The following is a 138831-nucleotide window of genomic DNA, read 5'->3' as shown; positions in this document are numbered from 1 at the left end:
ATGGGACTTGATAGTCTGTGGTTTCCTCCTATTCAGAGACCAACAGGGTTGTGTGCTTAGTGGATACATAAAATGGAATGGCATAGCAACTTAAAGACAGGCCCTAATGATCCTTCTGTGACAGGAAAATAACATTAGAATGCAGATCACAAAGCACATGATGGGTTTTCAACTTGTTTACACCAGGATACTTCATAAGAAAAGGAGGATATTCTGGAATTTAAACCTCAGATATAAGTGGCATGTTTTCTTATTGTTGTTGCTTTGGTTCTGGCTGGTTATTTTAGCCAAATAAAAACATTTTTTAAAAAATAAAAATGTGTCTTTTAAGTCAACATTGTTCCTACAATTTCATTTCTAAATTTTTGTTCTCTTATTTTTTATTTCCCTAAATTTCTCTTTACAGTTAAAAAATATTTCCCCATCTTCATACAGCTTTTAATTTTTTGAATTTAAAATATAATTATATCATTCCTCCTTCCTGTTTCTTCCCTCAAGCCCCTCCCATGGATGTCCCTTGCTTTCTCTTGAATTCATAACCATTTTTCTTCAATTGTTTTTACACACACACACACACACACACAGAGCTAAATATACAAATATATATATATATATATATATACATATATATATTCCTAAATATGTAAGCCACTCAGTTTATATAATGCTACTTGCATTTATATGATTTCAGGGTTAACCATTCAGTGTCAGTTAACCAATTTGGGGGCTCTTTGTTGTTGAAGACTGTTTTCTTCTACTCTGAGTGATCGTTATTTAAAACATTAGCAAGTGTGAATATGAGCTATAATTTAGAAAGATTAGCAGTCCACTTCCTTCCAAGCCATAGCTATAAGACTAATGAAAATCATTTCCTAAGCTGTAGGGCTATATCTCATTTCAACATTATGTTGTGCATTACTGGTCTCAATTTAAACTTTTTGGTAATGGTGCAGAGTTTAGAACAATGATTTCCCTTAGAAAAAGTAGCATTCCTTGTTTATCTATAGTTCTTTGTCTAGAGTTGGTATGGCTATGGGTATTGCCCTTGTTGGGGTCTTATTTAAGTAGCCATATTGTTGAGACTTCATAGATGTAGTGTTTCTAAACTTTCTGTGAGACACAATTTCACAGCAGACATCGTGGTTCTCTGCTTCATCCATGATGTTCTCTGATCTTTGGATGAAGGAGCTGTGTTGTAAACTGATCAGCTGAAGTTGGGTACCACATGAACTTTCATGCTTCAAATTATTTCAGACATGTAAGAGTTTTCAAAAGTGCTACAGAAATATCTTTATAGTTTACAGTCACTTTTACCACATGTTAATGATGCAGGTTTTTCTTTTTTTTTTTTTATTAACCTGGGACTTTCTTGGCTCAGCTATTCTTGACTCAGGCTCCTTAGGTGCTGGACCCTCATTGGTCACCAAAGATCACCACAAGTGTGTTATCTCACACCAATGAAATTTAAAGACACAAACTATATGCAATCTGCAAGCTTTATTAAGGAGAATTAAAGAAAAGTAAGAAATTTCCAAGAGAAAAGGGAGTTGGTTTCTAAGAGAGGAACATAATCACACTCTTTTATCTAGGGTTTTTATAGGGTTGTCATGGAAACTGAACAAAACTGAGGTAATTTTAGTTGATATTGGTTAATTATCTGGATTATCGTAGGCTGAGCCAATGGAGGGTCCACAAGCTGTATGCATGTCACCCAGGCCTAATAGGTTGATGATCATGTGTTGTCTACACTGTGATGCTAAGGGAGGTCAAAGCTCCTGTCTGTTCATCCTTGACTCATGCTTACTTTGTTGCTGACCCTGACTATAATTTGTTAACTACTTGTTGCTACCTCTAACCTTGCAAACGTCTCAAGTCTTGTTAATTCTCTTTCTCAGAGGCAGGGTTTCTCAACCTTCCTCATGCTGTGGTGACACTCAAACATAAATTTTCATCCCTACTTTATAGCTGTAATTTTGCTACTGAATCATAATGTAAATTTCTGATATATGGGATATCTGATATGCGACCCTTGTGAAAGGGTCATTGGAGAGCCACACACAGGAAGGTCTCAATCCACCGATTGAGAACCCCTGCTTGAAGGGCTGGTCTTGGGTCTCTGCTGAACATGAGGCTTCTTGTTGGAAGCTATTGTTACTTATAGTTTAGTCTGTTACAATTATTTGATTGTTTGTTAGAAGGAAGAATAAAAAGGGGGAAACAGTGCCTTACATATATTCCTTCCAGGAGTTGGTTGGGGAAACTGTGAGAATGCTATTGCAGAGCCCTGTCTCTCTCTTATCTCTCTAGTGAGTAATCTCATACCAGACTACAAGCTCTCTTGTTCATCTCTCTCTCATTGTTCTTGACCATGCCATATTATCTCTCCATCTTCCTTTTCACCACAGCGTCTGTCCTCATTGCAACACATATGAGCAACTTCTCATTGCTTTTATTTACCATGAGCCCATTCCCTCATGAGATAGAGATAGAGATAGAGAGGGAATGGGCTCATGATAAATAAAAGCCTCATTAACTTCTCACATGGTCGAAGTAGAATTGTAGAAACCAGGAGATTAATTGAAATTTTCTATTAATTAGTCTATAAACTACTCACATTTTATGAGTTGGTTCAAGGAAGCTTTCCCCCTTCTGCCTAGAACCTAATCCAGAATCTAACAGTTGAGTCCATTCTTTTTTATGCAGCCTACCATTGCCTTAGTCTTATATTCTCCAGAATGATTAGGAGGCTTGTAATAAAAGCATGCTAACTAATGCTTTTCAGAATATCAGTCTCAGGTTGTCACATATGCAAGAAGTCCTTATTCCACTGAGACATAGATCCAGAGTCTCAGGAATCTGTATGAAAACTGGGTGGAAGTTAATTATTGTTACACATGTTTAGTTGGAACGTATCTCTGCTTTATATGTGGTAAAAATGTGTGGTTCTTAATTTCTTTGAAAACAAAAGCGTTTTGACTTGCAATGTTCTTTTGAGACATTTATACTAGGTATAGTTAATAGCTGGATAACTCTTGTTGATGTGAAGACAAGTTTTACCAAGCATATTTCTACATATTCAGATACACGAACATTGAATATGCTCTTCCTTAATAAATATTAGTCAGGTAGTATGAGAAACTTGAGGTAGTGACATTTAATTGTTTGAAGGTATCTCTCTACTACTCTGGCTGGCAAATCTCTGGCTTGCTTAGATGACCCCTTCATGGATATTATAGGTACCACATTTAATTGCTGCTTCTAAACTGACATTAAATATTCTTTGATGTACTTGGCCTCCTTATCCCCACTTTCTAGTACAGCTTTTTTAAATTTTGTTTGGTTTGCTGTTTGTTTCTGGTTCTTGAGTAGTGATGGGGATCGAACCTGTGGCCTCCCACATGAACAGGAAGCACTCTCCCACTGAACTATCAACCGTCTCCAAGTAAATTTGTAGAATGATTTTTTTTCCCAATCATTTGAACTATTTCAGGAAAAAACCCAGAAACTGATATACCCTAACCAATCTGAAGTCTGACTTCTCGGTCATGTCACTGAAATTTCTCTCTCAAGTGACTGTGGCCTGTTACTAGCCAAACGTGTTTATTATGTGCACAACTTAATAACATCGATTATTCTCTATGAATCACTTACAATCTCAAAAAAAAAAAAACAAGAGTGAAACAGTCTCTCTTGGTTCTGCTGTTTCTTTCCTAAATGTTTCTTTTTGTCCTCAGTTTCTCTATCACTCGTTACATATGTTCTGCAACTCTGCAAAGATTCCAAAGCTAAACTCATCAGCTTTGGGCAGGTAACTCAGTATTTACTTCCCATGAACTTTACTGCTGAATTCCCAGTAAATAATACAACTCCATTCATCACCAAACCAAAATCGTAACTATCTTTCAATCATATACTTCTTATTAATCTTCCTCCACTCACTCACTTGGACTGAGACTAAATCCAATGATTATGTCTCTCTTTACTTTGTCCTGTTCAAACTAACCTGTAGTAGTATTAGCAGTAAACAGCAGCAGCAGCAGCAGCAGGAATAGTATTTTAATCCAGGCTGCTCTCCCTCTCTTGTTCCATGTTTGAACATGCCCAGTTTTCATTTAGGAATGGCATACATCCTACCTACCACAGGGATATGTCGTCAATAGGAAGGTGTTCTGATATTCTCAGTGATGCCATTATGTCTTGTAATATCTTTCATTGTAAAAATGCATGTACTGCTTTCCTCAGGGACTGCAAACCCCTCAGGTGATGTTCGTGGTTTCCATAAACTAGTCCAATGCTTTATTTATAAACTGATTTTTGAATTGACCAGAAACAAATCCCCTCTGTATTCTTATGTTTTGCATTATTTAGTTAACATTGAAGTACCGTGCTCTTCCCAGAGATGATGTTACTCTGAAATAGGGAGCCTATCAGATTCTTCATATCCATCCTACTGTCCATCTATTCAGTTATAAGTTATTATTAATAAACCCCATATAAAATCATGCATTCCCTGACAGTTCCTGAACAATCAATATGTTTAGTATTTAATTAAATCAAATTGTTTTATTACACTAACTGTGCTAAGGCAAAAAATAAAATGATGTATGTTTGTTTTTTCTTTTGTTTCTGTGTTTCTCCCATTAGTGATCAGCAAAGGAAACAGGTACATGATCTGATGCTTCAATTCTGAAACTAATGCTGTGCTTTTTATTTATCCAATTAGGACCTCTTAGCACCTCAAGTAGGTGCTTACAAAACAGCATCATTTATAGAAACAACAATACCCAGATGTAAGCCCAGGGACAAAGGAACAAATGCAAATTCAATACTTTTCAAAAGAGAATATGTGCATTTCTGATCCCTGGAGAGCATTCAATAAATATCAAGTGTACTAAAATTAATCTACAGTTTGCTGATGGTTCTGTGCATGAATCATTTAATAAAGTTTGAATTTGGCTTATAAACACTGATGTGCGTTTGAGATAAATATTCACATGTAAACGTGTAAGTGAGGACCTTCACAATCTAAAAGTCCTCTTTAGGAATTGCTGAGATGAAGAAGATTCCCAATTTCAAGATTTTAACAAAGAAAAGAAATAAAAACAAAATATAGTAAGTGAATAGCAAAATGTAATTACATTTCTAGTATCCTACTGTGTAGTTATTTGTGAAACAGATTAACAGAAAATGATGCATACTGACAGTAGTCACTCCTCTACACAGTTATGAAACATAAATACAGTGGAATCCAAATATTCCCACTTCCATCAGCTTGGCTTGACACTAGGCAATCAACCACAGCCAATTGAAGACCTCCTTCTGCAGGGGTCCTCAATTCCTCTGTCTTAGTTTTTCATTCAGATCTCTGATTCAGGAGCCACTTGTGGACTTTTTAGCTAACCTGTGCATAAAATGTCTGGTGGGATCTGGGATCTGAGGACCTTAAAAAATGGGGCAGACTACAGTCTAATGCTGTAGACAATCTGACTTCATTTTCAGTGTACTTTTATACATGAACACAACAAAGCAGCGATCTAAGGAAAGTTGTTTGAGTTCAGAAAAACATGTAAATAAATGCCAGTAAGCACATACTACTTACTGACAGAGTAGCCCCTTTCCCAGAACTTTCTCAGAACAGACCAATTTAAACACAATTTTCTGGCACGTACTATAGATTATATCTGGGAAATCACAAAAGCAAGGCAAAAGGCCATATCCAGATTCAAGACACACTGACCAGATTGGGTTCTATAGCTACGTTATAACATCCAATAAGAATAAACATGTCTTATAAATTGAATGTAAATGTTTAACACAGGAGGCATGGAATCACATCCAAGAACAATCCAGGAAATAAAATGCACGTGAGGTAAAAGGCTCTTAGCTCTTTTTCCTAGAGTCTCTCTCACAGTTCCCCAAGGCATTGTTCAGCCATGAATCATTCTTATGACCATGTTCCAACATGTTGGACTGCTGACATGTATGTCTGTGCACTATGTATGTGCGGTGTCTGCACAGGCCAAAAGAGGGTGTCAAATTGCCTGGGAGTATAGTTACTTACAAATGATTGTTAGCTGCCATGTGGGTGTTGGGAAGTGAATCCTGTTCCCTAGAAAGAGCAACAGGTGCTCTCAACCCCTGATCCATCTCCAGCCCTCATCGCAAGCAACGATTTTTAACCTCAGAAAATGTGGTTAGTATTTTAGGTCATCAAAGTCTTCGCCGTGCGTATGCAGCAGTTGATTAAAAGATCTTGATGCCTAAAGGACTTTTAAATGACTTGCAAAATCAAGTTCACATAACTTATGTGCATCTAGTGGCTTGGGGGCTCCTCCGTTTCTTGATGTTTTTACAATTAATATCCTTTCTAGGATGATATATTTGGAATGACTTCTTTTTACTCCCTATCCTATTCAGAAGTATCTCTATAGGACCTCCTAAGACTGTGGTAGTAGACAGGGACAACCAAGAACACAAAAAGGAAAAGAGCAAAAGGGTCATTTTAGGTAAAAGACTAAAGAAACACTATTTTTGAATAATCCCCACTACCATTTTACCTCACCTACTTCATTTTTCCTCTACTAGTCAAGTTTCAGAAACCATTATTTGGTCTGATTCAGTTAGAACCTTTATTCTGGACTTAATGTTCTTAGGTTTTGGATCAAGAGCAAGCGTTATTTAAGATAAACAAAATCTGTTTGGGATATGGCTTGTCTTGGTTTCTTTCATGCTGCTGTGATAAAATGCCCCGAGAAAAGCAGCTTCAGGGAGGAAGGGTTTATTTGAGGTTACATTTCAGGGTCATAGTCCATTATGGTGGAGAAGTAAACGTGTCAGGAGCTTGTGAAGATGGTCACATTATATCACAATCAGGAACCAAGATCAATGGATGCTACTGAACATCTTACTTTCTTCATTTCATTCAGTCCAGGATGCCTGGAATTATCCCACTAAGGTTAATATGGCTCCTCTCACATCAGCTCACCTAATCAAGACAATCCCCCCACTAGCATGTCCAAGACTACCATCTCACTACCGATTCTTGTGCCTATGAAGTTAATAGTTACCACTAAACATGGCATATGTTAATATGCCCTATGTGTATTCCTTTTCTTCTAGAAGCCCTAGAGATGGTCAATGAGTTTTGGTGAGGATGCCGATGACACAAAAATGTTATTTACCTAGCATGCCTTTGCAAGTTCAGTATGAATGTGATTAAAGTGAATTTTGGAATTAAAAAGTTTTAGTGAATTTATTTTCATTAATATTCCAGGTGGTATTAGCCATAAAATTTCTACCTTGTGACTCCTTTAAAACTAGACACATTCAGAAAAAGAATAAGTATTCAAAATCTATTTTGTTGTTATATTTGCTTTACTCTCTAAAATGTGAAATTTTTGCAAAGGAAAACATTGAAACTCCATTAAAATATAGACTACTAGTTTATTACGAAGTATATATTTTATGGGGCACCTATTATTTTAAACTGTTCTACTGCTTTTAACCCTTGTTATAAAAATGTTAATTTCTGCTGTTTACAGTATTTGTTTTTCTAAGAATTCAAATATATATATATTTGGTTTTATGAGACAGGGTTTCTCTGTGTAGCTTTGCGCCTTTCCTGGAACTCGCTTGGTAGCCCAGGCTGGCCTCGAACTCACAGAGATCCGCCTGGCTCTGCCTCCCGAGTGCTGGGATTAAAGGCGTGCGCCACCACCGCCCGGCTAGAATTTACATTTTTAAAGGACTTATTTTATGTATATGAGTGTTTGCCTGCAAAGACGTGACACCGCTTGCTCCTCATCTCCACGGGCACTGAGGAAAAGACTTAGTGCTTTCCTACTCCAACATCATATTTTATTTTCACTGAATTCTGTTAAAACATCCTTATGTGGTATCTATAGCAACTAATGTCTAGCTTGTGTTTTTCATTAAATTAAACATGTCAGTGTAAGTAAATAGTACAGGCATTTTGGAGATTTCCTTAGTGGGAGATATGACATTAGTCTCTGATAAATATGCAGCATTGTCATAGTGACCTGTGAACATGGCCCCAAATGACAATGTGTTCTCCATCTAAAAAGGAAGCGAGTCAGGTAGGCTTCCTCAGGCACTTTGAAATATTTTGGGTAATGAGTTTTTCTTCTCCAGCAAATCACTTTTCCAGAAGAAACCGTTGAAATCCAATAAGATCAGTGCAGAATGCCACAAGATTACCTAAGTGGTGGTGTTAGTCCTCAGTCCAACGCTCACATCCTCCAGAACTGTCATACTTCTCCCAATGCAAGAGCATCACCTTTGGCAAGAGAGAAAGCAGAGGATAATGGAAATAGAATTGCCATGCGTAGATGACCCCAATCCCTCTCACAGCAAGTTTTATTTTTCCTTAGAACCCTCAGAGTTACGCTTTGCTTACCACCCACCCAAATGCCTAGGATTTGCTTTTAAAACAGTCAGCTAATATTTCTCAAACATAAACTTTCAGCAGAAATAACTGGGAACTTGAGTTTATTAAACTTTTACATTCTTAACTGTGGCCCGAGGGGTACTTTAAATTCAACCATTGGCTTCAGGTCTACTTTCTTATGCCCCCAAAGCATACAGTATAAAGTAGATGAGAAGTAATTATGTAAAATACCCTTCCAAATCCCCAGTCTCAGATTTCTGCTGGATAATAAAGAACAAATACACAGTGTCCATATGATGGAACACACTAGACATAGATTGAATTTCTTGAAAAACTAAAAAGTAGTACTAATGAATAAAATCATAGCCCCAATTATATATCATAATATATACAAATGTGTGGAAACTGAACTGGAGATGAAGGTAAGACATTAAAGAATAGTTCAATGATCTCAGGGACGGCATAATATAGAATATTAGGTAATTATTCCAAGAACTTGTGTGAGGGCTGTATGTGCTGACTAGAACATTTCCCATGGTATACATTTGGGGAAAAAAATAAACCAATTACAGTGTACTTTGAGAACTTTTTTGTTATAGGCAACACTATGTCAAATTAAGTCTTGTGGATACAGCTTCAGTGTATTTGGTTAGTGAAAATATTGAATGCATATTTGTTCACACAGTTTAATTTTCTTGAAAACTCTGCCAGACTAGTGTCATATTGAAGGAGTAGAATGCTATATATTCATTTTATATAATGATAATAATAATAATAATAATAATAATAATAATAGCAGTATAGATTTTGAGCTTAGGAAGGTTTTGCTTTCCAGAACTGCCTGGTTTTATAGCCATTGAACTAATATTCAAATGTTTTCCTGCAACATAAGCTAAAATTAGTTGCCATTCTGCTGAGTGATGTTTATTGGAAAGTCATAAATAACCTATTCAGTAGTAAAATAGAAACTCTCTTGGGTTGGAACAACATTCTTAAATTGTATACAGCTGTATTCAAATCAGAATCTATTCAGCATTTTCATCTTATCGTTTTGCAGAGTAGAGTGACTCGCATTCTCTTTCCCTTGCTTTGCTTCGTTGGACTTCACACCTGTCTCAATCCCCTCACTTCACACTTGTACCACTAGGGGCACCGTCCTCAAGTCTGGCAGAGCTTGATTGGTGATGTCAGTAGTTCTACTCCACGCTACCGCTGGAGGGTGTGATTTGGAAGCAGCTCTATTTTTGTTGCTTCTCCTGGCACTCTGTACCAGTCTGTTCACCAACAGCCTTCTCTCTTAATTAAAATCCCCTCGGACTGTCTCCCACAAATGACCATCTTCCAGCATTAGTCAAGCTCTCATGTGGGGGAGTCACACCTTCCACTGAGGATTAAAATTTCAGTCCATAATTGTTCAGATCCGCTCAGAAACTCACAGAGAGCCAACTTTATCATATGAAGCTTATGAAGACACTCAGCTCATAATTTTTGTTTGAAGATGAAATGAATTATTATAACGCAATGTACTTAGACTCAAACTTGGCAAATAGAAACAAAAAATAAATATAAATTATCTTGATTTTATGTAAAAGCTGAGTTGTATCATTCTTAATTGTTAATGAAATCTAAAAATATATAATTAGTCATAAGAATTTGATATGTATTGATACACTGCGTTGAATACTGATTCACAGCTGTGAATACTGATTCAGATGCTATGAAAGATGGCTGTGTCTGGGAAAATATCTTAATCAATAGTCACTGTTTGTGATGGGTTAAGTGTTTAAATAAAGCAGCTGATAATTGTGATAAATTCAAATACAATGTTCTTATTTTAAATCAAGACAGGTTATTAACAGAATAAAAAAAAACAGGACCTTGCTCTTTTTCTGTTTAAAAGATGATAATATGCAAAACCATTTTATCAAATATTTTATTATGAAGTTAAATTTTATTAGGCAAAAGGAAACACCTCACAATGTGACACTGAATTTCCCTTGGACCCCTTTTTTATTGTGGATTTTTAACAACCATCAAAAGGGAGAATATTCAGTACTAATACTTTGAATATTACTAAATGTGGAAGTTATATTTCTCTTGTGAAATGATTGCTTTACATAAATGCCTAACTGGCACCCAATTTAAAGATGAAGTACTACATGTGCCCACGCAAATGCAGAGTATGGAAATATTACCAACCAAGTCAAAAGAAAGGGAGGAAAGAAGAGACGGAAGAATGAGGAAAGGAGGAAGACAGAAAGAGGGAAGAGAGGAAGGGCCTTAGGGGGAGAGAGGAGAGAGACATATAAATTTGATTATAAATAAATGACATTCAGCTTTCTATTTTAATACATGTCCTCTTTATCTTCTAGAAATTAGATTATCATATACTCAAATACTCTTGAAAATTTAGGTTCTACTTCTTTTACAATTTACTTTAAATTACTTTAATCACATTATCAGACTAAAATTCTGCTTATGATCTGCCAAAATCAGCTACCCTGAGGATGTTGTAATTGAGCCATTTTTATCTGATCAGATCTCACACCATAAAATTTTGTAATTTTGACTGACACCCCCAGTCCTCGGGAAGCTTGATATCAAAACTTAGAGATGTTTCTGGATGAGTGGAAAACGTGGTGTTTTGATGAGTTAGGAGTTACCTAAGAAAATATTTGTTTAAATCCAAAGGAAGCATTGATTGCCATTTTTCATCGGAAGTATTCCCATCAAATGCATCATTTCCCAGAGAACATTAGTCTTTGCTTATTTTTAGTTGAGAACTTTTTTTTCCAGTATATACTTGTACTTTATGTTTTCTTATGATATCTTGAGGTCTCCTTCTGTTAGCTGAGAGAATGGTTGGCTCACCACAGGAAGCACAGAAGGTATCATTAGATGGAAGATATGATTTTGTTTTCCTTAATGAAGAGGATAGGCCTGTGGACACTGGAAAATGGCATCCGGAGCATTGTACAGTAGGAGCCTGCACTAAGGAGTCAGAGGTTATCAATCCACGCGTAAGAGGTGGTGCAAAAGACATACAGTCAAAGCAGAAAATGAAGCCAAGGAGAAATCTGAAACAACACATAAATTTAAAACAATTGAAAAACTAAAATACATAAGATGAAAAACTAATAGATGTCACGGAAGCTAAGGAAATAGTGGTATTACTTTGGTTCACATTTCTCAGAAATTACTTTCAAGATCTTACTTCCTTACCTGAGAAAATATTTGTTTAAATACAAATGAAGCATTGGGATTGCCATATTTCATCAGAAGTATTTTAATAAGCTTTCAATTTTAATACTTTTAGAATTATTACAAAGTTTGCATAAGATGGAGTTATTTTTAGGTCTTCTTGTTTCATATTCTATTTTTGATATTATAATTTAATTACAATGTTTTTCTTTATCTTTCCATTCTCCAAGTCCTCCCATATTCCCTCCCTGCTCTCCTTCAAATTCATGGCCTCTTTTTTCATTAGTTGTTGTTACATGCAGATATGTATATATAGATACCTACACATTCCCAAATATAACCTGTTGTATCTATGTAATGCTACTTGTATGTTTATTTTCAGGGCTGATCATTTGGCACTGGACAACTAACTGCTGCTCTCTTCCCTAAGGAGGCCTACCTCTCCCACTCCCAGCTTTGCTCAGATGCCTATAGTTCTTTATGTAGGATTGGATTGGCGTGAGGTCTAGCAGGCTTTTCTTCATTCAGTTTGGCCTGTTCATTGGTGTCCTCCTGGTTCATCTCACATTTTGGTGGCCATGCTGGTGAGACTTTATAGGTATAGCTTCTGATGCTACCAGGAGACACAAATTCACAGAGAACTCTCTGATCCACTGGCTCTTACAATCTTTCTGCCCATTCTTCTAAAATGTTCCCTGAGCCACACATGAGGGAGTCTTTTGTACATGTACTCGTTGGGACTGGGCTCCATATCTCTTTATTGTGAATGGAAGTTTTTCTACAGTGGTTTCAAGATGAAGATCTTATATAGCTCACAACTAGTTCCTATGATATGAACATAGTATCTTGATCACAATTAATGAAACATGACAAGTAAATGATTATACTCCGTATTTTATGACTCCTCAATATGCTTTTACTGATGCTCTTGTTCTGAGAGCTCACTTAAGATATCAAATTTCAGTCAGTAGTTGTGTCTCTAAGCTATACTTGCTTCTAACAGTTTCTCAGATTTTGCTTATGTCTTCTAACCTTGATCTGTCTGAGGTTTACTGATAAATTTCTCAGTAAAATATCCCTCTGAATTTTCCTGATACTTTCCCCATGTCTAGATTGGAGTTGTGTTTGTAGGCATAAAACATCTCTATGAAAGTGTGCAGTTTCTTTCTTCATCATTCATTCTTTAGTCTTAGGAAGGAAACCAGCCAAGAAAGAGAGGGAAATGATGCTCCATCCCCCAGAATAGAAGGTAGACATATGGAACTTTCAGTTTCTTGTGTAAGATATTTGCCTACTCTCTGTTGCTGTGGGATGGTCTGTATGTCAAGTGTGTTGCTGATTGGTCAATAAATAAATCACTGATTGGCCAGTGGCCATGCAGGAAGTATAGGCGGGACAAGGAGGAGAATAAAGCTGGGAAGTGGAAGGCTGAGTCAGAGAGACACTGCCAGCCGCCACGATGACAAACAGCATGTGAAGATGCCGGTAAGCCACAAGCCATGTGGCAAGGTATAGATTAATGGAAATGGATTAATTTAAGCTGTAAGAACAGTTAGCAAGAAGCCTGCCACGGCCAAACAGTTTGTAACCAATATAAGTCTCTGTGTTTACTTGGTTGGGTCTGACGGCTGTGGGACTGGCAGGTGAGAGAGATTTGCCCTGACCGTGGGCCAGGCAGGAAAACTCAAGCTACACTCTGTGCATTTGTTTAATCATTTACTTCCATCAAGATAGACTGGTGAATATTTATTTTTTAAATAATCCACTATTATTTTACGTGTGTGTTCAACTTGTTCTAGCTCTCATATCTGGACTTCCTTAAGTCTCATCTACATCCCTTTGAAATTCACTGGCAATACATTGTTATGCTTTCTTTGTAACGCTTTTTATTCTTCGTCACAATAAGGTGCTTCAGGTCCGTCCTGTAGATTTCTACCGGCCAAGTCCTTGAGCCAATCACTATTTCCCTAAGAATTCCCATCTCCTTTTGTGGGAGGGACATGTTAAAAGCTAAGATCTGAATCTAGATATGTTCATTGCTGCCAAGATATCTTTGGTTCAAGACCTACGTTATAAGGCAGAAGAGCAAAACCATGTACTTGTTTGGATAATCCTTCATATCAGAATCAATGTTTCAGTTTTATATATATATATATACACACATATATATATATATACACATATATATACATATATATGTATATATATAATTTCTTCTCTTAATTCTTTTTAATTTCAAATATTTCATCTTTCTTATTATAGCAAATAGCATTTTTCAGAATTTGAAATTTAAAGGTTTCATGACTGATAAAGTGAAAAGCAACTGGCTTTTGTCTGTCAGTCATGTGTCAAGAAAGTATGTTGTATTTCTCCTTTATATTTTCTAGAAAGATAATCAATAATCCATGAATAGATATGATTTTATGTGCCTTTAAAATATTTATGTTTTAGCCACTTTTCTTGTCTTATTGCACTAGCTACATTTATACGGGAATAGCATCTACGTTTTCACCCTCGCTGTGATCTTAGCTACAGGTTTTCACAGATGTTCCTCATCAGTCAGACAGGAGTTTCCTCTATTCCTTGTTTGTTCAGTTTGCTTCACAACTGAGCAATGAGTTTGTCAAATGCTTTGTCTTTAGAATCAGTTGATATTCCATATGATTTTTCTTCTTTAGTGTGCTGAGGGGGTGGTTTCAGATGTTGAATAAGCATTTTTTTACATTGAAAATGCTACCTGTTGTTTCTGTATATTAATGTCATACATTGATGAGTTTTACTTGTAAATGTTTATTGAAGATTTTTCTTTTATCTTCTTAAAGTACACTGGTGTATAATTTTCTTGCCTCCTAGTAGCTCTCTTGGTTTTTGCATTAAAGCACTTCTTGCTGCACTGAATGAGTAATCGAACATCCTCTGCTTTGACTTGTCTTCAGAAAGACTAATGTAAAATGTGTATATCTTTCTGCTTGTGAAACCTTTAGTGACAGCTGCTAATTTTATTGAAGAATATCAATAATTCAACTAAACTGTACTTACTTGATTGCAGGTAATTCTCTCGAAAGCATAAAATATGTGACCAGATATATTGCTTTCAGGAATTCCTCACAAAGTAGATTTTTAGATCTAGAAAATGGGACAGTGAACAATGATCATTCTGAGATTGAAGCTTTACAAGAGTCAGTCATGTTAGAAAAATTAAGTATCTTCTAGTCAACATCCTCTGTGTTTTCACATATGTCTGTGTCTGTATGGACTTCCATTTCCCACCTTAGGAAAAAGTGAAAGAAAACTCTACATGAGGACTGTATATTATCCTTTAACTAATAAAAAATTTTGTGTAAAAGAGTTCACACATTAATTTAATATAATAGTTTCTTTAAAATTATCAAATACATTTAAACTTTATTATAAAAAAGCATTGCAAATTTAAATCCATCAGACAACAAGATTAAGCACACCAAAGATTATACAACTCAAAGAATTTTTTATAAGCTAGAGCAACCATTCGAAATAACAGCTATGGAGCTTCATTTTGTGTTTTATTCTTTGATTATCAAATATATTTTTATGTCTTTATCCACTATCAGACTGAAAAATCTATGAGGAAGTTGAAACAATTTGCTTTGCATCCTCTGACATAATTTGTGTTCCTTGCCTACTTTCAGCTCTTCCTCTTCCCCTAATAAATAGTATTTTTCTAACTCTTTTCCTGTATCCACATCCATATTTGTTTACATATATACATATATTACCAGCTAGATTTTGATTATGAGGAAGAACACGTATTTCTTTTTTTTTTCTGAGATGGTGTTACCATAATAATTTGTTTGTTTAATGAATACATCCACTGTATGTTTACCATTTATGTGAAATATTTTCCAATGTTTCTTGGATGTTTTTCAGTGAGAAACAGGTGTTCACAATTTCTCCCTTATCAGGTGTTCAAAGTATCATATTATTATTAGAACATCTTCTCAAAGTGAGAGCCACTGTAGTGTACTTTGGAGTATCATACACAAAGGTTCTATTTTGAATTTTATTATAAAAGGCTCATATTTCAAAAAATATTGATCTTTTTGTTTCAACTAAAATTAAAAATATTAAAAAATATATTTACAAAGGAGTAATGCAGAAGATAAAAATCATAGTTTTGTATAAATAGTGATGGATTTGTGCATTAAGAGCTCAGTTGGTTTGCAGTATCATGACATATACCCTTAGTAACTGGCTCATTTTGTATAAGTGTATTCAAAAGAAAAAAACAGATAATTCATTGGCTATCAGCATCTTCACCACATCATATATGAAGAAATCATATTGTTTATAAAATAAAATTCACACAATTTTGTGCTGTGTAGGTCACCAGTCAGTAGAGTTTTTGCCCCATGAGAGCATGAAGACATGAGTTCAGATGCTAGGACTCACATGTAAAACTAGGCACACTTTAATCCTAGTTCTAGGGAGGCAAAGACAGAATGATGCCCAGGATTTGCTGGCTGCCTAGTGTACCAGAACCTGTGATCTTTGTGAATCAGTGAGACTTTGTCTTTAAAAAGTAGGATGGAGAGTGATTCAAGAGGACACCCAATGGTCACCTCCAGCATCCAAGTACATATGCAACAGGTGCACACACAGATAAACATGAACACGTGCACACACAACACACATACAACAATTCCAAAAGTGTCTGACGTGGTGCAATAGTAGAAACAAATATTCAGAACTGCAAAGCTGAAGAAACAACTTTCTGAAAACAATCATGGGAACTCTTGCTGTGTGTTCCTTCCATAACTGTTTCATTGTCGCTCATCACAGTCACTTTAAAGTTCATTATTTTAAATATTAGTTATTTCCTGATATGACCATGAAAGCTAAGGTCAACACACAAAAGGTGCTTGCTTTCCTCCTCAGGCTTTCACAGGCTGTTGGGAGTAAAACTCTTCGGTTGTAGTCTATGCAGTAGCTCTCTTCCCAGCTTTCTCTCCTCCTCGTGACAGAGGACTTACTGAGTAATGTGCTCCACATGTCCAGAGGTTGGCATCTATTTGTTGTACAATTGATCTTAATTATCAAATCCCTTCTTCCTAATTTTGATAATTATAATATTGGACTTCCTCTGGCTACTTCCTCATTTAATTTTTACTCTATGCTACCAATGGATACATTTTAATCTCTGGCAGTCATTAATGAGATTTCAACCCCTTAATTAATAAGTAAATAAAATTAGAAATTTAGGGAAATTGCGTTGCTTTGTGCCTTTGCATGTAAAGAAGCAACCTTCTGTACTTTATTTTACTTCATTTTTGCTTCTGAAGGAACTTTCTAGAAGTGGAGGAGACCACTGAGGAGACATTGTTAATTCCTAGTATAATCCCAATTCTCCATCTTGTTTGGTGGAAGATGTTGGCTTGGAATGAGTGGAAACCAGCTTTGTTCCTAGAGTTTCGGTACAGAGCGCTGTTATTGCTGCATTTTACTGTTAATTTCAACACACTAGAAAACTTCAAAAGAAGATTCAGAATCCTTACCTTCAAATCCCAAATCTCTCCCTTGGATGTAAAATTACCACTCCTGTTTTCAAAAACTATAAAATCACCTTCCAGTGACCAGAGCAAAAGCTGAGAAACAAGCAATCCGTGTTCACCATGAAGAGCAGGGTTAAATTTTTCTTTCCACTGATAAATCCCACCCCGGAACAGATTTCAGCAAGGCAGCTCACAAAGCTCGCGGGTGAACTACACAGGCCATGTGGGTGCCGAGCTCAGAGCCGGAAAGCAAACAGCTGCTGTAGCCTGATTTGAGTTAAAATAGTGTGAGTGTTTAGTCTGGCGCACGGCTTCGGGGGAGATTGGCAGCTGGGTCAAACAAAGTCCTTCCGTTGGCTCCCTTCCCAGGCTGCTCTGCTAGTATTTAGTGGGTCCTAGTGCTGTGTAGGGCCCTTTTCTCAGGCAAAACCCTAACATCTGACCGCACCCTCTTTGCTATTTCAAAAAAAAAAAAAAAAAAAAGGAGGAGAAAAAGGGGGAAAATAGCTGTTTCTGCTTCTTTCGTTATAAGATAAATTCTCCTGGAGACAACCTCTCCCACTAATTGTGTGTTAGCCATGCATTTTATCTTGAGAGCTGACGCACTGGGCTCTCAACTGGTGTAGAAGGCAGACTGTTACAGTGTGGGATTCATAAAAGGGCCGCTATGGTGTGTGAAAGAATATCTGTGTGCTTAGGCAGGAAACTTTTTGATCTACAGAAAAGCCAGAAGACATCTAGGTAAGGTTCCTGGGTCAGATCTACTTTGGGGGGCAAAGTTTGGCAGTGAAATTGGCCCATACAAAGGATGCAAGTTTAAAGGGTGCATGCTCACTTCTGTGGAAGTTGAAATGAACTGAAGATTGTTTACTTATTTTTGATCCATGATTTAAAACTAAAATCAGGAGGCTGTAGTCTGTCTTTCCACGTTTGGCGTTCTGTTGTTGAAGCGGTCGCAATAGATATGGTTTGATTACAGAGCGAAGTCTTTGCAAAGTGACAGAGAAAGAAAACGTTTTTTAAGAAGGGAAATTGACAAGTTTTAAAGAGAAATTGTGTGAACCTTAGAAGACGAGTCAGTGTATTCGATTACACTAACATGGGTTTCATTACCAAAAAAGAATTTTAAAAAGTTGAACGTTGCTTTGGAAGGAATATTAAGTAAGTTGTCTTTGTCTCTTACTTTTTAATTTTAGCCGCTGATTTATCCTGTTGGGTCACATTTTTTGAGAGTGCTGAAGGCTGCCATGAATCCTTAATGAGGCCCCTTTGCACATGATTTTGGCCAAGTGCCAAAATCAACTTCCCAGCGGCGAGCTTTCTCTCAGAGAACCTGGAGCGATTTTTTTTTTTTATTAGAAATCATGTTTGAAAGCCGCCACAACCAGTTGTATAGGCATGTCAAAAATGACTTTGTACAGTAAATATGAAATAAGCCTCAGGTTTTTTTTCTCATATTGTCGCTGTGGAGTCTTCGCCTGTTGCCACCTAAGCAGCAATAGAATAAGAAGAATCTGAAATAAGAAAATTTAAGGACTTTTTTTTTCTTCCTTCAGCACACCAGAGTATGGGTGAGCGTCTCACTGAGCAGAATACACTATGGAGAGAGTCTTCAAAACCTGTTGGGACAAATAACAGATGAATTCATAAACCTGTTCTTCTCTGTAACAGTCAGTTAACAGTAAGTAATAGTTTTCTAGAAGTTTTGTGCATACAGTTAGTACAACATTGATTTAAGTGGGGTCTTTGTGTATGTCAAAAATGCCTTGGTGTTTGGGATCTGTTGTTAATATTTGTTACATATTTTAAAAGATTAGGTGATAGCTTGATGCTTTTAACAAACTTTTTCATAGAAATATTTGATATGTAAACATGTCTGAATGATGAAATCATTACATTTAATTGCTTTCCTGTAAGATAAAGGGTGAATTTTCGTGAAAGAGTGTGGGAAGCTCAAAGACACATACACTTTTTTGAGCAGTTTTTAAACCTGACTTTTCTACACCTGAATTGTCACAGGAGCCGGTATGTAATTCTATACGATAAGGTTTTGTGGGTTACATTCATAAGTTGCAATGAAATAGTCTAGTTACTAGATAGTAACAGTTTTAGATTTTGTCAGTGATTTTAAGCAATACTTAAGACATTAAAAGCGCCGAGTCCGCAAAGCACTTTAAAGTGTCTCTGCTGTTTTAAAGACATCCCGTGTCATCACCGTAAAACATGATTTTGCCTCCTGGGTTACAGTAATTTAATGCATAAGTTTGATCTAAGTTACACTTGTATGTTCTGCTTGCTATATCAATGAGAATTAAAAGAATTATCAGTTCGTAGTATTAGAACTATGAATTAGGAACACGAAATTAGAACTACCTTAATTGCTATGCTTACCACACACTTATAACTCTGCCAGTTTCCTCTTGACACAATGTAGCACATTGTTCATTTGGATTGTACAACAAACTGAGGTTAAACTTGATTTTTAAAATCTGATTACCTCTGGATAGTTAGTTTGTATTTTTGCATTGTGATTGATGGCTTTGTATGCACGTTACTGTTAGTTGAACTGAGGGTTAGGGTGTATGAAATGATCATATCAGTCAACAATAAGATTCATGGAAATTATGAGTTCCTACAAATTTATCTGGATTAGTTCCCTAGGTCTGTGAGTTCATAGCTGAAACAATACTTAATGTGACACTTCTTTAATAAGAAATTGTTATTAGATATGTCAATTTTTTATTAAAACAATCATTAAATTTGCTATCATTAACCAGATGCAGAGAAAAATAGCACTACATTGTTTGGTTGGCTCTAAAAACCCCTTTATTTTTTGTCTTCCTGATTTTAACTCTCATTTTATTTTTATTAACATAATTTTGCTAAGTATCTGAAATTTGTAGCCTATTTTCTAAAACTTGCTGAGATATATTTTGACTGACAGTTGCAAAGATTTTTGTTACTGTTAAATAAATAAAGACCATAGCAACACAAATATATTCAGAGATGGAAGTCTTAAGGCACCCAGATAGATATATTAGTGTTTAAGTTCAGAAGGCAGAAAATCACATACTTGGCTATTGGCAAATATTTTTGAGTTGCAGGAGAAATAAGTAAGCATTGAGAGCAACTTGAATTATATATCTCACTGCAGAAGTTAAACATTTACTTTCGTTTGCTGTGCCAATGAGCTGTTAGCTGAGTATGTCTATTGTGTAGGCTTTCAGACACAATCATCAACTATCGTTATTAACATTTTACAAAGAGTATCTAGAGATACAATCACTTTGAAAAGAAAAATATTTCTGTATAGTTTGCATTTACTGTATTTGAAACTAATGTTTTGAAAAGGTTTAATTATTCGTTCATTCTTTTGGACAGACTTAAGTCCAATCGCACTTCACAATGTAGAAACTTCAGAGAAATAAAATCAACTTGTAATTGTTCTTGTAAAGGATGGCCTTTTACCCATTTTAGTAAGAAAGGCCTTTGTTTGTTTCAATCATACAACAAGCACATAAAATTATTTTCCCCCACTTAAAAGAGACATCGAATAATTAACTGCCAACTTTTATTCTTTATTGGAATGCACACGTGGACACATTTTTATCTACAATTTTTAGTGGGTGAGAAACGTTAACAATAGGGCATTTTAGGTGAACATTTCATCATTGCCATGAAGTGCGTTGGTCTGAATGGTCTACATTCCAGTAATGAGATAAGCACATTGCTACAGTAGACTGAATGGCATTATCGAGTCTTGGCACCACCTCAGTGACCTCAGTCAGAAAAGATTAGTTACAGGCAAGAGGATTTGGGATTGGAATAGCAAAAGTAGATAAGAAATGCGTGTGAAGACATCAGCCTTCCTTGCGTTGGAGAAAGGATATGCTGAAATAAAAGGCCGTACATTTTATGCAAAATTTTGTGGCACTATTTTGCCAGTTATTTGTACAATAAATCTTGAAACACTAATAAGCTGGTTGTTGCCTGTGATGGATTTTCAGATTTCAGATGTAATTGTAACACTTTTTCATTCAGTAGATATCTAATGTATTTCCGAATAACCAAAATATAATTACAAATTTGATAGCCAAATCGTTTTTAAATGTTTTCATTGAAATTTAATATTAAGAACACAGAACTATGTCCTCTGATTTTAAGTCTTTTTTGAGTAAAAGAAGAGTTGATCTTCAGTTGTTACCATTTTCTCTTACGGATTTAATTCTTAAGTTATTATTAACTAAATATTGCTATTTGATATCTTTTTAAAGCAATGTGTTGGGTTCATTTTACAAGCAACATGGCCTATTATATGGTTAAACAAAGATGAATTATGTGCAGTTCTATAATCTTCTCTCAAAAATCCAGATAACAGGTCAGCCAAAGTTCTTTTTTTTCCCTAGGCTGAATATTTTTCTAAAAAAAAAGTAAGAACTTTTCAAAGTTGTAGGTTGCTTTTGTTTGTGTGCTCAAATGTGTTGTCACCATGCATTGCTGCCCATGCTGTGACACATCTGTCCTGTGAACTGTCTTGTGAGACATCTTGCCTCGCCCTAGGTTTGATTCTGTTCCATACTAGTCTATATTTTGTTTTAAAATTGACTTTCTTGCTGGGGATTAGCCAACACACAATTTAGCATGCAAGAGTCCATCCAATCTAGTTCTTTGGATACTCTCAAGCACCGAGTTGTTTCGCATGCATTATGATCAATGGCATGTTTGTGAAGCGAGGCTTCACATGTGATTATTACCCATTTTTAAGGTTATTAATATTTGGAGATTCTAGAATGCTATCATTTCCTTTAAGTGGAAATGTTTTGCTAATCCGTCAATGTTCCACGTTGTTACGACTATTACATAATAACTGTCCTTCAAAATACCTTCAGGCCAATCAGTTGTCTCAAGTTCCTTTTCTTTTGATGACAAGAAGTCAACATCTGTATGGGACAAAAGAGTGCCTGAAATATTTTCAGATGATTTTTCTTAGACTTTCCTACCAATTTCATCCTTGAAGAGATTTTGATAGCAATGATGGTCTTGTTTAAACATCTGGATAATTTTGAGAAGTGTGAACTTGACTTTGGTTTTCAAATTTTAATAGAAAATATAGGTGAAATTTATGGCAGGTATTTGCAGCATGCTATTCCTCAGTAAACTACCAACTAGAGAGAGAGAGACACAAGAAGCTCTAAGAAAGCCGTGATGGCAAATGGAAGATGGTGGTCCAGGCTGTCGGGTCCATGCTGTTACAGTTCTGGGCCTCTGCAGCCATCTCCCTTTTTAAATCCTGGCCTTGCTTCAGATTCCTTCAACATTAAATCTCAGTTATGTCTACAGAGAAAGCAGAGTCACTGCAGAACACACTCATTCCGTTATATCAGCCTCCTTGCTTGGGTTTTCCATGGCAAATGTACTGTTCTTCGTGTGTAGTGGTTTTCAAAATCATAGGTTGGGGTAGGTTGGCTCAGTACATTGGACATACTAGTATAATGTTCAAGCAAACTCTGCCTTAGCAAAAATAATTAGCTTTTTCACTTTGTCTTTACCTGGGCATCTTCCTAAAGAATGGACAGCTAGCTGTGCACAGAAGTTGGTATTACTGAAAATTACAGAACATGCTTGTTGACTTGTGAATTAATAACCTGTGTTTTGTCCAAAATTGTGTATGTCAATATATACGGTGTCAAATTTAACATTCACTTTGTTCAGCTTCTACTTGACATATGAGTCAATTGCTCTTTGAAGAGATTTTTGTTTGTTTATTTGTTTTGTTTTATAGTACTGGGTATTGAGCCCAGGGCCTCATGAATTCAGGACATCTCCAATGATAAAATATACTCATTATATATTTCAGTGACATTCTTCATGGAGTATAGTTATCTCATACAGCAAGTTTGTACATTGTGTGCATATTTCTTGGCATGCCCTTTGGAATTCTAACTTAATCACACTTCTTTTCATTCCTGGGGTTCATTCATAAATATTCACTCCAGAGAATTCTTTTTAATCAATACACAATTTTCGTTGATATATTCAGGGAACTTGACATTCAGAGAGGTTGGTGCATAGAAAATCTTTACTGATGTGTGATTTGAGTATTTCTAAAACATCTTCACTTGTCAGGAAGTGAATTAGTAATAATATAGAAACAAGGAATGATTGGTAATTTTGACAGATAAGACAGTGGTAATCAGTTCATAATGTTTGTAGAAATGATAACATTTTTCTATTGACATAGTTCTATGCCAACATGTTTAATTTAGAAACTGTATTTGTTACTAGAAGGCAGGAATCGATTTTAGTAATCAGTAGTTTAATATGACTGATCCAGTCCAAACCTAGGACTGATTAAATGAACAAATAGTTCTTCAAAAAATTGTAAACTGTCAGGTCACCTTATATCTGGAATTTGTTTTAATTTTCTATATGTAAATCCCTCAATATGAGTATAATGTTTTTTTAGAATTTACTATTTAACCATGAAATGTGTTCTTTGCTCTTAGATATGAAAGAGAAAGTGGTAATATTTCTTACAACTTGCCTTTAAAACCTACTCAAAATCAAATTTGAGTAACTAAAGCATGTAAAAGTTTAGATGACTAACCGGGCCCCAGATAAAATGATGCATAGAATGAAAGCGTTTGACTAGAAAGCCGACCATTGCTGCAGGTAGACCTTTTCCTTCCTCGCTTGAGAGACGTGCAATGAAAAGTGATTTCCAGATGTGCAAATTCACAGCTGCTTTTCTTTAACCTGAATTTTGCAGAATTGAGCTAAATTATAATAGGCTTTAAAGTCACTATATTTTTTAATGGTTTTAAAATTGATTTTTATTTTTCATTTCTGGGTTGAGTGCATAATAGTAAATGATGGGACTTAATGCTGATGTGGACCAGAAACTATTGCCATTTAGGTGGTAGCAGAATCATTACAGAGTTGGCAATTATAATTGAGCAGCACATAGAGCACATTTAAGAGCACAAGTCTCTTCCTTGTGTAGATGTAATGAATGCCCATATTCAATTGCATAATATAATCCATAAAATCAGTGAAAGCTACCTACATATTGTTGGAAAAAGTGTTTATCATCCATGTTCATAAAATGGAGAGATATCTTTATTTTTTCTTTGACCAGTGTTAAGGAAAACATCAAGAGAAAGATCTAAACAAATTGTTCACAGTATGGAATTCTAGGGGCTTGGAAGATAGCTCAGTCCGTAGCGCTTGCTGCATAAGCATGAGGCTAGGCTTTGGATCTCCAGCACCCCATGAGAACCTGAACATGGCAACTCACATCTGTAATTGCAGTGCTGGGAAGGTAGAAACAGGAGGATCACTAGGGCTCTTAGCCTGCCAGCATTGCCTGAACGTGAGGTGCAGTTTCAGTGAGAAACCTTATCTGCAAAAATAATATGAGCCATTGAGGAAGACACTGGATATCCACATCTGGCCATCACATGAATATACACACATATACACAGCGTACTCATGAGGCATGAGACGCAGACAGACGATAAGAGGCAGAGAAAGAGAAAGGTAAATTATTTGTGCAGATCATATCCCGAGCAATGAACACTGTGTTCGCTCTGTGACTATGGCAAATTACCGGAGATAATCAAATTATGAAGAGAAAAAGTAGCGATGTTTTGCTCATGGTTTTAAAGGTTCCTCTCCGCAATAGATTAATTAATTGACTTGAGCCTGTGGTGAGGCAGCACACGAGTGCCAGAGTGTAGATGATGAAGAAATTTTCTATCACTTCATGACCAGAGAGCAAAGAGGACAAGGGGAAGGGACAGGAACTCACAAACCATTGAAGCACATGTCCTAATGATATGATGATTTCCTACTGGGGACAACACATACAAGGTTCTGCTGTGCCTATGACCACTTTTATACAGTGAGCCTTTTCAGTGATGTATTTATCCACACACTGCAACCATCAACCCATTTTTCTAAAAACACTGCAACCATCAACCCATTTTTCTAAAAATATGAACACTTTTCTTCAATCCCCCATTTTACTTGAAGTTGCCCATGTGTCCTATGGCAATAAGATATTGTTATTAATATTATTGAATTTTATAAAATGCATGTCCCTCACTAAGAATCCTGGACTTGAAACAGATTTTTCTGTGTAACTGAAAGTAGTCTTTTTTTTCCCCTAGAAATCTATGGGAAGGTATTATTATGGTTTAAAGGAGGGACATGAGAGGCTGGGGAGATTTTAGGACCTTTATGATATGCAGACCCAAATAATGTTCACAATCAATTCTCCAGTATTACAAAAGTAATTGGTTTTTTTAAGAGCATTTTGAAAAGAATTTTAAAAATTTGACCCGAGAAATAATTGCAGGGCTGGCTCTCTGGTTATGAGTGTGATTATGGAATCCTTTATCTGTTCTATCTACAACATTCTTTCGAGTGACTCCTGACCTTGAAAGTACTATGCCTTCTGGTCTCAGATGCCCTAGGTCAGACTCACGACAGCGTGCCTCCGATATTTCATGCCAGTCCTGCAAATGGTCAGGCACAGCAGGGTTGATTACAATGCCTCATTGTATAGATAGGAAGCACAAAATACTTAGTTAGCTTTCTCTGAGTTGTATTCCTAGTAAACATTGGTGTGGGGATGCCAGTTTTTCTAGCTTATTTTATTACATGTTATACTTCATATTTACTGATCATAGACCTAGACACAATGAAGAAACCTTGACTACAACTCTCTGACCTCTCTCTCTGCCCCTCCCCCTCCTGTACCCTCCTCCCCTTCCCCCCCCCACTCTCTCTGTCTCCTCTTCTTCTTCCACCTCCTTCTCCCCTGCCACCTGACTATTAAAAGTTCTAAGTGTAGGAAAATGAGCCACCAGTAGAGAATACTGGGAAATACTGATCATTGATATAACAGGTTTTCTAATGTATATTTTGCTTTGTTCTAAGTTAAGTAATTGTCAGTGACAAATTAACTTTAGTCACAGACACTTTTTCTGCAAGGAAATAAACTATGATAATATCTACATGCTGCGTTTGCATTTTTAAGGTGTGGTTCCTTTACACATCAATGGTTTAAAATAATGAGAGCTAGGAATAATAGTATAATAGTTGGAAATATTTCTCAAGAAATTGCACTACTATGATTTGCGATTATCCATTATTACTACAGAAGAAGTATGTGGAGAGGTAGTTTGTTCCCATCATAGCCATCTATATCATCCAGTGTATCTCCTTATTATGGCATATCACAGAAAAAGAAATACTCAGATCCCTGTGTGAAGTGCTTAACTGCTCTGGTACCTATTTACTCTTTCAAATTCTGAACTTGGCCACATTGCACACTTGTAAAAAAATGAAACTTCAACTCTTAATAGTGGGCAAATGTCTTAAAATCTGGGTTTATAATTTCTGCTGATAAGACCAAACTAAAATGTAAATAAAGGTGTAGATGTAAAATGTGTCTTAAAATTGCTTGTGGCATTTGTATTGTTTATGCAACAATGACTGGCTGTCATAATTTAAAAGAACTTGATGGACATAGGACATTCTGGTCAAAATCTCTTTTCTACCTCTCACCTAGTTGAGTCCTTAAGAAGCCATGGTCATTCAGTGGTATTTCCCTAGCTCCTTATTTTATTCAGGAGAAATGATGACTGCCGTGTGGTGGAAATGGCCTTTGGGTCCATGCTTGCCACTTCGGTACTTGTATGTTGGGCCTTTCCCACAGATCCTCATTCCAGTATCCTGTTCCTTCCCTGAATATGGCACTGTGCCCTAAACTCCTGTACAAAACAGCTAGGAAATGTTTGGATGTTCCTTCTCCTTGAAGTTTAGCAGCAAAGTAACATGGTTGAAGAGGAAATCACTAGGGTGGTCTTTTTCATTGCTTTATAGTACTTCTTTTCATGATTGTGGAATAATTTATTGATTCACTCTACTCTGTTAACAGACTTGGGTTACTAGATTTATCTTTTGAAGATAATTTTAACAATATAGGCTCAGTAACAAAAGTTGTAGTAGTCACATACTCTCTTTAATAGATGAAATATGAAAATAAAATTGTTTAGTTAAAGCACAGCACCTAGAGCTTACTTTTTTCTTGTATTGAAAATAGAGTTCTTTCCTCATAAAATATATTCTGATTATCATTTTATCCTCCCAACAGCTACCAGTTTCTCCCTCCTTTCTTTGTCCTCCAGGTCCATACCCTTCCTGTCTCTCCTTAGAAAACAAATAGACATCTAAGAAATAATAATAGAATAAAATAAAGTGAAATAAGGTTAAAAAATAGGTACCAGAGTCTAGTGGGAAACATTTGTTTTGAAGCAGTTAAGTACTTCATACAGGGATCTGAGTATTTCTTTTTCTGTGATATGCCATAATAAGGAGGTACACTGGATGGTATAGATGGCTATGATGGGACAAAACAGAAGAAAAATAGCCAAAGCAAAAGCACAAGAAACACATAGAGACTTACAGACACAGGTTCACACCCACAAGAGTCTCATAAACACATAAAATCGGAAGCTATACTATATACACAAAGGACCCGTAAGGTAAAGAAAAATATCCTCTGAAAAAAACCTTATGAGATAATGAACCTCCAAAGATGCCATTGAGTTCATTTTGTGTGGGTCATCTCCTGCTAGGCATGGGGCCTACCCTTAAGAGTGGTTTGTTGCCGGGCGGTGGTGGCGCACGCCTTTAATCCCAGCACTCGGGAGGCAGAGCCAGGCGGATCTCTGTGAGTTCGAGGCCAGCCTGGGCTACCAAGTGAGTTCCAGGAAAGGCGCAAAGCTACACAGAGAAACCCTGTCTCGAAAAACCAAAAAAAAAAAAAAAGAGTGGTTTGTTTCTCCAGTGAGACACCTCTGGAAAAAGTAATTTTTCATTTGCAAGTCCTTATCGATTGGAGATACGATTTTCGTTTAGAGACAGGGACATGTATCCATTTCTCCTCTCAGCTCTAGGATCCCTTCTGGTGCATATCCAGGCAAGACCTTTCCACACTGCCCAAGTCTCTGAGTTCTTACATGCATTAACCCTTTTCTATCTGGAAGGCCTTGTTTCCTTGGTGTTGTGCATCCTCTCTGGCGCTTACACTCTTTCTGTCTCCCCTTCCACATAGTTCCCTGAACCTTGGGGGAAGAGATTTGATGAGGACATCACATTTATGGCTGAGTGTTCCAAGGTCTCTTTACTCCCTACACATTGATTGGTTGTGGATCTCTGTATTTTTTCCTATCTACTGTAGTCATGGTTGTGGCAGAATGTTGTTAGGAGTTATTTTATTTCTATTTTCCTTTAGCATAACAGTAGTTTTGATTTTTCCCCTAGGTCCTTGGCCTCTCTAGTTTCAGGTATGGGTTCCATCTCATGAAGCAGGCCTTGACTCAAATCAGATATTGGTTGGTTACTCCCCCAAACTTTGTGCCATTATTACAACAGCACATCTTGTAGGTAGGCACTTTCCAGTCCCATGAATACTAGTTTGTATGACTGAAGACCCTAGACAAGCACCAGATCAACTTCTCCATGTTCAAGGAGGTGTCAGCAATAGGGCTTTGCTCTCAGTTTATAGAGAGGAACCAATAGACCTGTCAACAGCCTGGGTTGTTTGTGGATTCCCATGGGACCCCTTTGGCCAACAATGGGTTAGATACAACTCATTCCCAGTACTGGAGGCTTCATTTGGTGATAAAACATGTCAAATCTGGGCTCTGTCTTCTCCATTACTTGGCAACTTCATTTAGATCAGCTTCATAAGTGTACATATTTTAGGAAGCTTCTATTGTGTTAGGTTTCCATATGAAACCTGGCAAGTGGCCCTTAGTTTTATTTGTGCCTCTCCATATTAGCTCCCCCACATTTCTCTTCCCTCTCCCTCCCAGTTTGAGCTTCCATTTCTGGTCCCCCTCCCATACATCCACAATTATCTCTTCTATTTTCTTTTTCTAAGGAGATCTGTCCCTCCTCCCTAGGTCTATACCTAACCTCTATGGTAATATGGCTTGTAGCTTGCTTATCAATGACTCAACAGCTAATATCCACATATAAATGAGTACATACCATTTCTGTCTTTCTGTGTCTAGGTTACCTTACTCAGTTTGATATTTTTTTCAGCTCCATCCATTTACTTTCCAATTTCATAATTTCAGGTTTTTTTTTACCTGCTGAGTAACTTTCTATTCTGTAAACATATGACCTTTTGTTTATCCATTGATCTGTTAATAGACATCTAAGTTATTTCTAATTTCTGGCTGTTTTGACTAGAGCATCAGTGAACATGGCTAAGCAAGTGTCTCTATGGTAGGATGAAGTGTCCTTTGGTTATATGCCCAAGGGTGGTATAGCTGGATCTTAAGGCAGATTCACTCTCAGCTTCCTGAGAACAGCAACATCAATTTTCATAGTGAGCTGTACAGGTTTACACTCTCACCAGCAATGGGCAAGTGTTCCCTTTACTCCACAGCCACACCAGCATGAGCTGTCACTTGTTTGAGTGATCTTACATTCTGACTGGTTTAAGATGAAGTCTCAAAGTAGTTTTGATTGGCAGTTCCCTGACGACTAAGGATGCTGAACATTTCTTTTAAGTGCTCCTAGGCCATTTGAGTTTCCTCTATTGAATATTCTCTGTTTAGATCTGTAGCCCATTTTTAATTAGGTTACTTGTTTTCTAGATACCTAGGTTTTTTTAGTTCATTGTATACATCGGATATTAGCCCTTTGGTGTGTAGTTGGTAAAACCCTTTTCCTGTTCTGTAGCAAGCTACTTTGTTCAAATAACAGTGTCTTTTGCCACACAAAAGCTTTTCAGGTTCATGATGACACAGTAACTGTTCTTAGTGCCTGTGCTATCAGTGTTCAGTTCAGAAAGTCTTTTTCTCCACCAGTGAGTTCAAGACTATTCCCCACTTTCTCTTATATCAGTTTCAGTGTATCTGACCTTACACTGTGGTCTTTGATCCACTTGGAGTTGAATTTTGTACTGGGTGATTAAGTATATATCTACTTGAATTGTTCTACATGCAGCCAACCAGTTTGGCCAGCATCATTTGTTGAAAATGCTGTATTTTTTCCAGTTTTTATTTCTGGCTTTGTATTTCAAAGATCAGGTGTCCATAGTGCGTGGACTTATTTGGGAGTCTTCAATTTGATTCCATTGATCAATGTGTCTGCTTTTGTGGCAATACCATACTGCTTTTATTATGATAACTCTGTAGTACAATTTGAGGATGGTGATGGGGATATTTCCTGAAGCTCTTTTACTATTCCAGAGTGTTTTTGGAAAGCTTGCTTTTTAATTTTGTGCTAACTATAATTTGTGCGTGTTTGAACAATATGAAGTGAATACAATACTGTGTTCTTAGGTTATTGTAGGAAATATTTTCTAGAAAGGCGAATAAATGTGTGTTGATAATACTTAAATCTTCTTTATTATTTTTATTGTTGTTGTTATTTATTTTGTATGGGTGTTCCGCATGTGTGCTTGTCTACGTACCATGTGTGTTCCTGGTGCTCCTGAAGACCAGAAGAAGGTGTCAGATCTTTGAGAACTAAAGTAACATACAGATGGAGGTGAGCCACTATGTGGGTTCTAGGAATTGAAACCAGGTCCTCTTAACCACTGAGTCTTCTCTCCAGCCCTTATGAATATTTTTGAAATAATAAACCCTAAATCATTTTTCTTTACTGTAATTATTTATTATGTGCATGGAAACATAGTTATAAGTTAGTAAAAATACTCTTTTTTTAACTTGATCAATTTCATTTTTCAACTTATGAATTCCTGAACTGTTCTAAGTCAAATAATTAGTACGATGTTTTTGACATGATATAATTTAGAATAATCCTTAGTATATGTAACCCCATAATTTCATATCTGATAAGAACAAAATGTAAGACCTAATATTATGTTTTGGGTTTGTATGTGAACTTGAATGCGAGTGCTCACAGAGGCCAGAAGGCATTGCATCCCCTGGAACCAGAGTTGTACTGGTGGTTAGGAGCCTCCTTACGTGGGAGCTCAGAACTGAACGTGGGTCCTGTGCTGAAGCAATAGTACTGCCTAAGCACTGAGCCCTCTCTCCAGCCCCCAAATATAGAGTTTTGACTGTAGAGATAAATACTTATTTGAAAGCTATGGGAATAGGTTTAGAGAAACTTTGTTTACTAACTTGTACACTATTTTGGACAGTTCATCAGGTCATGTGACTCTGTTCAAATTGAACGTGATTTACATTACTGGGAAAGTAGAAATATCATTAATTTTTTTACAATACTGATTGAAGAAAGAGTAATATTGAATTATATATATGGCCCTATCCAATTCACCTATTGTTTACTTATTAGCCTCTATTGAGTACTCTCTTCAAGTGCTAGTTTATATATTTATTTACTACTTTGGCCATGTTGATAAATAATATAAGGCTGCCATCTGGGTGTTGGTCGAAATTGCTAATAAGCAACCACTTCAGTGAAATAAGTAATATTAATGTCATATATCAGAATACAGTTTGCAAGGGTCTTTCATGTAGTACACAGATTAACAGCAGATGGAGAAGTACAGCACCATCCCCCTGCCCCAAACAGTGAAATAATTCATATCTAAAGCTAATACAGGCTAGGCAATTACATGGACAATGTTTCTCATCAACTCTAGAACTGTTTTATTTTGTTGTTGTTGTTTTTCTTTTTGTTTTACAATGAATTACAACTTGATAAATATTAGAAGCCATTACATGAAATCAAAGGTGAAGTAGTCTTTTTTGAAATTTTTTTTAAGAAAACTGATTTTATTTGTATTTACTACTCTATATATTATTGATATCTTCTGGAAGTTAATTAATAGTACTTGGTAAGCAATTTCGCTTTTGTGGTTTTCCTCAGAATTGAATTCTAAGGACATTACATATCATCTATAAATAAGAAAACTATGTTCTGGTATTCTTCCATTTAAATAACCACCTCGCTTTTGGCCAAGGTCAAGGAGAATTAAACCTTGTTATTATTTTTGACAGCTATACAATGCCTGATAATGGTTCTATTTCTGACACCAGCTGGCAGCATGTCCTCGTTCAAATGATTTCATAGATGGCCTGGTCACAATCCAGACATACAAGGGACATGCTGAATTCCACTGCTGTGCTTCTGCCTAATTAGACGTGTGTTCCTAATAGGAAGAGAAGGCCAACTTCAGCAATGCTTTTTCTCCACGTAATTTTTTTCTTAGTTATTAAGTGCATTTTTAAGCAGGTACTGTGCCTGAAGGCTTCTGGATAAGCAAATTAACCTGGACATTTTAGAAAAAAAATACTGGTTTGTCGTATGTGATGTGGTGTATCTTTGGCCTAAAACAGCTATAATTGACTTGGAGTTCTGTCCTCTCTAACTCGGATGTCATCTGCATCAGTTGGTCTTTGATAATCATGACAACGTCTGGCATTCTTCTCATCACACTATGTTAAGGGTCAGGTTCACAGATTAGATAAGACAACAGAAGAGACCACCTTAGAGAAAAAGCTGATTTTAAAGAAAATGTTAATATTCATTTACTTGGAATTAATCAGAAATAATGATCAGGGAGAAGACTGTTGTAGAATTACTCACAACATGTACACATGTGTACACACACACACACACACATAGTGTTGAAGTCCACATATGCACACCACTTTTTTCTGTCAGAGGCCAAGTCTCTCTATGCAGTCCTTCTTTCGTAGAATTCATTCTGGAGCACATATTCACCTCAAATGCACAGCAATGGCATAGGCCTCAGTCTCTCAAGTGCTAGAATTATAAGAATGAGCCACCAAGGACATTTTTAGGTGCTTCCACTTAATCATCCTTTGTTAGTCATGTCAGTGTCTGAGAGGGTCCCTGCAGGTTTCGTGGCAGCCAGGGAAGTGATCCTCAAAGGGGTGAGAATGAAAACTTGGTTCAGCCTGACTTAGGCTGGATCAAACTTCAGGCGTCTGATGCCAAGTGGTTTATTGCCAGCATATTTAAGCAGGTATAATTTCAAAAAAAAAAGTTTCCTGATATAATACAATCACCAGTGCATAGGGAAGGATAATTACATCAAAACTTAATGCAGGATACATATCATTTCTTCCAAGAAGATGAGTTCTGGAGATAAGCTACCTGTACTAGCTTAAGGAAGGATCTGATATGGTCTTGATCACATAGATAATATAGAAGTCATTTGGTCTATTAGCTACCCTCCAGTCCTGGTTGTGGAAGCTTGGAGAAGGCCCTGGTTATACAGGTAATGGAAAGGTTATTTATACTACTGGCTACCTCCAGTCCTGGTTGTGGGAACTTGAGATGACTTGGCCCAACAGATGAAACAAATCTCTAGGCTCTTAATCACCTCAAATTCCCAGCATTCTAGATGGAAGAACAGATATGTCCTCCTTTGAGGACACACCCCTGCATGAATAACATTCCTGGTTTCCCGGGAGATCTGTGGGTACAAGGTCCTTCATGTTCCCAACAAGTGTTATATTAATTTCTTCATGAAGAAAGCAATAGCATTTTACCAGAAGTGTTTAATTACTTTTAACACATTAGCTACCAAGCCAGTTTTCATTCCTGTAGTGTTTAAACTTTTTTGTTTTAAAGACATTGTAATAGTTGTCAACTTCTTTTTTTTTTTTTTATTTTAAACATATGGGATTTTTTTGTTGTTGGTTTTGGCTTTAGATTTTTTTTTTTACTCTCATACAACTACTATAAAAACAACCATGATCCTGGGAAATCAAATATAATTCACGAAAATACCATTCTAGCAGAGTTACAGGTAAAATATCAACATACATAGGTAAAGATACAGATACAGATATAGAAACAAAGACATATATAGATATAGGTTAGGTAGTTCTAGATATAGATATGGATGATATAGTTTCACTGAGCCAAATTTAATTCCTGACAAATATTTCATGCCTTGGAATTTTTCTGAAGGTCTTAATCTTAAGATTATCTTTATGACTTGCAAAGATTTTTATGGAGACAAACAGTCCACCTGAATTTTTGTTGATAATTTTATTTGAAATCATTGACATTTATGTTCTAAAATAATTATTTTTTTAATTCATTTGCTCAATTTAAAAAATATATCAGTAGATGGTAATTTTATACATATTGACTTTTTTGGTAAGAGAAAATGAATTTATATTTATAATGAACAACAAAGTATCAAAGTACATAATTCTTTTGTCGTGAATAATTGTGTAATGAAAGGCACAAGTAATTTAACTAATTACATGTTTGAAGTACATAGAAAATGCCATTTCTAATAAATGCCTTCATAGAATCATAATGGTGAATATACTTTAAGTGGCTTTTCTTTTAAGAGGAAAAGCACATATGATCTGTATTTGATTTTCCTCAACTTGTGGAAAGTTATGTGATAATTTTGACTAGTTGTCTGATACAAACATACCAGTTTTCAAGATCCACTAGGAAAATTGCCATATACAGACTATTTTTCTCTTGCCCTGTAGAATTATTTATTTATTTTAAATCCTTGGTGCTCATAGATGTAAAATAATATGCCATTATGACAGATAACTAAGTTGAAATGTATTAAAAATATAATGCAGAAGCCATGTGTGGTGGTACAAGCCTTTAAACCAAGCACTCAGGAGACAAATGTAGATAGATTTCTGTGAGTTTGAAGCCAGCCTAGTAGACATAATGAGTTTCAGGACACCAGGGCCATGTAGAGAGTTCTGGTCTCAAAACCCTACTTAAACAAACAAACAAATAAAACAATGCAGAAGAATGTAATCATCAGTATCTATTCAACCTTTGTGGTTTAGCTTCATTTATTTTGATTACTAATGAAACAAAATATCTTAAAAGGAAATGTTAAAAATTAGTATGTCTCTGATTCTTTTTTCTGATGCATATGAAATAACTAATACTAGGTAAATGAGTCAGCAAAAGAAAAGACAAATAGTCATGGAATAGCCAAAAAGCATATGATCCCTACATCCTTCCTGGTGGATTCAAACAACCTGCAATTAGAACTACTAAGCAGTTCTCAACCACTATCATGTAGTGAATATACATTTCTATATTCCTGTTAAAAATACATATGTGAATATGGAATATTGAACAGTAATTAACCAGCACTGGAAATAGGCTCAGTGAAGCTAACCAAGCAAATAGGTTTTTAAAAATAATGTTCTTAGGTCTGGAGAGATGGTTTAGCAGTTAGGAGAAATTGTAGAACTTGGGGTTCAGTTTCCACCAAGCACATGGCGCTCCACCTGTAACACCAGTTCTAGAGGGTCTGGTGCCCTGTTCTGGCTTCCATGGGCACTGAGCACACTTGTGGGGTGCATACTCAGGCATTCACACATACAAATAAAAAGTGAATAAATGTATCTTTAAAAAAATAAAAGGTGGGGTTGGAGATTTAGTTCAGTGTTAGAGTGCTTGCCTAGCAAGCACAAGGCCCTGTGTTCGGTCCTCAGCTCCGAAAGAAAATAAATAAATAAATAAATAAATAAATAAATAAATAAATAAATAAATAAATAGCTAAATAAAAAGTGTTCTTTACTTAAAAAAAAAACCAACAACAATGTTCTTTACTTAAAAAGGAAAAATAAACCAACACAGATCTTTTTGAACATTTTTTAAAGAAAACATGCTTTTCATTACCATCTGAGCATCTTGGAAGTTATTACTGAAACCAAGAAATCACGAATAGACGTTGTCTTCAACAGCTGCTTAAAGAATGTATCTCACACTTGATTCTTATTACTCTTGCAGGATAAGGCATGGGATGTGATAGATGATCAACAACTAAATCTTGAACTTAATAAATGATTAGGACCGTCTAAATAATCCTAATAAAATGACTGTCTATCAGTTACTTTTCTTCCATTGTAACAAAATCCTTATCAACGGCTACTTGAGGAAGAACGGATTTACTTTGAGTCACGATTTGAGAGGATAGACACAGTCCACAGTGACTGGGAAGATTTATGGTGGCTGCATCATCAGAGAGCTAGTCACATTATCTCTGTCATCTACAAAAAGAGAGATGAAGATTGGTGCTGATCTTACCTTCTCCTTTATTCAGTCTGAGATCCTAATCAATGTGATGATGTCACCCATATGTAGAGTGAGTCTTCTCTCAGTAAAACATCTTTGGCAATGCTCTCATAGGTACAGCCTAGGAGATTCTAATCCTGTCAATTTGACAGTGTTGGTTAACTGTCCTACTCTGCATATCTGACTGGGCTTTATCCTATTGATATGGCCCATTTGTGGTGGTATTGTGCTCCCCAAAATATTGTGCACCCTAATAAATTTATCTGGGGTCAGAGAACAGACAGCCACTAGATACAGAGGCTAGAAAATAGTGGCATTCACACCTTTAATCCTAGCATTCCAGAGACAGAAATCCCTCTGGATCTCTGTGAGTTCAAGGCCACATTGGAAACAGCCAGGCTTTGGAACAGTTCAAGGCCACATTGGAAACACACGCCTTTAATCCCAAGAAGTGAGCCTTTAATCCCAGGGAGTGATGGCAGAAAGGCAAGATACATAAGGCGTGAAGACCAGAAACTAGAAGCATTTGGCTGGTCAAGTGTTCAAGCTTTCGAGCAGCAGTTCAGCTGAGAGCCATTAGGATGAGGACACAGAAGCTTCTAGTCAGAGGAAACAAGATCAGCTGAGAAGTTGGCCAGGTGAGGTTAGCTGTGGCTTGTTCTGTCTCTCTGATCTTCCAGTGTTCAACCCAATACCTGGCTCAGGTTGGATTTTATTAATAAGAACTTTTAAGATTCCTGCTACACACATTCCCTTGCAAACTAAGATTTTCTTTTTTTTCTTTTTTTTTTTTTTTTTTTTTGGTTTTTTCGAGACAGGGTTTCTCTGTGTAGCTTTGCGCCTTTCCTGGAACTCACTTGGTAGCCCAGGCTGGCCTCGAACTCACAGAGATCCACCTGGCTCTGCCTCCCGAGTGCTGGGATTAAAGGCGTGCGCCACCACCGCCCGGCTAACAAACTAAGATTTTCTTGTAGCTACTTCTGGATCTCTGGTCTTTAAATATTTTAATTATATTGTAAATTAATATCATCTGAAAATTAATATTCACAGAAACCACATTGAGTTTCACCTTGTAGTATTATCAATTAAAGGAAATGATAATTTATGGGGGTCAAAATGTGTGGTAACTTGGAAACATCATGCCTGTATCTCATCAATAAAAGAATGAAGATTGTAGCTTGAGTTTTCCTGCCTGGCCCACAGTCAGGACAAATCTCTCTCACCTGCCAGTCCCACAGCTGCTCAGACCCGACCAAGTAAACACAGAGACTTATATTGCTTACAAACTGTATGGCCGTGGCAGGCTTCTTGCTAACTTTTCTTACAGCTTAAATTAATCCATTTCCATTAATCTATATATTGCCACATGTCTTGTGGCTTACCGGCATCTTCACATGCTGTTTCTCATCATGGCAGCTGGCAGTGTCTCTCTGACTCAGCCTTCCACTTCCGAGCTTTATTCTCCTCCTTGTCCTGCCTATACTTCCTGCCTAGCCAATGGCCAATCAGTGTTTTATTTATTGACAAATAAGAAACACATTTGATATACAGACCACCCCACAGCAGAAGATTATTACAAAGAACTTAAGAAAGTAGTTCATCACACAGTTTAATAACTAATAACTGAGTTCTAAAACATACCCAACATGTGTTTTGTCTTTATGACTTGTATCGTGTCCTAATATTTGGCTCTCAAAAGAATGATTTTGGAGCCATGCATGAAGTTTAATAATAGAACAGTGGCCTACCAAGTATTAGATCTCGTTATTATGGGGAAAAAAATTTGTATATATGTGCTTAGCTACTTCTTTGAATATTTGTGGAAATGGTATCGATTGTATCTTCATTTAAAATGAGAAGTTGCATTTTGATAGTTCTTTAGTCAGATGGACGTATCCTACGTATTTTATTTTACCATTAAATATTTTTAATGTTTAAAAAACTGTATGTAAATGGTATAAGGAGTAACGAAGTGGCATAGTCTACTTTGGATCACCTTGTTACTAGTTTATTAAAATGGAACAGATTTCTAGTACTAAAATTTTGTCCTCCTTAACTTGCTGAGGACCCAGTAGTCACAGCACTATGATTCTGGCACTGATGGTTGTTGCCTTTGGATTTATGTATGACACTTTAGCACTAAGCTGCTTAACTAACCTAAAAAAAAAAACATTTTATCAAAATCACATTAATTGGTAACCAATATGTACATAGAGGTGTGGGAGAAGCTAAGGGAATGATGATTAAATTATCTCCCTAATAAATTATTAGTGTGGGTATTAAAACCTAGTAAACTCATAATTTAAAAGCAAGGATAATTTTTAAAATAATTCTAGAATTTAGCACTGCTTCTTATTAACTTTCCTTGGGTCTTGTAGAGCATTGTTTGAATGAAAACTGAAGTGAGATTACCCAAGTTCAAACCACTGACTAATCAATCAGATCTTGAACTTGGTGTTTCATGTTTTTGCAAAAATCAACTTCATATTTTCCCTTTTTCATCCACCATTTTTAATTTCCTTTTAAACTATTTCTTAAAGGGACCATTGTAGCTGGTGAGTTTCTCTCCAGGTCCCACCAAGCCCTGGCAGTTCCATAGCCCACTTATAAAATAATCACTCAGATGCTTATATTACTTATAATATAGCCATAGCAGGCTTCTTGTTATCTAGTTTTTCCTACCTTAAATTAAACCATTTCTATTAATCTGTAAGTTGCCATGTGGCTCGTGGCTTACTGGTATCTTAACATCTGCTTCTCATTGTGGCGGCTGTCAGCATATCTCTGCCTCAGGCTTCCACTTCCCAGCATTTTCTTCTCTCTTTGTCCCGCCTATACTTCCTGTCTGGCTACTGGCCAATCAGCATTTTATTTATCAATCAATCATAGCAACATATATTCACAGGATACAGAATATCCCACAGCAGACCATAAGTACATTAATTGAAGTAGGTCAGAATTTCAGCGTTAAATTCCTTCTCATGGCCAGGCGGTGGTGGCACATGCCTTTAATCCCAACACTCGGGAGGCAGAGACAGGCGGATCTCTGTGAGTTCAAGGCCAGCCTAGTCTACAGAGTGAGATCCAGGAAAGGCACCAAAACTACACAGAGAAACCTTGTCTTGAAAAACCAAAACAAACAAACAAAAATTCTCATGTAAGAAAAAGTAATTCACGTTAAAAAACAAACAAACAGACAAACAAGTTTCATGCACCTCAGCATTCTAATTTCCAAAAGAGGTAAGTGTGCATTCTCAGATGCCCTGTTGCCTCCCGAAGTCAGTCATTCACTTGGTTTTCTTTTCTAGAATAACTGGTTATTTTGTTTAGCATCAAAAGGTTGCCTGGTATTCACAACTAATCTTCTTCCCACCATCACTAATGTGATTGTTTGGTAAATAAGGAGAAAAGAATGGCAGGTGAAAGGCATGTGACTGTTAAAATCTGGAAAGGAAATCAGCATTTAACTTAACTACAGGCTTGATGTACAGGTAAGGATACATATATGCAGGGAAATCTTTTAACCTTACTCAGCTATTTAGATATGGAGTGCCAAAGTCAAGTTAAAGAAATTTGAATAGGGTGTGTAGTGTGACTTTATAAAAATCCCTTTGAATTTCCATTTTTGGTAAATTTTAAAATTTAACAAATATAACCCCTCTAGAAGAATATCTTGTTATTTTTATTTTAATTTTATTTTCCCCTTATTATTAAAAAGGTTATCTTTCTCATACAATATATTCTGATTACAGGTTCTGTAAGGGGAACATTTGGCACAGAACACACCCAAACACCTAATTCTCAATACAAAGGAGATTTCTTATTCAGGAGAGGCAAGTGGGGGTGGGGGTGCTACCTCTGGAGCAGATAAAGACAGCAAACATGTGTCTCTGCCCAAAGTGGTTTCTAAGGAGAAAATTGGGAAGTGTGTGCTAAAATGAGTTGGTAAGTCCTGATTGGACAGGTTAGCCAGTGTAGCCGAATAATGAATTTTGATTGCTGGACCTTGATGTTTTGATAGTTGGACCTTGGAAGTAGCCAAATAAGGGACTAGACCTTGGGGGCTAGCTTTAGGAATATTTAGCAAGGGAGAGGGAGGGAGAGCAGGCAAAACCTGCTGGAGCCATACTTGCCATGCTCAGGCCTGTTGCAAAGCCCTTCAGATTCCTCCTCTCCCTCTACTTGTTCCAGTTCCTCCCCATCTCCCCTCCCATCCAGATCGACTCACCTTCTGTCTCTTATTAGAAAAGAACAGGATTCTAAGAGATAACAACAAAAGATAACAGAATAATAAGATAACACAAATACCATCACATCAAAGTCGGACAAGGCAAATGAACAGAAGGAAAAGAACCCCAAAGGAAGGCACAAGAATCAGAGGCCCATTGGTTCCCGCATTCAGGAGTCCCATAAAACACTAAACTGAAAACTATAAATAACTATATACACAGAGGACCTGGTGCAGACCCATGCAGGCTCTGTTTTGCTGCTTCAAGCTCTGTGAGTTCAGATGAGCCTTGCTTAGCCTATTTAGAGAGCCTTGTTCTCCTGGTGTCCTCCATCCTCTCTGGTTCCCACACTCTTTCTGCCTCCTCTTTTGAGGGGATTTTTGAGCTCTGAGGGGAGGGATACGATGGAGACGTCCCATTTATAGCTTTGTGTTCTAAAGTCTCACTTTCTATGTAATGCCTGGCTGTGAGTCTGTATTTGTGGTATTTGGCTTTATCCTGGGTCTCTTGACCATCTAGTCTCTGTTTCTTGGTCTCCCAAGAAATGTCAGTTATGGGTTCCATCTTGCTAAGTTGGCTTTAAACGAAATAAGACATTGGTTGGCTACTCCCATAATCTTTGTGCTACCATTGCCCTCGGGGTTGATTGTAGGTCAAAGGTTTGGTGGCTGGGTTTGTGTTTACATTTCTCTTTTGGTAATCTGCAGAGTACCTTCCCATTCCAAAGACACTATACCATGGGTTGAGGTTTCTATGTAGGCATCAGCTTGACCTCTCCATAGTCAATGAGTTGTGTGGATGCTGTCTCCGACAATGGGACCATGCTCTCAGTTGTTATTTTTAATCTAATTACTATACATTAAATCCAATAAATGATTTTAAAAACAAGAGACAGTCCCTTAATATGAGCATCTATCAGTGGAGGGTTCAACACCTAATCTAAGGCCATTTATACATTTCCAATGTAGGATTTATTGTTTTGCAGACACTTGAGTAGTCAATTACTTTCTTACAAAAATGTCAGCCTTAACATGATATTTTTAAAATCTTGTTTTCAAGATCTAAGCAAGGGCAAGTGTTGGATACAAATTAACTTAAATGAATAAATAAATGAAAAACAACTTTCTCAAAAAGTTAATTTGGTTGTGAAGTGGTTGGGTAGGGTAGAGGGCTAAATTACAATAAAGATACCCAGAATTATTGACTAAAGAAAACATAGATTAGAAAGCCTGGCAGAAAATATGGGTATTACCTGATTTTTTTTTTTAAGGGAGGAAATATCTGCCTGTTTGACTCATCAGTTTCTAAGAACATCTGTATGCTATCTTCTCAATGAAAATCATCTGATCACAACCAACTGCCACCTACATTTACAAGTAAACTCTAACTATGTCTTATCCAGAAACCAAATTTCTGCTCTTAAGTTGATTTTCCATGCAGCTAGCCATTGCATTATAAATCTGGCACAACTTAAGACTTGAAGATAAAATATGGTAGTAAATTCCAAAATGATTTCCAAGTTTCTGTTCATGCCTTCCACTATGCTGCATATTCTATCCCATTTGCATGACTATTCTTTAGAAAATTAAGGTCATGGGCTAGGGACATGGCTCAGTGAGTAGAGCACTTGTGTTCCAAGTATGATGAACAGAGTTTGGATCCAAGAGCCCACATAACGTCAGGCAGACATGGCGCCCTCGGTAATCACAGCACTGAAGAGGTGGGTACACGCATACAAAGATCATAGCTCTAGTTTTCTAAGACATTTTCATGATTCTTACCTGAATAATCAGATCTTGCCACACAGTTAAAAGTTCCCCCACAGTACCTCCCAGAGCCTTGTCCTGCTTCCTTTCTTTCCATATGATCATGTTTAGAGGTGTGAGAAACCACTTGTTTCTCTTCATGCATCATATTGGTGCATACATTGTGTTCATCCTGCTTTTGTTATCAAAATTTTTGATTCTCACATTCTATACCTAGAGGAATCCTGCTTTTAATTCCTATTATTACTGACACTTTTGGCAAGTGAATGAATTGCTTTGTGTATCAGTGAGAAAGCCTTGGGTCCCCAGTGCATCCCAGAATTTAAAATCTTGTGAATTTTATGAATGTAGTAGAGTGGTTGTACAATACATTACGTAGTAAAAATATTACCAGCAGAGTCCAAGGTAATAGCTTATAACCAAATATATCACTATTTCTTCATTAACATATATGAATATTTAAATAAAAATAAAAAAATAAATAACAGAACTATCTTTTTCCTCAAGATGAATTAGCAACAAACCTTAAATTTTTCAAAGTTTCCAAAAGCACTTAGATTTGGAATTGCAGATTTTAAAGTGACTTCTAGTCACAGTGTCTGAAACTTCCAGAAAATCTTAGGCAAGATGGCAATGAGGAATTTGCAACAGTGACCGACCGGCATGGAGCAAACATTACTGTGTAATTGGTGCCTGACATCTAAGATTCCATTTAGATATCTCACCTCAGGCATAACAGTTTGTTAGGTATTCCTTATGAGAATGGAAAAAAATACACTTTTGTTTTTTGTTTTGTTTGCTTCTTTGCCTGGTTGCATTTTTACATATTCTTTTCTACTTGTCCCATATTGTGAAGTCTTTCAAGAAAAAAGTATTGGAACTTTCCAAATTGACATCACATTCCCAGCTACATTCTGTATCATCTCCACATCTTCTCTATGGTCTCCCCTCTACAAGTGATTCTTTTTTATGAAGAAATGGTGACTACTTCCATTTTTCCCCTTCCAGACTAGAGATTGTCATTAGCATGGAATAGAGGCAGATGTCTCTTCTTGGGACGGGATCTGTGGTTACAGATGATAAGCAAGGTGCCACTGGAGAAAAAAATGCCTTGAGGCATTATATATATATAATCTAACTTTTAATATTTTTTCATTGAAACTTCTTTTATTTCAGTTAGGTAAATACATTTTGAATAAACTGCCACAGAGATTGAGTTTTGAATCAAGTCCACTAGAAATTTGGCTTTAAAAAATATCAATGAAGTTTATTCAGTTTTAGGTGAGATGATCTAATGAGGCCTTTCTCTCACAATCTACTTTTAGGCTTTTATGATCTTAAAAAAATAGATTAAGTTCTTTTTTTGTCAAAAACTACAGAGTCTATCTTGATTTCACTGCCTGATATACATAATCTCCTCAATCTGTATCTAGCAGTCTTTCAATTCTTGTGAGTATAAAGATGATATTCAAATGGGAATTCATCTCAAAGCATGTCAAAACTGCAGATAATTTTATGTGTATATATTGATAAACAAATCCTCAACATGTTGGACTTGCAAGAAAGAAGATGAAATTTAAACTCAGGCTATCTCAAGTTAGGAAGGAAAGTAATATGAAGAATACTAAGAGGAACTGTGATATTAGTACATTAAGCATGGCCATTGATTCTGGAAGTGATCTTTTACCATTTTTGTTTACTTATGTGTTACTTTGTGTGTTCTGTTCAGATGAAGAACTACGCAGAATCACTTTTGCAATAAATGATCATGGCCTCATTTATTCAACTCATGCCAACTGAATTTCATCTTCCCCCAAATACTTTCATACTACATATTTAATATTTGCATATAATTTATTGTTGATACCCACAAATAGCTATGCATATTTTTCTTGTAAAATTTGTTTTGTTGTGTAATATCAACAGTTGAGCAAATAAATGAAAAATTCTAACTTAGAATTTGAGCAATCATGATGTATGTACTGTATGACCCAGAAGTGATGATGAGTCAAGAGCAAGTCTACAAAAAATTCAGCCAGCCTTCCAACTACCCATTAAACTGAGACTCTCTTCTAGTTTGGCAAATAGGAAGAAGTCTTGGGAGACTTATTCAGCATCCCCATGACTTGCTCCACACTGTAAACAAACTCAAAAGCTCCTTCCTCTTCTGTAGAAAGAAATGCAGATGTTAGGAAAGAAATGCAGATGTGAGATACATGTGGGGAGGTGTCGTTTGAGAAAATGATAATTTCTAGTAATTTTCTTTCATTTTGGATGTGCCCCTTCACACTCAGACAACCGCAGGGTAGGGACATTTTCTGAAGTATATCGCTCCAGGGTCCAATTTTAAGGAATAAAATTAGACTACAAAGGCAAGAGTGAATTTTTACTTATTATCCCTGAGTTATGACAAAAGTTTTATAATAATCCTTGCAGTATTTAGAAGCTTTGAGTTGTTTAGGAAGTTTTGTGACAAGATCTTATTTCTGTCAGGCTGGATTTGATCTTCTCATCTCTGCCTCCTACATGTTGTTATGATAGGCATTCATGGTCATGTCTGGCTGTATTTATTTTTTTCAAAGATAAATTATGGTCTTACAGAAAAAGATAAGTAATTAAAAATAAGTTGATTATTAATTTTTCCATTTCTGTCTACACTGAAGTCACTGTTCATCATTTTTTAGTGTATAATTCACTTGGTATAAAACTCTCACCCAGGGGCTGGAGAGATGGTTTAGTGGTTAGGAGCAGTGGCTGCTCTTCCAGAGGACCCAGGTTCATTTCCCAGCACCCACATGGCATCTCACAACTGTCTGTAACTCCAGTTCCAGGGTATCTGACACACTCACTCAGATATACATGCAGGTGAGACACCAATACACATAAAATAAAAATAAATCTTAAATAAATAAATAAAAATTAAAAAAAAACCCTGTCACTCTGCTGTGGGATGTTGTTCTGTATGCTGTGAATGTGTGTTGCTCTGATTGGTTGATAAATAAACTGCTGATTGGCCAATAGCCACACAGAAAGTATAGGCAGGATAGGCAGATTAGGAGAATTCTGGGAAGAGGAAGACTGAGTCAGGAGTCACCAGCCAGACACAGAAAAGCAAGATGTGAAGGCAGAACTGAGAAAAGGTACCAAGCCATGTGGGTAAACATAAATAAGAATTATGGGTTAATTTAAGTATAAGAGCTAGTCAGTAGTAAGCCTGAGCTAATGGCTGAGCAGTTTTAATTAATATAAGCCTCTGTGTGTTTACTTGGGTCTAAGCAGTTGCAGGACCGCAGGGCCGCGGGAGCCAGGTGGGACCAGGAAAACTTCAGCTATATCACTCAGTTTTCTTACTTCTTTGTGTGTGCATATTGTTCTACATGCATGAAAAAAATTCTTTCTTTACATGGTCACCTAAAAAAAATGTAGGTGGTAACTTATAGTAATCTGACATCACTTCTGAATTACCTTTCCATTCTCTACCAGGCACAGGCAGAGTTGAACATTCTTTTCTGAGATGGTACACATCTCTGTCATGCTTTTCACACTCAAGTCCCATTTCTATACACAACTGCCCTCAAGCTGCCATAACCTTCTCTTGTGCTTTTCACAGTTGGCAGGTTATGAAAGGCTGATGGGAGTTTTAAGCATCAAGCTAGTCTTTCAGAAAAATGAATGAATCTGTTTACACTGAAATGATAAGATCCTAAACAGCATTGTGTGCTGCTTCTGTTACCTTGTGTTTCTGACTAAAAGTGAATAATAACAACAACAGTATAACAAAGGAGAAACCAATAGTAGAGGAGGATTTCTTTGGGAATTACCAATATGAAAAATAAAAATATCCAGAGTAGTATGAATGGGATATTCCAAGACATTAAGATCATAAATATTTGTCCTAAATACTTGCACAGTTTTTCCGATGTAATCAAATTTTAAGATTGAAACATAACTACAGGATACCTTATTCAATTATACTATACAGGAACATTGAACACATAAGTGGATGTCTGAAACCCGGAAGCCAGGGTGAGTGATATGCTAAGTCAAATCTTCTAGTATCGTGCAAGGTATATAATGTTAAACCCAAGGTAAAAATCCCTATTTTAACAGGTTGTTATTTTTCTAAATTACATTCAAATAATTTTATACCTAGAGAAAAGTATGCAAATAGCACAGAGGTTTTACTGTGCTATTACTGACATTTAGTGGCCCCTAGAAGTAAAAGCTTGCACTAGCTACAGTATAACAATAAAAATCAGAAACTTAAAAATACAACTTCAGATATTATTATGTATATGGGTGTTTTGTCTGCATGGGTGTCTATGCACCATAATGCACGGATTACCCACAGAAACCAGAGAGGGCGTTAGATGACCCTGAATCTGGAGTTACCGTTACTTGTAAGCTACCATATGTATGCTGGGAATGCTGGTTTTATTTTATTTTTGGTTTAGGGAAATATGTAAAAATAGTATGGTTATAAGACCCAGAAGTATTCTTTAAAATTTGTACAACTTTTATTCCCTTAACTGTTCTATTTTAATTTACTTTTTTCTCTCGTGTTCCTTTTAGGTAACCTCTCTCTGTGTCTCTGTCTGTCTGTTTCTATCTGTCTCTGTCTCTGTCTGTCTCTGTCTCTGTCTCTGTGTCTCTGTGTCTCTCTGTCTCTGTCTCTCTCTGTCTCTCTCTCTGTCTCTCTCTCATGTGTATGTGAGTGTTCCTGAATTTCCCTTGTACAGATGAGCAGATAGATACATTCATTTTCTTATACTCCTTTTTGTTTCACAAGAGAAGCAGCTCTTACAGGCCTGCATTTTTAGTTTGCTTTCTTTATTTAACAGGTAACTACAAACCATGTGTGTGTGTGTGTGTGTGTGTGTGTGTGTGTGTCTACAGATGTAAGATGTTCTCCTCTCTTACTCTAATTTTTTTGAATAAAGATCATTAACCCTGGAGCTCACCAAGTCAGCTAGACTAGCATGCCAGAAAATGCCAAGGATTCTCCCTAACTTTTTCCATTAATGCTGGGGATCCAAGCTTAAGTCTCCATGCTTACGTGGCATCTTCCTAGTCTCTGTTCCTCAATATTTTATATCTGTATAATATGCTGCACAACTTTTCTGTGCATAGTCATTAAGTTGTTTTCAATATTCTTTAAACCAACACTCCAGTGATCACCTTGTTTATGCATATTTTGCCATTGTTGGGAATTTCTTTAGCTACTGTCTCAGAAGTTGAAGTTTGAGGTTGAGGATAGTGGTGTGTGTATTGGTTAAATATTGGAATCTGTAATACATTTCTTTTTATGTATTAAATAAGATTTTTCAAGTGATATATGTTGATCATATTTCCATCCCCTGACTCCTCCCACCTCCCTATCAACCTAACTTCATGTACTTTGTTTCTTAAAAACAAACAAACAAAAACAAATATCAAAACATACAAAGACAATCAATGAAACAAAAAAAAGCCAAAACAAAAGGAAATAAAAGGCCCACAAAACCAAGCAAACATGGAGTTCATTTTGTATTGGCAAACTACCCATGGGCACGGGGCCTACCCTGGAGTATGGTTCATATATCCAGTGACACTTCATTGTAGAAAACTGATTTTCTCCTTCCCAGCAATTGCATCCATTGTAAACAGCTTCTTGGTTAGGTATGAGAGCCCCGTGTCCCTCTCTCAGTGTTCTCACAATGTCTGGCTTGAACCTGTACAGGTCTTGTGTGTGCGGCCACAGTTTCTGTGAGCGCATCTATGCATCAGTCCTGTTGTATCTGGCGGGTTCTGTTTCCTAGGAGTCATCTATCACCTCTGGCTCTTTATTTCTGCCTCCTCTTCCACATAGATCCCTGAGACTTAAGGGGTGAGTTTTGATGATAACATCCCATTTAGTACCAAATGCCCTACAGTCTCTTACCCTCTACACATTAGCCAGTTTTGAGTCTCTGTGTTATTTCTCATCTATGACAAGAAGCTTGTTTGATGAGAGATGAGTGAGGCACTGATCTATGGGTATAGAAATATGTCAGTAGGAATTATTTTATTCTTATGTTCCTTTAGCAGAGTAATGGTAATAGAAGAGATATCCAGATAAATAAGTTCTAAAACTGCTTTAGAGAACTGCTGATATGATATTAGAGTTTTTCAAGAATCCCTGCCAAATGATGCCTTTGTTTTAATTAACACATAATTGCAATGTAGGGTACAACATATGTTAATACATACACTGAATTCTAATAATTTCAGAATAATTAATATGTCTATCTCATTGTTTATTCATGTGTGAAACCATTGTGGTCCATTCTTCTAGTTCTTCATAAAGCACATAATGGGTTATTGTGAAATGTAGTTATTCCATTGTGCTATTAAACACTTGAAATTATTGCCCCAAATAAATGTATTATGGTAGCTGTTACACACCTCTCTCATCTCCTTCCTTCTATCAGCCTCTAGTAATTACTATTTCTCTTCTATGTTGAGTTCAACTTATTCTGGCTCTCACCCTTGAGATAGAGTATTCAGTATCAATATTTCTAAATATACATTATCTAACTTAACATATCTATTTCCATCCATTTTTGTGATAAATGACAGGATTGTATTGTTTTTAAGGGCTGCTGATCTTCATATATTATATATATATTATATGTATTATATATATGTACTATATACATATATATGTGTTTGTGTGTATATATGCAATAATGTCTTTTGACATTTATTCATTGATCGACAACTAGGTTGACTTTAGTGAATAGTGTTTGATAAACATGTGCACAGGAGCATCTCTTCAATATAGTGATTTCATTTCTTATAAAAGTTATAGGTATTTTATATGGCAGTTCTAGCTTTTACTTTACCAGGACCTTAAAGGCTACACTAATGCATCTCCACAAATACTGTATGAAATCCTCTGCATTTGTGACTCTATTGTAGTTTCAGTAACAGCCGTCCCAGCAGGTGAGGTGGTATTTGTTAATGTTCTTACTTGCATTTATCAGATGGATCTCACATGAAGTTGAGATCTTCGTACACATGCTTTGTGGAGAAAAGAAACCAAATGTTAATAGTTTGGCGGCTTCTAGAATTTGAAAGTATTAGTATCACACCACAGTCACAGGTTTGGACAATATTCTGATGTCTTTGTTCCAGGGTGTTAGTCATTTTTCTAATGATTCCAGCTCAGTTTCAACTGAACCAGGTTGTAAAATTGTTAGACTAAAGGCTCATCTATTCAGTGAACAAACTGATTAGGCCAGCAGCCTGCTCCTTTTCTCCACAAAGCACAAAGAAAGGGAACAGGTGACTCCAGGCTTTGTATGGTTTTGGCTGGTATTTTCTTTGTGACAGCGCTAAGTGAATTATTTATCATCCCCGATTGGAAACTAGATGCTGTATAGTAATTCCGAGATTATTCACATGTCCTTTAAGATTGATGCTGTGTGTCTGTACATGGCACATTGCCTTTCATTTCTTCCAAATTATTCTGGTGTAGCTGTGAGGGGAGCCTTAAAGTATGGGTCCTATTTTCTCAGTGGTGATGTGGAGACAGTGTTGGGAAGTGTTCTGCCTCAGGCCATCAGTGTGGATCTCTGAGATGATGAGATCCTGGAAAAGAAGTTCAAATTCATCTTAATTTCCTAGACAAAGTTATCCCAGAAAAACTAATTTTCAATTTCAGTTAAAAATATAGCCCTTACTTCCCTGAATAATGCATACAAACATGTAGAGCCATTTTGACCCCAATTTTAGAATTCATCACTGTATGCTATTGTGGGTGAAGCAAACATAGGGAGAATTAAAGAAATATGAAAAATGACCAAATTACTATTGCCCTTGAGCTGGGCACAGTTGGAGTTTATCGGTGAGTCATTTTATATCCTCCCATGATGTTTCTGTCTCCTGACTCTCTGTGAATATTCTTGATCTTCTGAGGCAATTCTGTGGAAAAACTATCAGCATAATTGTTTTTATGCAATGAAAGTACCTTAATTCGTTGAGAGAAAAAAGTCAAATCATGTGAGTTTCTACTTTGCTTCAGCATAGAAATTATAGAAAGAAAGCAATGCATAGTAAATGTTGATATTCAACAAAGGAAACGTTACGAGTTATTTCTGTGTTTGAAAATCCCTTGGAGCCTGACCCCTGTTTAGTTACAGTTCTTACTATGATTAAGACTAAAGGAGTATCAAGAAAATTATTTCACTTAACATTAATTAAAGTACATTTGTTTTTGTTTCAGTAGATGCCTTTCAGTGACATATACAACACTGTTGTATTTACTTCAGAGTTTTGGATATGTCACAATGCACAAAATAGATACTCTCTAGATTCAATTTGTAAACAATGATTTATCCAAATATTGATTCTGCCAAGGTCACTGATATCAAATCCTACCTTAAGGAAAATAGGTACACTGTGGTTGTAATATTATCACACAACGTTCTTAGAGTCTTCTGCTTTAAGTCTTTATTATTTTGATTTGTACTTGATGTATAGCTCCCTTAATAATTATTTTCCTTATTATTTTTTGAAAATATGCAATTCAGGCAAGAAAACATTAAGTACAATTTTAAGCAACTTTGGAACTAAACATGGCATTTTGAATCATTTTTGAAGTATTCTTTTAGTTAATGAATGTATTAGATCTAAGTAAGCAGGCTGTAGTGGAGGTCTAGCTTAATGTTTATTTTTAGTTGTTTTAATTCATTTTGTTGTCCTATGATGGAAAAGGAAAGATTTGGTGAGTCTACCGTTTTCTGGATTCATCCCTGATTACTCTTGTGGTAGTGATACTTCTAAGAACAATGATGTGGCAAGCACTACATATACCTAGTGCTAACTTTCACTAGAAATGTTATGACACACTCCACGGAATTTAAAAATCAGTTTTACTCTTATCTCAGATATTTTGCACATGTAGAAATCTGTCTAAAAATTTGATGACATGTCCAAGATGAAAACTTCTCCATAATTCGTGCTCATTTCCAACAATCTCTCCAACTTCATTTGTTAAGCTAAATCATTGGCAATCTCCTTCAATCACTTGATGGAATAATAGAATTCGAAATGGAGAAGGATGTGTAATTCTGTAGTAGATCCTTTGCCTAGAATGCATAAGGCTCTGATTTGGTTCCCAGTACTGCCTCCCACCTCCAACACACACAAGACACATACATATAAGGATAGAGGAGGAGAGAAAGATCCACACAATAACAACACAATAACATCTGCAGTGGCAACTCTTTGGTCTTTCAACACAAGGAAGGTAGACTCTACTAGAGCAACATCCTTACAACCTTTTGAGACCAGTGTGACTGAGAATACCTTGTAATGGCTTTGTTTTCATTCAGTATTTTTACACTTGTGAAATGAATGAGACTATGCCTGATGAGATGTTATAGCTATAAATACATCTTGACAGTTGATGCCATATGTAACACATGAACAAGTTACACAACTGTAGAATTATCAACCAAGTATATTACTTCAACACAAATGTAAGATCTTATATAAACTTCAGTGAAACTGCTGCTTCCTGTTCATTTCCAGTCATATGACTATATCTCCAGTGTGCTCTTCCTGTCTAGAGGAACTGTGGGAAAGCAGGATCCATTGACTTCAGTATGTAGTGATGTGGTCCTGGTTTCTACTTTTTTAAATTTAACTTAAGTAAGTTATAATAAATTATAATGTGAAAGTACCTAGCACAGAAACTTCATTTGAAAAGATATTTAAGAAGACATCCACATGGCTTTTATTTGGGTGTTACCAACTCTGTGTCTCTTACCTTGATTGAAACAAAATAAATTATGTCTGATGGATATCAACAAATCAGTAGATGGTTGTCCAAAACCTTTTGTACAGTATTTTCTTCTCCCCTTAAAAGTCAATGAACAACTTTCAAGCAATTCATGAAACCCTAAAATCATATGAGAATCATGGTGGGATGTGAAAATTTTAGTGGGGAACATGTCCATGGCCTTTCTCAGATTCTCAAAGGTCCCCAGTGTTGTGAAAATGAGGAAGCATTGCCCATTTTCTGTTTGGAAAATGGAAATGAACTAGATCTTGCTGGTTGTGTTTTGATATGCAAAGAAGCTTTGATTCAGAAATAATGTAGCTTCCCTAATGCCAAGCAACTATAGAAAGTATAATAATAATTGGTTGCCTTTTGAATTACCCAGAATGATTTCTCGTCATATTACTCTTTTACCCTCATTTAACCAGATAGTCTGAAATCAGTTTTCCTCCATCAACTTCACCTAATAATTAAAAACATTGAAAGCCTTCATGTACCATCATGTTCAATAGGGAAAAATCCCAACTCAGCTTTAGATATCTGAATGTTAATCTAGATTTCATGTTGGCTCTATTTTTATAAGAAGCAAATAACAATCAGAATTTTCACAAGTTATTTCCCAGAGGAGACTTGATCTCAGATCATCAGGTAAACAAGCTACTGTATCTTTCATTCATAAGTGATCATTGGTTGTTGTGATAAACCATAAAAACCAAATCCCTCAGAGTTTCCTTTATTCCTTGCTATGTAGGATGAGGGCATCAGCAATCAGGGTTTTAGGTATTTCAGCAGAATGATGGAAGGATGTTGTGGTTCAGCCTGTAAATGAGAAATAGGAATAGCTCTGAGGATCCCATTCTACATGTGTCCTAGTCACTGGCAGTCAGCCTTTTCTGCCCTTAGCATTCAGTTTAATATGTCTACAGAGATAATTCATAAATACAAGGAAAGTAAAATCTGAAAGGTATCTGATTAAAGCACAACTTAACATGTTCTTATGTATAAACTGAGAAACTTCCTTGTAGCAGTGTGTAAATGAACATTGATGGGTTTACTGTGCTAAAGGATATGATTATTTTAAATTTAAAAATAGGAGAACATCATGCTAGAACTTAAAAATATTTCTTTCCTATTTTTTCAATGAAAAAATTCACATCACATTTTATATGTTTAGGTACCAATTCTGGGAAGGAAAAACAGGAAGAAATTAGGTTTCCATTGTTGAAGGCACTTTTTTGCTGACTCACCACTAGGGGGAGAACATCGCTAGGCCAGAGTCTAACATTACTATAAGGCTTTTGTGTGTATGTGTAGTGTGTGTGTGTGTGTGTGTGTGTGTGTGTGTGTGAGTGAGTGTGTGTGTGTGTGTGTGTGTGTGTGTGTGCGCCAGAAGCGGTTACTTCTTAATAAAATTTAAGAAGGTTTCGTATATTGTTTTAAAATCTGGACATGCTTAATAAGACTGGAATCTAATGACAACATTGATTATGTTCTGGCCTTTTAACGTTCAAGGCTCCACCCATTTCCCTAAGCCTTGAGAGCAAAGGCTTGACACCCTGCCTTGAAATCTCAGAGGGAAGAACTTGGAAGAAGGCTATTTCACATTCTGGTCAAAATAGCAGCTGCAATTTGGTCTGGATGAATGCTTTAAGTCTACATGGAACCATATAAAGCTTGTTTTTTATAATGAAATCAGTCTCTACCTAGATATAGAATTTTACTTTTCATTTGATATTTCTTTGAGACAACTTCACCTGGAGCCAAGCCAAAATCTCATAAGAAAATGAACTTTCCTTGGAGGACCTGTGGTACTATTGTGGTTGAAAGCATTTACCTGACTTGGGACTTCAGAACTTTCTGAACGAAAATAATTATTTCACAATAGATGATCATTCAAAATGATTTCAATTTCACAAACATTTCCCCACCCAGTTCTCTTATCTTTATATGTTTTTAAATACAAAATATGATTTAATCATCTAGTACAAAAATCTCCAAATTTACAGATTTATTCTGCTTGAAAAACTACATTCTGATTAAATTTGATCACGTTTATAAAATTTTTTAATTTATATTACATAAAATGCATCTTTCTCAAGTAAAGAATATGTTCTGTGAAAGTGATTTATCCTGCCCTAATGGTATTTTTTGTTTGTTTGTTTGTTTGTTTGTTTTGTTTCCTTCCCCTGATTTCATTCTGCTACTTGCAGTCCTTTTTCATTTCTTCTGAATTTCCAGCTCTCCATCTCACTCTGTAGTTTTACTGCTTCGTTACTGCCCCTCCTGCCCCATTCCCAGTGTGAAATGAATGCTCTCTCCATCTATTTTCTTAGCAGCCTCCTATATTGCACTTTTACTTAATTTTTTCCCAATGAAATTAACGATTCTTTATATCTTCCTGCCCTCACCCCCCCCCCCTCCCATTATACCATCTCATCTATTTCTCTCCTGAAGCTGTGATTTACTCAGGGGAGGGACTTTCTCATACACACAGCTCACTGCTATGATGATTTCAATGGTGCCAGCATATTTTAACCACATCATTATCATGTAGTCCCAAAGCTTTGCTCACAGAAAATGCCCATCTTTAAAAGGATTTTGTTTCCATTAATCAATGTTGGAACTTGAGATTCAGGCAAGGAAAGCATTTATTAGAATGTACTCTGCTTGTTCCCACAGTCATTTCATTTCCTGCACTGTCTAAGAAGAAGGAATTGTGCAAGGGTCGATCCCCCCCCCCAAGCTTACCTCTCTTTTCTATATCCCACCGAGGCCCCCTCCCAAATCTATTCTTCCGTACAGTAGTTAAATCAGAGCATGCAGCAGGACGGCATTGTGTGAACTGGTGGCCACACAAGTACTTTGTATTCACGAGAGGTTTAGAAGTTCAGCAGCTGCATATAAATATGCATAGTTGAGAGATTCATGATGGTGCCTCCTCATTCTAGTGCTGGTTGGCTGCGGTGCAGGCACTACAAATCAATGAACACTTTCCCCATCCATCAGCTGCTCACTTGCAAGCAGACAAAACACTTACAATGCCAGAAACCCACAGAGAGCTCCTTAGTGAAGGAAACCTCACTGTCAGAAGATTCAAAATAGCCTTCTCCCTCCCACCCCGAATCTCCACAGTTCTCGGCCTCAAATATCTTCTTCTTATCCAGTGAAGATTATAAGCACTTAAAAAAAAATCATCAGGAAAGAAAGAGGAGTGGGGAGCAATGATAAATCAGGGTTTTGAGGGTCCTCACATTACCCTTGTCACAAAGCAAAGGATTCTTTGAGCATTCTTTTAACCCTTTAGAAAATAAAAGCGAGCATAAGCATGAATCTGCCTATGTTGACTGTACTGCTTTACAGTTACAGGGTTGAGTGTAGCAGCATTTACATATGCATAGCCCTCGCCCATGCTGCGGCAGACATTTGTAATTCATCCATAGTTATTAGATGGCTTTGGGTATTGAAGGGTTATGATGACTGAGCCAAGAAAAAGAAAAAAAAAACACAAAATGTGCTTCATAGTGGAAATCACATTTTCTCCTCTGGATTGAGCAATCTTTTTGCCAAGGTTTCGGGTTTATTTATATTGAGATTATAAACATTTTAATAAAAGCTTGATCTCATTTAATACAATTTCATACACAGCATAATAATGAATCAAACATATATTTCTTGGTGCAAAGATATAAATTTATTTTGTCTAGAAGACAAGCCCTTTTTAATTTTTACATGGATTAACCATAATAAAAATAGCTTATTGGTGCTTAGTTATTAACCAGTATTTAAACATTGTCAACTAGACCATAAAATTTTCAATAAGAATAATAATCAATTTGATTTTTGCAGTCATGTGTTCATTCACTCAGCTTTCAACTATTTGTTACTATGGCAGTACTACAGAATGTAAAACACAGCACAGTGCTATTTGTGGTTCTTGTTTGATGCATATGAATGTTTGAGAGACAGAAAATATAGGTACATAAATGAGTATGTGGCTTTCAAATTTAAGAAAATTTCAGTTCAAGAGTCACTATATTGAAGATTTTTTAACACAGATTTAGTAATTGAATGCCATATTTATTCAAAATTTATCTATCCAGTTAACGTAATTAGTTACCATCTTGCTAGAAGATCAAACATAAATTTCATTAAGACTGTCTGACTAATCTTCAGTGCTATCACAGGGAGGCTGACTGACATGTCCAAGTCTTTTTACTTATGAGGAGCAAAGCCAAAAATTGAGCTCCTTTCAGATGAACCCCAGCACCCATCCCCACATGCGTTTCCACTAAGCCGCATTGAATTACAAGGCAGAATGTGATAATTGCGCGCGTGGATCAGAGGAGGTAAAGATCACTTCCAGCTGGGATGACCAAAGAAGACATCATTAAGAAGGAGTTGCATTGGAGCAAGCCTTTGAGGAGTGGGCACAGGAACAAAGCAAACACCACAGAAGGCTTAGCATCTGAGAAACCTGGGGACTCTGGAAAACACGTGTCAGCGGACAGTGTTTTCAGTGAAAGGGATGCTGTAAATAACACTAGTATTTAAGGAATCACCAGCAAGAATCCTCACTTAATAGAAATGGAATTCATGAATAGATTTATAGGTCAGCTGCAAACATGTCAGTCAAACTGTTGGAACCTCAGTTTCTCTATTTCTGAACTAAATGCATGAACTAAATAACCACTGAGCTCTCTGGCCAGGGAGGCCTGGACAAGGCTTTCATTTCATTTTTTTTTTTTTAATATTCTATAGGGTGGGTTCCAGGACAGCCAGGGCTACACAGAGAAATACTGTCTTGAAAACACACACACACACACACACACACACACACACACACACACACACACTTCAAAATATATCAGTTGTAACATGCAAATAGAATTATTCATTGAACATAAATCCACTCCATATGTTTACGTATCCATAGCTACATACCTGTATACAAGCCAATTATTTTCATTGTATGGACTAATTATAAGTTCTAAAGTTTAGTTCAAAGAAAACTTCCTGTGCCAAGTAATTCCCCCCCCAGTTTTAAAATGCAAACTGATTCTTAGAACAATTTACTCAACATAAAGAGATCATAAGAATATATTAAGCATGAGATAAATACTTGGGCATGGTACCCTCTCTCCCACTCTCCCACTCTCTGATTCTGTATTTCAGCCAATGGGAAAGACAGAGACTACTATGCATAATAGACATCCATATGTCAATAAAATGGTATTTTGTAGTATTCAAATGTGCTTGAGTATATTCACAAATCTTCTATTTTTCTAACTAGCCAGACATTATTCAGGCAAATTTTAGTAATTTTTTATTAAATTAACATTTGTGCATAAGTCTCTCTGAAAATCTCAAATTACTATATGTTTTAGCCAGAAACATCTCTAATGAATATAGTGTGTGTGTGTATGTGTGTGTGTGTGTGTGTGTGTGTGTATGTGTGTGTGTGTTTGAGAGAAAGAGAGAGAGAGAGAAAGAGAGAGAGAGAGAGAGAGAGAGAGAGAGAGAGAGAGAGAGGGAGAGAGAGGGAGAGAGAGAGAGAGAATGGGTGTGTATGTTTTGTGGACACATGTAGATAAGTGGAGGAACATGGAGACTTGAAGAATATCCATGTTATCCCTCTAATTTGCCTTCCTAATCAATAAAATCAGCAGCAACAACAAAAAAACGAAAATAGTTTGTTTGAATTTAACATGAGAAGAAAACCAAACATCATTTACCCCATGATTTTGCTAAGGCCACTTAAAGGATTTTGGTGTATGCTGTGAGTTCCCACCCTTTTCATTGTCCATATTATACTTTTTTCTGTGTCTCGGTCAAAATCCATTTGGAATTGAGCTTTGATTTAGATTCTAATCAATTTCAGATTTATTATTTTTATTTTAATAATTTGAGATGTATATAGCAAATAATGCAATGCTTGAGTCTTATTAAATTTGATCCCAAATATGGATAGTTTAAGCTCAATTTGGTTAAATCAGTTCATGGTCAAATTAGCTAATCTTGACAAATGTTTACTGAATACCAATTATATTAATTAGCACTAAGTGTTGCTTACTCAAAGGGAAATATAACAAACTTTCTGACCTCAATTATTTATATCTTATATTGAATGAGATCAAATTTTAGAGAGACAACTGATTTAACTTCCTACATATATAAGTGCTGAGTGAATGATAACTTTTCCAGAGCCTTTGAAAGCTCAGGAACCAAGAATTTGCATAAACCCAGTCTTGGTTAACCAGGTGGTATCAGCACAATGTTCTAATGGAAGAAAGCTCTCAGAGAATTTGCCCCTCACTTTACTTAAAACAGATTCAAGCTGAGAAAATTTGGAGGACAAAATCACTTATAAATTGATCAATGTAGATTATAGTAAACTTTATTTTCACAAAAGAAGAACAATGGCTCATTATAATAAAATCAGCACTCGGCTGCAGATGCAATGTCAAGGTAAAAGAATTTCACTTCATAAATATATTTTTCATGAGAGGTTTAAAATATTTCCAGATAGGATCACTCCTTGGGGTGCAATAAAATTTTCATAGATTCAGGGTCTTATAAATTGTTTGCTGTGAGGTTATGAGGACTTGAGTACAGATCCACAGCATCCATGTAGTAGCAATAGTGCTGATAATGATAAGAGCAACAATAACCAGTTAACACAGGTCTGTAACTCCAGCACTGTCAGGGAGGAGACAGGCTGATCCCCGATGCATTATGGACAGCCAAATGGTGAACTCTGGGATCAGCGAGATACCCTGTCTCAGAAAATAAGGTGGACAATTAAGAAAGAAGACCAACATCAACCTCTGGCACTCACCCACATACACAGGTGAACACCCCACTCCCACACACATACATGCCAAATATTCAATAGTAATTTGAGTTTCCCATATAATTAATGACTTACATTTTAAGAAAATTCAATACACATAAGTATGAGAACAATACAAAGCCACTGAAGATTGGATCTGAGAGTATTGACCCAATAGCTCTTAGTAGTCCTATCTTTCCTAGATATTATCTATGTAACGTAATATAATTAGTTTTGTAATGATATCTTGATCTGGGTAATTAAGGCAAATTTGAACTTCTTTCCCAAACACTAATCATCTCAGAGATTTTGTACTCAATGCCAGAGGAAGGGAGTTTTGCCACATTGACTGGACGAGGAGTGATGGATATATATTAATTTAAAGGCAATCACTAAGAAAAACTTAATGGCGAATAATGTTATATGAAAATACCATAAATTAATTATCAGTAATTGGTGAAATTTTAATGATATATTGAATACTGGATTTTAAATCATTTTAGAACTTGAAACAAGTATATTGGTGTAATGAATAAATGACTTAGAATTAAAAAGCTATTTCTGTTTAACACTGTTTATCTCCAATAAAGTACTATGTAGTGAGAATGCTGTTAAAAATGCACATTTAATTTAGTAAGAATTTTTTTGTTTTTTTTGGGGGGGGTTTGTTTGTTTTGTTTCATTTTGTTTTTCGAGACAGGGTTTCTCTGTGTAATTTTGGTGCCTGTCCTGGATCTCGCTCTATAGACCAAGCTGGCCTCTAACTCACAGAGATCTGCCTGGCTCTGCCTCCTGAGTGTTAAATTAAAGGCGTGTGCCACCACTGCCTGGCTAATTTAATAAGAATTTTGACCAGGTTGGATTTTTTTTTTTTTTTTTTTTTTGGTTTTTTGAGACAGGGTTTCTCTGTGTAGCTTTGCGCCTTTCCTGGAGCTCACTTGGTAGCCCAGGCTGGCCTCGAACTCACAGAGATCCACCTGGCTCTGCCTCCCGAGTGCTGGGATTAAAGGCGTGCACCACCACCGCCCAGCCCCAGGTTGGATTTTACTTGCAGTATTTGCATATAATATGTAGATAACAGGACATCTTACCTACAAAATATTTTTTTTCTTCATAGGCAACTTGAAGCCAGGTATTAATTTGAAATACTATTCTTCTGATATAAAAACAAGGTGTGTTGTTCTTCATTTACCATTTCCTAGTTCACCCACTTTCTAATTCTCATCGACATTCCTAGAGCTTCGTACCTTGATCCTAATCATAATGCTTTGGGTTTTGGAATCAAACTCTCAATGTTAAGATTAAATTTGACCTTGTTGTGCTGTGAGCATGCATATCTGGATTCCAGTCTTCTGTTCTTGTATGTTATTTCCATCTAGGCTTCATGTGAGAATGAAGTAGGAGGTGATAGAGTATCTGAACCAGCTTGATGCATGATGCATGTTAAATGCTTAGTCCTGGTAACTCTTGATATCCATTTGACCCTCTCACTAGGTATCTATCTTTTAGGTGCCAGACTAGGAAGTGGGAATGTGAGGCAGAGTATGACATTTGCTCTGCCTCCAGGAAGTTTTCATTATGGTGAGGAGAGATGCCAGGGACTGGCACATTTTGGATATACTAAAGGACAAATAAAAAGAGCTTAATGGGGGCTGGAAAATATCTCTGGGCTTGCTCTATTGGAATGAGGACCTTAGTTTTACCCTAGCAAGCACATATAAAGCCAGACATGGTGGCATGTATTTGTAGTCCCCTGTACTTCCTGTTCCGGGAGGCAGAGGCAGGAGGTTTGCTGAGGCTCAGAAGGCAGTTGTCCTAGCAGAACTGGCAAATCCCAGGTTTTAGTAAGAGGCTCTGTCTCAGAAGACAAAGTAGACAGCTCCTGAAGAAAGAACCCAAGGTTGACCTCCGTTCTCCCCCCAGACCTGCAATCCTAGATGTACCCACACATGTGAACACACACACACACATACACACACAAACACACACATACCAACCATATATACACATACAAATACACACAGCACAGCACACATACATATATGCACAAAAACAGTTAGTGTAGCAACTAAAGGATATATTATTGATTTTAAGGAAGACCACTATTTGCCTATTGATTTAATCAGTCAATTAGTTAACTAGAATTTATGTAAATGCTTTGTACATACTAGTGATTGTCCTAGAAGTGGAAAATGCTGTGGTGGAGGAAGGTCTTCCATATTTATAGGAATAGTTATCACATTAAAGGAAAATTGTTATTTAATAATCAAAAATAAATATGGAATTATGTATGGTACTACTGTTACCAAGCCCAGAATTTCTATCCTGGGGAAGCCTTACAGCCCACCACCAAGTGCTAATAGAATCTCTTGGTAGAGGCTTGGCATGTTACTCAACACCTTGCAATGAAACAGAATAGGCCCCCACAAGAAGAATTATCTAACCCAAAATGACAATAGTGTCAAAGTTAAGGAATCCAGTGGCAATCCCACAACCCTTATAGAACACAGGACCATCATAGTAGCTACCTGTCTTTTTAACTGATACATACCTGAGGCCTAGAAATGTGCCTGACACATAAAAGATGTCCGCGAAGTGAATGCGATAAAGGATTACGGGAGAGTGGGAGAGGGGAGGATGGCTTCTTTCAGCACAGGCTGAGAGGATGCAAGGTACATGAGAAAGCCAAAGACTAGAGTCAGACAGCAGTGCCATTGGGAAGACCAGTGGCCCTGAGCTTGTTGACCAAAATGCACTTGCTCACTTCCTCTTCTCTGCACCTCCTTCCTGCTGAAATTTCATGGTGACATTTTACTCTTTCCTTGTTGGTGAACATGGTATACATTTTTAGGAAGATTTTATTATATATATATATATATATATATATATATATATATATATATATATATATATATATATTTTCTGTGCATGAGTGTATGTCTGTGTGAGTGTATGTCATATGTGTTCAGGTATTCCTGGAAACCAGAAGAGGGTCTTGAATCCTCTAGGGCTGGAGTGACAGGCAATTGTGACCCACCTAATATGGGTGGGAGGAACCAATCTGGGATCCTCATGATAACCAATAAGCCCTCTTAGCTTCTGAGCCTTCTCTCCAGCCCCACACATGACACATTTAAATCATTCAACCCTTTCTATTTTTTTTCATCCAAGAATTCTGAAATTTATCCAGACTCTTTTGTTTCTTTATTATTATTATTATTATTATTATCATTGTTTTTTTTTTTAGGTTCTCAAAAAGTGGTTTAAACCAAGCAGACCAGGGAAGAATGCCAGCATAACAACATAGGCGACTTTGCATGTAAACCATGATTCTAGGAGGGACTGAATTCCTCAGGACAGTAGACTGCAAGGGAGTATTTCTGGGGTGGGTGGGGTTTCTGAAGCAGACATAGATGACTATTTTTAAAATCAGTCCCAACCTCCTTTTTCTGCTATTTACATTTAGCCAAAAAATAGCCTATTGTTTTCCTTAGCAATGTGCTCTGTCTGCCTGGGGTAGGCTACAAGCCCAGCCACTACCTCTCACGACCCCTTCACATGTTTTCACTCTGGCTTTTGTATTTTTGTTTCCCATTGTCCTTTACTCATGAGGGAGAGAATAGACCACAGTCTTTCTGTTGTTCTCCTAGCCCCTCTCAAATAATTACTCTATAAAACACTTCATCCCATCTGTTATATGATTGCTAAAAATATAGCTTACCTTCATCAGCAAGGAAAAATGTTCCCTGGGAGTGTGTGAAGGCACATCTGCTCAAAACACACACACACACACACACACACACACAGGCACATATTCACACACATGCACTCGCACACACAGTCACACACACACACACACACATGTACATGCACACACACATACACAAGCACTTTGCTAGTGACTTATCCCACTACTATAGTAGGGAGCGTCAATATCTAAAGACACTACATGAAGTGAGTATGAGGAAGGAAGAGAAGAGTCTAGGGATGTAACTGACTGCTCATTTCTACTACATCTTGTACCTCTTCCTATTACTTAGAAAAGTAAAAATGTGACTAAAAAACAGGCATAATTGAAAAACAAAACATTTCTTTTGGTCATTTTAAATCAGATAACTTCCATATATATACTGTTTTTGTTATATATATTGTACATGCTTCAATGTGGTGTAAAGAATTGTAGTATGCCTCTAAGTTGCTGGTATTATTTTAATTAAATTCAACACTTTCAATACATTTTTTAAGACAGTGTTTTATTTCATCTGTTTTATTTTATTTACATGGAGTACTTCTTTAGCTCTGGTTTGACTGGAAGACTTAAAAGGTCACCAACCAAAATTACAAAAACACTCCCTGAACCCTGGTAGAGGTGGACACTCCTCAGGTTCCTCATGGTGACCAAATGGAAAAAAAAATGGCAAAGACACATCAATCTGTGGCCACCAAGCAGCTGCTGTCCAGATAAAGACAACTCTTCTGGTTGATGAAGGAACTTCAGGAAGTGTTCTGTCTCCAAGGCAATGTTTCATTGAGATAGGCTAAATCAAGGGTGAGACTATGCTTCCCTGGGTTAAACAAGCCTTGTTCCCATACAGTAGTTGACTTCCTGCATGTGCTCGACAGGGTTGTCCAGGGACCTGACCCTGGATTCTCTGAAGCAACCGAAGAGACTTTAACATGCTTATTTAAAAGTACTCTGTGGTGACCTGGTGCATTTTCTGATCATAAACAGCCTTTCTTGGGTTCTTCTCATTCTCTGTTTTGAAAGCCTTTGACAGTGGAAGGACACAAAATGATCATGAAATCTATTTTGAAAAACTGTTGCCAAGCAAGTTTTGGACATAGACTAACTTAACTAGACTTAACTGTCTTCAATTGTTTATCCATGATCTACAACATGTATATGTATATGTATATATGAAAACAAAATCCTTAAATATATTTCCCATGTTTAAGTAACATTTTGAAAAGGCTTTATTATTAGGTAAGGTACTTTTAATGTCTAATGCAAAATATCTCAAAATATTCTTTTTTAAGTGGTACAAATTAATATAACATACATGTGTCTTTAAGACAGAAATATTTAGATAGTTATTTTCTAAAGAAAAAATTAAAAAAGAAACAATAATTATAAGTAAGCAATACAAATAATAGAGTTATAGAGTGTCTGCATAGTGAGTGTTTAATTCACTAGACTCAAGGCATCTTGAAGCTCATAGATAATATGGTGTATATATATTTCATCTGTTCATATATTTAAGATAATATAAAATAGCTTATCTTCAAAGGAACTTTGTTTTTACATATACACAGGGAAAATTAATCCTGCATGTATTCATAAAAAAATTTCCAAACCTATATACACTGATGTATTCTAATATACTAATACATAATACTGTAGCTGTCCCTTATATTAACATTACACCCAGAACTCATAGTTGTTAAGGCCAGAGGGTATGTATGGTTTCCTGGTTAGCTTTGGCTGTCAAATTGACACAACTTAGACACAACCTAGACATTGCCTGGGAGGAGAGCCTCAAATGAGGAATTCCCTAGACCAAATTTGCCAGTGGGCAGATCTCTGCGAACTGCCTTAATTGTGAATTGGAGTCAGAGGCCTCACCGACTGTGTGTGGGATCATACTCTGTGCAGGTTGTACTGGGCTGTCCTTGGAATAATCTGTTCATATTACCATCCACCAGTTACCTTACTCTGATTGTATCTAGACTCAGCTATCACTTTTCAAGTTGTATTTGCCTAACCCACTAATAGGAGCCTTAAAACACAGGTTCAATATTGTGTGCATAGAGGAGAGAGTACTACAATTATGGGCACACAGCCAATCACTGTATAATATAAGTAAAATTATTCTGGAAGTACTTCTGCATATGGAAAATTGGTGCATGAAAGGGAGTTGTTTGTTTTTTCTTAAAGCAAAGTTCACATACTCCTGATATTTACTCTCAGCTCATTACAATCTACCCTGAGTCCATGTAGTTAATAGGCATAGCTAAGTTGCTGTGGGAATTGAGATTTAGGTTCTCATACAAAATCATCAAAACATTGAATATATTATCTGAAAAAAATTATACATTTGAATAGTAATGATCAAGTTACCTTATGTAAAAGAAACATTTTTCTTTCAGAAAGTGCTTCAAAGTATCTAACTTCTAGTTTCCTTAGTCATGAATTTATTGTCACATATCACAATTCGAAGAAACATTTAATACTGTTTGTACCTATACACATTTTTAAAAGTAAGGCTCACTTGTATTTTTTCAATGTGAGTAAATTTGCACAGACACATGCTTTGCTTTCACATGGCTGATAAATATCTAATAAAAATATCAAGATAGTTTATAACAGTTCCTATTCCTTTTCTGCTGTTGTTACTCATAATATGAGGGCTTCGTTTTGAGATGCAGAAGTAGATATAAGAATGCTATTCATTCTGGAGAAACTTGCCAATACAGTTTTATATGCCAATTTGTCTTTAGGGTCCTTCTCTGAGATTTCATTGTGCTTTTCTTTTGTAAAACAAAGTAGAATCAGTTCTATGCTTCTCTGAAACTTCAGGGACTTCTATATTGCCTGAGATTCAATTGCTGGTGGAGAGGTATATTTATGTATGTGTATATGTGTGAGTGAATGTGTTTATGTATGTGGTGGTGTATGTGTGTGTGCGTGTGTGCGTGTGTGTGTGTGTGTGTGTGTGTGTATGTGTTTATAACCAATAGAAGGGATACAGATAAACGATGAACTCCTTGAATAAATTCACTAAGTACAAATGATGTGCATTTTGTCTTAATCATACAAGATTGTGAGCAGGTTCTTCCAGGAACAGGAGCTCATATATTTTCACAGACCCTCTTTGGAAACCACTGGAAAATAATCTGAAATGTTTGAGCTTTATTCCATGAAAGTTCAGTAAGTAACAGAGCCATTTCCCCTTTGGTGTCTGAAGATAATAATTCTCTATTTGTAATATGTTAAAATTAATTTGTCTTTAAAAATGAAACAGCATTTAATTTACAAAGACCAACTCTGGAATGGAAAGCCCTCCAAAAGTATAGTGGAGAAAATAAAGAGAGCAAACAACTGCAAATGGAAATAACGTAGCCCATTAACTTGTTTTTTGTTAGCCAGGAAAGCCAACTTCACTTGTAGGTTGAAAGTGAAGAAAGAAATCCTATCTAGTGATATGAATAATGTCTGGGAATAGTAAGATTGCATCATTGTGGTGGTTTAAATGGGTTATTCCCCCATAAGTCTCAGATATTTGAATATTTGGTGCCATTAGTGGAACTGCTTGAGAATTAAGAGGTGTGGTCTTTGTGGAAGATATGTGTTAACTGGGAGTTAGCTTTGAGGTTTCAGAAGAACACTGGTATTCCTAAAGTGCCTTTTGCATCCTGCTTGAGATTAGAGATGTGAATTCTCAGCTGTTTCTGCCACTGTGCCTCCACCCCACTACCGTGGATTCTAACCCTCTGGGACTGAAAGCTCAATTAAAAGTTTTCTAAGTTGCCTCGGTCATAGTGTTTTATCATAGCAATAGAGAAGTTAACTAAGACAACCATCATGCATGCAAATATAGATAGTAATCACCTCCTTTAAATTATGTTATAGTTCAAGAAAAAAAAAACAGGTGAACACAAAACTGACCCATCCTTGTTCATGTAGGTTCTTAAGCTACAAATTTTAAAAATACATTTCAATATTTTATATTATGTATATCAGCATGGTTATGTTTGTGTATTTATATGTTCTTCAAATAATTTTGCTAATGTTTACAATGATACATTTATAAGGTATGATTATTTACATTGGGGATGATATAGGAGACAGAGCCATACATTAATGATCTCAAATACAAATGCAAACTCACATAGTCTCTGGTGCCAAAACCTATGGGGGCGTTGAGACCTCAAGTCATACTTTGTTCTCTGTCTGATCACTTCCAGATCAACTCCAAAAGGATACCACTCCTACCATTTCTTCCTTTCTCAAAAGCCTGGGACCCTGAATTAGACATAGTATTCCTTCATCTTCCTGCATAGTCTGGCCACCATTTGGCCTCTGACCCAATTAAATTTGTCTGGTATATCAACTGTTATCTACTATTATCAAATTATCTACTTGTTCCCACATGCTTGACATCAAAGTAATCTTCACATCTGCATGCCAGTTGTGGTTCTGAAGAGAGGCAGATTCAACCTAATCAGAAAGAATAGGGATCAAGGTCTATGGTCTTGTCCAAGTGTTTTCAACCTCCCCAGACATGAAAGGATCATTGAGTTATGTCAGGACTGCACATCCAGTGTGATGCCACTTTGATCATATTCAATCACAGCACCATCCATGCAATGTGAGAGTGCAGATTCAGGTGGTGATTGTTTTGGGTATAGCCCTTCACCATCTATGTTCTTATTCCTCATGCATAGAGCTAGCTTGCATACTCATAAGATGTCTATTTGTCCTGAAAGAAAGACAGGAAGTCAGCCCACAGAGAGGTAACCTTAGGTTAGTTCTACAGGTGAATTATTCTAGATTACTAGATCGCATCATTCTTAAGACCTTGGAGATGGGACTATATCATCATTTCATTTCCCATTACTGTCTTGATTGAGAGATGTGGGTTCTTCAATGTCCACATAAACAAGAGTAAACTAGTAATCATTACAATAGCTGAGCAATAGTATGCAATATATAATGTTAGTATTATTATTAGGAAATAATATTAGGAAAAAAGGTTATCTGAAGAAGGACCACTTCAGTTGAAATTTGAAGAATGGACAGATGTCAACTAGGCAGAAAGAGAGGCCGGAGAGCTATAAGGTAGCTTTGATGTGGGTACACATTTTCTTAGGTAAGGTAAAAACTATGTATTGAAAACAGACACAGTGTCTTCAGATTGTTGTTGACATTTGGCTAGCATGGAGGCAAAAATGAAACACAACAGATGAAACTTGGCTGCCTACTCACCACGCGTTTTAAATTCTCAGAAGGCAAATGATAAACAATTTAATGAATGAATACATTACATGTTAGAAAATAATTCATTCTGTGAAAGATAATAAAAGAGACTAAGACAAGCAAAAGACTTGTGAAGGAATGTAGCTGGAGAGTTTTTCTCCAGCTCCCACCTCCAAGTCCCACCAGTCCCAGAACCCACTTATAAAATAAACACACAGACTCTTACATTATTTAAACTGCTTGGCCATTAGCTCAGGCCTATCGTTGTCTAGCTCTTACTCTTATATTCAGCCCATTTCTATTAATCTTTACTTTGCCACGTGGCTTGTGGCTTACCGGTACTTTACATCTTCCTTGTCTTAGTGGTGGCTCCAGCCGGGGTCTCCCTTTCCTTCCTCCTTCCTCAATTCTCCTCTCTCCTTGTCCGGCCTATACTTCCTGCCTGGTCACTGGCCAATCAGTGCTTTATTTATATAGAGCGATATCCACAGCAAAGGAAGCCATTTCACAATGAATGGAAGTGGTACTTCTTTGAAAATGTCTTGAATGAAATAAGAATAGTGGCTACATTTAGTGTTTAAGAATGAAGTCACTGAAACCTATATAGCAAATTGTGAATGATTATTAAATCTAGGCTGTGTACTTGAATGAAGCTTGTTTTGTCTTTCTGTACATTGGAAGTTTGACAGATTTATGACACAACTACCCCCTCCTAGATATATAACACAGGAACTGATGAAGATGTGAATCTATGTTTATTGCTGTATTATTCAGAATAGCTATGGAAAGGAAACTCCCAAGATGTCTACCACTGAAGAAAGAATAGAAAAAAAATGTGGTTAATGTACACAAAGGAATTTTACTCAGCCATAAAAAAATGAAGTCATGATATTTTCCAGAAAGTGGATAGAACTGGAAATTCTTAAGTGAAACAACTGAAATTCAGAGAGACAAACACCACATGTTTTATCACAGATGCAGACCCAAAATCCCAAGTTTTATTTGCGTGTATGTATGCATGTGGATGTGTGTTTAAGTCATGAAGCTAACAAGGAGCTGACCTGAGAAGAGTCAAAGATGTCTTATGTAAAGTGGAGAGAGGGTAATGGAGTGCATATAACATGAACACAGACAGGAGGCTATTGGAGGAATGAAGGGCACGCGCTAAAGGGGTCAGAACGATGGGAGAAGGAGGAACTGCAGAGGTAGGTCAACACAGACAAAGTGCAATAAGATGACGTCATGGTGCCCAGTACTTTATATGCTAATCTTAAAAATTAATAAAAACAAAACAAAACAAAAATACACAATTCAAGTAAAAATGATTTTATAAGTACTACACTTGCTGTCACTGGGAGTAGGACTCAAGTCTCCAAGAGAGATCATTTTATACAGACTTTAAGTCAGTGCCTTACTTTTTGAATCCACATTTAAGGCAGTATCGCAGGAAAGAAAGCAAAGAGGGACTCTGGTGAAACTTAAGACTACACCTACTTTTTCACTACCAGCTAGATGAAGACACGTAGTAACTGTCTAACAACTCTCCCTCGGTGCTCTGAGCGGTAGGCATTTCAGAACGTGAGTGCTGATAAGTAGTTAAAGAATATGCCTTGAGGCACTTTACCAGGGAGCAGAAACATGAAGTTTGGAAATTATATGTTAGTTGTTAATCATTGAAAAACTTGATATCATGGTGGAGAGAATCTCTGAGGATCATTAAGGGAAGCTGTGTTCCTCAAGGACAGGGACCCCCCCCCAAAAAAAATTGTCCTTCCTCATGGCAGTCTGTGTGATAATGTTTACACTGTGGTTTTTAAGTCTATTGATTAGAAATATAGCATATTAGTAAGAGTTTTCTGAAGGAAGAAAACAGAAAGAATATACACACATATACATAGATACATGTATATAGATGGATAGATGATAGAAGATAGACAGATAGACAGATAGATAGATAAAAACGGATTAGACTGCCTTACGGGATGTGGCCAACAGTGGTTGTCCTGTGACAGAAAGATTCACGTAATGTTGAGAGTGGTGCTGGAGTCCTGGAGGACTCTTGGACGGCTGCTGGTTTTCAGTCTGTGTTGGAATCCTGACGAAGTTGCAATTTAACCAATTGCAGCAACAGGACATACAAACTTGCTAGTGAGCATGAGGTCAAGAGGGCAAAAAGCAAAGCTTCCTTCCTTCATGGCCTTCTCTCTGGGCTACCATAAGGAGTGTTACCCAGACTAAGGGTAGATGTTTCTTTTCTTTTTCTTTTTTTTTTTTAAGAAATTTTTTATTCATTTTACATACCAATCACAGATCCCCCTCTTTCCTCCTCCCACCCCTCCAGCCTTTTTCCTCCCCCAACCCACCCCCCCATTCCCTCCTACAGGCAGGTAAGCCCTTCCATGGGGAGTCAGCAAAGCCAAGTACATTAAGGAGAGGCAGATCCAAGCTCCTCCCCCTGCATCAAGGCTGCTTAAGGTGTCCCACCATAGGTAATGGGCTCCAAAAAGCCTGCTCATGCACTAGGGATGGCTCCTGATCCTACTGCCTGGGGGCCCCTCAAACAGATCAAGCTACAAAACTGTCTCACGCCGGGCGGTGGTGGCGCACGCCTTTAATCCCAGCACTCGGGAGGCAGAGCCAGGTGGATCTCTGTGAGTTCGAGGCCAGCCTGGTCTCCAAAGCGAGTTCCAGGAAAGGCGCAAAGCTACACAGAGAAACCCTGTCTCGAAAAACAAAAAACAAAAAACAAAAAAACAAAAAACAAAACAAAACAAAACAAAACAAAACTGTCTCACGTATTCAGAAGGTCTAGTGCAGTCCCATGGAGGCTCAAAAAAATTTATTCATTTTACATACCAATCAAAGATCCCCCTCTTCCCTCTTCCCGCCCCTCCAGCCTTCCCCTCCCAACCCACTCCCCATTCCCTCCTACAAGAAGCTAAGGTCTCTCATGGGTAGATACATTTAGTAGAGGCAACTCCAAGCCCACCCCCCTTTGCCTCAAGGCGATGGGACACCTTTGCACAGCCTTGTCTTGTTATTCAGAGGGCCTAGTCAAGTCCCACACAGGCTCCACAGCTGTTGATCTAAATTTCATGAGTTCCCACTAGTTTGGTTTGGTTGTCTCTGTAGGTTTCCCCATCATGATCTTGATGACCTTGCTCATAGAATCCCTCTTCTCTCTCTGACTGGACTCCTGGAACTCAGCCTGGTGTTTGGCTGTGGATCTCTGCATTTGCTTCCATCAGTTACTCGAGAAAGGCTCTAATGATGACAGGGTATTCCCCCCTCTGATTACTGGGGTAAGCCAGTTCAGGTACCTTCTCCATGATTGCTAGTAGTCTAAGCTGGGGTCATTTTGGGCTGGAGAGATGGCTCAGTTGTTAAAGGCTAGGCTCACAACCAAAAATATAAGAGGGTAGATGTTTCTGCTCCAAATAATCTGATTAAGACAATCCTTCCCAGGAGTGCTCAGCAGTTTGGGTTCCAGTTAATTCCAGATGTGGTCAAGTTGACAACCAAGATTAGCTATCACAAATAGTTATTAGTTAATATAATATATGTAATTAAGTTGGGATAGTGTCAAAACTATTCATAGATTATTGATTTGATTCCACACATTTTTATTTAATTGCTGTGGTATCTAACTCCTAGTCCCTCATTCCCCTTACAGAGGTAACCATAACTACTCATAGGAGTTTTGGGGTACAATCCTCTTTGACTGCAAGCTGGTAAAAGGGTAAAGATGGAGCAGAAAACACTATGATGTTCCCATTTTATCTTAAAGCATAACCTAATTTCATGTTTTTGTTTACTTGCCTTCTTTTATAGACTTAGTACTATATCTTAGAGATTTATTTATTTTTTATTACATTTATTACTATATAAACTCCATTAAGAGCAAGAAATTCTTATTTTGAATATAATTTTCTAAATAAACATTATCATTTTGTATTTTCCAAAATAAAAGATGGGACACATTTTAGTGATGAATTCTTATGTATTCCATTAATTTCACTCAATATACATGTATATTACAAAAGAGTATATGTACATGTGATTTTAGCAAATTATATTATACTTACTTTGTAGTATATAAAGTCGTCAAAGTTATGCATTATACTTCGTAGGTATCTGTGGTGTTAAAACGCAGCATATTTTACTTGCATGGAGATTTTTGTTCCAAAAAGGTATTGAACATGACAATCTGACAATGTGTCCTTGGGATGCTGTCATTTCTAGTCTCAGATCAGCTGACAAGAAGTCAGGTGGCCTCTACAAGTTGTTTAAGAACACTTCCAAAACCATCTTATTGGCCATGTTCCAGCCGTCACTTGGGGAAAAAATGTGATCAATTAAGATCCATCTGCACAGCAGAAAGCCAGTCATCTCACTTGCTCCAATAGAGCTTTTGTGGGGAAAAGGCCTTATCAAATTCCTTGGACATGAAGTTACTGTTGGAGCAGCTGTATTTCCTAACTATTTCATCACCAAGCAAGAAGCTGCAGCTTTTGAAAGGTCACATGCCCTAATAATGATCTAAATCATGCTGCTATTGTTAGGAAGAGAAGTGGAAATGGTTACGTGGTGATACTGTCAAAACTCTGCCCATACACCTTCCGTTGGCATTAAGCTGTATCCCATCATGTAAATCACAGCATCCCGATGTAATTGCAGATGCCTAGTTAAGAGATTAACAATAACCCTAACCTCATCCAGAACTTGGATTCACAGTGATGGATTCAAATCATAGAAATGGAAATGGATTGTGCAAAGGGGTTATGACATACATATACATAGACATATGTATATGTATATACATATGTCTCATAAAGAATAGTCCACTTGGTTAATAATGGAAAATAACTTGTATGCATTCTTCTTTGTTGATTACATAGAGAAAATAGATTTTAAATGAAGCATATCCTGGAGCAGTTACCACTTGATTTGAATCCTAAAGAAGGCTGGGAAGATAAATCTTAAAACTCTATTGATGGAAAGGTTTTCAATATCATTTCTACAATATAAAAACCAAGGCTTGCAGACCATGAAAAGAACACAAGCTGTAATAATAGAATTACACTTTATATAAAATGTGCTAAGGTATGTTTTAACTCATATCTACCTGTAAAGTCAAAGATCTTACCAAAACAGTCAACGTTCCTAAGTCAGTTTGTAGGTGAAGCTAGTTTTAACATATGGATTTTCATAAACATATTAATCATCATTCCCTGGATGTCATTATAAAGAACTAGCTTCTCTCAGCGGTGCAGAGGGCAGACAATGCAAAGCTACTTGTCCAGACATACTTTGGGGAAGAAAGCGTAAGTCTACCCTTGTTCTTTCGAATGCTGTTAATAGCCTGCTTCAGTAGAACAGAATCTTGTGACTTGTACTGATAAAAGAACTGGGATCTAGAATACATTGAGTGGTAGCCTAAATTCTCTTTGTAAAGTGCTTAATATGTTTTTTATAGAAGCTCAATAAACGTTTTCTTCGCCAGAAGACAAGAGAGGTGAACAGAGTCTTTAAGTAATTTATGTTTTAAAATATCAAATGACTTGTCTCCTCTTCACCTTCCCTTAGCTCTGCAGATTCTTCCATACCATATTAAAGAAAATTTTGTCATAAAATCCATGAAATAGGAAACAGAATTTATTAATGTTAACTAATGTATGTAATTGTGGTACCCCAAGCCAGAGGATGCTCATTAAGATGGTCTAGTCATTCACAACAAGCATCCCACTTTGAAAGCCACAGATGTGTTTATCCCTCCTGACCTCCATTTTGGACATAAGAAAAAGTAGGACACTTCTCTAGAGTCAAAAATACTTGAGAATATAAACTGAGTAATATATTAGAAGGATCTATTCCAGGGTTAAGTATATTTGGTAGTATAAACATAATCCTATGCACAAGAGTATATAAACAAGCATGTTCATAAGTTTTTATATCTGAAAAATGTAAGTTCTGAGATCATATGTCTTAAACTAATGATGTAGATACATTTTATACATTATCTGTTACTGGTGTTTCAGAAAACATTCCTTTGTGATTCCTTGTGTGGCTTTATTTCACTTAAAAATGGTTGGATTTGGTTATTTAAACCTTACCATATAAATGTGTGCCAACATTCTTTCTTAATGACTCAAGAATAGAAATGAAAAAATGCCATAACATAATCTGGCAAATTTATCTTACTATTAAGCAGTGCTCTGTATTATTAGAGACATTAGCCTCTTCAATTGCATATATTTCTAACTGTTAAGTTATTTAAATGTCTCATTAAATATTTTATTGAATGTCTTTTCTTATATCTCATATGACTTTCTAAACTTAGCAAGTTCATCTTTGGGCATTTTGTAAAAGAAACATGAATTAGAAAGGGGGATGCATGCCATTGATACTGTGAGTTTCCTATGTGGCCCACACAAAAAGTTTCTGGAATTGCAGCAGAAAACACCTTCTCACAGGCATGGCTTGCTATGTACTCTGTTCTCAGTCTCTTACAATTCTAGGTCTAAATAGTTTGGAGAGGAGAATGTCTGCACATGCACTACTGTTTGTCTGATCACACTAAGAACATGGTGTTTCTTAGGAAAACAAACTGGTCCAAGAATTATTTCAGGAGTGTTTTATGGTGATAAAAAAATTGTGAATTGTTAGTAAAATCGTGTTATCATTTATGTTTCACAGATGTTTATGTATTTGTATTGGTGGGTAAACGTGAGCCAGAGAGCCAAGATGTCCCTCCAATATTGCCTTCAATCTCCATGTCAATTTAGAATGAAGAACACATTAAAGAGAAAAACACTACATTTTGTTGGTTTATTTAACGTTAGCCCAGGAAACACATTTCATATCGAGGATTTCTGTAGAGTTTCTTGCACATCCAGCTAGTGGTGTCGTTAACTAGTTGTGCCAGCTTTGGGCACGTTTTCCACACTTGCTCTTTCTCTGGCTTTCTCTGATTGGTGTCTAAGAAGTTTATGACTGAAATTCTGACTGCTAATCCATTGGTATATCTCCTCATAATGGAGAAGATTTTTAAGGAATCCGGTGCTAAGTAAACACGACTGACTCAGATCCCCAATTTGGGTCTAAAATATAATGTTCTTGGGAGCAGAATTCATGATTCCACTCCCTCCGCTTCTCGTCAGTCTTAGGAGGTACAAGGAATTTATGACTCAGTGCTGTGGAATGATTATGAAACCAGGAAATTAAAAGGCTACCCTGAGTCCTGCCATGATCTAGCAAAGAGACTGCTTTGATTATCTGTCAACAGCTGAGTTTTCAATTACCCTCTAGTCTACCAGTACCTGTCTTCATGAAAGACACAAGATGTTTCCTGGTGGCAGTCCCTATGCTAGATAGTATCTCTATGCAGCCTCAGAAATGCAGGATGTGTGTCACCCTGGGCAGAAGTTTTATCATATCTAAAGAATTACAGAGAGGGAGAACAAGGAATAGGAGACCATGGTAAATGAAGACCACATGAGAATAGGAAGAAGCAAAGTGCTGGAGAGGCCCACAGAAATCCACAAAGATACCCCCACAATAGACTGCTGGCAATGGTCGAGATACAGCCCGAACTGACCTACTCTGGTGATGGGATGGCCAAACACCCTAATAGTCGTGCTAGAAACCCCATCCAACTACTGAGGGATCTGGATGCAGAGATCCATGGCTAGGCCCCAGGTGGAGCTCTGGGAGTCCAATTAGCGAGAATGAGGAGGGTTTATATGAATGAGAATTGTTGAGACCAAGGTTGGATAAAGCACAGGGACAAATAGCCAAACAAATGGAAACACATGAACTATGAAACAATGGCTGAGGGGTCCCCAACTGGATCAGGCCCTCTGAATGGGTGAGACAGTTGATTGGCTTGATCTGTCTGGGAGGCATCCAGGCAGTGGGACCGGGTCCTGTGCTCATTGCATGAGTTGGCTGTTTGAAACCTGGGGCCTATGCAGGATCACTTGGCTCAGCCTGGGAGGAGGGGACTGGACCTACCTGGACTGAATCTACCAGGTTGATCTCAGTCCTTGGGGGAGGCTTTGCCCTGGAGGAGGTGGGAATGGGAGGTGGGCTGGGGGGAAGGTGAGAGGGGCGGGAGGGGGGAGAACAAGGGAATCCGTGGCTGATATGTAGAACTGAATTGTATTGCAAAATAAAAATAAAAATTAAAAAAAAATAGCTGCTTTCTTAGCACTTATATTTTTAGTAATGCAAGATGTTAGATATGTCTGTAGGTATTTAGTTTAATTTTTTAAATTTCTTTTATTTTGTATATATGAGTGTTTTGCCAACATATATGCACCGTGTGTGTGTGTGTGTGTGTGTGTGTGTGTGTGTGTGTGTGTGTTATCAGTGACAGTGTTATCAGCCTTGTGAACACATGAAGTGGGAATAGAGGATGCCTTGAGGCAGTGTGTGGTTACCCAGCTTATATGTTACTAATATTAAATGTTGATAATGACTTTAAAGCTATCTAACCCTTACATTTCCCTCCATGTCATCTATTTTCCATTTCTTCCCCAGGTTACCCTTAATAGTCACTCAGAAAGAATTTACTCAACTATAAAAGGTAGGAAAAAAATATTTTCTTTATAAATTTGTTTTAGTTGTTTTAAAATAGACCATCATAATTAAATATCAATAGAATTGATACTGCCTATTGTCAGTGGTGTGTATTTTCTCTACTTAATTGCTAAATTTGAATTAATCACAATCAGTGTTGTCAGTTTGAGTATTTTTCTATTGTATTTGTTTGCTTTACAGAAGACATCATTTTGCTTTATATATGTAGACATTTCTTTTATTACATTCTCCATGATTTTATAGTACCTTGGCATACTATATATAATCTCCATGTATCAGGAACCTTCACAAACAGACAGACAGACAGACAGATAGACAGAGATATTGAGTAGCTCTTACGCACAATAATTTTATATTTTTCTTGCTATTCTATACCTAAACATTTTAAGGAAATGATGCAGACATACAACACACAAAAGCTAGTTGTGAATAATTTAACAACATAAATGTAAATTTGGAAGGATTTTCCTCAGTATTTACTTTGCTTAAAAGCACTGAAAATACAGCCCTTCCCTTGGTTAGGGCGTACATGAAGATAAATTTAGAGTTTCTAGTCTAGTAAATACTTCTCTGATAATAACTTAATTGTAGCTATTTCAAAGCAAATTGGTTAATTGTGGTGAATCATATGCAGATTGCTCAGATGTAGGTCAACCCCCACTCCCACATTCTAGAACCTCTTCTCTAATTCAGAACAGACTGCTTCATGTCTAAAAGAGCAGAAAAGTACAGATCAGAGACCTTGGAGAAAACTGAAACAATAACATCAATAACATAAAAGTTAACAGTGCACCAGGGGTCAGAGTGTTCCCATAAAAGTGAGAAGGTAGACTGTGTTTATATAGAGCTGGGTTAATGATTTCTTAGCTTTGTTATATTTTTGGGGAGAAGTTTATTCATTTGCCAAGATTTGTGGCCACCAAACCATGGCCTGCAAGATGATGCTTCTCAGTATGTAAAGTACATGTGGTGACATCATTCTTGGCAGCTCGTTGAGATAAAATGAGGATCAAATTAAAGCAAACAGATAAACAAACAAATAGAGGTTGGGGGTACTGTAAAATGACTCCATAAGCCCTTGTGGAAATACAGTTTCTTTCAGTGCTCTGAATGAATGATAGAAGAGTTGATCCCAAAAAAGCATATGCAGCTCCTGGCAAGGCCATCTGAGGGGTTGATGGGAGATCACCATGTGCCAGCCATGCTGAAGCAGTCTGGGTGCAGGTGCAGAGCTCAGAGCATTCTGTTGCTAGCCATTGCATGCAGGTCTAGTCTACAGGTGTCTTTGTGCAGAAGTATTGTATTGTTGTCTAATGAATGGCCAAGCTCTCATGATACCAGTCACACTTTATATGTGCTGTTTGTTGTATTTCTCACAGAACATTTGATATCTGGTAATAAGTGTATTGTAAACTGAGATTTGGATGGTTACACTTATTGGCTTTTATCTTTGTGTGCCATTGCTGAATTTTTTGACATATTGAAAAAAGAAAAAAAAAACATGAGCCTTGTTGTTTATTGATTAAAAACTACTTTTAGGCTTTAGTTCTAAGAAATTTAAAATTCTGCATTGATATGAACTTTTAAATTATAACTGGAATTTGATTATTCTAGAGATGGAACTGGAGGCTGATGTTGTAACTCAGTAGTCAACTATTTCCCTAGCATGCATATGGGTGTGGGTTCTCAGCTATAAAAAAGAACCATTTATGCCTATAGGTAATTTAGTCATTAAGGGTCTTTAAATATTGACATTTTCTGAATTACTACAAAGCAGTAATTTATTTAAAAAATTCTTTCTGTGAACTCAGAAAAAGATTCTTATTTTTAGTATTAATATGATGTTACTAAACTACATTTTAATAAATCTATTTGTTTGCAAAATAGATGATACATACTTTGCACCTCTAATGTAAACCCATGTTATGTGAATTACTTAAAATATGAAATAAAGAATTATACTGTATATGAAGTGACATTTCCCCAAAAGTTAGCTTACTAACATTTGATTGTTTTAGTATTTTGTCATGTCCATAAACAATAATAAAGGCAAATGGTACTTTCATTCTGTCTCCACAATTCTGAGCTTTTTCCTCTTTTAATTGTAGATCTCCATCCAAGTCAACAGTATCCATTTCCTCTTTATTAATGACTTGCATTAGACGATCTTTGGGTGTATCATAATTTATTTAATAGATCCTCTAAACATTGCTTTTAAAATAGAACTTGGAAATAAAACAGAGAGAAGCTTTCCTTAATTACACTCCTGGCAGACATACAAAAGAATAATTCCCATTTGTATATTGAATCAAGAAATTAAGGAGTGAAAAAAAATGTTTTTCAAGAGGCATAGAAAGTAGTAATAGGTAAGAGTGCTTCTGTTAGAGGAAAGTAAATGGTATAGATAATCATGAAAATGTGTCATAAGTAGGTAAAATTGACAATCATCCAAATTCCTCAAGACTTACCACAATGCTGCCTCTTTCCCTCAGCATTTAGAGATTTGTCTCTTTCTCTGTGATGGTCATTTGTCAGGCCTCTCCATAGCAACTTCGGGGAAAAACTGAATTCACTTATAAAAATTAATTTGTATTTATCTTTTTGTCCACAGTAGGCTATTTGCCTAGAGGGTAATGACTGTGTATTACTCATCTTTGAAATTAATGAATGCAGAATAAATATTCATTCAATTACATTGGGTTGAAATGAGACAGAAGAGAGTTATCAAGTAAAACTATTAAATAACCCATGTATTTTATAAGATGCCATTTCTTACCCTTCTATTACCTCTGGATTAAATTGTAATTCCTAATGGATTAGGCACAAAAATATACATATAGATTTTGATGTACAATGAAATTTATTTTGAATGAAATTTTCATGATTCTTTTTGGTATTCATATATAAAATCATCCTAAAATGCAGCCCAGCAGTGGTGGTGCATGCCTTTAATCCCAGCATTCAGGAGGCAGAGCCAGGTGGATCTCTATGAGTTTGAGGCCAGCCTGGTCTACAGAGCAAGATCCAGGACAGGCACCAAAAACTACACAGAGAAAACCTGTCTCAAAAAAAAAAAAAGAAAAAAAAAGATGATCCTAAAATATCATACATAAGATTCAAGTATTTGAGACAATATTTATTATACAGTAAATTTACTCATATGGTCTTAAAATTGGAAGTACATGACTTGATATGGACTTGGAATTTCTGTTGCCTTTCATGCATTATTTGCATGTATGATATTGCTATGTTTGTTAATACTCTATGAAAAAAGTGGCTTTGTTGAATCAAAAAACTCGGTATTTATTTGTCAAAGAATGAAAGAAGAAACTCTGAAGACAAAGAGTGTCACTTACAATATGTTGTGAGATGTGAATTGCTATTCATGCCATTTGAGTCATGGATATTATCTCACTAACAAAATTAGGGTTATCACTGGATTGAATTGTGTTTGAAGGAACGCCAGATCTCTTAGTCTGAGCTTAATGGTAATATTCTTTTAAAACGTGGAGACCAGATTTACTAATTTCTCTTTGGGAGAAAATAAATAAAAGTTAGCCAGCACACAAAAGACTCTGTGGAAACTTAAAGAAATTAATTTAAACTCAACTGTTTCTAGTACATAACCAGGGACCTTAGAAGAGTCTGTAATTTGCCTCATCTCTTTCTTGTTTTCTGTTCAGCTGGATTAAAAATGAAGTGCCACCAGGGCCCTGCACACAAAAATGAGTATATTAGAATGAATAGCAAATACTGAGAGATGTTGTGGAAGACAATGGAGTAAATGGTCATGTGATTTCTATCTGGAATGTGACAACATCTTATCTTGTCATTTTTTTCTGATTAATTCTCTATCCCAGCATTCCCAACTTCTCAAAGAATAGGATATTGAGATAGGATCTTATATGTGACATATCATGGCTTTGCTTGTTCACTCAAATTTAAAAAGAAGGAACATAACAAAGACAGACCAAAAGGAGGCACACAAAACATTCAATGAATTAAGTCAAGTCTTAAGTAGACAATTCCCCACATATAGGTGCCCCATCAATGTTTTAAACAACACACTTATAAAATCATAGGGAAAAAAACCAAATCACTCTTACATAGGTTCCCCCTTCCATTAAAAATGTCATAGTATCTTAGGGGAAGTAATAGAAATAGCACACACACACACACACACACACACACACACACACACACACACACACCAGTTAAGCTTATTTCTGAATTCCAGAATCCAGAAAGACAAGAGCCAGAAAGCAAAGAGAGAACCAAGTGAGGTAGGAGGGTGTTCCTACTATATATCATGTTATTAAAATATTGTTCTTGATACTTCCTATGACTGGCAATTTATGCCAGGAATTTATTACCATCCCCTCCTTAATTCAAATTTTCTGCATATCTTTATGCTGCATTAATCCCATAAGGCAGCAATGAATAAAGTTAATGGAACAACAGGAATTAAGACTCTGAAGTTAAGTTCAGGTACATATCTATCTCGTCACATGATTGCTATTGAATAAAGTAGTTCTAATAAACCCACCACTGCTTTGTATCTTGTCTTGTTTAAGATTCCTTTTACAGATCTGTCCTAGACTGACTCCCTCTTTGCTCATCAGTCAAAACTTCCCTTGTCATACTCCCATATATTCCATTGTACTTAGTGACATTTACTTACAGTTGCTCATATGTCTCCCTTCCCTAGGAGAATTGAGAGTTTTGAGGCCAGAAGTAATCTTTAAAACTGTTTTGTTCTGAGGAGGCAGAGTGGAATAGTAGAATTTCGAGTTAGACCATAATGGCATCTGAAGAATGGATATGCTTTGCCTAGTACTCATAGCAAAGAAATAGACAATTTACATGTCAGAGTAAGTGTATACATATGTGCAGTTGTAGATACACATGTGTAAGTGCCTGCACGTGAGTTAACATGTTTGCATGATTTCCACTGTATAACCTGTCATGAATATGTCATGTATATTGTACTTGTTGGTGTGAAAATAAGTGTTCACATTTGCTTATGTATTTCACAATTTGTGTGTACGTGTCTAGAACCAAATATTGTAAGATTTTACAACTGAAGATCTTTTCCTTAATTAATTATGTAGTGAAGGTCCCAGCCTCAGTGCTTATTGTAATTCTTTCATTCTTTATGCTACTGGGTAGCTTGAAGATGTCTCTCAGATTTAATACCAAGGTCTACACTTTCTTCAGGAGCCTCAAAAAACAGTAAGAGCTTATGATTCCAGTTTAATGAATTCTCAATTCTTTCTCTAGCTGATGACTTTGCATTCCTAAATATTAATTCTATTAGAATTCCCTTCTATGAAACTTTTCTTCTTGCCTTTCTGCATGCTCACCTTCCATCAACCACCAGAAACATCTGGAATAGCATTGTGGTCTTCTTATGGGCAAAACCAACATCTATGATGCAGACTGAACTACATTAAAAAAAGTAGGGGAATTCGGTCCCATGTCTGGTCCATTTCTAGTGACTTACAGGTCTTGAATGAATGTCAATTTAATTGGTATTAACTGGCAAGATAAAGGTTAAAATAACTTATGGAAGAAGAGCTAGGCACTGAAGTAGAAGCATCCAGTAGCCTGGAGATTAGGGAAGCAGACAAGTCTGTAGTTCCCCTAATGTACTTTATATTTTCTGTGATGAAGGGCAGTATTACAGAGTTTTCTCTGTAAAATGAAGGTCCCTAGTTTTTCCCATGTATAAAAGGAATTTAATGTCGTAGTTTGTGTTACAGTTTGATCACTGGTGGCTACATCCAAAGGAGGCAGGACAGATGTGGAAATGTTAACTATGGTATTTCACTAATCTTATCAAAGAAGCTGAAGATAGCATACAGCAATAATGAAAGGTTTGAAAATCCAGGGAGTAGTATCAGCGCATGATTTGTGTTCTTATGTTTCTGGATGGATGACATTACCCTAAATTAAACTAAGGTATATGGGAGGACAAGTGTGTGGGATGTAGGGAGAAACATAAAAAAGAATCTGGTTTTAGAAATTAAATTTGAAATGCCTGTTGAGAAGAGGTCAAAGCTGCAGAATGTACATATGTGTTTCGTGCCTGTGCATATGTAGCAAGAATTCCCTGCGCCAATGCTTCTGCATGCCACAGTGTCATGCAAAAGCTTTGCTTTCTCATTAATTTATTGCCATCACATTAATTTATTGCTTGAATATATCATTTGAAACTCCAGTAATTCATTCCATATTTCCAAGCATACCACAAACAAAGAATGCTACAGCTTAAAACTTGTTCCAGACTTAGGGGGAAGAAACAAATCATGTGTCTCTACTACCAAAGAAAATAGGAGAAGTGCCAGCTACATGCCTCAACCTGTTTCGGTTTCAATTACCTGAATTATTGAGGCAGAAACAACCTTTGTGCTTGATTTACCCTTGTGATTGTCTTAGTCTGCTTAGCCTTGCTTGGGGCACATTTCCATGGTCTACTATTATTAGAAAGGAAAATTTACATCCTTTTCTTTGGTATCTCCCCCCAAATAGAAGCACTCATAACGTCTTTATTAAGAGAGGAGTTTGCTGATCCAAGGTGGAAGTGTCCACCAGTATTTCCTTCTGTTACATTGTGATAGATCTGTTACTTCTTTTTTTCTTTTTTACTACAAACCTCATGACTCAGTCTTGTCACTATGAATTTTGAGCATCACCCATCACCTGATTTAAAATATCCAAAACTACCAAATACACTGTAAATATCAGCTAATTCCCCAGTCAACAACAGCACCTGAAATGAAATTCATCTTGCATCAGTAAGACGATTTCAAGACATGGAACCCAACTTTGGTTATTGATAGAGCAATCCCCTAAATGTAAGGGTTTGAACTGAATGTAGTTTAACAATACAGTCCCTTAATACTTCACCCATAATAACGACTTTGTGGTCTTTCTAAGCATTTGGGATAATCAAGACTTATAAATATAGTATTTGAGTGAATCAAGTTTCCTTTTGGATAGTCTTCTATGAATGAAGTAGACACGATGTATGTCATCTCCTTTCTTTTCTCTTACACACAGTCAATGATAGTATCTGTCTACTTTCAATAGTCCATTTTCCTTATGATTCTAAAATTCAAAGAATCAAATAGGTATAAACCTGAATGTTTTAAAAATAAGAAACATTTAATAGACCAAAATAAACTATGCAAGCAGCCTCTCGCTGTTAATTTTAATTTATCAACATTTTATATTTTATGGATTTAGTCAATGGGCATTTGTCATTTATTGCTTGTCAGATAATGTAATAGGCATTGGAGACTCGGTAGTCATGAGTCATATTTGTTCTTGGAGATGTGTACACAGATAAAAGAGCACAGATGTAATCCAGGGTAACAGCTTCAAGTGGGGCCTGTAGAGGCAGAGATATAAGGAGATTTTTTTAAGAGTCAGGCACACTAACTAAATTAGTAAGATAGTTCCAGGTACAATAAGTATATAATGCAGCTAAAGAAATCCCACTTGAGAAATATTAATATGATGTGTATAAAGAGTGGAGGTGGATGAGAGGCAAGATGAGGAACCACATGCCAGATCTCAAGAGCTTTTCAGGCATTGCTAACTACTTTGAACTAAAAGAAGAGTGTATGGGTGTGTGGGGAGGTGTAGTGGAGGGTCATAGGAGGAATTGGAGGGGGAAAAGGAAGGAGGTAACAATGATATGATTGCATCATAATATCAAATAAAAAATAAAAATTAAGGACAATAAAGAGCAAATGGATAAATTTAAAGGCTGGCATAAACCAACCAGATTTTATGTTTTAGAATGATGTTTGTTAAGTGTGAAAGCTATGCAACTTAATCAAGCAGGAAAGATCAAAGAACACGAGTGTGCTCCAAGAAGAGAGTTAGACGATATAGTTGAATAGGTTACATTAGATAATTTTTCTAAGTATCAAATTGGGAACACTTTGCAAATTATGTGTGAAACCTTGATGAACTCTCAAAGGTTTATGAGAAAGCATGGGGACATGAAGGTATCGTTCACCGACTACAAAGAACAGGTTTGGGTTAAAGATGATGATTTCAGCTATGAACGTGTAACAGGCTGATAGCTGCAGTTGGACTTTCTTGTCGGACTTTCTTTGGACCACCAACCCTCAAATAGTGGCATGGAGACTTGTTATTAGTTATGAAAGTTTGGCCTTTAGCTTAGGCTTATTCCCATCTAGCTCTTATAACCTAAATTATAAGAGCTGTTTCTTTTAATCTACATTCTGGCATATGACTCTTTATCTGGCCTCCATTCTGTACACCCAACTCTCTTATAAAGTTCACAGTCATGTTAAAAAGTTAACTGTATTACAAATGAAAATAATGTGTGATTATTGACGCATTTGCAGATCTTTCTTCCCTTGTGAGCACATTAAACGGGGGGGGGGGGATCCTTTATCAATCCCCTACGCATTTGGTGCCCGTTCCTCTTTTCTCTTTTGTAGACTATTCACTTGACCTGAGTGAGCTATATACAGCTACCATCTGTCCCTGATCAGTAAATTTTGAGAGGATTTGAGATGTGTCTGCAAGGTATTTTAAAATAAAACTTCAAAAATAATAGATTTTTAAAAACCAAAAGTGTACTCTTTTCATATGTTCTTAAACATAGGTTACTTTTGGGAAGACAGGGAACCAGTGAAGGAGAAAGTGGAAAACTACAATTATCTAAATGAATATTTGAGATTACGGTGAATCCTATCACTCAAGACTGCAATTTTTCATGACTTTCTTGATGCAAAGTGTAATTAAAAGGTGTATGTCCTTGTTTAAAAATTTCCATGCTATTTTTAACAGATGCATCCCTGATTGGTATCTAAAATTAAGTCACCTCTTAAATTAAATTACTCACATAATTTTACAGTTTAGAATTTCATGATATATAGATAGATAGACAGATAGATAGATAGATAGATAGATAGATAGATAGATAGATAGATAGAGATAGATAGATATAAATATAGACATAGATGTATAGATATAGATATGGTTATTTTTGGTAACAAGAACACATTAGAAAATAAATGATTTTGACATCATAGGTTTAAAATAAGTAGTCTTTCAGCACAACTGATTGTCCAGTACCAAATGGTCATTCCTAAAAACATACATACAAGCGGCATTATATGGACTCATCAGGTTACACTCAAGAGTATATGTGTATATATAAATACATATATGAAAGTAATAACAATGAAAAAGGAAATCATGAATTTGGAGAGCAAGTAGGGGTGTATGGGAGAGTTTGGATTGAGGAAAAGAAAGGGAGAAATGTAATTAAATTACAATCTCAAAATAAACAAAGAATTAATGCAAATAAGTAAATAATGAAACTATGTAAGATAAGCTGTCTTTGAGGAATGCGATAAAACAGTTTAAGAGCATTTTTATAACCAATTGCATCAGAAAAGTAAAAGTTTTCTTTGCAAATATTTGACCTTTTCTTTTATAATCAAATAGATATCTGTGTGTGTGTGTGTGTGTGTGTGTGTGTGTGTGTGTGTGTGGTGCACACATGCTGGCACATACACACACATATATAGGTACATATAGATAAGTATTATATTCACTCTGGTTATATTACCATGAGAAATTTGTGAAGCTTCCTAATTCAAACTTTTTAAACTACAATTGAAAATTGTCTTGATGCCCAATAATTACATAAGCTTAATTGTTTTTCGATTTTAAAAAGACTGCTAGTCACATCATCTGTTATCCTGAGTAATAGGACTACAAGATGCAAAGCCACAGTGGGCTTAATCCTTTTGAAAGATGATTTTTAAATTTATATAAGCTCATGTTTTATTGTTATTGTTGTTTGTTATTGTTGTAGGGGGTGAGTGTGAATGCATTTGATGTCTTTTCTTTTTTTCTTTTCTTTTCTTTTCTTTTCTTTTCTTTTCTTTTCTTTTCCTTTCCTTTCCTTCCTTCCTCCCTCCCTCCCTCCCTCCCTCCCTCTCTCTCTCTCTCTCTCTCTCTCTTTCTTTCTTTCTTTCTTTCTTTCTTTCTTTCTTTCCTTCTTTCTTTCTTTCTTTCTTTCTTCCTTGGTCAGAATTACCTTGATCAGTCTTTCACTATTGAGTTTAACTCTCTCCTAATGAAATGCTGTCCCACAGTGAACTTCTGACCACAGTACACAGAGATATCAGTCATTCCTACTTATCCACCAAATAGAGTCTGCATCCCTGTTCCAGGTCACTGTGTCCTGCACAGACATAGCCCCAGTGCCCTTTCTCCATCTAGACTTTTCATGTCTCACTAGCACACCCCACACTTGTCATCAAGGTGGCTCATCTTTAGTCTCCTCTTCCTATGCCTTCTGTTTCTGCAACAGAAGTCCTACCTGTAATTTCATATATTTGGTTAATATGTGAAATCCCTGCCTATCTAATATAGCATTTAAGGTTTTTTTGTTTGTTTGTTTTCTCATCTGGTGTCTACTGTACCTGACAGGGTCTACATAATAACATTTCAAAACCCTTTGTGTGTCCCAGTGCCAGAAGACTCAATGAAAAAACATCAGCCCCTTTAAAATAATTTCAGCTCTACATACCTAGACATTTGCAGAAATGTTTATGTGAGTTCAGCTTCTGTCTCCTTGAAAAAAATATATATAGCCTCATATAAAAAGATACCTAAGTATTTGAACTAATAATTATTACTAAATTTAAATTAAGTGACAATTTTATTCTGAATAACATGTGTACATTTAAGTTGAACTGAAAATTGTGTAGAGTTATCATGTAAAATATGCTCAAATAGTAGTCATTAAATCTATTTTTGTAACATTCTTGAGATGCTGTTTTATGTTTTATAGTCTGCCTCTAATCTGTCACACATATTTATTCCCAAAGAAAGATTTATGAACAAAATAAGCAATATATTTATACAATTTACAGGTAAATAATTGCTGGATAAACTGATCCTTTCAGTTCTGTTAACATCATTTATAGACAGCTGTAAGACTTCAAACTTGGAGAAATTAATATTTTTCCATCTGTTAATATAGTTTTCCTTGTATCAATATGTATTTGTATTTATTATCTTTAATGTTCATGTTTATATCCATTTGTATGCGTGTATTACTAAGCAGAATGTTTACCTCTTGTAATTAGTAAATTGTTCCAAACTTTCTTTTAATAGCCATTTGGAAAGGACATCAATTATAAAAAGCTATATGCAAAAGAATGGTCAGAAACTATAGATTGCTTTCATATTATATTTACTGTGAAAAAATGTGCTTTTATATTTTTAGATGTTTGTGAATTCATAAGAATGAGCTGAACAGATGTATCGCTTTTAGTTTAGAAGCATATAATGTCAAAACTCGGAAACTTTGCTCACCCTTGATGCAACAGGGAGGGGCTTGGTCCTGCCTCAACTGAATGTACCAGGCTTAGCTGTACCCCCATGCTAGAACTTACACTTTTGGAGGAGGGATTGAGGGGTGGGGTGGGGGGAAATTTGGGAGAGGAGCCGGAGGAGGGATGAGAGGGGGATCTGTGGCTGGTATGTAAAAATGAATTTAAAAAAATTAAAATAAATAAATAAAATATAAAAAAATAAAGTCAAAATTAGAAGGGAAAAGATTCTCAGACCAGATATTGAATTATACAAAGGTAACTATTGATTAATTGTCCGTTGGAAGGAATAGCTGTTTTTATATTACTGCACTTCATTTTATCTAAAATAAATGGAGTGTTTTTCTGCCAAGAAATGATTTTGGCATCCTGGATAGGCACTTAATTTCCTGTCTTCAAATACCTCAGTAACACAGGGTTCAGTTCCAACAGTCTTTATTTAGACCACACAAATTGTGCATGATTAACACTTGCTTTAACAAAATGAAGGCATACCCCTTCAAGGTTTGAGTCTTTACATATTGACCAGACTCATTAAGGCTTAAGGATCAAAGACTCCTCTTATAAGAGGGGAAAAAGAGAAAAAATATATTCTTCCATCCTAGAAAACAGGAGAGGAGAGCCTGAAATTAAGCCCTGGTCTTAGAGGTTGCTTTGCAACAGTTCCAACCTCATTTCTTTACTGTAGCTCCAACTTAAAACAAAATGAAAATTTCCAGCCCTAAGTACTGCCTGTGGCAGAGTTTGCCTTCTTCGCGGCAGGGTTTCTCTTTTACACCAGCATATCTCCTGCTTTTATTCTTTCCTTTGTTCTCATTCTCTTTTTCATCCTTATATGTCATATGGTCTCTGTCTTTCTCTACCCTTCTCTGTCACCTGCCCTTCATCTTAATTCCTGAATCTCATGACTCCATCTCTTAATACTCTAGCATGCCCAGCTGTTAGGAAGAAGCACACCAAGAGAGCCCTTTCTCAGAACTGAATCTCACTTCCACTATTTTCAAATTCTTTGACAATATAGTGGTTAATAGAAGAGTAACTGTTCTCAACACATGAATTCTATTTTCTGTAATTCCTACCAAAGATCTAGAGAGATGTTTATATCCCTACCTTTAATAAATATTGGTTCTTATAACCCTTTCCAACCAAAACTTCAGCGTCCATCTCTAACACTTACAGAGTTCAAGTGCTTTTTATCATACCACTATGAATTACTCTTTTATATTTTTAAAAAAGATACTATGTAAAGAGCATGGCCTTGAAAAATGAAATATAGAAAAGTCTGAGGGCTTAAGTACAATAGAAATTCGTCTGTCTATGTGGCACCAAACCACAGTACTTGAGGCCACAAAATGTATTTCATCAACACCTTAAATTTAGTTTTGTATTTGGTAGCTAAAAGAAATTGTCATTTTCCAAAAATATTTTTTAAATTTTTGGAAATTGTTGGTGGTACTATATTTTTGCCAGGTAACACATGTGCTTTAATCATAGAAATATCTTGAGTGATAGATGGTGTTATCTGTTCCAGCAAAGCATAGTATTTCATTTTTCAGAATGAATAGGCAAATTAAGCACACCCCGTGACAGCTAAGCTGCCACTAATCTTTTGCTCAGGTTCGTATGTTGTCTGCTTTGACACTTGTGAATGGTACCTGAATTCATAAGACAACACTAATCCCTGCCCTGCTTTATTTGAGGCTGGTAGAGAGGAACTCACAAAGTAGACTTTGTAAGTGTCATTATGTATGGTATAATATTATATAAAATACTACATAATTATGTATGTATAATACTATATAAAATAGCAGGTTCATTACTAAACCAGTTGTTTGAGTTTTGGGCACATGTGCATTTAGTTTACATAGAGCATGATTGGAACGCTGTCCTCCTTTTACTAGATGGGAACTTACATTCAAAGGCTGTTGAGCTACCACACTTAAGAAAAGAGCAGCGTGAGGTACCACATTATTAATTGCTCAGGTTTTCCTTCAGACAAATGAGGCAGAAACCTGTATAACCATCCTCTCTTTGATGTTAAAATAGACATGGATATCAGTTTACAAGATTAAGAGTGGACAAAATAGAACATTTAAGTTTAACTTAGAGTAATTTGAAGAAAAAGAGATCATAGCCTGTATTGACGAGTTATTCTTGCTTTGTTTCTGTATTATGAGCTTTTCTTCTGCAGCAAGGTCTTGGATAAAGATAAACAAGAGCTCTGTGTCCCATGAGTAGATGATTTACTTTTCTGTTGTTCTTTCTGCAAATGCCTCATTCAATTTTGAAGTGAGAAAAATAGATATGCAGGAATAATCCTCCAATTCTAAAATGCATGCACAAGAAATAAATTGGTTATCACAGCTATCCTCTATACTCACTGGTATTACACACCTCCGAAAAACACATCCTACTGGCTTCCCCAGAACATCTATGACTTTGACCTCTCCATGACCTTTCATATAAGCATCTGCTCCTGAATATGTTGAACAACCTCATAAGCTGCATATCTTTCCAGTAATTTTGCCATCCCTATATATAAAGAAAAATATTAATATTAACATTATTAAATATTGTCAATGTTGCTACCATTGAGCATATTAATACTGGCATTCGTTATGTCCCATTTTTCAAAGAATACTTGTTTGCATGGGCAGGATTATGTTCTTGAATAAGACATGGCAAAGTGAGGAGCCGTGAAAATATGTAATGAGGTCTAAGGAAATGGAAAACTCATCTAGGATAAGGTCTTTTGTGTGATTTTGCTGCTGTTTTGTTGTGTGGGATAATTCATAAGTCACTTCTGTGTTTTCAATGTAGTATTTACAAAATAGAACAAAATAGTTTTCAGACTTCAATTCTTTAAAAGTCTATAAATATTACACAAGAGCTCCATGAAATCCCATTTTTAGAATTGAGAAATTTTTAATTTTAATTAATATACAGGGCAAAAATAATGAATCAAATATTTTCCAAAGGGATAGAGTAGTTCAGTCTATTCACTACCCATTAGTGTGGCACAGCAGGAGATGATTGCCTCTGAGGTGTGTGCTATGGTTACTGATCACAGAGCCAGAAAACATTTAACTTCTAGTTTATTTGGTTTTTTAAAGATGAAAGTAATTGAAAAGAATTGTGATGTCCTCAGCAATCTGAAGACAATGCTTTACTAAATAGTTGTTAAATGTAAAGCTGTCGCCAGGTACCCCTGCATTTACCAGTGCAACTGTGCTGTGTTTTTAAGAAAATGGTATAAACTTCAAATGCGGGGCGCTATGTGGGGTTAGTTTCTACATTAAAAAGTACTTCGTGAGCATTTCCTATTAAACAAATAAATTGGCTTTATTATGTGTAAAGGGTAAGTGTACACTTTGAGAATACAGACATTAAATATTTCCATATCTTCTTCTAGCTCTCAAAGAGCATAGCACAGTGTGTGCAGAAAGTTAAGAGTTTTACGGTATATGGTATCATTCAGCACATGTTTTTGCTCAAGGGAAATGTTCTTCATTATATTTTAACAAACATTTCTGTTGCTGGAAAGTCAAGAAGGAAAACCTTATAGATTGAGATGTAGGTACACCATAGTGCTCTAGATATGTATGTATTGCTTGTGGAAACACACTACAATCTATCAATACTTTCTGAGTACTGTTGTACTTTAGGCTTGTTTTGTGATAGTGAAAGTTACTGAAGTCATTAGCATAGTACTTCACCTTGACTGCTTTGGTATAGAGATGGGACTTTGTCTAAAACATATGAAAGATTGCTGAATAATAATAAAAAATATTAACCAGGAAGTGTCATTGGGAATTGACGGAGATGTGTCATCATGCTGTACTGAACACATGGCTATGGACTCACTCAGATTGTAAAACTGAAAACTATATAAAGCTTTGTTAGAAAAACAAAGATAAAAGTGAAGAGGATTTTATATGAGGGGACTAGCATAATTGTGACAATATACTTCCAATGGATATAGAATTTTAATGACACAGTAGGAAGATGACTGAGCAGTTTCCTTGGTGGTTCTGAAGGGAATGTTTACATAAAACTACTGGGAATGGTTACATATGACTTAAACATCTGCATTGAAAAGATTTGGTTGTGAAGTCTGTATAGGGATCCAAAGGTGACTTTTAAGCAAGGTTATTGTATAATGAAATCAGCATTGAAAATGAATTTGTCTGGAAGTAGTATGCAATATATAGATGGCTGTTGGAGGGGGAAAATAAAGTCTGCAGGTGCCCTGTAGCCAGGAAAAACCATGGAAAACATTCCCAATAATGCAGGTGTGAAGCAGGTGATAAGCTTTTAGCTTGGGAGGGTGTCAATTAGAGAGTAACAAACAGAGAGGATACCTGAGGCATTTAATTTACACGAACGTGCCATATCTATATTTCAATCTTATAACTACCCCCATATGTTTGGTCTCATTAGCGCTGGTTTAGTTCTATGAACAAACTAGTTACTGCCAATGTGCTAATGTATTTCTTATCGCTCAGTTAAAGGCATTATTACAAAAACAGCAACAACAACGTCTTGCCTATATAAAGATAGCGGTACAAGATAATATGAATTCACTCAGAGCATGCTGTGAGTTGTTATCCAGCAGTGGTGAAAGAATTCGCTGAAAAAGGCGCGTGTTCTCAGTTCATCCCAATTATGAAAACTAGCTGGTACTTTTGACAGTTGATAATGATTAGTGACCTATTTAATGACTTAAGACTGAAAGCAGTGAACACATCAAATAAAGGTAGGTAGCACATAATGGATGCCATCCCTTAACAGTGCTCTAGTAATGTTATTAATGCCATCTACCAAATATTGAATTAATGTACCATGTAGAGTAAGCTAAGTAAGCTAACAGCCAGGAAGATGGCTAAACTCAAACTAAGGGGATTTATTTTTAAGCTTGGTGTCAAAGGCTGCTTTTGTTTTTCAACTTCTTGTATACTTTTCAAACGGAATCTCCTAATTAAATAAGTAGTAAGTTTGGTATCCTCATGAAGTTGAGGTGTATGTGAACTTCATGACTGATTAAAAAATACCATTTTGTACATTTAAAGTTTTAACCCCTAGTATGCATATCAGTTAGAATGCCATTATAGGCCATTCATTACTGTGTAGAGGTCATACAATCTGCATGCCATGATCACAATATGAGAAGTCTTTTCCATAAAGTGGTAAATTTCGTTTCTGCTCAATGGTAGTATGAGGCTCGGTTTGCAAGTACAAGGTAAACGTAGAAAATAGTGTATGATTATTATTAATTTTTTTTGCTGTTGTCTGACTAATGAGATTAGTCAAAGAGCCTTAAGTATTGCACACCATCGTTGGCTATATAGTTTGACAAAGCAATTCAATACAGGATAATTTTAATGTAGCACTATCACTTAAATTCATCATCTATGTCCAGCCCAATTCCATTTGCCCTGTTATTTTAACAACTGATTTACCTTTATCAATAAACTGTCAACTAAATAATCCAAATAAGCAACCAAAGGGATTTGTTTTTAATAAGATTTTCTCCTTGGACATGTAGAAATATTTATATGATTTCTACATATCCACTACTCTGCTTTAGTCAGTTATCACTCTCTAAAAGAATTCTGTTTACCAAATGGATATTTATGTGTTATATTGCTATAATCCAATTACCTCTAAGTTGTTAATCAAGGAGGAGTTCCTGAGATGTAGGTAAAATCCTTAATGAAGTAATTGAGGCTATTTAAACTGTATGTTTACACATTCTACTTTAGAAAAACACTAGGGATCCACACTTGAAAATCTCTAGGAATTTGCTGAGGGCAACATATCACTTTCATTTTTAAAAGGGTAGATAAAATATGATTTTTCTGAGTTGCACTTGCCTAAAGAAAAACTATGCCAGACTTTTTCTATGATTCAGAGAAGTGGCTTACCCATTCTTGGTTCTAAAAGACCTAAAAAACCTTGAGGGGAAAATTTTAAACCATACAGAGAGCTCATTGTCATGAACCAATTCATTTATCCTCTTCCAGTAAATACAGTGATAATTAAAACATAATAATCAGTGTGGATATTGCCTGCCTAAAGAAAAAAAGAAAGGCTTCTTTGTTTATGGTAATGAAGAGAAAGTTGTAGACACTGGAGATGAGGACATCAGTATGAAAGAGATGAAGGGGTGCCAGGAATCTGGGGACATGGGGACGGGAAAGGAGAAAGGCACAGGAGACTAAACACAGACAACTACAAGTGGTGCAGAAAAACAAGGCAATACTGAAGTCGTGTGATAGTTTTGATGACTTCATAAAATGCATGCTTTTAAGAAAAGAGTAAAGCCTATTAAAAATATTAGATAAAAATATAAAGACCAAGAATATACCAAGTAGATTATACTATACTAAAAGGCAAAAAAAAATTTAAATAAATTAGTTGACCCCATCAATAACCACCACACACAAAGCTGATTTAGACAGAATTATGAGATAAACCTAGTTTTAAAAGTTATTAACTATGTTTGAATGACCGTAAGTTAAACTGAAATAGAGTCAACCAGGGATATAAAATTATTATTATAAAGGTTTTGTTTTCCGAAAATCCCTGTATAATAATTTATCCTGTTAAGATGAAATGTATAAATTAAAAAGTCAGTGTGAAAAAAAATATGCTTAATTAAAATTTTTGGCCAGGCGTCGGTGGCACACGCCTTTAATCCCAGCACTCAGGAGGCAGAGCCAGGCTGATCTCTCTCTGTGAGTTCAAGGCCAGCCTGGTCTACAGAGCGAGATCCAGGACTGGCATCAAAACTACACAGAGAAACCCTGTCTTGAAAAAAAAATAGAATTTTTGTTTTATTATTTCATTTTGATTAAGAAATGGTAGAAAAATATTCTTGGGTAAGTTGTGGGTACTTGTACAAATTTGTAGTTCTAGCACTTGAGGGGCAGAGACAGGAAGATTAGGTGTTCAAAGACATTCTTAGCTACCCAGAGAATTTGAGGTCAGCCTGATCACATGAAAATCTTGTTTTAAAAAGCCAAAAAATAAATTTATATGCTAAGCTCAAAATATTTTAACTAACTTAAATTGTCTTATATTCAGTGAACAAAGTATAAATAAAATAATTTTTGAGGCGACAAGACACAGCTTTGCTGCACTTAACCATTTACTACAGACCCCAGGACTGAGCAGAGTCTAAGCATCATAAACAAGCACCTAACATTTTAGTTTGGGTTTTATTTATTTTTTAAATTACCAGCATATAAATACATAAATAAATTTCCCAGGACACTATCAGTGTTCATGTAGTCATTCTGTAGGAAAAATATTTTTATGCCATACTTTAGTCTTACTGTTCTTTTTCAAGAAATTAAATATTCTAATGCACACATATACATGTCCATACATTAAACAAGGCACAGATCCAACCATATAAATAAATAAATAAAATCTTAAATAAAGAAATGAGATATTTTGCAGTAAGGGAAGTCTTTCCCATCAGCCCGGTGGATGGCGCAAGCATGGCTAAAGTCTACCTTAAAGATCTTCAGGGAGAGATTAAAGAACTTACTTGAAAACAAGAGAAACTTATATTGAAAACACCGAGAACCAATCACAAATGTATTAATAAAACCATATGATACCAGGCACATAGAAAATTTTATTAATGCCACTGGACATTTGACACACATTTGTGTGAGACCAGAGGGAGTCATGAAGAGGTGATTCCCACTGGTGCATTTTTTTTATTCTGTATTAATTTTTGGTTTGGATGCAGTTACCACAATGAAAAATCACATTGCTATTTTGTTTTTTAAGGACAAAGAATACTTTTTTATATCTACAACTATACTTAATACATCTCATCCACATTTACTCTAATGTGCTTCAGTGCAATTTGTCAACCTATACTGTAATTCTTCTTGAAGTGAAATCAGCATGATAATTGTGCATCTGTGGCTAATTAGCTCAGTTGGTTGAATCATGAAGCTAATGAGGCCATATCCCAGGTCTGATCTTTGTGTGGGCCAATGAGCTTTACTCTCTTCCTGGGTCACGGACTACAGTTCAAGCCCAGGCCAACTATCTCATAGCTAAGTGCCGCTGACCGTAGGGAAGTTGGGCAAAGAGAAAAGCAATTCAGCAGCGAGCCTGAAATGGACCATCATCACTACAGTGTGTGCTTGTTAATGTAGTCTGTAATGCCCATGTATGCGGTTATGCGCTCAGCATGCTGCAAAAGGACACATAGGAAACCTTCTGTGGCCTCAGGTGACACAATAAGGAATAACTAATAGTCAGAGTAATCTTAAGGAAGCAAGGAAAAATAGCTCATTCTAAACCACAAATTGAATCTTTCTTGAATTGCAAGGGGGGAAAAGTCCTATGGTTCCTATGTGTTGATTTTTCTTCAGTAAGTTATAAGAGTCTTACATAGATTTGGTAAGGGGACCCTTCAAGTTCTGTCTGAACTATGAAGTAAGATGAATGAAAGGAAAGGGAAGGCAAGTGAGGGGCCAAAGTGTCTCTTTTATGACAGATAAAGACGAGCTCAGAAATGTAGTTTAAACATGTCTTAACAGTAACTACAGAATTAGACAAATGTGTCAACACTTTCTGACAAGAAAACCATGGTTATGTCGATGGCACCGGCTTAAATTTATCACCTAGATTCTTTTTGTAGGAAGGTAGTGCCCCAAGTGTGTGTGTGTGGGGGGGGGGTTACCCATGCATGGAAATGTTTTGTTATCATAAGCATATCAGATTATAGTCTAAAAAGAGAGGACCATGGGGGAAGAAAGACCTGGATGGCACGAGACAGAAGAAAACAATTCTCTCCTCCTCTGTTTCATTTATACTTTCAATTTTCAGGGCTGTGATCAAATCTCATAAGAGTATATACTGTGGTAGGTAAATACTAGTAAATAGTTTCTATCTGCTTTAAGAGCTAATTTTCAAAGCCATTGTGGTCCATAGGCATCATGACTGGATAGGACTTTTGGTTACTTCTCACCTTCGAAAGCTTGAATGGCATCTCCTCCTACCATGAAAGCTGGTCAGAGAGGGCGCTTTCAGGGGAGACACAGCTCAGGGTCCTCTGAGCCTTGTGTCTGAACTGCATAGTGTCTTCGGCAATAGAGACTTACCTTCTAACTCCAGGTCTAACCAGATCTCTGGTGTAATACTTTACAATATCTACCTCATTCCCAAGAACGAAGAAAGGATTTATCTCTACTGATGTTCTGATGTTCTATAAAATGCTATATGTAATTCAAAGCAGTATTTTACTCTTTACAGACACAAGAGTGGTTGTTTTGCGTTTTATACTCTGAGGTCTGTATGGGTCCCTGACTATATTCACATTGCAGGAACTGTACTGTTAGTATGAAAGCCTGTGATATATTAATAAATTTCATAAAGTGAACTCACATTTCTCAATTTGCCCAGAATTATATTTAGTCAGTGAGGATTCAGGTTAAATTTTCGCATAAAAATGTCTTTGGTTTAAGCAGAAAAATAACCTTGGGAACTTGAAAGTTCAACTTGCTTTTAGAAGTAAGAACAGCTCACCTTGCACAAATTTGACAAATACCTCTTTTGCTACTCTGTATTTTTCAATATACTGGAGCTGTCACAGTAGTTGTCAACAGGGATCTCCCTGCCTTGCTGCAGTTTTTCTTGTATTGTAATGGGAGAAGGTGACTTTTCTTCCCCTTCTGAAGTCTCTCAGAGACACTCTTCCAAATTTAGAAAAACAGAAACATCAATCAAAGTAAGACTTGAAACATTCACTGGGGTTCCTAAATCCAGTAGTTACTTCAAGGATAGGTGGCTTGTGGTTTTGGAAACACATTTGTAAACGTATTTTTAGAGTCAGCAGAATAGTGTATTTATGGGGGGAAAAGCATTTGAAATATTACTTCTCTGATCCTTCTTATAACATTTTTAAGTTTCTATCCTATTGATCATATTTCTCATGATCAATTTACCTTACTCACTTTTTTTCTTACCTGATCTATCGGCAATGTATCAATAAATATAATCCCAGCACTCAGGAGGCAGAGGCAGGTGGATCTCCATGAGTTCAAGGCCAGCATGGTCTACAGAGTGAGTTCCAGGACAGCCAGGCTATATAGAGAAACCTTGTCTCAAAAAACAAACAAAAAATACACTAATCATATTAATTACATAATTTGAACTCTAAAAGTCTCATGTTTATCATAATGCATGTTTCATTTTGTCTAGATGTAAGGTTTCATGATAACCATCAAGTGCATATGCACATTTTATCTGAACTCCATATGTTTTCAATCATCTTGAATTAATACAGATTAGACCAGAGAGCAAGCTATTCCCTTAGGAAAGAGAAAATCCTGATAATTACCCCAGAGTCACATTTTTTTCATCAAAATGGTAAGTTGTAATTACTATTTAAATAAATGGCAGGGCAATCTTAAAGGATAATTGTATGTTTTCCTTTGGCTCTTCTTGGTTTCTAATTTTTCTTAAATAGTATTGCATCACATATAATCTAGAACTTTTTCAGAATGAAATATAACACACCACTAAATATTTTAAATAAATAAAAAATATGTATGCAAATTTAAAGATCTGCTTTTAGACAAATCTTTAAGAATTATCACTCCTGTTGGGAGACCTTGCCTTAGAAGAGGTGGGAACGCCCCCCCACCCCCAGTTAGGGAGGAAAGTTGGGGAGGGTGGGAGGAAGGAGGAGAGGGGGATCTGTGGTTGGTATGTAAAATTAATAGAAAATGTCTTAATAATAAAAATAATTTTAAAAAGAAAAAAAAAGAATTATCATCATACCTGTAGTTTATAAGAATAAAATGTTTATCTGTTTTGGTGTACAGACAAAGTTTTGTTTGTGTAGAGATCATATTTAGATCTCTACCCCAAATTTCTATTTCAAGTAGATAAATAGTTTAGTTTGGTTTAAATCCAAGATTCAAAGCCATCCAAGTCATACAGTACTTTTTAATCATGCATGTAATCCCCTTGTTCTTTGCAGATTCAACTTGATATATAGAGGAGTTATCACCAAAGGAAATTCAGCTACATTTGAAAAAATAAAAGTTGCCGGGCGGTGGTGGCGCACGCCTTTAATCCCAGCACTCGGGAGGCAGAGCCAGGTGGATCTCTGTGAGTTCGAGGCCAGCCTGGACTACCAAGTGAGTTCCAGGAAAGGCGCAAAACTACACAGAGAAACCCTGTCTCGAAAAACCAAAAAAAAATAAAATAAAATAAAATAAAAAATAAAAAATAAAAGTTAATACTGGAAGTTGATGATTGCATTTGAAAGTATTTAAACAAAATACTTTTTAAATTGTCAAAGAATATTATCACAAAATATTTTTGGAGTGTACTACTGTGATAAAGAGTAATTTGTTTCAAAAATCTTACTTAGTGATGATCCAGTAGTCAGCACTAAAACGGAACTATATACATCACTCCTGGTGTTTTTGTTGTTGTTGCTTTACTGCCCAAAGCAAGTAACACAATCAAGATTTTACCAAACTCAAAACTATTTAATTTTATTTATTTTCAATGAATTTTAATCATTCGCCATCAAACCTAATTTTTTTTTTTTTTATTTTGCAATACAATTAAGTTCTACATACAGGCACAGATTCCCTTGTTCTCCCCCCTCACGCCCCCCTCACCTTCCCCCCAGCCCGCCCCCCATTCCAATCTCCTCCAGGGCAAAGCCTTCCCCACAGACTGAGATCAACCTGGTGGACTCAGTCCAGGTAGGTCCAGTCCCCTCCTCCCAGGCCGAGCCAAGGGACCCTGCATAGGCCCCAGGTTTCAAACAGCCGACTCATGCAATGAGCACAGGACCCGGTGCCACTGCCTGGATGCCTCCCAAACAGATCAGGCCAATCAACTGTCTCACCCACTCAGAGGGCCTGATCCAGTTGGTGACCCCTCAGCCATTGGTTCATATTTCATGTGTTTCCGTTTGTTTGGCTATTTGTCTCTGTGCTTTATCCGACCTTGGTCTCAACAATTATCCACAAAGATACCCCCACAACAGACTGCTGGCAATGGTCGAGAGACAGTCCGAATTGACCTACTCTGGTGATGGGATGGCCAAACACCCTAATTGTCGTGCTAGAAACCTCATCCAACTACTGAGGGATCTGGATGCAGAGATCATGACTAGGCCCCAGGTGGATCTCTGGGAGTCCAATTAGCGAGAATGAGGAGGGTTTATATGAGAGAGAATTGTTGAGACCAAACCTAATTTTTAAAACTAGACTTAAAAGGCCTGTGGTGATGGCGTAGGAAAGACAATCTTATATTGTTTGCCTCCTCCTATCCATGCTGCCTATAGTGCAAAAGATCAGAGATGAAAATGGGACCAGAGTCGCCGGGCGGTGGTGGCGCACGCTTTTAATCCCAGCACTCGGGAGGCAGAGCCAGGTGGATCTCTGTGAGTTCGAGGCCAGCCTGGACTACCAAGTGAGTACCAGGAAAGGCGCAAAGCTACACAGAGAAACCCTGTCTCGAAAAACCAAAAAAAAAAAAAAAAAAAAAAAAAAAAAAGAAAATGGGACCAGAGAGTGGAAGTGAGATGGGAGACAGGAAGCAAAAATACAACAAGCTAAAAGTTTCCCAAGTTAAAATATATACATACATATATATATATATATATATATATGTATGTATATATTTTCCCCCTGCTCCTTGGGGGGGAAAGCCCTTGGATATGAACCAGTAAACTTAGGTTCTTTAGGTTCTTATTATCATGTGAGATATACATATATATATGATATATTGAATATATTCAATGATATATGCCTCTCAGCCTTCATTCTGATCTTCAATATATTTATCTATAGAAGAAAATATGTCCATGTGCTCTGCTTCATTTTTAAGATGGTAAATGGCATTGTTTATGCAAAATCACATTGCTTCATATAAGCAGAAGATAATGGTAGCATCTTTGATCTTTATAGAAAACCGGCTGGAAATATTTATTTATATAACTTTTAACTAATTAATATATTCAGTTTGAAACTTTGAAAATGATTATAAAGTTCCATACTATTTACTAGCTCCTATGTAGAAGACACTTTAACCTTTTTAGATAGATATGCCTATTTTATACTTTCAAAATCCAGTAAGGTCATTATTGCTTTTATTCCTGTGTGGAAAGAGTATAAAAGGGTTTCTTTTAGGTTATGGTTCCAGAGGGATCCATCATGGCAAGCGGGCATAACAGCAGTCTTGGAAAGCTTGAAGCTGGCTGGTCACATTTTCATATCCATCAGAGGAAGCAGAGAGAGAGAAGAGGTATTTAACCAACAAAGCATGTCACTTGTGACACAATTCAACAAGAAAAACTCTTACCTGCAAAAAAAGTTGCATAACTTCCCTAAATAGGGCCATTAAATATTCAAAACCATGAGCCTATGATGTGTATTTTTCATTTGAACCACAGAAGGTTTTCTGGTCTGCCTTAAATCTTAACTGACCAGTCTCTTTTATAGGATCCTGCCATACAGTGTTCTACGCATGTGAAATTTATCCCAGTAAATGATGCATGGCATTCCAGGATGTTCAATATTTTGTGAAGACTTCCTTCTATGGCAATGTTAGTTTTTGTTTGTTTGTTTGCTTTGTGTATTTTATGAATTTTTGGATTAAGCTGACATATATTTCTTTTAGTACTACTAAGCATGAGTATCTGAAATGATAAAAAGAAAGTTACTTTCACAATATGTCATTCCTTTCGAGGTAATTTTATAATAATTTGACAAAAGATAATGAAGACACTAGGAGTGGACAACAGCTAAGATAAATTTTGAAATATCATAATAATACAAATTAATAAATATAAATAAGATGCTTGTTAAATTATGTTTGGGAAAATGAATTATATAGTATAAGCTAAGCAATAGGCTTTTTGAAATGTAGCATGTTGTTTATGCTCACTCAAGCTATGTAAGAAATTCTGGGAGACACACCTGCACGTATTACCAATTCATGCCATTTCCTGGAAATTTATCATAGAGCAACTATCATAACCAAATTACAATACAAATAATTAAACATGGTAGATAGAGATGCATTGTTTACGAAGAAAACAAAGTAAATGTAACTATACTGTCCAGCTGTGACACCCAGATTACCAGAGTTAGAGAATTATGTTTGTTAAAGCAAGTGTGAACTCAAATTGTTGAGGGCTATTTCAAGTCGCAATAGTCACTTAGCCTACCTAGACATTACAGTGAATTCTGTTAACTCATCTTATACTCCTATTCTTCTATATTTAAAACATGCTACAAAAATAATTATAACTATAGGTGAGTACGAATATATACATCATGCTTCACTTTTCATATCATTTCCATTTTCAAACTATAAAGAAACATATTACACTAAGGAATATGGGATGTTTTACATTAGGAGGCATTTCAAAATTATTTTTAAGTGGTCAAGTTACAGAGGTTGCCTTGTAGTGTATTTGAAATATTGAAATACGCAACTACAAAACTAATGATGTCATTGTTTTATGACATTTTTTTTCTTTCTATCTTGTTCCTAAGCCCCTGATAGTCACGACACTAGCAGCTTTCTTCCTTGGGAGACTTCTACTGTCATTCTGGAATTCTAGGAAAATCTTTGTAATATGAATCCTATATAGTATATGATTCTTAATGCTCAATGCTGGGAATAAATTTTGAAATATGGCAGAATTATTTTTAATGTTTAACTGCTAATGTCTAGGTCCATAGCAAGAAGCTGTAGACTTGGGTTTCATATATTCTCTCTGACCTTCTCTCTGTGTCTGTTCTCCATCATGAATCCTACTTCACAGTTCTAAATGTGTATATGATTTAAGTGTCATAGCTTTTGGAGAAAAATATTTGATTTTGTGCTAAAGAATATTTATTAAATTTTATCATTTCAAAATTGACTAAACATTTTGGACAAACAAAACTGCTTCATGCATAGATGTTTCTACATGCACAATACCGATTGTTTATTCATTAAAAAAGTAAAGGTTCCCTGAGACTATTGTAATAGCTTGATTATTTGATTTATTTTTGGCAGCAGAGATTAAATTCATTAAGAAGTTAGCATAGGCATGGTGTGGCAGGACATGCCTTTAAACCCAGCATCCAGGAGACAGAGGCATGAAGATATCTATGAGTTTGAGGCCAGGCTGATCTGCATAGTGAATTTCAGTCCAGGCAAGGCTATGTAATGAGGCAACATCTCAGAAACACAAGCAAACAAACAACAAAAAAGAAAAGAAGTTAGCAATAGGCAGTGAGAGTTAGGAGTACATTGACATCTTGATGAATAAAGGAGAAAAGTGAAACCAGTAAAACAAAAAGTATAGGTGAAAAAAATATAAATACTTCTTGGTTGTGAACCTAGCCTTCCATCTCTCCAGCCTCAAATGGATGTACCAGATTCTGCTGACTCCACTCCATGGGAGGCCTTGTCTTGGAGGAGATGGGAATGGGGGAGGCTTGGTGGGGAAGGCTGAGGGGGTGCAGGAGGAGGGAGGAGAGGGGGATGTGTGGTTGGTATGTAAAATGAACAGAAAATTTCTTAATAATAAAAAATGAAAATATAAATATGTGGTGGGATTGTGTTCCCCAAAATATTGTGCACCCTAATAAACTTATCTGGGGTCAGAGAACAGAACAGCCACTAGATACAGAGGCTAGAAAATGGTGGCACTCACGCCTTTAATCCTAGCCTTCTAGAGGCATGGATCTCTGTGAGTTCAAGGCCACACTGGAAATAGCCAGGCATGGTGACTCACACCTTTAATCCCAGGAAGCGAGCCTTTAATCTGCAGAAAGCAGAAAGGTATATAAGACATGAGGACCAGGAACTAGTGCTAGTTAAGCTTTTAGGCTTTTGAGTAGCAGTTCAGCTGAGATCTATTTGGATGAGAACTCAGAGGCATCCAGTCTGAGGAAACAGGATCAGCGGAGGAATTGGCGAGGTGAGGTGGCTGTGAGATCTGCTTCTCTGATCTTCCAGCATTCACCCCAATACCTGGCTTCAGGTTTGTTTTTATTAATAAGACTCTTTAGGATTCATGCTACATAAATACAGTAAAATACAAAGTTTAAAAATATAAAGACTTATTTAGGGATTTAAACTGTATTTTTGAAGATCTCTGGAGAGCTTTGCTATGGACAACAGATTATATAGGCACAGAATGTTTTGGCAAGTGGAGGGAGCATACTATGTTCTTATATTTTAAAAAATATTTCTTTATAATGTAAAAAAAAAGAGCCATTTTTTCCCAGTGCATGATGGGCAGTTTTCTCAATGTATGATGTGCAAAGAAAACTACAGTTACACAAACATCCTCCTGTTCATAAAGTTATGTTAGTGAATCTTAATCTCTAGTTATCAGTAAAAGCTGTTGCCTCAGACGAGACTTTCCTCTTGACCTGACACCATTGGTTTACAATTTTTCCCAAGGGCTGACAGCTTGTCTCAAATGACATAGTAGGTGGAGTTATACGCATGCTTAGTATCAACCCCAGAAAACCCTGGTGTCACTTTCCATTGAGAAAGAAAGGACTTCGATAATTAATACTTAATACACACCTCCACTTGTCACTACGGAAGTTCTTAAGAGTCTCTCCCATTCTCTTTCAAATCTGAAATCCTTAAGATAAGTCATAACTGAAATAATAAGAGATGTCAGGTCTCTGGAACTACCATACTTAATTAGTGAGCCTCACTTAGAAGAAGGGACCAGTATGTAAAATACCCATAGCTAACATAAATGCCTTTCTTACAGGAAAATTAATGAGACAGCCAACACTTTTGATGATTTTTTTGCATCTTTTTTTAAAAACTATTTTTTTATTTTGTTTATATGTCTGCATGTCTGCCTGTGTACCACATGTGTTCAGTGCCCCTAGAAGCCAAAAAAAAAAAAAAAAAAAGTTGCAGAATCCCTTAGAATTGGAGTTACAAATAGTTGTGAGCTACAATGTGTACTCTAAGGATCAAACATAGGTCCTCTGGAAGAATAACCAGTGCTGTTAACCACTGAGCAATCGCTTCAGCCCCAAACAACTGTTTAAACATTTTTTAGTTCCATTAATTACAAAAAATAATGAGTTTCATTGTGACATTTCAACCATATATATAAAACACACTCTCAACATATTTATTAAGCACCAAAATTGCCCACATTTGCTTCCTTTACCACAAACCTAGGTCCCTTTCCTCATCTCAAATGGTTTAGTGTCTCTGTGTTCCTATTAACTATGTAAATTTATTTATTTTAAACATGGCATGAGTTATGCTATTCTTAAAATAGCATTGAAATATACTTAATATTCCTTGTAAAGAGAATATTTACAACATGGATTTTTAATGTATTGTTTGGTTGCTAAATATCAAATTGGATTTTTCAGACCATTACATTTGGCTTTGTGTGGTTTCATAGCGGTGATTTTTGTGTGTCAATTCTTAAACCACTCAAAGGCTCCAAGGAAGCCTTCAGTTGCTTGAAAGCCAAATTTCTAGATCAGAAAATATCCAGATATGCAAAAGGATCAAAAAGGATATTTAAAATTATAACTAAATATTAATGTATAGATAATTATTTACCATATTGTTTCTCTATTTTGAAATAAAAATTAAAATTTATAAATCTATACTATGTATATGATGAAAGTAAAAATGCCATTATTGCATCATTGCTTAATATGCTCTTTTCCCTAGTGCATGATGGGTAGTTTTGTACTAGAAAGAAGCCTCTATATGTATGAATTTCCTTTGTGCTCATGAAAGTAAAGTTAGGGAAATTAGTCTCATAGTTATCAACTGAACCAGTTTATTACCAAGTTTTACCATCCTATTTGTACATGAAGAATGCCAAAAATATTAATATTACTTTATTTGCAAATGCCTGTTAGAAATTTGAGTATGACTTTTTAATCATGTATGCAGACTACTTCAGTAGTTATTAAATCTTATTTTGTATTACAAGTATTTTAAGAAATTGTCTTCACTTAATGATTTTCATTTTCATTAAAACTATTTTCATGAGTTTCTTTCTGGTGGTAAGATGACATCATGATTTCCTAATAAAACTCTGTTAGTGTCTAACAGATTATAAGGCAAAATAGAATGGGCACTGGAGTTTGGAGCATCATTCCAAATCAGTTTGCTTATAAGGTGTTATAATCATTCTAACTTGCCAAACATTATTGTCTGAGGACTCTAAAGTGATTATGTGATTTAAATAATAGTGTGTAGTTCTTATTCTCTTGGGGAATAACACTCTTTTTTTGAAAAATGAAAAATTGCCTTTTATGAAGTCCTTAAAAATAATTTGAAGAAAGATATGTTTTTTTAAATAATTTTTTATTAAAACATTTTCTATTCATTTTAAATACCAACCACAGATTTCCCTGTCCTCCATCCTCCTGTCCCCCAGCCTTCCCCCCAACTCATCCCCCATTCCCACCTCCTCCAAGGCAAGGTCTCCCATGCGGAGTCATCAGAGCCTGGTACCTTCAGTTGAGGCAGGACCAAGCCCCTCCTTCCTGCCACAAGGCTGCTCAAAGTGTCCCACCATAGGCACTAGGCTACATAAAAGCCAGCTCATGCACTAGGGACAGATCCTGAACCCACTGCCTGGTGGCCCCCTAAACAGTTCAAGCTAAACAACTGTCTGCTTATCCAGAGGGCCTAGTCCAGTACCATTGGGGCTCCTCAGTTATTGGTCCACAGTTCATGTGTTTCCACTAGTTTGGCTAGTTGTCTCTGTACTTTTTCCAGTCATGGTCTCAATATCCCTTGCTCATAGAATCCCTCCTCTCTCTCATTAACTGGACTCCTGGAGCTCTGCATGGGACTCAGCTGTGGATCTCTGCATCTGCTTCCATCAGTCACTGGATGAGGGTTCTATGATGACAGTTAAGGTATTCAGCCATTCGATCACCAGAGCAGGTCAGCTCAGGCACCCTCTCGACTATTGCCAGTAGTCTATGGTGGAGTCATCCTTGTGGATTCCTGAGAACCTCCCTAGCACTATGTATCTCCCTCCCTATTCCCATGGTGTCTTCATTTATCATGGTATCTCTTTCCTTGCTCTCCCACTTTGTTCCCATTCCAGCTTGAACCTCTCGCTTCCCTGAACTCTCATTCCCTGTCCCTTGCCCTCCATTACCCCCCTCACCCCCTATTTACTCATGTAGATCTCATCCATTTCTCCATCAATGGGCAATCCATGCATTCTTCCTAGGGTCCTCCTTACTAGCTAGCCTCCCTGGAGCTGTGGGTTGCAGTAGGGTTATTCTTTGCTTTATATCTAGTATCCACTTATGACTGAGTACATACCATGTTTGTCCTTCTGAGTCTGGATTACCTCATTCAGGATGATATTTTCTAGTTCCATCCATTTGCCTGCAAACTTCATGATGTCATTGTTTTTCTCTGCTGAGTAGTACTCCATTGTGTATATGTACCACATTTTCCTTATCTATTCTTCAGTTGAGGGGCATCTAGGTTGTTTCTAGATTCTGACTATTACAAATAATGCTGCTATGAACATAGTTGAGCATGTGTCCTTGTGGTATGATTGAGTATTCCTTGGGTATATGCCCAAGCGTGGTATAGCTGGGTCTTGAGGCAGATTGATTCTCAATTTTCTGATTTTCTGAGAAACCACCATACTGATTTCCAAAGTGGCTATACAAGTTTGCATTCCCACCAACAGTATAGGAGTGTTCCCCTTGCTCAACATCCTCTCCAATATAAGTTGTCTTCAGTGTTTTTGATCTTAGCCATTCTGACAGGTGTAAGATGGTATCTCAGAGTCATTTTGATTTTCATTTCCCTGATGACTAAGAATGTTGAGCAATTCCTTAAATATCTTTAGGCCATTTGAGATTCTTAAGTTGAGAATTCTCTGTTTAGCTCAATAGTCCATGTTTTAATTGGACTGTTAGGCATTTTGATGTCTAGTTTCTTGAGTTCTTTATATATTCTGGATATCAGCCCTCTATCAGATGTGGAGTTGGTGAAGATCTTTTCCCATTCTGTAGGCTGTTGTTTTGTCTTACTGACCATGCCCTTTGCCCTACAAAAGCTTCTCAGTTTCAAGAGGTCCCATTTATTAATTGTTTCTCTCAGTGTCTATGCTACCAGTGTTACATTTAGGAAGTGATCTCCTGTGCCAATGCATTCAAGGCTACCTCCCACTTTCTCTTCTATCAGGTTCAGTGTAACTGGATTTATGTTGAGGTCTTTGATCCACTTGGACTTAAGTTTTGTGCATGGTGACAGATATGGATCTATCTGCAGTCTTCTACATGTTGACATCCAGTTATGCCAGCACCATTTGTTGAAGATGCTTTCTTTTTTCCATTGTACAGTTTTTTTTTGTCAAAAATTAGGTGTTCATGTGTGTGTGGATTAATATCAGGGTCTTCAATTAGATTCCATTGATCTACATGTTGGTTTTTATGCCAGTACCAAGCTGTTTTTATTACTGTAGCTCTGTAGTAGAGCTTGAAGTCAGGGATTGTGATGCCCCCAGAGGTTGCTTTATTGTACAAGATTCTTTTAGCTATCCTAGGTTTTTGTTTTTCCATGTGAAGTTGAGTATTGTTCTTTCCAGGTCTGTGAAGAATTGTGTTGGGATTTTTGATGCGGATTGCAATGAATCTGTAGATTACTTTTGGTAAGATTACCATTTTTACTATGTTAATCTTACCTATCCATGAGCATGGGAGATCTTTCCATTTTCTGATATTTTCTTCAACTTCTTTCTTCAGAGACTTCAAGTTCTTGTCATACAGGTCCTTCACTTGCTTAGTTAGAGTTACCCCAAGGTATTTTACATTATTTGTGGATATTATAAAGGGTGATGTTTCTCTGATTTCTTTCTAAGCCCTTTTATCACTTTTATATAGGAGGGCTACTGATTTTTTTTGAGTTAATCTTGTATCCTGCCACTTTACTAAAGGAGGTTATCAGCTGTAGGATTTCCCTGGTAGAATTTTTGGGGTCACTTATGTACACTATCATATCGTCTGCAAAAAGTGAAAGTTTGACTTCTTCCTTTCCAATTTCTATCCCTTGATCTCCTTTTGTTGTCTTATTGCTCTAGCTAGAACTTTAAGTACTATGTTGAATAAATATGGAGAGAGTGGACAGCCTTGCCTCGTTCCTGATTTTAGTGGAATTGCTTTGAGTTTCTCTCCATTTAATTTGAAGCTGGCTGTTGGTTTGCTGTAAATTGCCTTTATTATATTTAGGTATGTTCTTGTATTCCTGATCTCTCTAGGACCTTTATCATGAAGGGGTGTTCAATTTTTTCAAAGGCTTTTTCAGCATCTAATGAGATGATTATGTGGGTTTTTTTTCTTTCAGTTTGTTTATATGGTGTATTACATTAACAGATTTTCATATGTTGAACCATCCTTGCATCCCTGGGATGAAGCCTACTTGATCATGGTGGATAATTTTTTTTGTGTGTGTGTGTTCTTGGATTTGGTTTGCCAATATTTTATGAGTACTTTTGCATCAATGTTCATGAGGGAGATTGGTCTGTAATTCTCTTTCTTTGTTGCATCTTTGTGTGGTTTGGATATCAGGGTAACTGTAGCCTCATAAAAAGAGTTTGGCGATGTTCTTTCTGTTTCTATTGTGTGGAACAATTTGAAGAGTATTGGGATATGTTTTACAATATGAGTCACTTTAGAAGCCGACTCTTGCCCACATGATCTCAGTGGAGGGTTAGGACTCCAAAATGTATACAAGGTACAGTCACAATGACATTTAGGTTGGGATTTTAATTTCTGACTGTAATAAAGTGGTCTTGTAGTTTCACAACTTAAGCAGTTTAACCTCATTCTCTTTATGCTCACCAGTTACGTTTGCCCCCATTTCCTATGACATCTTTGCCCATCTATCCAGCATTATGCAAGCACTCCCCATAACTACATCAGTCCATATTCTTGCTTTCAGTTCTTTGTGTCACTCTATTAAACACCCACTCTAAATATATCTGAATCCTCGACAACTTTCTCTTATATAACCCACTCTTTAATAATCGTCAAGGAAGACAGGTTCGAAGAGGCTCTGTAAGAGGCAGCATTATTTCTCACTAAAACTATGAAGAACTTGAAAGCAAAAGGTGGTCTCTGGGAGATTTTACTCGGGTTTCCACTTGATCCCCAGTTTTGTTTGTCACTTCTATGATATTCTGAAAGTTGTTGAAATGCAGTTATATAAAATAACTTTTGCCATTGCTTTCTTATACCCAATATAATTCTTTCAAAACCATCTAGGCTGTTGAACGCATCATTAGTTAGTTCCTAAGTTCATTGCTGAATACTATTCCATTGTATGGATATGCCAGTTTACTTTAATAAGTCATCACTTGAAAAACATCTGGGTTTCCCAGTTTTTTACTATAATGAGTGTAGCTTCTGTAAGTATTCAGAATTTTGTGTCAGCATACATTTTCACTTCTTTGGGAAAAAGATAACCAAGTGACACATTGAAGGTCACACAATAAGTTTATGATCTTTAAATTTTTTTTTTATTTTTATATGAGTGTGAGAGACACATGTCTGTGAACATGTGGTGGTGCCACTGTATGCCTGTGGAGGCCAGAGGAAAACTTTTAATAGGTTAGGTACCATGCAGCTTCATTATTGGATCTTAAAGGAAAATGCTAAACTATTTTCAGAGTAATGGCTTCAGTTTTATCCCCTACAAGCAACATGGAAGCTATTTAGTATCCCTTTAGTACTGACACTATTTGTTTTCTTTCACCTTTTCAAATAAACACGTATCATCTCCTTGAGGTTTTACTTTTCATTATTGATAGCTAATATTTCTCAGACTCCATTGGTATGTTTATCACTATCAGTTTGTCTTTTGGTGTGGAAATCTCTTCATTTCTTTTGTATGTTTTCCTTTTGATTAATGTTTTTTATTGAATTGTAAAGTAGCTTCATATTTTGTGGAATCTGGTGCTTCATTGAATAAGTGGCTTGAGAATATATTCTTACAATCAGTTGTTTACGTTTTCAAATTCTTAATGGATCCTCTTAGGAAATGAAAAATGTTTAATTTTCACAGACCACAGAATCAAATTTTCTTTTGAAAATATGTTTGTTTATTATAATTACATCATTTTACCCTTACTCCCTCGAACCCTTCCTTAACCTCTCGATTATCCCTCCTCTTGCTTTCGCTCAATCAAATTTGTGGCTTCCTTTTCTTTATTGCTATACACATGCATACATAAAACCTACTTACTTAGGACTGGGCACTTGGAATTGAATAACTAATAACTAATAATTGCGGGCAATAATCTTGGAGAAGACTGTTTCTGCCCCCCAGCATTTCTTGGTTGCCCATAGTTCTCTTCCTAAGGTTGAGCCACATGCGATTTTCCCCATCCTTGTATGTTAGTTTTTGTGTGGGTTCTAGGAATCTCACCTAACCACAGCTCTTAAAGGTCTTGATTTTACATTTTTTTTATATATATAAGTTCTACGTACTTTGTCTTATATTTAACCTTTGATTTTTAGTTAAAAGAGTGGGAAATAGGTCAAAGTTCTCTTTTTGTCTTTTATTGTTTGTTTTAACCTGTTCCTGTCTAATTTGCCCTTCCCTATGTTATGAAGTAATTGTCACTCTTTCATTTTACAGTTTTTGTAACTTTGCCTCCAATCATTTGGGTATACATATGAATGGTTTTCTTAGCTCTTTTTTCTCCTCTATTATCTGCTGTATCTTTTTTTCCACAATACCATATCATCGTAATTGGTATAATTACAGTCAATAATTGAATTTGCTATTATTATAGTTTTATATCTATTGGTAATATATTAGAATAATATACTTTTATAGAATCTGCATTGGAAACACATACATAAATTCCTCCTATTATAATCTTCTCATATACAAATTGTTTCATCTAATTCTTTGCATGTATATAAAGTTACAACGTTCAGAACAACTTAATGCATCTATATCAACAGTCTATACTGTTTTGGGGGTCACTTGGACCGCTCTGACCAACCATTGAAAGGATACTTTCTGTGATACCTAACGTTTGAGTTGTTGTTAGTCTATGGTTCTTGTGTGGAGTGTTGTCAGCCCAAGTGGCTTAACTTCCTTTAAAGTGTGTGTGTGTGTGTGTGTGTTATACACACATACACACACACACACACACACACACATATATATATATATATATATATTGTGTATAACTTTATAACTATGAAATAAATGATTCCTTAAGGCTTTCAAATGATCTAATTAAAAAAAAAAACAGTGTTGGTAGTAATGGGAACTGGTGTAGCCACTCTGGAAATCAATATTGAGAATCCTCAAAAAAACTAAAAATGAAAATGCCATATGAAGCAGCTATACCACTCCTTAGCATATACCCACATCGTCTAGAGATACCTGCTCACCAATGTTTGTTGCCACTCTATTCACATTAGCCAGGAAATGGAAACAACCTAATGTCTAATGAATGGATATAGAAAATGTAGTGCATATATACGTGGAATACTATTCAGCTGTAAAGAAAAAAAATGAAATCATGAATTTGCAGGTAAATGGACAGACCTGGAAAAGATTTTTATTGGGTGAGATAACCCAGAGCCAGATAGACAAAAACTGGATGTTCTCTCCTCTGTGGTTGCTTGCTCCAAGTCCTCAGATGTGTGTATACAATATGTCGTAAGCAGAGAAACCAAGAAAGTATAAACGGGCCATAGGAAGGGAAGGAAGGTCTGGTAATGAAGATCAGGGTGCCAGCAATATCAAGTGGGAAATGGGATGAAAGGGAGAGGGCCCCAAGTCGGAAAGACAGAGGACGAGCAACACAGGAGAAACAAGGAGCAAATACCAACATTCAATCTTATAATTTTATATCCACCTCTGTTTATTTTGTGACAAATTCTTGATTGTTATTATTGGTTCTTTATCTCTGTTTACCTCCCTCCTATCTACCTTATCTCTGTGCTCATTTCCTCCTCTATCTGCCTCTCTCTCTCTCTCTCTCTCTCTCTCTCTCTCTCTCTCTCTCTCTCTCTCTTTTCTAGCTGCAAATTACAGAATTATTTTATTGAATTAGTGTTTGGAGCCTGAGCACTCTTGCCTTGATTCTGAACTTAAGGGAAACAGTATTTAGCCTTTTTATCATCAGATGTAAATATAATGTTAACTAGAAGGCATTTTGTAATTATTTTAGAAATCTGTATCAAGTTAATGGTTTTTTTTTTCTTTCCCTGGTTATGTTTTTAAAACATGCATGAATGGATACTGAGTTTTATCAAATAGTATTACTTAATTTTTGTTATTTAGCCTTCTAATATTATAAATTATGTTCTGTGGTTTTTTTAAGTAGGTCTTGCATTCTTATAATAAACTTCATCTCCTCATGCTATGTGCTATTTTTATTTCTTGATTAATTGAATGTGATAATAACTTGTTAAGGTTTTTTTTTGTTTTTGTATTCATTAATGCTGTTGTTTTGTAGTTTTCTCTTTAGAGATTGTCTCATGTGGGTGTAAAATCAGAATAGTAGTTTTAGAAAATGAAGACACATCATTTCCCACTTTTTATTTCATCAACACGGTTGTATAGAATCGGTATTAATCTGTCAGTGTTGTTTAGTATTATCCATCTGGGCCTGGACAATTTCTTTTGAGGAAACTACTAAATTATAAATTCAACTTCTTGAATAATGTTAAGTCAATTGAGATGAGTTATTTCAAGTTGGAAGAATTTGAATATATGGTTTTTATTTTATTTTGAAGAGTTTGATTTGGGTGAAGAAGAGCTGAGCAGTTAAGAATGCTTCCTGCTGAGTTACAAGAAATGATCCTATCAATTCCGCAAAGTCCTGGCCATGGGACCAATGTCCTTTTCTTACACATACACAAAATAAATAAATAAAATAAAAGACTTGATATATTTCAACAGAAATGACCAATTTGTCTTCATGTGGTTTGTAATTTTCCCTTATTATCTTTTGATATCTGGAGGTGACTCCCCTGTTTCATTTCTAATATTGATGCCTTGGATCATCTATTTTTCGAGTCCTGTGAGATTTTGTCAACTTTATGAGTACCATAAAAGAACCCAAATATTATTTCATTGACTTTATTTTTCTGTTTTTAAGTTCATTCCTTTATGCTCATTTTTCCTTCCCGTATCTACTTAGGTTATTATTATGGGTTTTGAGGTTAAAGTGTGGATTATGGATTTGAGATATTTTCAATGTATACACAGTTACTGATATTAATTTCCCTCTGAACACTACTATAGAGGCATCCCACAAATTTTTATATGTTATATTTTCAGTTTTTTTTTCTTTCTGTTATGTTTTTATGGTTTCTCTTTGTTTGTCTTGGTTAAGATTTCCTCTGTAACCCATGGATTACTTAAACATGTTGTATTTTCTTCTTCTTCTTCTTCTTCTTCTTCTTCTTCTTATTATTATTATTATTGAATGTTTTCATTTATTTTACATACTGACCACAGTTTCCCTTCCCCCACCTCCTATGTACTCCTGGTCCATCCACTCCTCCTCTCTCTCTCTCTTCAGAAAGGGTAAGGCCTCCTATGTGAGTCAACAAAGCATGGCACATCAAGTTGAGGCAGGACCAAGCTCCTCCCTCTGCATCAAGGTTTGGGCAAGGCAACCCAGCAGAGAGGATGGGTTCCTTAAATCCAGCTCAAGCAACAAGCCCCACAAATAGATCAAGCTATGTAACTCTCACACACATACAGAGGACATAGGTTGGTCCCAGGCAGACTCCCTAGCTGTCAGTCCAGAGTCCCTGAGTTGCCATGAGCATAGCAGATCAGCTGTCTCTGTGGGTTCCCCTGTAGTGACCTTGACCCCACTGGCTCATACCATCCCTCCTCCCTCTCTTCAGCAGGAATCCCAGAGCTCGGCCCAGTGCTTGTATTTTCAAAGTATTTGGAAATAGCCTAGTACTTTTCTGTTAATTGATGTCTAGTTGAGAGCATTTCAGAAAAAAAAAAAAAAAACCCAAAAAACACTTCGTGAAATCTAGATGAAGTGATACACTCTTGAAACCTCAGTACTCAAAAAATAGAAACAGGAGGATTATGAATTTGCAGAAAACTTAAGTGCATAACAAGACTGTTTGAAAATGAATAAATATTTAAACAAACAACGTACCACCTTTGTGAGATTTTAACTGTTGATGTTTTGACATTTATTTTATAGACTTGTGTTTTTATTTCATCAACTTTTTAGATTAGCATGAAATAAATGATTTTCAACATGGCAACTTTTGTGTGAGTATGTGGGTATGTGTGTACATGTGAGCGTGTAGCAGACTTTCTTGGACTGCAAGTCCCCAAAACATGACAGAGAGACTTATTATTACTTAGGAAAGCTTGGCCGATAGCCTAGGCTTGTCACACTAGCTCTTATAACTTAAATTAACCCGTTTATATTAATCTACATTTTGTCTTGTGGCTTTTTACCTCTCTTCCATCTTGCATCTCCTGTTTCTTCTCTGTCTCCAACCCCTAGATTAATCTCTTTTTTCCTCTACCTGAAAGTCCGGCCTAACCTCTTCCTGTCAAACTATTGGCCATTAAGTTCTTTATGAAGCCAATCAGAAGGTACCTTGGCAAAGATACATCTTCACAGTGTACAAAAAGATGATTCTACAACATCCGTGTGTGTGTGTGTGTGTGTGTGTGTGTGTGTGTGTGTGTATGTGTGTGTGTATATGTGTGTTTACACTTTGTTTTCATTTGCTCCCCTCGCCCAATACCCTCTCTCTTAACCCTTCCTTAGACTTGTCTTAGACTATTTCTAGGATGTTTGGGAAAGGGCATCCAGGCACTTTATTTGAGCTTGCCATGGCAGCATCTAGGCTTCATGTTGACATTTGTAAGTATGGGTTTGAAATTGACAACAGTTCCTTATTTGGTATTTGACTATAGATATTGGCAATATCCCAACAATTAATGTCCTTGTGGACCACTGTTTTCCTGATCACAATGCTAAAGAGATCCAGCAAAAGCAAAGGTGAAGGAACTTACCAGCATGCCAGTCCTTAGATCCTGAGTCTCCAGCTTTCTTACCATCTTCTCTTCACCCATCACAGTCTCCTGCTATCTGTTTTATTCTCTAGAGATATTAGCAGTTTTTAATAGAAGATTAGAAAACCCATGTTCATTCCATGTTTCTAAATGTAAATTTGTGGTGTGATATTTTGTTTGTGCTCTAACAAATAAAGCTTTGCCTAGAGATCAGAGTGCAGAGCTAGCCACTAGAGGCCAGGCAGTGGTGGCTCACACCTTTAATCCCAGCACTTGGGATCTGATGCCTTGAATCCCAGCACTTGGAAGGAGGAAACAGGAAGTGATATAGCTGGGTGGAGAAATGAAGTGATAAGGCAGGGTGGGTGGGATGGGAGCTAGGCTCTTTCAGTCTGAAGATTCTTAGAGGTAAGAAGTCTTTCTGGGGACTGACTGCTCTGCTTCTCTGATCATTCAGCTTTTACCCTGATATCTGTCTCCAGGTTCTTATTATTAAGACCATTTAGAATTCACGCTACACAAATTCCCCCTTTCTTTTTCTTTTTTTTGGAACTGGGAGCCCACCATATAACTCCATTAGTGTCTTTATTTAAGTTAAACATAAAAGTATTAAAAACTAATTAATAATTTTTTTTACTGAAAGGGGAAACTTCAAACTGAAATATTTCCATCTGTAATTTATATTTAATATGCATTTTACTTAGATTCTTCAATTTCTTCCCGCTTGCTTCATGAAGAGTCTCTCTATAATAAATTTCCTTTGGATATTATCTTCCTTCTGTTTTGTAGTGAGCTTTCCTCATTTCAAAGTAGTTACTGAATGACACCCCATGGGAGTCTTATCCATTTGGCTTATTATTATTCCCCTGAGCCTATTGCAAGACCTACCAAACACTAGTGCTTAATTGCTGCAAAATGGAACAGTCACTAGGAATTTAAACTTTACATTTTATATTTGTTACTTATTTTGTGCAGTCTTACAACTCAAGGGCTATAGCTTTATCATGCACAATTCTCCCCTCAACACTCGTGAGGTGTGTGGTTAGAGCTCTGACAAAATTTGCCCAGAATTTTTCAATCTAGGAAAAAGCAATTGCAAAATTCAGCACATGTTTAAGGTCATGTTCTACTATGTAGAACTGTGTGCAATTTTCAATTACAGACAGGCAGGATTCCATGACGTTTCCCATATGTGCATGTGATACTCACCCCTGCTGCTCCTAAAGTGACCTCATGAATAAGATTATATCCTTTGAAAGCATTGATAGGAGGTTTCCTAGTTCTCTGACTTTCACAAATAATGTTTAGGCAAGTCATGGTTTGAATTGTCAAATATTATTTATTGTGTGTGTATTCCTAGAGAGGGATGCAGATCTATTTTTCAGATTATGAAATGAACATAATTTTAGACTTGTTGTGAACATTATTTTAGATATAATCACTAGAAATTTTACAATGGAGTATGAAAGTATAGATCTTTTAAATTGTGCTCTATGTCTTTGGCTTAAATATTAGCAATGCTTACTTTCCTATTTGGCTTTAGATTCTGCTTAAGGAAATAAAAAATTGAATTCACTCCACTTTTGTTAGAAAATATGGAAATGTTTGTGCATGGGAACTCCCATTGCCTGCTAGAATGGAAACTCACCAGGGAGGGGGAAACCGTTCATTTTATTGCCTAAGAGCTGTTGATACACTCCCTGCATCTTTCAAAGGCATCTTTCATGCCACACAGGCAAACCATGGCCAGTGAGAGAACAGAAAGACCACTTCTCACGTGTGTCACTCAGCAAACTTGCACAGCAGCTGTGCTAGGTAGTGATGGGGATTATCACAAGACCCAATTGCAGGCATTTGCCTGCTGGAAGAGACAATCCAGCCTCTCCGGGGACCACTTTGTTGGAGATAGTAGCAATAATGCATCTCTGTTGCTAGTGGCCATGTAGTACAAAATTGGTGCTAGATAAAATCAGAAAGCAATAAAAATGCGAAAGAAAAAAGAAAGAAAAGAAAACTCTGAGTTTTTGTTTTGTTTTGAAGTCTTAAAGTGGGAGAATAAAAAAATGTCCTGTGTTTTGTTGTATTCACGGTAAAGAAAACATTAGAGATGTTCTTACTGAAGAAAACTCACGGGGCATTCAGTCTTCTCATTTGAGAACCGTTTGGGTGTGTTGAGAAATAAAGTTGCAAAGTAGGCATGTTCAGACCTTTATTTGCTACTTTTAGTAGGAAAAGATTTTTTTTTTCTCTCTCTCTCTCTCCTCCCCTAACTACAAGGCAGTTTTCTGTGCAAATGAAACAGGCGTTGCAAGAATCAGATTCACTTTGGACGACTCTTCACATTCCAAGTCATCACTGCGTTAGGCAGCACAATCCCATCTCTGGTTGATGGGCAGAAAAAGTGGGCAGCTTGCCAGGTAGACGTTTCCATGACTCCCAGCCCCCAAAGGTGATGCGTTTTTCAGCTAATTCAATGAAGAGTGGGCTGAACTTTGGGTCTAAAGGAGACAATAGCTGCCTTCGCAGTATCAGCAGAATGGTTGATGGGAATGCACTCACTCTACATTTGGCAGAGAATCATGTGACCTGACGACTGAGATTTTGTGATGGTGCCAACGGAGACTTGGAAGCAGCAGCGGGCCTGACTTTTTTCTTCTTTTCTAGCAAGGATCAGAAAATGGTGGATCTTAATACTTGACTTTAGCCAGACTCAGCAAGCAACTGAGCTTTGAAGCACAACTTCGCCTTTATTCGGGGTTTTTGGCAGGCCACCAGGAGGCTGTCCCTTTCACGCCTGATAAATTCTGCTGCTTATCTCGAAAGAGAGAGAGAAAAAGGAAAATAATAACAGAATATTGAGGCATAGCAAGTGAATCCTAAAATTGTATGTGCTTCCCCCACGCCCTTTTCTGACTGCTGATTTTTAAAAATTTTCATGTTAATACCCTTTTTGGTTACTGAAGAATCCAAGTAGTTGGGTTATTTATTTATGTATGTATTTGGTTTATAATGAACAGGCATTTGAACTGGTCGAACAGGACGACAGAGCAGTGAGCATGAGATCATTTCAGCCGACTAGCAAACTGGCACCCAGCCTTTTCACCCCTTCGGTTCGGGAGGCAAACGTGTGCAGTCCTCATTTCTCAAGTCAGCCCAGCCTGGAAGGATTCCGGGTCTCTCCCACCTTCTCCCACCCTGCTGCCAGTTGATGGCAAGGATTGGTACAGCTTCTGCGTAGTGCTTTGTGCCTGGAATACGGAGATGGAAGAGAATGATGACAAGCCGTCTCTGGACCTCCTTTGCTGAGAAATTAAGGAGCCCTGAAGAAACAGCAGCATACTAAACAACATAAAAAAAGAACCAGAGCTTCTCAGTACTTGCAAGAGTGCTGGAAAATAATGATCATGATGAGATGCGCCTGCTCGAAAACAAAACAAAACAAAAAAACAAACAAAAACGCAAACCAAAACAAACCAAAACCAGCAAACTTTGGCTTGTCTAACTCCTGAGACATCGGGCTTTGTAAAGCAGCTTGGAAGGCAACACAGCCAAATGAGCCTTCTTTACTTTTGTTTATTTTATTATTATTTCAAAAGCTATGGGCTAAGAGCAGTTCTTTGCACTTGGTGAACCTGCACTTTCATATCAGGTATAAGTTTTGTTGTTTCTTTTGATGCTTTCTATTACATAAATCAGGGTCCTTACCCTTTCAGTTCACTCTTCTTAACTCACCACCCACTTTACACTTTTTTCCTTTGCTTTCTTACTCTAATCATTAGCGTAGACACTAAACTGAAAAATAGAAAACTCCATAGAATCGTGTTCCTGCTCTTGAGCACAGAAAGTTTTAGAGAAACAGCAATGTGTTATCTGTGATTTTTGTGTCCAGTTATACTTTTTTGCGGAGAAAAGGGCTTAGAAATCAGTAGCAAAGAAAGTAACATCTTTTCTGTGACTCATAATTTGAAATGCAAAGGAAGAAACTTCTCTAAGTTCTGTAAAGAGATCTTGCTTGAAAAATACACCCAAATAATGTTAAATAAAATTAGTTTAGGGGGAGTTACTTATAGGGATTGTAGTAGAGGAGAAATGGGGATGGAAAGAGCGTATTCTCAGTTGCTAAGTACAAAATAGTTTGTTCCTTAATAATTCTACTTCTAAAAATACACGGAAAAAGAATTTGCCCAGGAGCAGTTGCAAAGTGTTGGAAGCTGCCCTTCACTTTTCGGTGGGGAAAGTCTGTATAAACTTGTTTCAAGTTCAGAGCTGCTTTGGTTCGGCAGGTGAACATTGCATTCTAAATATTTTGTCTTTGTGTAGAAGGAAATTGCTGAGCAAGTTCAACATTTTGTGACAAAATGCAGTTTTTCCTGGTTCAGTGGGAAAGATGATATAATCTACTTTTAAATTTTTTTATTTAAAAAATATTTCTAAATATGTAGGGAAAATTCTGAAAAGAGAAAATGCTTTGGAATAAGCAGTGTGTATCAAGATTATAATTTTAATAGTAAGAATTGATATGGTAATATCATCCATGGGAAATAAACTTTAGAAAAATCGTTATGCTTTTAAAATCATACTTCATGATATCAGAAATACAGAGGATAAACAAAGAGAAATACACAGCTGGTTAATTCTGTGTTCTTTTTGGTTATCTGGCAAAGAATTATGAGATAGTACAGGGACCTTATATATAGATAACATTTGAATAAAATGTTTTATTGACTTTATTCCTTGTTGTTCACTAATTATTTACAGAACAGCTCCTGTTCCTCCATTGTGTTAATGGTAAAGCCAACTTTCAAAGGCTTAATTAATATTGATAAACCTGTTTTCATGTTTCAAGATCCTTTAGTTAAAAAACATTATTTTGAATGTTATTTTAGGAGCCATTAATCTCCACACTCCTAATTATCTTATTAAGCTCCATGCCAAATCCAAACCTCTTTTCAGCTCTCACTACTTCATTGTGTAGAACCTAGTCGCTTCCTTGAGAACCATGTCCTTTCACTTTCAAAACTGTTACTGTGAAAGCAACGCCAACCAAAATGAACACATAAATGCAAACTGTGAAAGTATTTCTGTGTCCTATGAGTGTCCTGGGGTGGGGCCCTCGGACTCTGCCAAGCCTTAAGAAAAATACTTGTAAGGTTTTTCCCATTTCGACATTGGGCTTTCTTCTCAGCCCCATCTACTTTCATTCTCAGAATCCATACCGAGGCTCCTCCTAGGTGGCAGCTGTCTGATGTCTTCCTTTTGTGGTTGTTTTAGGGGAACCCTTAAAGTGGATATCAGAAGAGAAGAGAATGGCCATAGGAGAAAACCATCTCAGGTAAAAAAAAAAAAAAAAAAAAAAAAAAAAAAAGAAAGAAAGAAAGAGAGAAAGAAAGAAAGAAAGAAAGAAAGCACAAGTCTAAAGTATAATTAATCTACAATATTTTAAAGAGAAAATTATTCTGACTGTGTTCGCTTGTACTCCTTTATGGAGAAGCTATTGGGATTTTTATTTTCCTTCAAGAATTTACAGCATGACTTGCCTTTGTGAATGTTCTTGTGTGGTTTTGTGATCAATGCCCCAGTTGCCATCATTCTGAGCACATATGTGTATACTGATTCATACAACACAGGTACAAGATGATTGAATAGGAAGCCATTTAATGGAAAGAAAAATATGTTTTCAGCGATTATACCTTATAAAAGGAAGTAAAATCTGGGAGAAAGGTATAAACTTATGATTTGCTTTTTAATCTTTTCAGTATATCTAGCAAGACAATAAAGCCAAAGCTAATTTTGAAGTAACAAAAACTGCAACCAGTGTTTACCCTTTTTTTCACATGAAATATATAATATATGGTGAAATACTTTCACTACAAGCGGGTGCATGATTGTTGATTATTTACTATAGTTTGATTAAGTAGGAGAATGATTTAAAAATAAATAATAGTGAAAATTTGTGTATACCAAATTATCTGTATTAAACTCTATAAAATACATTCTATTTTTATTTATTTCAAAACATGCCAAATCATGAAGTAATTACTATGCAGTATTATTTTTCACAATGCAGATATAATTAGGAAAAGCTAAATCATTTTTTATAGGAGGAAATGATTAATGATTGTACAACTTATAATTTAGCTGCAGATGAGCTTAGAATCCTAAAAAAGTACATGGAACTGGTTTTGTATGTGCTCACTGGCTTGCTCCCTTACAGTCTGATAGTTCACAAAATTAAGAATAATTTATTTCATTTCAACCTGTTGAACACAGGAGAGTTATAGGCAAGTGTATATTTTGTTTTAAAAGATATAATTTTGTTGGAAAATAAATTTAAATAGATTTTGCTGAAAGAGACTGTATGCTCTTTGATGTGGTACAAGTGATCACAAACAGTACCAAATAGCAATAATGACACACTCACCATGTCACTGATTTTAGTGTTCTGATACCATTTTTTTTCTATACTGAAAAGCCTAGTTTCATCTCAACTGTAGACACATATCTATGTATTTAGGATTGTGATTTTTTCGTTCTTTATCAACCAGATCTTATTTGTTTTATGAAAGGTATAATGGCACTATAAATCCTTAAAATCATAACTAAGACTTTACGTGAATGAATACAAGCACTCTAATGCATATACAATTAATTGAATAATTAAGTTCTTTTTAATTTAGACTATATCCATGCTTCATAATAGCATAATTCATATATATATATATGGATATGGATTCTTAATTAGAACAGTTTAAAATATTCACAATTAAAACAAAAGCAATCTATAAAAAAAAGGAAAAAAAACTTGAGAAACTACTTTTTAATCCTCATGTTTATAAACCTGTATTTAGGTCAGCGTATTTATGAAGGTCTTTAACTGGGAATATGCATCCTGAGAGTACAGCCTTTAAAATATTTAAACTAAAATATTAATATTATTTTTATCCCCTAATTGCATTAGATGTTTAGAGCAAATGCTACATTATTAGAGAGTCCATGTGAGATGATGCCCATTGGCATAAACCCGTAGATCCGATCTTGTGGTGAAGTGGACCGCACAAGCTCGTTTCTATGGGTCTGTGGCAGTGTGGTAATCTGACAAAACACTATGTAGAGTGCTGCTCAGTTACATTTCAGTACAATCATGTTAACACTTCAGTTTTTTACGTAGCCTTGAAACAATCATAATTACTTTGTTCTTCATGTTATACATTAGTCCTCATATGTCTTACAAGACAAGCTTTAATTGTTGGCTTTCTGAAATTATTTGTAGCACAGCCATTCAAGGCTGAATTCAAGTGCAATAAACTGCTTTCAAAAGGTTGGTGTTTTTTTAATAGCTGGCTTCGAGCAAGATCTGAATAGCTGTTGTTGAGAAACTACAGCACATTTTCCGTTAGTTAATGTGCCTTGTCCACTTCAACAGCAGAGGAAAGTCTATAACTGGATTTTTATGTTACAGTTGAGCCTGTTTCTCTTCAAAATTGAGGCCTAATGCTACTGACTTTTAAACTTACTCACTGTTAGTAGAAGTATGGCAAACGAGATGTCAGAATGTGTTTTATGTGACCTATGCCATAAACCCAACAGATGGGGTAGTCCTGTAAGATACAATTGAAGTTGATTGGTAAAACACTAGAATATTCTATCTACAACCTTGCCAAGCCCTTAGGTATTTGGCCACCATATTTGGAGAAGCTGACTGAAGATATGATAAGGAGTTTGAAGCAACATTGGAAGCTGTGTGCATCCGGGTTGAGGTAGTAGGTTGTATGGTTTAGAGTTACACCCTGGGAGTTAACTGTACAACCTTCTAGCTTTCCTTGGAGCACACTTGAGCCATCGAGGAATTCTTCATCTCTTTAATATGACTGAGCCAATTTCTGTGCAAGAAAGTAATGTGTCATGAGTATGTGAGGCCTTAGTGATGGAAATGATCATTTCAGACCTGATTAAGAAGATATTCTGCTTGTGTCTACTTGTAAACAATGGCACAATGCTATTTCTAATGGGTTGTTAATTTGTGTTTACCATTCTAAAGAACTGATGGATAGTGAATTAAATTGCATTAATATTGAAAGTTTGGATTTTTTTCATCAATGGATTCACAAAATTTGACATTTTATTTTCAAATTGATCATTGGTCTATTTTCATTCTGTACTTAGAAACTACAAAAAGAATATATCTGTGGATGTTAATAAATTCCATACTATATTATCTGAGTTTTCTCATGACCCATCACTTTCTAACTTATGTTATAACTATCAATATGTTTATTTATGTTTTCCACAATAGACTGTAAGCCCCTTGAGGGCAAAGTTCATGCTTTATTTTTCATTGTATTCTTTTAGTGCTTACACATCTTAAACAGTAAATATTTGCAGGATGAATAAATGGGCTATAAGATTTCAGTCTATAAAGAGTTTCTAAATTTGAATTTCCTATATTGACCCAATTAAACATTTATAACTAATTTCCAGATTCTTCTAAGTCAGTAGTATCTCTATTTTTTATGGTTTTGATTTATTCTATACATACAATTTTAAAATTTGGAAATACTTTTTCTCTGTAACAAATAGTAGAATGAATTACTTCATCACAGTTTATATATAATCTTAGCTTTAAATAGTACATCTACAGGTCATGCCAAATGTCTCATTTAATGATTTTAAAAATCAGATTTTATTTTATATGTTTTTCTTGTCTTCAATACTATCCTTTACTTTTTATACAACTGAGTTTTATCTGTTGGGAACCCCACAAACATGTCAAGAAATTTATAATAGATAAGAATTTAAAATGTAATTTTAAAATTTGGAAACATTTTTACTTAAAGGAAAGTCATTTTATATACTATGTTATAAAAGCAAATGGCACTTTTTAAAATATTTTTGCTTACTGTTCATTTTAGTGGCTCCTAGTATTACAATGTTACTCATTTCATCTTACATATATCATCTTTCAACCCTAAATTTAAATAGCTTTTGACATTAAAACTTTAATTTACAATTAAAAATATCTCAATAAATCATGGAGTACATTCTATAAATTATATGTTTGTTTATATGTGTGTATATGGACATATATATTCATATCACATTAATTCTTGCCTTTGTGATTATTAATCTTTTAGAATAGAATACTTAGGCATCCAAATACTTTATTATTCAAAAATTGCTAATAGTAACAACAACCAAGGAACTACTGATATATAGAATATATGAGCCTTAGAAACTGAACACCAATAATTTTCAGCCATTGTTTTTTGATATGTGGTTTGCCTAAGAGCAAGGCTGGTCTGAGCCTTGCTATGTTACTCAGTATAAATTTGAACTTGTGGTTCTCCTACCTCAGCTTTCTGAGTGCTGGAATTATAGGTGTATGCCACTAAACCTGACCAAAATTATTATTGTATATAAGTAATATTATTTATACCAGTGTCTCTGAAAAAAATCTTTTCGAGGTCATACCCTAAAAATCAAAGACTTCAAGAAATAAAGGGAAAATGGGATATAGGAAAATAGAAGTAGTATCATGTCATATGGTGCTGGTTGAGCACAAAAATGGAAGAAATGGACAAGAAAGTAGTTAGCTAGTATGTGTCTATCATGGTTTAGCCCTTAAGAGCCTAACATTCATTTCATTTGTATTTGTATATATTTATTTACCCCAATACTAGTTGTATAGATTTGGAGGCCACATGCTATGCACATTGAAAGGATCAAGGAAGTCCTGTTTTCCATTCAATGAAGGAGAGTTAAGCACACTACAGACGACAACTATTATGTGCAACTTAATAGCATGCTATAAAATAGTGTAAGAGGGGGCTGGAAAGACGGCTCAGCCATTATGATGCTTGCTTGCTGATCTTGCAGAGAACCTGAGTTTAGTTTCCAGCATCCACTTGGGTAGTTTACAACCCCTGTAACTCTAGCTATGGGGAATCTAATATCCTCTTCTGGCCTCTAAGGACCCCTGAACACAGAACATACACATACACACACACACACACTCACACACACACACACACACACACACAACCACAACCACACCACACCAAGTAAAATACTATATCAATTATAGAATAATGATCATGTCTATGTACTTTCTAAAGGGAACTGTAATTGTAAAAAAAGAAACTGCAACTCATTACATTGGTTACACAGAAGTAACAGAAATTCTGAAGAGCAAGGGGCATAGTATCAGTGAAGAAGAATTTTAAAACTTCGTAGGATGAGAAAGCTACATCTAATAATTACATATGCCTTTGATCATGATAAATTTTACCAAGGCAACTCTAGGGCTGCTAAAATCCTGTATGCTTCTGGATAAAAATAAATAGCAAATATAAATATAAACGTTGACAAGACTCATGTGGAAGACACCAAAGTCTAAGACCATAGATGATGTAAGTTAGAAATAGATAAACTGGATCCTAAACTGGAAGGAATGAAAACACACCACATGTTGAGGGCTGGCATTCAGTCACACAGCATCAACCATTCAAACTGAATCATTTCTGAGGTCACAGGCTTTGCTATACACTGAGGGCTGTACATTTTGGATCAGATGAAACGTTGATGACAACAAAAGCACTCAATTATTAATGAATCATCCTTTACCAAAATACATTTTGTGGCAGTGTGATGTATGTTTATATTCATAGTGGTTGATTTAATTTATTTTGTCAATATACTTGGATAATATTTGAAGCTCCCTTTGCCTTCTCTTGTCCCCTTGGATCTACTTTCAATTCTTTGCAGCATGTGACATTGAAGTGTGATGCAGGGAGCGGAAGGAAAAGCACAACCCAGCATAAACAATAGTTTGAGCCTTGGGTGAAAAACCCAACCATGTTCACTATGCTGTGACTTCACAGTATTGGCAACTAAATTGGCCAGAAAACTATGGAAGGATCAGATAAATTACTCAGCATGTGTCTTTTTGAAAACAGTCCAGCAGTACATAAACCATGCTATTCGAATAAGTGAGTCATTTTCTGTAAATAATCGTTTAGTTACTTTTGCTTCCTATTACCAAACAGTGACTCACAAGCAGAGGTGATCCCCCCAAAGGGTGGGACACAAGGTCTGTCACCCTGAGCCATGAACTCATGCCTCATTCTTCTGCCAGAGCACATAGTACTTACTGATGTGGAATGACTGACTCCTGATGATACCTGTGTTTTCCCTATGAGATCCATTTTGTTTTGTTGTGGAAGGTCCACATGGGAAACTAGTGGCATGCCTGTGAACGTTTTATTTTGTACTTTAATCTCTACTACATAAACAAAACAGCTACTTTTATAACAAGATACTATGATGTTCATCCACAAAACCTTTACTGATTCAGGAAGAAAGACTATTTCTGTTTTGATTCCCCACAGCAATTACTCTGAGTTCCATTAATAATCAGTACCCAAAGGGTTTGTGACTTGCCTTTGTACTTTCTGGTATGTACTTAGAGAGAACCACATTTGTATTGAATCAATGCCTGTTGTATTGGATTGAACTTTGGATTATTTATGGGTTGTGTGGGGAATCTCTGTACAAAATTATAATAACTTTTGTTTCAGTCTAAAGTTCTGTGCTTTCCAAAATATTTCCAGACACTCTGAAATGTATTACTGTACTACTGGGGGCATTCTAATGGCATCTGAAGGGTCTACAGTCTAGTCTTAATTAAACTAATGATGTAATGTTTGAAGGTGATTTATGAAACTAACCAATCACTATTTATAATGAGTCCAAAACCCTTATACACCAAATTCAGTTTCTCTTACAACTCATATTTCTTACTGTATCATTGGGGGTTTGAAACAGATCCAAGTATTCCTTGGTGAATTAAAAAAGAAATCAATGAAATAAAAATGTTCTGAAATAGAAGAGCAATCCTACATCAAATAAGACTTACACAGACCTTTCAATTCCAGTATAAGAAACATTAGGGATATCACTTCTCACTTTTAAAATGCTTGAGGGCTGATTTTAAGTGTTGTACCCTTCCTTCATCAGTACATGCCTTCATCTTCATCTTACTGTGCTACATGGAAGGTGTGAGTTATATGTGTACATATTTGCACCTTCATCTAAAATCTCCCAAATCCCCATTATGTTCCTCTCCTCTCTCAAAATGACAAAAGCCATTACGAAAATGCTAAGTTTTTAATAATAACATATCACATGTGTTTGCAATTCTTCTATGGGCACTAGAAAACTTGTTGTTCAATATATATAGTATATCCACAGCTGACCAAGTAAGTCATAAAGGTGTGTGTGTGTGTGTGTGTGTGTGTGTGTGTGTGTGTGTACTGATACACCTTTGTGTACATGTATGTGACATCAAGTGTCATTTTTCTGTCCACTTTTTTTTTTTTGAGGCAAGAGTCTTTCACAGACCTGGGACACACCAAGTAAGGTAGGCAGGGGGCCAGCAAGCCTTAAGATCTGCCTGTTTCTTCCTTCCCAGTTGTAAGCACTACGTACCACCATGCTTGGCTTCTGAGGACTGAATTGAGATTGACATGTTTACATGGACAGCACGTTATTAACTGAACTATCTTCCTATTCCCAAATAATCTTAAAAATTGCTACATATATATCACATATTTCATAAAATGTAATATCATGAAATAATTATATATAATATAAATTATATATATATATATATCCTTTCTAACATTATAGAAAACAAGAATGATTATAGCTATCAGCCATCTTTCTCCCTGTAAGTCTCATAATTTTTAACCTATGATCGCTAATTTTTGGTTGCTTCATGAATGTCTTGAACTAGAAAGGAAAACTAGGGAGAATTCTCTATTCTTTGAGAGATTTTTTTTCTATTTTGCATCCATCTAATTCTATAGTAATTTGAAAGTGATAGTATTTTATTCCTTCTGAAACATTCAACTTAGAGCATCTCTTATTCATTTTATACTGATACTTCTGTTGGTTCTTGTAATATTAAATGGCTTGAGCATGAATATAGCTGACACTCAGCAAGCATATGTACTTGGTGGAAGACTGGGAGTGAGGATCAGTGGGAGTCTTGTTACCCAAATTGTTACAAACAAGTCCTTATAACACTTGGGTCTAATCCATAGCACCACAACTAATATTAGCAATAGTAGAATTAGTAACAATTTGTTGAGTATATAAATATTAACTCAATCATTCTTAAAATTGTTCTCTGTGTCATCTATAAAAAGTATTTACTAGCCACATTTGACTAAAACATTTGGTATCTAGTGTAACTGACACATATAATTTTACATTTTAGTTAAAATTTAAAGAGCTGCATGTGGCTGGTGATGAATGCATTAGATTTTTGAAGTGGTGAAGTTTCTATGTGGATAAAACTTGTTCCTTCTTATGGGCTCTGTGAATTGATTAAAATAAATAAATAATGTGCTCATTTTTATCTCTCAGAAGAAGTGCCCACTTTTCACATTTTCCCAGTAGTCCACAATAGCTTGAGAGAGCGATTGTTGTATGAAGTTGCTGCTTGCCACGATCTGGACTTTTTAAAAGTTTATTCAGACCTCAGCTCAGATAGAACTAGAAATACTCTCTTACATATACTGTCAACTTCTCATCTACCTACCTACCTACCTACCTACCTACCTATCTGTCTGTCTATCTATCACCTATACTTTATCTGTTATTAAATATGAATTTTTAAAATACTGGCCAAAACTTAATTTGTGTGGTATTTAATTAACAGGGTATATATAGTTAGCCAGCTAAATCCACTGAACAATATTGAAGAAAAAAAGCAAGGTTTTAAAATGATTCAAGGAATTACATAGTTGATAAACCACTATGCGTTATGCTTAAACATTTGAATATAAAGTATTAGACAGATTATAAAAATAAAGCCTGATTCACTAGATGAGCACAGGGGTCTCCTTTAGATCAGTGGAAACATGAAAATAGTACATTGAGCATGGTCTTATGAAAGTCTCAACAACAGCATGCAAACCTATCATCAATGAAAGGATATTTATCACTTGAAAATACTAAGAAAAGTTATAAAAATTATGCTTTTGTATTTAGAAAAACAAAGTATTTGCATTTTATTTCTAGAGAAGTGTTTAGTAGCCCCTACTCTTAAACATCCTACATGGGATGGTTTGTGCTGTAAAAGTATTAGTTGTTTTTTTTTTAAACATGAGAAAACTGTGCTCAGGACTGTAAATGTGTATGTGTGTGTAAATATGCATGTATGTGTGTACATGTATTTGCCACACTTACATGAATCGTGGCTCTTAAAACTAAAAGCTGTGTGCCTTTCACTACCTCAACCCTTTCCAGACTTCTAGAGACCTTTTCTAGAACATTGTTTCAATTTAGAAATTCACACAATAAATGTTCAATGAAGTTTCCCCCCACATTCCCCCAGGAATATACAAATAGTGTAAGGTTACCCAAACCTGTCTGGCAACAGGTAGTATATTTGCTCCTAACTAAAATGATCAATTCAGTGCATTTCAAAGTCTGTCTTCTAGATCATGATCACTTCTGTTCCATAAGCATTTGAAAACAAGGGATTATAGTAATCCCAGCTTTGCAGGCTCCTTGTGACCTTACCATTTTAGGAAGTGTTTAACATTCTTCCCAAATTTAGGGTTCAGACACAGCTCACATTTTCTTCCCCATCTTCTAATGGTTTTAGTTCGAACTTTGACTTTTTCCCTTCCTTGTCTCAATGTAAAGCCTCTTAGAAGATTGACTCTCAATGTCATCCTTCATCCGGAAGAAAGAATGGAGTTGATGTGAGAGTTTTGGAAAGTCCTCAATGCTGTTCATTTTCTACACTCCTCATTCTGTGAGCACAGTCAACGATTTTCTCCTTGCCAGTAACACATGGATGGAACCTCACCCTGGGAGTGAGGAATGCCTACACTTAGAACAAATCTGATCAACATGACAGCAGGAGCTGGCTTTTCCATTATGCTTCATAATAGCTTGTCATCTGTAGGTGGAAATTCAAATACCTCTTAGTATTACATGATTATTTTTAAGGACTAAACGATTATGTGTATATGACATTGAACAAGCATGGTGGCTAGTTAGATAAAAGTATATTGTTACCAGACAGTGGTGGCACACACCTTTAATTCCAGCACTCAGGAGCTAGAGCCAGGCAGATCTCTGTGAGTTCGAGGCCAGCCTGATCTACAGAGCAAGATCCAGGACAGGTACCAAAATAACACAGAGAAACCCTGTCTCGAAAAAATTTTTTAAAAAGTATATTGTCAAAACATACGCGATATAGTACAGTTCATGTTTTATTGGAAGTCCTAATGCCTAGTGCTACAGAGGTTATGTAGATGGATACAGTCATAGAAAAATTAGGGAGGGGCTTGTTTCATATCTTTTGTTTTTCCTGGCTCTTCCTTCTTATCTTTGGACCATCATGGATGGCATAGCTGCCTGGATTACTGTTTTGAACAGATCACATTAAAAACATCTTCATTGTTAGGTAAGACAATATGTCTCACCTTTTCTCTCTGAAATTCCAGTCTGTCTTCATACCTCTAAAGTTTGTTTTTTGCCTTTCATGTACAATGCCTGCTTTAAGAACTGGCACAGTCCTGCCACTGCTGTGCACCTGCAAATTTGAGAGAACAACAAATTGCTAATTGTCTCTGAGTTCCTATCTCTAAAATAGGGATAATGGTCTTTTCCATCTGATTTCTTTAGACTGTGGAGAAAGTAAGACCATTTGATAGAGAGAAAAGGAGCATCCATATTTTTATAAACAACAAATCAAGTCATTGAAAATCACTCATCTGAAGTCTTACATGTGTGCACCTAGGAAAGAAGACAACATAGTGTTTTCTTCGATGATCACTCCAGAGAAAGAATAGCTCTTCTTTCCTTACTTCTACTCTTTGCCTTTCTGTATTTCCTTCCCTGATGTGTGTTCCCAGGTCCTGGTGCAATAAAGCCAGAGAGCATTGGCATGATTTAATTACTAGTCTGCCAGGTTTGTGCGCCACCTTGGTCATATACTGCTAGAGGGAGGTAGAAAAGTCTTACCATTTTATCCCATTAGTTTTTCCTTCATAGCCACCCATTTCCACATGAGCCACAATGGCATGCCATTCCTGTTTGCTAGGATTTCGGTGTGGCTTTAAAAGTCTGTGAAGCTTTGTTCGTTAATTGATTTTATTATATATTTTTGAGACAAACTCCTCAGAGGCCAGGAATGGTGGATTCCAAGCATCCTCTTGAGGTTTTACTTTTATTTTGTTTATATTATAAATTATGTGTGTATGGGGGGGGGTATTTGTGTACACATGGAGGTGCCCAGGGAGGTGAGAAGAGGACTTAAGATCCTTTGATACTTGTGTTATAACCAGTTGTAAGTTGCTCAGTATGGGTGCTAACAACCTAACGTGGATCATCTACAAGAGTGGTACTCACTCATAAGCACTGAGCCATCACTATGACCCCCTTACACTTGACCTTTGACATGGTTCTTTACTGCTCTTTTTCTTTAGGTTGGCTAGACTCCTATGTCTGGGTCTTGGATGATTTCTCAAGGCAGGATTACTTTTATTTAGGAAGCAATATATACATTTAAAGTTTGGGAGTATAATAGGTTTGTATGACCAGTAAGATTTTACTTTACCCATCTTTCTATCCATCTTCAAAAAGACCCTAGACTGTCCCTGGGGCATGGATAGAGGCATAATACAGGACAGAAAATAACATGTCCACTAACTTAGGTCCTTAGCCCCATTTCCTTTTGAGAGTGTCAGTGACTGAGTGATCTGTGAGGGTGGCCTTGCATGTTTTCTGCTATGGATTAGTATTTGAAGTACCTTGGCCTGAAGAAAAAAAATCTTTTCAGATTTTGTAGACAATTGGGGGCAGAGAAAATATCTTTTTTTTTTTTGCTTAAATAGTTTTGTTACAAATCATTCACTTTGTATGAAATGCTAGGCAATTTAGCAAATAAAAAGGATGGGATGAGGGTTTGATATGAATTTGAAATATATAATTTATAATATATAATTATATATAATATATAATTTTCAAGAGTTTTCTTCTTTTTTAATGTTTATGAGTGTTTTGCCTGCATGTGTGTCTATATGTACTTGAAGTGTGTGTGGTGTCCACAAAAGTTAGAGAGGGCTTTGGATCTTCTGGAATTAGAGTTATAGACAGCTATGAACCACCATGTGGGTGTTTGTAACCAAATCCACATCATTCACTACAACATGTGCTCTTTATCCACTGAGCCACTTCTTGAGCCCAACAATTATTTTAGAAAACTATTAGTATGTCAAAAAAAAATCTGTTTCTGTTGTCTGACATTCATATTTCACTTGGACACTAATATTTTTGTTAGGCAGCTGTGATTAAAAAGTATTTTCAAGCCGGGTGGTGGTGGCGCACGCCTTTAATCCCAGCACTTAGGAGGCAGAGGCAGGTGGATCTTTGTGAGTTCGAGGCCAGCCTGGTCTACAGAGCGAGATCCAGGAAAGGCACAAATCTACACAGAGAAACCCCGTCTCGAAAAAAAAAAAAAAGTATTTTCAATATTAAAGTTTTATTATGGGGACATAATTAATATATTTGCCTGTGGTTAACTAGGTAACAAAATATACATAATTAAAATATGCCTGATGAACTATCAGAGGAAAACATGCCAAACAAATGTAAGAGTTTATATTAAAGTACTAAAAAAAAAACTTAAAAGAAGCCTTCTTCCTTAAATGTTGGGACTATGTAAAATCAGTGTTTTAGATGGTGCAGTAGCAAGCGAATTACACCTAGTAGACCCAAGGTGGCTTGTGACATCACCATACATGTCAGTGGACAAAGAATTGTTAGTGCTAAAGCCACACTGTATGATGACTTCCGCGATAGCTTAAGCAGCTTTTTTGCTGGCTGAGTTAGCATCCTTTTGTGAGCTCCTTAAGGAGATTCTCTGAGAAAACAAGCTCTGCTCGGTGCTCCGTTAAGACCTCACTAGTTTTGCACACACTGCTGCTGCTGTGAGTTTAGAATTGCTAGTTGTGTAGAGAACCATTGCCCTAGCAAGATAAATCTCTTATACATAACCTAGGCTGCATCTGTTTGCCCTCATCTTGAGACAGTCACACTCTCTAGACATTTTCACAGCTGGATTTCTCTTTTCCTCACCATCTCAGCTGCCCCCCCCTGTGTAGTGACCCCCACACTTTCCTGTTTTGCATATACCTCTGCAGGGCTCAGATTTCCAGCTGAGACTTCTCTACCCTCTCATCAGCTCCCAGTCCTCTCCCATGTTTGTGGGCTTGGGCTGGTATTCACACAAGTCTGGAAATTTTCAATGTCACTCATCAAGCACATATATTCTCTTTTAGTGTTCACATCCAGTGGATACTGTTTTGAAGGAGGGAACTCATCGGGCAAACCGACCCAAGCTCCTTTACTTCGTACAGAAAAGCATAAACACACAATGATTAAAAGATGTTTTCAAAAGTTGTCCAGTCACAGTCAAGGCAGGAGCATGAGTTGTACCATGAAGTTAGTCTTTGTGAGGCTGAGCTTCTCCTCTGTAGCATGGCATCGTTACAATCACAGAATGGTATGTGTGAGATAAGAACTTAAAGGTCTTAACTAAATGACATAGAGTGGGTGTTCAGAAAGCATTCGTTGTTACTTTACTGCCCACTCTTTTGCCTAAAGAAAAGAGAGAATGTTGGAGACTGTGTGAGACATGGCTTTCATTAGAGCAAAGAACCTTAAGTTTCCCCATCCTGAGAAATTTCTTTTTCCTGATCCTAGATAAACATTCATGTGTCACTTAACAACTGACATTAATGGTCATAAATTCATTTTTAGGGAGTGTCATTGTATAAATATCACGGAGTACCCACAAATAAAATGGTACAGCCTACTGTCCTTGTAGGCAGATGGTTAGGTATACCTGAGCTGTGACTGTTACACAGTACATGACTGAAGCTCTTTGGCATATAATCATGTTCTACGTGTTTTATGACTCCATAATCTTTCTGTGTTCACATTTTCCTCCCCAAACTAGCATGTACTTGAAGCTCAGTGTTCATGAATGAATGAATGCATGCATGAGTGAATGGTAGTAACCCATGTTGTTACTATCCTTCTACCTGATAATAACTGATGTGAAAGAGATGTGTATTTTATTGCTTCTGTGGATATTTAATAGTAAGTCATAGTGCACTCTTGTGATGAGATTTTGAAAGGTTGCCCCTTATTTCTGTTAGATCTTTACTAACACACCGTATTTTAACATAACCCACATTTAAAACTAGTTTTCTTTAAACTTCCTAAGTTCTTTCCCTCTCTGTATCACCTACTCCATAAGCTATGTGTGTTTTTCAAAGAAGCTCCTCTGAAAGGCATTGAAGTAATTCACAGTCTGCTTCCACCAGATCAACACAAACTCATCTCACCCATTCCCCATATCCTGTGTCTGCTACTTCTGAGATTACACTTGTGAATTACTACTTCAGACCCATGCCTGATGTAGTGTAGTGGAAGGCCATTGACCTACACAAACACAAGTTTGGACATGAGGCTGACAGTGCACATATACAGCAGTATCATTTTGTACGCGGAGAGGCAATGTCTAAATCTTACATTCAATTCATTTGTAAATGGCCTAACAAGGCGTCATTGAGCTCTTGTAGGATTAAATGAGATAGCAGCATTTAATTTTTGTTATAAGCAATATGGAGCAAAGATGACAGTAAGCTGAAGCTATTATAGTGAAGTAAAAATGAGTATGAAAACTTTTGACTGTTCCATTCATTTTTTTTAAATTTTCATAGCACATATTATTTGTATAAAATCATAGGTTGTAAAATAAGATGCTCATAAATATGCACAGTGTTCTTTAGCCATACCCAAACCTCCTTTACTCTCACTTATCCCCTACTCCATTCTACCACTACCTCTGTCCTTCCGGAACAGTGTCCCTTTTACTTCCGTGTGCACGTGCGCATGCACGTGTGTGTATGGTGTATGCATACACATGCATACATGCATGCTTAATACTTTGGAATCATTTTACTTTCTGGGAAAATTGCATTCATTCTTCAAGATCTGCTTATTCTCAGTGTTCACACTAAGATGTAGTTAGTAAGGTTGAAGCATCCTGCTCTGGCATTTCCACTCTCCTGCTTCTTAGTTAATATTGCATCCTTTTGTATTGTGTCTTATTCCATAAACTATCACGAAATAGATGGGTCACACAGATAATAACTGTGAAGGAGACTCCAGCAGTAATTTACTAAAATTTCCTCATTTAGGGTAGGGGAGATGACTCTGTGGGTAAGCATGCTTGTTGCATAAGCAGGAAGACTCAAGTTCACTATAAAAAGCAGGCGATAGCTGCTCACATACCTATAACTCCAGCACTCTGGGAGTGGAGAGAAAAGAAACATTGGGGGCTTGCTGGTTGCAGGCCTGACTAGTTCCAGGTTCAAAGAGAGACTTTGTCTCAAGAGATTTAAGTGGAGAGTGACCAAGCAAAATGCCTAGTCTCCTCCTCTGGCTGCCATATGGGTGAATACAGATGTGCCTGACCATGTATATGCATGTGCATACACCACCACACACCTATGTACTTGCACACACAAATAATAATCCTATCCTTACTCAATAGCAACAATTGCAACACTAAAGCTCAAACTGTTCAACAAACTATTTGGGGGAAGTATTTCTATACTATCTGCTAACGTATCAATGGGTGAGTTTCTAAGAAGTAGAAAAATAAGTTTGTCTATTCGGCTTGGTATCCGTAAAATTGACAGGGGACAGGCCCACAGCAGAAGGTATTTCTGGAATAAAGGGAAATCTTGTAACAAGTGCCTATGACAAACCTAGAAATTCTTGCTTAGTACTTTTTGTGCTATATTACATTTTGTGTGTGTGTGTGTGTGTGTGTGTGTGTGTGTGTGTGTGTATGTGTGTGTGTACAAATTTCAGCTTTTCTACTGTTTAGAGATAAGACCTCACTATTTGGCTCAGGTTGTTTCAAACATGTGGTCCTCCTGCTCCAGCCTTCCAAATGCTGGTGTTACTGGCGTGGGGCAGTGTTCAACTTCAAATTTCATCTTATTTTTCCAGATTCCCTTTATAAAAATCGCTCCTAAAATCCTTTGGACATCCATGAGTGGTCCCCAAAAGACTGATCTTTATGGGACCTGGTAGTTCTTTGGATTCTGCAGTGCACTTACCTATCCTCTGTCTTCTAAGGATATCCACTCTCAGAGGTCAACCATGGATAAAATGAAGCAGAAGTAGCATTTCTGTTGTCACTCACATGTTTGTCCTCCCTCAGTTAAGGAGAAAAGAGGAAGACATACAATCCTCTACCCTTCCTACGAAAATGGAGTGGTCCTTTGTGTGTCCAACCACTGGTTACTTCAATCTCAATTTAGTAGTCATGCTTAGTTTTGATGATCTTGGCTGTCTACAGACTATTGCTAGGGTTGTTACCTCTCTTCTACTGAGAAGGGAGGAGAGAGGAGGAGGGAGCGGAATCATAAGGATGAGTGCTTAATTGATGAGGAAACAGAAGCTTGTTCAAATTCAGTTTTCCTCTCTTGCGTTGTCGTGTGCTCCTATGAACAAACTTCCCCACTGTCTCAAGAGGGCTACCTTATGCAGAGATCCACGGCCGAGTCCCAGGAGGAGCTCTGGGAGTCCAATCGGCAAGAGAGAGGAGGGATTGTATGAGCGAGAGATATTGAGACCATGATTAGAAAAAGCACAGGGACAAATAGCCAAACTAGTGGAAACGCATGAACTGTGAACCAATGACTGAGGAGCCCCCATGGAACTGGACCAGGCCCTCTGGATAAATGAGAGAGTTGTTTAGCTTGAACTGTTTAGGATGCCCCCAGGCAGTGGGACCAGGACCTGTCCTTGGTGCATGGGCTGGCTTTTTGGAGCTTGGGGCCTATGCTGGGACACTTTGCTCAGCTGTGGTGTAGGGAGGAGGGGACTGGACCTGCCTGGGCTGAGTCTACCAGCCTGGGCTGACTCCACAGGGGAGACCTTGCCTTGGAGGAGGTGGGAATGGGGGGTGGATTGTGGGGAGGGCTGGGGGTTGGGAGGAGGGGGGACGGGGGAATCCATGGCTTATGTGTGAAACTAAGTTAATTATAAAATAAAAATACTATAAAAAAAAAAGAGGGCTAGCTTAAACCAGCGACAGAACCCATCCTACAACCACAGCCCTGAGAGAAACTTATTATTTCTCATGTAAGTTACAGCAAAGTACCTAGAAATTCCACTTAAACATTTGAGTGGAGAAATAAGCCTCAGTGAATCTTTGATTTTCTTGGTTCCAGGAGAAGAGGTAAACAGAGGCTGAGCTGCCCCAGCATTAGTTGCAAGAGTTTGAATCTCCTACTATGGCCAAGACCTTTCTTTATCAGATGCCTCATCTGTAGAGCTCTGATAACATTGAAAGTTCCTGAACAGTCACTTGTTATATACTTAGACTAGGATCTGCCTAGTACTAGTGGTCAACATTATTGTTATTTGTGAAAATTGTCATCTGACTTGAAATGCATGGGGAGTGATCATATTTCTCTTTACATATAAGAGAATCAATTCCCTTTTAAGTTAGAAGGTAGGGAATTCAGAATTAACTTCTTCATTTGTTAGATGACTTTAGAACTGATTTCTTTGTTTATTAGATGATCTTCCATCACTGCATTTTTAGAAAAAAAGCATTTTGAGCATGTGGAAAATGAATATACCCCCCTGGTGTCTTTGGCAGCACATTGAGAGGATGCATAAATTTACATTAAAAGTTCATCTCTGTCTTGACACTGCCTTGAAATTCATCTCTGTAATGAGACTTTAATAATGACTTCTTGTAAACATTTGGAATGGATTCAGATATAGGTTTATACTGTCTCTGGTAAACATCAAGAAGATAATTTCTGATTGATTTTT

General features: G+C 36.4%; 1 long non-coding RNA gene across 1 annotated transcript; it reads left to right on the top strand.

Moving 5' to 3' along the window:
* The first annotated feature begins 17632 nt into the window (after positions 1–17632).
* On the top strand, positions 17633–121214 carry LOC131922773 (uncharacterized). The gene is made up of 4 exons (XR_009382380.1): positions 17633–17877; positions 18693–18817; positions 76352–76397; positions 121153–121214. It is a non-coding gene; the product is annotated as an uncharacterized LOC131922773 (long non-coding RNA).
* The last annotated feature ends 17617 nt before the right edge of the window (positions 121215–138831 follow it).

This window comes from Peromyscus eremicus, chromosome 12 (genome assembly GCF_949786415.1).
Source record: "Peromyscus eremicus chromosome 12, PerEre_H2_v1, whole genome shotgun sequence".
In the NCBI taxonomy this organism is placed as follows: domain Eukaryota; kingdom Metazoa; phylum Chordata; class Mammalia; order Rodentia; family Cricetidae; genus Peromyscus; species Peromyscus eremicus.
This window is presented reverse-complemented; position numbering and strand designations above follow the sequence as displayed.